Below are 144179 nucleotides of genomic sequence, written 5' to 3'. Positions count from 1 at the left end.
AGCCTTACTTTGGTAGGCTGGTTTCTCTCTGTTGTTGTGTCTGATTATATTTCAGAAGTGCAGGCTCTGTTAATGCCTTGCCTCACATTCCCACTGTGGGCCAGCTGGCATTTTCTTTCTCCTTCTCTCCCTCTTCCTCCATGCTGGGTTGAGCCAGTGTGTTTTTCCTTTCCCACCAGCCAGGGAGAGGTCTGCTAAGGAGGGTGATGCCTTAGTGTTAGCTGTGGACTCCAGGTTGCTGGGCATCACAGGAAGTGTGGGGGAGCATTCTGACATGACAGATGCTGGGAAAGAGGCCATGGGAGGGAGAGGAGGTGGCATGACAGACTTGAGGGGAGTGCTGAGACCCTATCAACTCCTGACTGGTCTAATGCTTCACTTTCCCTGGAGGACTAGTTAGGGGCAAGAGAAACTGCATTAGCCAACTGGGGAGTGGAAACATCACACTCCCTTTCTCTGCTCAGCAACCTGCCTCAGGTGTGATTTAAGGCTCCAGTTTTTCTTGTTTAGGTATGTGGCTTAGCCCACTGTAAGACTTGCTTGCTCAGGTTAAAGCACAGAAATCTGTTGAAATAGAGCAAGTCTGTAGCTGTTCAACTGTGCTTAAGCATTGGTTCAGTAACATGGTTCCTCTCTTGTAGGAGCATCTGTTTATAGCCACTTCTATGGTACAGACTTCAACGGCTGGGCCTCCTTTGGGACCTTGGGCTAGAAGTCATTGTTGAAGATTGAAAGGTTTTCCTCACGTAGTCAGAGCATGATTCCACATCACGGCTAGGCCTTACTGACTTGAATAGCAAGAGACTGGAGAGAGATGAGATTCTCCGTTAATAGTGTAGACACTATTGCTGTGGTGCTACTGATCTAAAACTTTGGAATCTTCCTTAAACTTTATAGGTTTATCTGTGCAGCATTGTGAACAATGCTACAAAGGCCAAGGATGTTTTTGCTAATGAAAAAGCAGACTTGCCAAAAACTGGTGTAAAAGCAATAATATAGTATTGTCATCAAGGTTCTTTTTTTTTTTTTCTTTCTTTTTTTTAAGGTGGCTGTGGACAGAGGCTGGAGCTCAGTCTGAGCTTGAAAACTCATTGGGAATTGGAGGATTTGGGTACCCAGCTATGGCAGCAGTTAATGCACGGAAGATGAAATTTGCCCTCCTGAAAGGATCTTTCAGTGAACAGGGGATTAATGAGTTTCTCAGGTACAAACTGTCTTTTTTGTCTTATTTATTTTTTTATTTTTAAGTAATTTAAACTGTTCATTTAACTAAGTCTCTGGATCTGTGGAGACACAGAACACAGTGTACAGTGTACATTGGCATCCAGTGTAAATTCAGTCAGGAGTGTGGAGCTCTGGAAATAAGATTACTAGTTGCTGTGGGATGGTTTGTTTGTTTTTGGTTGGCTTTTTTTTTTTTTTTTTAAACTAAAATGTAGGGCTAGGGAAGAGTATCAGAAAATATAAGAGCCTGATCCTGTAGAGGATTTGCAGGATCAGACTGAGCCCTTAAACTGTAAATTGCCAAATAATCGAAGTAGCTAGCATGGCAGACCGAGATTGTGCTAATAATTCAAGTCCAGTGCAGAATTTTCCTTTACCCAGTATCTGAAGGGAGGTCTGCACCATCACCATTCTTCCTACATATTACAAATGCACTGCGAAGCAAAAACATCAGTGTGGATTTCTGTGCTCCATGTCTCTCCCAGCCACCACTCTTCCTCCCTCCACCAGATTGGGCATGCACTAAGCGTGGACAGTTCTAACCACCACTTCAGAAGAAGTTGGTTTTGCACCTGTGACATCCTGGGACAGTGACTTCACCAATATTAGAAGTTCATTTTAATCCAGAGTACTTCACATCGTGATTATGCGCTCTGGGTAGCTTCAGTGAATCAGGAAGTACCGTGAAGTTTACTAGTATGAATCCAATGGTTGAGAGCAGCTGAGTTAAGGGATTTGTTGAAATAACTCCTTGGAAAATCCGATAACTGCCAACACCAGTGAGTTCATAAGAGTATTCTTTCAAGCCAATGGACACACTGTTAACCCTAGCACTCCTTTGTGACAGTGGCACAGAACAGAATCTGCTGCATAATGTACATACTTACAAGGATGTAAAAAATCATTGTGGAGGCATCAGTCTAAACCAAGTTTATTAGACTGATATAGTGGGTTTTCCATTTAGTTTTGGGTTGGGATCTACCAACATTTTTTTCCTTGAAGCAGAAATATTTAAGTTTATCCCATGAAATTTGAGGCTGACTAAATACAAAAGAAATATCCTCAAAAAGCATATCAGAAAATGTTCATACGCTGATGGTCAGCACTGCTGTGACAAATGTCTGTCATTTCTCAAGTTCTTGCATGTTTTAAAACAACGTTAGTGAGACCTCTGCAGGGGCTGTGAATAGTGATGCTACAGGGCAATCTTCCTAGGACAGATATCCCACAGCACCATATTGGTGGGCTGTATAATTAAAGATTGGTGTTACCTTACCAAAGAGAAGGACTTGCAAAGTAGAAGATGACATTAACATTTCAGCTCAGGTGTTCCGTGTCTAAGGGAAGTAGTACAGTCACAGTAGCTCTAGTTAGCTCTCTTAGTGCAAGCTGAGCATGGTGCTGTAACACTGATGACTATGTAATGTGATAGGAAGCCTGTCAACTGAAATCAGGAAAACGAAGCCTCCTCGGAGGCTTCAAGGAGCAGGAAAACATAGACTTTGACAAGATAATGAAGGGCAACCTCAGAATAAGTGTGAATTTACCACGGGGAAAAAAATACTGAAAGGAATAATGCTTGCTCTTGTTTGCAGACTGAATTAGCAGGGCAGGTTGAGATGAATGCAGAAGCTGTTCACACTCTGAGTCACTCTGTAACTGGTAAAGATTTAGGCTTCTGATTTGAAGGAGATGAACTTCTGCAGTTGGCAACTAAGTGCCTAATCCAGGATGGCAAAATAACATTACTCTCCATCTTAAAGTAAAAACAACATTGCCAGAAATTAGAACATGTAAACCAGCTAATGACTTTGGGCTTGTCTCATCTTTACTGTGTGTGGCACAAGTAGGTAATCCATTATAAAAAGGTGCTTAGAAGCTGACCAGTCGTGCTGCTGCATTTGTCAACTTGTGATGCTTGGGGACTTGGCAATAGATTTGTTTTTAAAAACAATCTCCCCTGTTTATGGGTTGAATAGTTTCAAGTTTGTTTCTTGGTGTTTATCTTTGAATCTCCCTAAAAATTATTCTTGTCCTCTTCAAAGTTTTTACCATTCTCTAATGATCTATGAACCTCAAATTAGGGTTATTTGATGTTTTGGAATGGGGATCCTCTCAAGCTAAACATCCAGTAGCACACCTAATTCCCTATTAAATGTATACAAAGTAATACAGTGTGTTTAAGGTGGATGAGATTGGAAACTTCTTAAATGTTTATCTTTTTTCTCTTCTCCCCCCCCCCCCCCCAATCCTCTCTCCCAGGGAGCTCTCCTTTGGTCGTGGATCTACTGCACCAGTAGGTGGTGGGGGTTTCCCTAAAATTAACACAGTCGAGCCGTGGGATGGCAAAGATGGTGAGGTAAGAGGCACCACTTTGCTGGGTGCATGAACACCTTGTTAGGTTAAAAAGGAAATACTGGACAGAGGAACTGAACCAGGGTGGACATGCTCTCAAAATGCCTATTCCCAGAGTAAGTGAAACACTTAGTAGTTTCCCTCACAAAGTATTCAGAGTGCTACTTTTTAAACTTACCTCCATAGCCACTTGGTAATAAAGAATAGCAAGGTAATACCGTAATGCTGATTCTCTAAACTAAACCTCTATTGATTCTCCTAGTTACAAAAACAACAGGATTTAAACCAGGGATTCTCAAGACTTTTATACTGATGACCCCTTTCACGCAGTAAGCCTCTGAGTGTGACCCCCCCCCATACATTAAAAACACTTTTTTAATATATTTAACAGCAAGGTTTAGGGTGGAGGCTGATAGCTCGTGACCCCCCCATGTAATAACCTCACATCCCCCTGAGGGGTCCTGACCCCCCTGTTTGAGAACCTCTGATTTAAACAATAGGAAACCTAACCAGGCCTACCAGATAGCTAGTTATCTGAAGTCATGGACAATTATACTCTGCCTTGTTAATGTCTTACGTCCTAGTCAATAGTATTCAATTTCAAACCATTGAGGCTGAAATGCAATTTATTGCCAACATGCGGTAATGAGGGAACTTTAGTGTGTGAACTAAAGGGGTGACTACATTATAGCACCTGAAACTTAGATGGGCCTTGACCCTGCAGCATAGTGACCGAAACTCAAAAGTTTCACTTGCATGGGACTTAACTACACAGTTCTCATTGATAATTGAGGCATGCAGTAAATCCTTGATTATATAGGGCTCAGTGGCAAAAGTCTGTTTTGTTTTTTAAAAAGGCAGGGAGGAGCCAAAGGATCAGTGGTGTGGCTTTGTTTTAATAAGAACTTGGCAATGCCGCAGAAGTTCCAACTAAATTCCTTGGTAGAAAGCACTCCAAGAAACATGTATTGTACTGGTCCCAAGCTCAGTTAAGTGGCCACTGGGCTTATGTTGAAATGCACTAAGGGTCTTTCAGTCATGTGAGCATCAGCTTTTTCCACTGAAGTGCTATTTAGCTCTCTGTGTACATCCAGACTTAATCTTATTTTGGAAGACACTTCTGTCATCCTCAGCAGGGCATTGATTTTTCAAGTCCCATATTAGAACAGCATTACAAGCACTGGCATTCAAAAAGTCTGCTTGTGGTTCCACAGCTTCCAGTTGAAGATGACATTGATCTCAGTGATGTGGATCTTGAAGACTGGGATAAAGATGAATTGTGAGATCTTCAGGAAGTTTCTTTTCTTGGGAGGGTTTGGAACATTGTTCACAATCAAATGGATATTCCAGTGGCCTTTTTACAGAGAAGTAGCACTGGGCCAGCTCTCTGCACCACTGCGACAGTGAACTGTATGCCTCTCAAGAAAACATTGCAAAAATTCTATGAATTGTTGTAACCAGTAAATTTGATTGTATTCTGTGTAACAAATATTTTGAGGACAACACTGATCTTTGATTACAACATCTTGGTTTTTATTTTGTCCATAGAGTGTGTGCTCTTTGAATGTTTCTGGGGGATGTTACTGTAACCAGTTTTAAATGTAAATTTTTTTTCATTCAGATGGAACTTGACCAGCTTCTGTTTCAATTAAAGAATAAAACAAGATATTTTTGACATAGAGTATTAGTCTTGTACTGAGCAACAAACTTGCACACAATTAAAGCTGTCCAGGTTCAGATGACTGTTGCAAACTGAACAGTGTATATCATAAGGAATGGTGCTGTAAGACTCTTAAACTACCCTGCCATTATAAAACTTATTGACAGTCATTGCCTGAAGATTAGACCAGACAATCATGGTTTAAAATGCTCTTTCTAGTCTTTCCTCTTATTTTCAGGGATTTTCAGTTTCTTGGAAACAACATATCACCTCAAATGGTGATCTTGTCATCTGATAGCTGGGTCGCTGCTTGAATGGGAGATATCTAGGGAAAATGCAGGCTGGTGAAAAGTGCTGCTGATTTCAGAAAGTGGCAGTTTTCCTCTGAGTTGGTGGTGAGCCAGTGACCCCCCCCCCCCCCCCCCCCCCCCCCCGAGTGTGAAGGGTCAATGTGCTGTTGTAGCAGCTTTCTCTCTCTGGGGAGAGGCCTAAAACTGATACTGACTGGTCTCTTGAACAGAATCCAAGTATTATCTCCAGCATCCTGGCCAAATTCCAACTTAGGTGATTGTGTTCTGCTTCTTAAATTTCCTCTGCATTTTCCACTGGATCTGGTGGTATTTGCTTCCCATCTTACACTGTTAAAATCCTTAGTGTTTCACCCCAGGGGTGGTTACACTTTGGTGTTTGGTATAATTATTGCTGTTTGTAAAATCAATATTATTAAAAACTTAAGGCCAAAGGTATTAAATTATTCTATGGCTGGCCCCCTATTGTATCAATGTCTAGCAAAGTTACTGTGCATGGGACTGACCTGTGTGAGATATGGAGATGGCATAGCTGAAAGCTCCTTTTCACAATAGTAATTTTACAAATCTACCCCAACCCAATATTGTCTTTATAGAGTCTTTCACACTGACAAGTTGATGGAATTTAACAGCTCTGAGTGATAATTTCATGCTGGCCTTCAATAATTAAATTCTAAGTAAAGGATCTGGGATAAAAATCCCAGGGAGGTGGAGTACTTATGTTGACGGGAGAAGCTCTCCTGTCAGCAGAGATTGCATCTCCACTAAGTGCTGCAGCTGTGCAGCTGCATCGGTATAGCTGTGCTGCTGCTGCATTTTAAATGTAGACAGGCCCTTAGGCTCTAAAGTTGTGTTTTCAAAAGTGACTTAGGCATTTGGAGCCTTTGAAAATTTTACCCCGTCTGGTTTTAAGGTTAAGGGCAGGATTTCCTCACTTTCTGTTGGATTAATAACATCTGAAACTAGAGCTGAAAAATAAATCTGTTGCCAAAACCTGATTGTACGCTGCTAGTTAATCCACTAACCATCAGACTCTTAACTTTTGATTTTATTTTAAATTCCAGTAAAGATGATGATCCCCTCTGTAACTTACAAAATAAATAAATAAAATCCACCTGCTTGTGAATTGTTTTCTAACCATACAAAGTGAAGAGACAGTATAAAATAGTAAAACACTTTACTTTCACAGTGGAGTAGATTGACAATTTTAAATTACTGTGCTACATATGCAAAAGAATTCTTATAAAATTATCCAGCTGAGCAGGTGCCTGCATTTTAATTTGATTGTTAATGGCTGAAGAGCATAACTCTACTGGGACACTGGGGACTTGCACATGAGTAAGTCAAGCTTGATTTTAATTCTTAACTGTAATCAAGAAGACTGAGGTCGATCTTGAAATAGACATAAGGATAGTATTCTTGATTGCTCAGTTGTAAACCAGGAATGTCCATACTCATCTGCAAAAGGAGACAAAGTAACTTAGGTGCTAGAAATAAACTGAGATATGATCACTTGTTTTTACATCCCTGTCAGTAAATAGAACATACTCCTATACCCGCTTTAATCAAAGCGTTCTGTCTGAGAAGTCATGCTCAGTTCCAGCTTGGTGGATTCTTTTTGAAGTATTTATAAATTAATTTTTTAATTGTTCAAAACTAACTTCACAGTCTCCATCTCCACCTTCTAGGGTGGACACCGATTAGCCACTTGTCTGTAACTTGCTCCCTACCAGGTGACTGTGCTCACCTCCATCAGACTAAAGTGAGGGTTTTGTAAATATTACTTAGGAGTAGCCAACATAGAGGCTGGGGAGAAACTAGGGGGCTTTTTGTTCACAGGACTTGCCACCTGGGATCTGAAGTGAGGACAGTCTAGTCCAGTATCCTCTGATGGTGGCCAGATGCTTCAGAGGGAGGTGTACGAAATGTCCCATTAGGCCTCCCACACTAGATCTCCTAACCTTGAGATAGGCCTAAACCCTGGAGCATGAAGTGTTACATGATCTGGTTCTTAAGCACTGGTTTTAATTAAATTGATACGAAGCCTTGCAAATATATAGTCTTGTTCAGAACTAATGGCCATAGTCTCCTGCAGTAGACTGAACACATACATCCATTATACTTGCTGCTGCTACTTCATCCAGATGTTTGAAGACGGCATTAAGAACATCTCTCAGACGTTTTACAGACTTCTTGCTGGGCTGCAGCAGCATTGCCTGGAAATTCACAGGTAGGCCATACCTTTAAATACACAGACGTACACTTAGTACATTTCAGTGCAGTCATTTCAAACCTCTCTGGGAACTCTCTCCTATCTCCAGTCTCGTATCAGCTTGTTTTCACCAGCTCACTCCTCTCCACCAGTGCAGACTGTCTCTTCATCTGATAATAATGCATGGGAGCGCCCTTGTGAAGCCTAAAGTGGACTAAACGTGTTCTCTTCCCCCATATAGTCTTCATTTTACTCCTCCCCTGTAAATACACTTGAATAGTTACTTTCACCCTTTTGCCTCCTTCAAGCTGCAGCGCTGTTCTCAGTCATCTAAATTTTCCATATGCTGGTAGGAATTGCTAGAGCTGACTCTGTAAACCGGTGAGTCTTTCCTGTTAAAGTTATGTCTGAACACTGCTATGTGAAAATAAACTGTTTGTTTTAACTTCTGCATATTGACTCGCTTACCTGAGGACAGATTCAACAAAAACTCTCAGGGCTTTCACGTGAATCCAAGCCACAAACGCTTCACTGAAGTTCACTTTCAGCCAGCGCAGTAGTGGCCCCTATGGCAATAAACAGATTAACATTGCTATTTCTCAAGTTGCTTTGGAAGTATTGATAGTGGTGCTAATTACAGACCATTCACATTTGTGAGTGGGGGCCTGTAGGGTAGGAAGGATGATTTAGTGGATGAGGCACTAGACAGGGTTCCAGGCTCATCCACAAGCTTGAGTGACCTTGGGCAAATCACTGACTCTAGCCTGTGCCTCAGTTTCCCCAGTGTAAAAGATTTTTCTACCCTACAGTGCTGCTGTGAGCTTAAAAATCAATTTATGATTATGAGCTACTGAGATACTACAGTGACAATGGCTGTATCAGTCGCTGGAAGATGAAATCAAAGTGTTACTTACATATTGTTGTTTCTTATCAGAAACTAATTTCATTATTTCTTCCTTTTCACATTTCAGTTCTTTCTCATCAAAATAAAATTCTCGGACCATGAACCTTAAAACAAATATATTGGCTTGTAATAGCTGCTGCTCATGTAACTTGCCTGGTCCTTTGTCATATGCTTTTGGAATAATATGCATTTCTAAATTGCCAGCTAATACCATACAGCATGCAGAATGGTGCTGTTACCCCAGAGCAATGTGGAGTCACTTTAGCATAGCAGGAGTTATTCTCCCAGACACACTGTGCCTTAGGCAAGCAGGTCGGACAGCGCCAGGAGTGGTGGCTGTGGATAGCTGCTGTGCCACTCTTGCAGAACACAGCGTACATTCACCCCCATAGAGGACAGACCCTGCTGGGCTTCCCTGCTGTCAATGAATCTAGGGCCAGCAGCAGCAGGAGCCGTGAGCAGTCCTTGCACTTAGAGGAGTGTAAAGGGTAGGGTTGTGCGTGGCTCCTGCTGCATGCAGGGCAGGGGCTCCCTGCATCCTCTCCCACCCTGAACAACCATGTGAGGCTGGCCCACGCTGCAGGAGCGGTTCCGTAACTACAATACCTGTTTTCTCTGGCTTTGGCTTTGAAATCATCCATTACTTTTCTAAACAGTGTCACAGTGAAGAGTCCTCCCTCTGGGTCCTCAGCAATCATTCTGCAGGAAGAAATACACTGCAGTGACCGAGCACGGAGAATGCCCTGTGCTTTGATTAGCTGCTTTCTGTTGCAATTCTCTTTTCCATTTACAGAACTGAACGATAGCATGAACTTTCTTAGATCTGCTGCTACTGAAAGCAAGGACAAAATGTTCATTGATTTCAGCTGGAGCAGGACTGGGCCTTCAGTTCTAGGCCCCCTATGATCAAGCTTCTGAACCCTGCCAGCTGGGTGGGTGTCTGTGTCTGCTTGCTTCTTTCCTGTTATTCCTTATCTCTGGCTCCTCTTCTTCCTTTCTGTCCACCTATTTTTTGAGACAGGAAGTAGCAGACAATCCTCCTTCCTGCCCACTCCCTAACTTGCCCTCCTCCACTTTCTCCTGCTTCCGTTGGTTCCTTCCCTCCTGATCTTCCCTCTCAAAGCCTTGCATCTCTGGACTGGATCTTCTCTCCTGCCACGATCTACGATTTCCTGCTGCTGGCTACCCACTCAAACTTTTACTTCCTGGTAAGTCTGATAGGGCAGGGCCGGCGCTTCCATTTAGGCGGCCTAGGCAATTGCCTAGGGCGCCAGGATTATTGGGGGCAGCATTTTGCCGGGGGAGGGGGGCGGCAGGCGGCTCCGGTGGACCTGCCTCAGTCGTGCCTGCAGAGGGTCCCCTGGTCCTGCGGCGCCACTGGAGCTGCCGCAGGCATTCCTGCGGACGGTCCACTGCTCCTGCGGCTCTGGTGGACCTCCTGTGGGCACAGCTGCGGCAGCTCCACCGGAGCCGCGGGACCAGCGCGCCGGGTGGCGAAATGGCCGTGCGCCTAGGGCGCTAAAAACACTAGCGCCGGTCCTGTGATAGGGTAAGCGCTAACTAGGCTTTTGCTGCTACAGGAGACATCTTGGAAGCTAAATTAACCCATCCCCAATTAGGAAACAGTTAAATGGCAGCACGTGGGTGAGTGTCTGTAACTCCACTAGCTTTAATGACGTGCCTATTTACATCAGGACAGAACTTGAACTATATTATTGTAACAACGTGTTCCTCTATTTTCATAACAATAGCAGGCAAAATAAGCGGTTTGTTGAGTAGTCAGGTGGCAAGGTAAAAGCAGAGAGACCTGAATCACTGGACATTTCAAAGGAAAAGCAAGGTTATTGGAAAATAGCTCACTTAAGCATTTTCATTCATCTGCAATTTCCCACAACCAAGCAGCTTCCATTTTAATCAGGGATTGAAGTAGCAAGAATGAGATTGAGATGACAGTGCTGCTCCATACATTCTCACAGAGCTCTTTTGTTACATGTACTATTCCCTCTGCCAGCTAGGGACTTCAAAGGATTAAGATGAAAACAGCACAGAGATCTCAGGAGCAAACAGGGGACCTAGGTCAGGAATTTCACTTACTTTGTGGATCGAGGCACTACCATATCAGAGAGGGATTCATATGTTTTTTGCCACTGTGCATAGTTCGACCTGTGGGCAACACAGAAGAAAGTGCATTAAGTAACTGAAAAGAGCAAGCATTTCTACTAAGTATATACATGTGTATGTGATAGCTCTATGCTAAGCTAAATGGGGCATATTATAAATTAACTTATCAAATGCCTATTACCACATCACCTGCCTTATGAAGCTCTTTCACTGGGATTTATTCTACCATTCCAAACTCTAGAGCTATTTCAAATTGCAGCCATTAAAAAAGAAAAAAATCAGCCTGCCAGCATATATTTCCTCATTCCCTTACATGTGGAATTCCTCCACTCCATTATTCTAGCTGGAGGCCCAGCATGACCAAGGTTTCCAGTGATGGCTCTTCCAGATCTCAAAGTAGCACAACTTTAAAATCTGGCATTGTACACCCTTGAAGGTCTAGAAACAGCAGCTTTATCCCACGGGAGAGAGGAGATTCCCAGCTTCCCAAAGGGACCCAACACTTCAGCCCACCCTGGAAGGGCCTGAGATAACAGACTATACACAGTGACATTTTGATGTTTAGACAAGGTCTTTTTTAGAACTGTTTTCCATCTGTTAGTTTGATTTTTTTTCTCCCTTTGAGCCTTAGCCAGTTGGCATCATGGTAAAAAGATGCACTTAATGTGCCACTACGAGCACCCTAAAGCCACAGGACAAGGGGCTCCCAGGTGAAGCACAGAGTCTCAGCTGGCCTGTACACACAGCTCGGTGTACACACACCCACCCGCTCTCATGTCTATTTAACAAAGCTAACTCACTGATCAATTAGTATGCTTGCATGGGGCATGTACGGTTAGTAGATAAAGAATTATAAATGTGAGCTGGAACTATGTTCTTCAACTAGGTTTGGCAGGTAGGGCTCAAGGAACCCAGTCCTAGACTAAGGAATGTGGTTCCTAGCCTGCTTGAATATATCATCAGTGTAAACTGAGCAAGGGGAGACTATAGAAATGTATTTACAGCAGAGGTCAACAAAGCCACCAAACTAGCAGTGGGTGAGATAACCACCTAATTATCATGACAGTGGGAGGAGACTGCAAATATTAACATGGTATCAGCTCCCTGCTGGACATAGCAAGCTGAGCCCCCAGGAAGGCTTCTTGACTGTGGGGGGAAAAAAAGATAAAATTTGAGGATATAAGCAGAGAGAAAAAGCCATTCTGACATCCTTCTGATGAGACAAAGGAACTGAGCGCTTTGAGCTCTCTGTTGGCTCCTGGTTAAGAACTGGCCAGCCATGCTGGAAGAATGACCATGTTGAGAAAATTAATTTGTTTAAGAAAACTAGTTCATTAAGTTAGGTTTTAGTCTTAGAAGCATACTTTCACTTTTGTTTGGTTGTAGCCATTTCTATCCCAATGCCTTCTCCTTGGGATCGCTTAAATGCCTGCTATTTATTAAAGAGCCAGGGTGGGTGAGGTAATAGTTTTATTGGACCAGCTTCTGTTGGTGAGAGACACAAGCTTTCGAGAGCTCTGTGGGGCTCAAAAGCATGTCTCTCTCTCACCACCAGAAGTTGGTCCAATAAAAGATATTACCTCACCCACCTTGGCTCTCTAATAACCTGGGACCGACACAGCTACAACTCTGCTGCATGTGCTTTGTTACTAAACCTGATCTTGTTTTATTACACACCCATCTCAGTGCATTATTTCCAAATGAGGGGTAAAAGCTGGTGCTGTGCACTGTCTCGTTAAAGGAACAGCAAACTGGATAAGCTTTGGGAAGTGCTACAGTGAGAGGGGCTGAGCATTGCAGGGGAGAGGGTTTTGAGGAGACTCAGGACTGGAAGGGCTGGTGGTGTCACCCTGCAAGGAGTAATCAGGCTGGTGGAGCCAGGGTGAGGCCATGGTGCTGTGAGCAAGCTGCTGGGATCAGGGCTCTGAGCCAAAGCTGCACAGCACAGAAGCACTCAGGTTTACAGGGCAGGTGGTGACACAACCCCTCACTGTCTGGGTGAACCCCCAAAGTATCACACACAGCTTTATAGGTACAAAGTTTTTTTTTTAAATAGTCCCAGTAAAAGCATTTTAAATTCTCAAAAAGTTTCTTAAAATAACTTTTCTGTACAATGTGTCATGAAAGAAATCACGATGATGGGGGCTGGTATAAAGGTTTAATCGGCTCTCAGTTGGCATGACTTGTGATGTGTGCATGCAGATACAAAAAACTGCCCATTTATATAATTCCTACATGTATCTTAGACCTGGTCTACACTCAAAAATTAGACTGACCTAGCTCCATGTGAAAAATTTCACATCCTGAACAATGTAGTTATATCCACCTAAGCCCCAGTGTAGATGTGGTTAGGTTGATGGAAGAATTCTTACATTGACCTAGTTACTACCTCTCAGAGAAGTGGATTAGCTACATGGATGGGAAAAAAACCCTTTTCTGTTAATGTAGGAAGTGTCTACACTATGTAGCTACAGTGCAATAACTGCAGCAGCACAGCTGCGCCGCTGTAGTGTAGACATACCCTTAGAGATGGGCCCAAACCAAAACGCTATATCCAAACTTTGTGACTCTGGCCCGATCTTTCATAACTACACTCCCTCCCTCCCTCTTAAAAGGAAACCACACACACTTGCACTTGCTCTGTCTCTCTCCCTCCCCGAAAGGGAAGACTTGAGATTATCTTACTTTGGAACTACAACGAGAAGAGTGATGAGATATTCTGAATTCAGCACAAAGTCTTCTTTGTTCACTATATCAGCTAAAGTACGAGTCAACAGATTTCCCCTAAAATAAAACAAACCAGAAAAAAAGAATCATGATTGGAACACATACAGGGGACTACAGCACTTTGGAAATGTCAAGTGCTATACAGCTAACTGCAAAGTAGTGTTATATACAGAGGAATGCACGTTCCAGATCTGACACGTCTAAAGGCCTTGCACAGGTTTTGTACTAGTATATCTATTTTGGTAAGGGGGTGAGATTTCTTATACGAGTTATACCAGTACAACCCGTAGTGTGGACTCAGTTATACCAATATAAAGTTGCCTTACATCAGTTTAGTTTATTCCCCTTCTCATATGGGAATATTTATTACACCAGTACCACTGTACACACTAGCAATGTTGTACCACGTTAACTAAAACTGGTTAAAGCAGTGTACATTTTGTGCAGAGAAGCCCTTCAGCCCTTCCCCATTGCTAGGAGATACTGTATAGAAAGACAACTCCCCTGCCCCTGAGTCTGTGTGATGGTGAGTAGAACTGAAGCTTTCACCATTACCTTCATTAAGGTTCTTCACATTTTTGCCTCATCTCTTATTACAGCTCAATATATAACTGGAAACAGGACCACCACAGCCATGTTACTTCTAGCCTTGTCTTACTGTCATACTGGGGGTCAATCCCTCTGAGGAATTGGAGAGGGGACAGCTAGTCTGGGAGCACCTGTCCCAGCTCCTCTTAACCACCAATGGGTATCTTCTGTCCCATGCAGCAAGTGCTCCTCTGCTGAGTTGGGGTTGGGAGGAAAGAACCAGGGAGCACAGCAAAACAAGTGAACAAACATGAATAAAAAACAGAAAGCAAAAGCAAAACCGTCAACAAAGAGGACGGTAAAAGGCATGAAGGGAGTAAAGAATGCAGCCCCAAAAGGAGAGACAGAGTAACCCTGCCAGTATATGGCACAAGCAATTAAGTGGGTGTTGGGGGAGGGAAGACGCTAATCCACCAGTTTGTTGCAAGAGGGGGACAGGGGGCTGTGTCCTAAATAGAGCTAGGCAGGAAACAGTTTTTGTCTTTCTGCAGAAAATGTTGAGATTTTGAATTTTCACATCCTAAATCTGGATAAAGTCAAAAATCTCAAATTTTTGTGAACTGAAGCTCCAAAATATTTTTACCGTGTTCTATTTTACTATAATTAGCGTACATTTTCAAACAAAGCCAGAATTTTTCAAAAATGCCAAAATGAAACAGTTCAACAATTTCCAAACTTTTTTTCAAAAATGTTTTGAGTCAAAAAAATTCATTGAAATGGACCTGTTCCCGCTAAAAATTTGGTTTTGACAGAAAACCGCCCCTGCTAAGATGAAAAATGCCTGGCCACTTCTCATCCTAACCACTCTCCAGAGTGCTAAGCTACATTGCATGTGGCACTCTTCTCCATTCCTGGAGCCCTACTTCCCCTACCACAGAGCATGGGTAACTTCCATTGGTACAGTTCAGCTCCCTGGGAACAGTCCTAGGAATGTGGAGTGGCGGCTGTGAGCCTGATACTCACTGTGCTGTTTATGCCACTCGAGAACCTGCACAGGAAAGGTTAGCTCACATTAGCATTGAGATGTCTGTTGGCACTGACAGTGGATTTGCCTGGCACTCTCTAAGATGCTCTAAAAGTTCTGTTTACAGATGTTTTCTTCTCAAATGGGTTGCTTAAAACTCACCTTACCTAGGATTTTCCAACTCCCATTGGAAGTGGGGAAATGATCAAAGCAAACTTGAATTTAGAAAGAATGGAGCTTGCCAGCCAAATCTCATTGCTTGTTTAAGGAAAATTACAGAAGTAGTGAATCAAGAGAACTCAACATACCCTATATTAAGAATAGTATCAACATGTTTAAAGAGTGAACTTATTTAACCCAGTGAAGAGAGGAGAGAAAACATTTACTAAGGCAAGAGAGGGGTGTAGCTATGAGTAACAGGATGAAATTAAGAAAGGGAAGGCTGATCAGTGAGTGTAACGGTCTCCCAGGGGAAATAATGGAAGCATGATTGCATGTGACTTCTATAACCGAGTATAGGATACAATCTGCATTGCATGGGATTGCACTGGTTGACTTAATAGAACTTCCCCATCTCTTATTTCTGATACTATGCAATATGCTCAGAACAAATGCAATGATATTAGGTTTTGACGCAAGTCAGTCACATTGCCTCTACAGTTGACAGTTATGAACTTTAGCCTAAGCAAAGAGAAGGAATCTATTGGTTCTATTTTAAGAGGTAATGGAAAACGGGGGTGTCCAGTAACTTCCGCTAGATCTGTGGATGCTTACCATTTCTGACAATTATTCCCAATACTCATTCCTGTCAGAACAGGTAGGCAGGAAAGTACATACATACAAACAACACACCAGTACAAACACTCAATATACACTGGCACACACTGTACATACACAGTTTTTCTTTCCAGGCTTTGCAAATTTCCTTTGATGTTGTTGTACGCTGCTGTTCGGGACTTCAGGTCTGTTTCTATTTGTGTGATTTGCTAAATACAAAAGCAAAAATGCAATTGACGTAAACTGACTGCATTTATGTTTACGAAGTCAACAGTGCTGTAAATAAGTAGCACAATGCAAGGAGCTGGACCAAATGATAATTTCATTACATAACTTTTCATTACATTTTCAGTGCATCTCCAGCATAAGTAAGAGAGTATCAGATGGCATGTTTGTTAATGAAGGATGTTATACTTCCAAAGAGTAGCTTCACCTGGATTTAAGAAAATAACTATAGATAAGGTGGTTGTAAACAGAATTCATTGTTTCCCTGCTCTCTCCATTTCACTTCCCCTCCCATTATATCCAATGCATTAGGCCTCAACCGGGATAAGGGCCCTATTGTACTAGGCAGTATAGTGACATAAAATAGCCGATGGCTCCTGCAAAGAAGTTTACAGTGTAAATAATTCATCCATCCTGTGATGCTTTGATTTAATGTAAAACCATGAATACTGTAGAAAAAAATACAGTATTTTCTATATGGAGAACAATATTACAACATATAATAATAACAAAAGTATTATAATAAAGGAGATTAAAGCCATGGGAAGCCTATATAAAAATATTCTAGGAAGATGGGGTTGCCAGCCATCTGTTTTTTGACCGGAACGCCCAGTCAAAAAGAGACCCTAGCGGCCGCTTCCTCGGAGCCATGGTAGGACCCCGCACCCCCCCTCGTACACCAACCCCCTGGCCCAGCCCGCACTCCAACCCCCTGGCCCAGCCTGGAGAGCCCCCTCCTACACCCCAAACCCATCTTCCCTGGCCCCAGCCAGAGCCCTCACCACTCCCATGTTCCAACCCCTTGGCCCAGCCTGGAGTCCCCTTCCACACCCCAAACCCCTCATCCCCAGCCCCAGCCAGAGCCCTCACCCATCCTGCATCCCAATCCCCTGGCCCAGCCTGGAACCCCCTCCTACACCCCAAACCCATCATCCCTGGCCCTAGACAGAGCCCTCACCCCCTGCACCCAACCCCTTGGCTCAGCCTGGAGCCTTCTCTTGCACCCCAAACCCCTCATCCCTGGCCCTACCCCCAGCCGGAGCCGTCACCCTGCTCTGCATCCCAACCCCCTGGCCCAGACCAGACTCCCCTCCCACATTCCACACCTCTCATCCCCGGCCCCAGCCAAAGCCCTCACCCCTCCCATGCACCCCAACTGCCTTCACTCCAAACCCATCATCCCTGGCCCAAGCCCAGAGCCCACACCCCCAGCTGGAGCCCTCACCTCCCCCACACCCCAACCCCCTGCCCCAGCCCAGAGCCCCTTCTGTACCCCAAATCCCTCATCCCCAGGTCCAACCCAGAGCCTGCACCCCAGCCTAGAGCTCATACTCCTTCCCACACCCCAACCCCCAGTCCCAGCTTGGTGAAAGTAAGTGAGGGTGAGGAAGAGTTGTGGGGGTGTTATGGAGCGAGTGGGAGCAGGACCTCGGAGAATTAGCAGGGCCTGGGCGGGGCCTCAGAGAAGGGACGGGGCAGGGATGTTTGGTTTTGTGTGACTAGAAAGTTGGCAACTCTACAGGAAGAGCTGTTAAGGCACATTTTCATCCTCCTGTGACATGAGTAGGTTTCACCATATATTATTCTGAGTAGATTTCACCAGCATTATTTCATAATGAAAAATATTACCCTGACTATTTCAGTTCAGAGGGTCTGCTTATGCTCCTACTCAAATCAATGGCAAAATGCCATTGACTCTGATAAGGGAAGGATCAGACACTGATACTAGCCCTGAGAACTGCAACAGCATGATACTCACATTCGGATGCCTTTTTAGAAGTCAGCAAGTATGATTTACCTTTGCTAATGCTTCTGAAATATTCTTCAGTGGCTGCTTTATGGGATATTTGGCCATGTCCCACTCAAACCGGGTCAGGTAACTAATCAGGTCAACTGAAAAGATACAAATAAATGTATGAAACAAGCAAGTTGAGAAATCCACTACACTATGTTGTAAAACTGAAAGTAAAATACAACTTTGGGAGCTATTCTCCACTTGGTCCACTAGCCACATCTTTCGTTAACATTAGAGATGGGCTCAACCCAGAATCCCAGTTCTGAATGGCCCCCGAGTTCCGCACCAGATCTGAACTTCACAAAACAGAACCACAACTCTAAAAACCCCTCAAGACCCTGCCCCCACTCCCACCCCCACACTCTACCCTCGCTTTTCCCAAACTTGGAAAAAGTTCAGATCCAGAATTTAACTTTGTAGCACAAGTTCAACTGTCATTAATAATCAAGTCACACATCTTGACTGAGGCAAATTGTTCCTAATCAATCCAGATCCTCAACAATATTCAAGCTCCTAATTTCCAGTGGAAAATATTTTTGAGGATCGGGGCATTAGTATCTATCACCAAACTAGAGTCACTATAAAATTAGCTGTGACTGTTCTGGACAAAAAGATATTCAACAGTATCAGATTTTCCAGTCATTCTCATTTAGGCAAACATGCTCATGAAACACACCTCAGTTTTGATTAGTAAAGTGTGGCTGAAGTTTATAATCCTATCAGTAGGAGTGATCATTGGGGCAAACACTGGAGTTAATGGAATTGCACTGAGAGATGTATTTGATCCACTTTGCTACCAATACAGCTGATACTGTTACTCAGTTTTGACTCTGTCAGACTCCTCCTGATGTCAAACCTGAATACGGAGTGAGTCAAAACTGAGCAAGAAACTCCTGATTTGGCTTTGACAGTGTACCGGGGAAAACATAAACTCAGAATTTCCAAGCTAATGGAAGCAAAACTATGCAACAGTGTTTCTACAAAAGAATAAATCAATCACAGCACCCAAAATGAGAAATTCACAGCAAGTTCTGTTACGCATACAGCCCTCATGAATGAGTCACTCTGAAACTGAGTAAAGGGAGCCTCTACTCCTTCCTGTGATGTGGCAGAAATTTACCAGTGACTCCTAGCTAGCAAAAAGGATTCTTGCCATGATGCACCACTTGGAAAACAGGGATCTTTAGTGTCTGGTACCGTCAAAGGTTGAGTAGACATTACAAAACCAAATGAATGTTTTCTCCCATCAATATGTCAAATCCTGTTATGAAACAGGCAATTTTTTGCATAAGTCAACCCAGAAAAGTTGTACACTGATGTTACCTCAGTGTAGGGTTGTCTTTATGCAAGTTTGTCTGATGGGATAAGCTCACATGTCCTCATGTTGTCATGATGTGACAAGACCATGATGTTACATTAAAATTCTATTGTGTCCCATCAAAAGTTCAGGCAACCCCTGGAAATTATTGTGGGACTGTCACAGGGTAAGCTGGGTCTTGGCTGCACCTTGTGCCAGGCTCAGGCTGCCTTCCCAACAGAAGGGAATAAGTCCTATGATCACATGGTAGATGATTGGGCCTCAGAGTTGGGCCTGGTGGAATATAATGGGCAGCCTGAGTTGAGGGAGGAGGCTGGAGACAAGAAGGAAGAGAAAGGCTCTCTTCCATATCCAGGCAGCAGGTCTGAGACACAGGACCGGCGCTTCCATTTAGGTGACCTAGGCAGTCGCCTAGGGCACCAGGATTTGTGAGGGCGGCAGACTGCTCCAGTGGACCTCCCGCAGGCATGCCTGCGGACGGTCCACTGGTCCCGCGGCTCCGGTGGAGCATCCGCAGGCACGCCTGCGGCAGGTCCACCGGAGCCGCAGGACCAGCAGACCGTCTGCAGGGACGCCTGAGGGAGGTCCACCGGAGCCGCAGGACTGGTAAGCTGGGCCTGCGCCTAGGGCACCAAAAACCCTCACGCTGCTCCTGCTGGGACTGTAACCCTGTAGACTAGGAAGCTCGAAGCCCGTATATTGGAGAAAGGCCACAGCAGGCCAGCAGAGGACATGGGGAGTGAGACCTATAGGGAACAGATAGACTCCTGCAGGATTCTGTGAGCCAGGGGAAAGGACCTGGAGCACATGTGGAACTTATATTCATCTGATTTATTTGGGAGAAATAAAGCTCAAGCTCTTAAAAAAAGGGAGTGAAATCCTGTGGCTGCTGAGTTCTTTGATGAGTTGGCTCACTGGATTACATGGATCCATTAACATCCTACAAACTGGGCTTCTGGGACATGGCATCATCCTGTCAATACCAAGATCCTCCTGACAACCCTCTGTGATGCTCTGTGAAATGCATTTAATGCACTACATTCTCTCAGATCTGTAGCGAAAAACTGTTCTAACTGCTATACTAACAAGTTGCAGCTAGTGCAGCCTCTTCTTGTGACAAAACATAGTCACTCTTCCACACACTGTTATCCTTTCCCTGGACTTCTCTCAGCCCACGAGTCAGTTTACTTTAGTAGACTTCCTAAGTGTGAAAAGTCAGGTATTTTACTTATCAACAGAAGCTGCAGCACAAGAGGCAGACAGCATTGGAGTGACTATGCTCCTACCACTTCTACACAAAATGCTCTTAGGACAGGCCACAAAAAAAAAGCCAACACAGTGGAGCTTTAGGACAAAATCCTGCACCTCCTCTATAAATATGAAGTGGGATCAGCACAATTCTGCAGCATTCTGTGTGATGGGCAGAGATTGCAGCAGCCACAGAGAGGACTCCACCCCTTGGCATGCACTGAGTTGCACTCTGAGGCGGCCTTTGCTCCAGCAACATGGGCTTGGGAGTGGGCCAGGGGAATAGATCTGCCAAAGTGGAGAACTATGTACACAAAGGCTCTGACAGCACTAAGAAAGGCTATAGTGGGTCAGACTATGCCCAGTATCCTGTCTTCCAATGCCAGGTGCCCCAGAGGGATGAACAGAAGAGGTAATCACCAAGTCATCCATCCCCGTCACCCATTCCCAGCTTCTGGCAAACAGCGTCTAGGGATACCATCCCTACCCATCCTGGCTAATAGCCATTGATGGATCTATCCTCCATGAATTTATCTAGTTTGTTTTTAAGCCTTGTTATAGTCTTGGCCTTCACAACATCCTCTGGCAAAGAGTTCCACAGGTCGACTGTGCATTGTGTGAAAAAATACTTCCTTTTGTTTGTTTTAAACGTGTTGCCTGTTAATTTCATTTGGTGCCCCCTAGTTCTTGTGTTATAAGGCTGCAGTAGCATCCATGGAACAGTTCCGTGGGTATTCCCTGATCCAGGGGAAGGGGCATAGGATTTCATCCCTCAAACAAAGCCTTTTTATTTAGACTTTGCAGGCAGGGCTGGATTAACCATTAGGCTAATAAGGCGATAGCCTTAGGCCTTCCTATTTTTAGGCACTACTGGTCAGTCAAGGGGCATGGCCGGGACCGGGTGAGGGGGAGTGAGCTTGCTCACGCAGCCCTTCTGGAGTGCTCCTGCCAGCAGGAAAGGCAAAGCAGCCCCCTGTGGCTTGGAAGGAGCTCAGCCGGCAGCCTGCTGCATCTCCCCCACACTACAGGAACACAGTGTCAGGTATCCGGTTAAAAACTGGTGACCGGATACTAAAAATCCAGTTACCACGGGAACCTGTGCCAGCTGTGGGTATAGTCTGAGCAGGCAATGTCCCCTCTGCGATTTCTCCGGAGCTCTGCTTAGCTGTCAGGGAGGGAAGATGCTCCCTCTGTCCCTCTCCTCAGACAAGGCTGGCAGGCCGCTCCATGATGCTACCTCCTGGGTCCCAGTTCCTGTCACGGTCATCTTGTGTGTGTGCTGGGTCCCCTTTCTGGACAACTGGTGAGTGCCTGGTGGGCGGGGGCAGGGCAAGGAGCTGGCAGGGGGAAGAGGCAGTACCAGAGCGATAGGGTGGGAAGTTTGCACAAAATCTGCGCACGTTATCCAGCTCCAACCAGAACTATTGCCCCTCCCAGGTATAAGGAACGAATTCCCACACATGTGTAGGAAAAACAAAACTAAACATCTCATTCTGGATACCAGTATTTTAACTTTTACAGTACCTTCCATTGAGGGCTTCAGATTTATGCTGCACTGTGTTCAATACTGTAGTGAACTTTACTAAAAATTGAAGAAATCAATTTTTTTCTTTGATGTATTTTTCTGTACTGGGATGCACAAGCAACCAAGTTCTGTCTTTATGTTCAGCCTAGTTCCACAGACCAACACATCTTTGTGCTTTTAAGGGGTTGCAAAAGCACCCGAGGAAGCTCAACACACAGTGTTGTAGGTTTCTCCCTCCCTTCTCCCTCGGAGATTTTAAATCCATTTCTTAGCAGGCTATGACAGAAAGACTGGCTGAATAGGCTAAAGGCAGGGTCTGTCCATTGGCTGGTTCTCTAGCAGTTCAATCCATCATAAAAGTACCTCACATTTGATTTCTTTTGAGTTTAATTCCAAAAACTTAAAGCTAAATAAACTTGAAGTTAGTCCTCATTTTTCTGCCCCAACTCAAACTAACTTCTTTCCCAACTGGAAAATGCTGGGTAAGCCTGGAATGTGTGTGATCTGAGAAGGGAATGAGAACACAGGCCAATTCCTGCTGATAGTTACACCTGTGTGGCCTTATTGACTTCGGGGAGAACAGATTTTTGCAAAGGAATAGAATTTGGTCTCTTCTGCTTTTTCACAACTGGTATAAGCAGAATCTCATTCACTTTCCTTCCCTAAACTATGAGCACTTTAAAGGGGAAAAAATAGCAAGGTCTGCTTGATTTATACATGCAAACGACACAGGATTCCCTTCGTTCTACATCAGCCTTAATCAAACACCAGACCTGATGTAACAAGGTTGTCACTACAGCAGCCTTGGTTGGACTGTTCTTTTGAAAGGTCTGTAATGGTTCTTTTAAGATGCTGATTTTCAATTAAGTCTTTTTGTTCAGGGAGGCAGAGAACACAACAGGGAATAGTTCGGTTTTTTCAACTCCTAGTCATACAAAAGCTGAAAGCCTTGATATTAAGTTTGTTTAATGTTTGTACAGTGATTTTGAAGAGCTAACATAGTAGAGAAGTGTTAAATATTATGACTGGGCGACCATCTAAAGAGCTGTGTCACTTCTAGCTGTTACCTTTTTCTTACAGAAAGCTTAAAACAAACAAATTCAAACCCTAGGGGCCTGGTACACACAGAACTCATGCTTAAAAAACCTCATGTCAGGGCTGCTGATCACACATTCTAGAACAGATAATACTTAGTCCTGCCATGAGTGCAGGGGACCGGACTAGATGACCTCTCAAGGTCCCTTCCAGTCCTATGATTCTATTCAATTATTCTAATTGTGGAAGAGCTTAGTGACAGAATGGTCTGATGTGGTGATTAACTATACAAACTGGGTATCATCCCACAAATAATATTTGGGTTCAATGTGAAATCAGTAATTGTCCTCAGCCAGTGCAACATTGAGAGGCAGCTTTCACAACAAGACAACCTAAAATACGCCACCCAATGTAATTTTCCCACTACTACTTCCTCTACTTCAGTGGATTTTACAGCTGAGTGGTTTTATTTTACATAATATAAGTTGGCTGCCTCCCAGACTGCAGTCAGAGTGAGATAGGATATGTGGTGTAGAGTCCATAGTTTGGGTGAAACACCTGCAGGCCTTGGCTTTGCACTGTGCCATGTGGAGAGCTGAGGGTAGAAGCACAATGTTAAAAAGGTGAGCAGGATGGGGAATGTTGCAGTGTTCATCCTCATACAGATGAGCACTCCACTACCTAGGAGGAGGGAGGCCTAAGAGAAGGACAGTGTAGCATCCCCTGTGCTACCTCTTACTCAGAAGTATCTGTTCGAAGAAATGAGTGTAGTGAGAGTAAAATAAACTTGTTAATTTTACATAAGTAAATAATATATGAGGGCAGGGGACTGGACTCGATGACCTCTCGAGGTCCCTTCCAGTCCTGGAGTCTGGAGTCTATGAGTCTATGTATGTAGATAAATGTTTGATGACTTCATAATTGTTTTGGCAATATGTAATTCACACTTAGACCCGTCCCTCCCATTAGCCCAGCCCTGACCTTAAAAACAACCCCCTACTCAAAATAGATCAGCATTTGGAGGGAAGTTGGCATTTGAGCAGCAGGAGAGAAAATCTGCAGTGTTAAATTCATACATATCCAGCTTGATACCACTTGTCAGAAGAAAGAGATGAGCACTGGTAGTCTGTGAATGATCTAACAGTGTCAATCAGCCTAGTTTGGATAGTAATGTAGCAAATTCTACACAAACTTAGATGTAGCAAATTCTACACAAACTTCCACAAGCATTTGTTCAAACTTCACAGTCACTCTGACCCTGTTTATGCCCTTTGTGTCTGCATTTCACTCAAACTAGTACTTCCAAAGTGACCTTAAAGTTGTTGTGCAATAGTATTTGGAACTGGGATAATTTGAGATGGGACGCCACTTGAGACAGCAGAGAGATGCTATTCTCTAAACCCCTCACCAGGCAACTAAATGAGCTACACAATCTACCACACGTTTGCAGCTGGGATGGCACACACAATCAATACTTTGTCCCTTAGTGTCCTAATTGTAGTAGGAATGGCACTTCAGACAAGCCTTTGTTTCCTCTTATAGGTCACACATTACCCCTTCTAAAACTGATTCATCTGCTATTCATCCCTGAGATTCAAAGCCCCAGTGCTTCAACAAGCCCCTCCTCCTGATCACAAATTACATTTATCCACCTAGGAAGTAAACAGAATACCAATACCATCACAAACTTTCAATACTGAATACCAAATATTTGCAGAAAACTGTAAAGAATCAATCCAAAGGTGAGAGAAAGCTCCTCAAAAAATTGTATTAATTCAAATACTGAATACACTTGAGAAAAATCACTGCTAGTAGTCAAAAATATTTATATTATGGTAGCACCCGAGGTCTGACCTAGGATTAGGGGCTCCATTGTGCTGGGTGTTGTATAAACAAAGAAAAGAGACTTTCCTACCCTGAAGTGTCTACAGTCCAGCTGCTGTTGGCACTCCAAGAGCCAAAAAAACAGGCCACAGGCTAAATCCTTCAAGGAAATTATTGGCTGTGAATTAGTCACTCAGCTGTAATAATTTTATTCCATACTGTTTAATTCTTCAAAATGTACATGTATTTCCACCCGTGTTTTATCCCCTCTTGCTGTTCCTATGACTTTTGAGCTCCTTCTACTATAGACCATAATTTGTGAAGCTGGCGTAACTCCACTGAATTTCGAGTCACCTCGAATCAACGCTGCTATAAATGACAGCAGATTTTGGCCTATTGCCTTTGGAAAAGCTTTATTTTCACTCTCTGGCTTTTGAAGCTTGTATAATTATGCCGCAAGAAGGCATTTCTTGCTGTTGTGATGGGCTAGTGTTCCTGGTAGCATATTTGTTTTGTTTTTTATAAAAGGTGTATCCCACCTGTCCAGCACTAACTGGCTCCTGCCCCAGTGAACTCTGTTGGCTAAAGGTGATGTGTTGCGCTGTTCCCAGCACTCCCTGCATGAATGTAGACAAGCCACTGTCATGCAGGCACACATGCCATTTTGATAGTTTAGTCTCCTGAGGGCTGAAATACTTTGGTTTAATTCTGGCTGTTGGGTTGGTTTGGGGCTGGCTGGCTGGTATTTTGTCACTTGTCGTTTACAGGAAATCAGACTAGATGATGTGGTGACCCCTTCTGGCCTTAAACTCTAAGAATTCAGAAAGTCTGGGCCATATTTCCATCAATCACACAATCTAGCTGAAATCAGTGGGATTGCATGGGTGTAACTGACGGGAGAATTTGAGCCAGTATGATTGAGGGGGCGGAAAATGAGAGTAGGAAGCAGAAGCTCAGGTGTTATAGTATTGATGCTGAGTTGCTCTGTGGCCTTGGGCAAATCCTTAATTTTGAGGTGTTCCTTTCTCCCACTGTGAAGTGGGGATAATATTTATCTCAGACAGTGTCAGGAGGATTAATTAGCTGGTGTCTATGCATGACATCCTAACATATAAGAACTCTTTAGTGTACAAAAATATGACTCCATTTTGCAAGATGCAATAGTCTTTGAAAGGCTGAAGTACTCCTAACCTGAGTTTAAGAAAGAAATGCATTATCCTGATCATCAGAACATAAATGTTTGTAACAAATATTGCACAGCCAACTCATTCTCACATCTGTCTGTTGTGCATGCAGAGCTGTTAGAAGAGGAGAGGAAAAGGGCAAAACAAGGAAATAAAAGAAGAAAATGGGTTAAACCTGTTGTTATCTAAGTCATAGGGATATCGTGACCGAGCTACGAGGTTGTTACTTGAGAAATCCCTCGTAACCTGATCACTGTATCCCTACAACCAGACTGAGAGACCCATCATTAGCATTAACACACTCAAGTGCATGCTTGTCAAAACACAGCAACAATCAATACTTAACATACTCTTTAGACACTTCATTTTATTCTTCAGTCCTGAAACATAATAAGTGGGATTATTAAACTCTCAGAGTTCGACTCATCAGATGCAAATCTTATTATATGCAAGAGGAGCTTTTCTAAAAGAGGAAGCCCTACACTATTCCTAAAGGGTTTGGAAAGAAAATAGTGCAAATAGTCAAAATTGTTTAAAATTGGAACACACAGACTATGACTGCTAATGTCACACTCTGCCATCTAAGGATTTTTCGCTCCAGGTCTGTGGTAGCATTCCGAACCCTAGGAAAACATGAGGAGAACAGACATTTCTAAACAGCTGAGACACTCATAGGCTAATGATATGAGCACAAGACTGGGAGCTAGAAGCTCTTAAATGTTAATTCCAGTTTTGGCATAGACTCTCCCTGGGGCCTTGGGGACGGCCTGTAACCTTAATTTCTCCTTCTGTAAAATGTGAATGATGTTTACCACAGGGGTACAATAAGGAGTGGTCACTGTAATATTTGTAAAGTGCTTTGAGAACGAAGAGCAGTCTATAGAGTTCAAATGCTGCTGGCAAGGGCAGAATTGCACAGGGAAAATTGAAGGGAACACACTCCAAACAGGACCAGCATGTGTGTGTATCCAGCTACTACACAGCCACTGACTGCCGCACTGGAGTTGGCAGGGGTGGCTCCAGGCACCAGCACTCCAAGCGCGTGCTTGGGGTGGCAAGCTGTGGGCGGCGCTCTGCCAGTCGCCGCTAGGGCGGCAGGCAGGGTGCCTTCCGCGGTATGCCTGCGGAAGGTCCACTGGTCCCGCAGCTTCGGTGGACCTCCCACTGGCATGCCTGCGGAGGGTCCGCTGGTCCCGCGGGACCAGCGGACCCTTCGTGCTTGGGGCGGCAAAATGTCTAGAGCCGCCCCTGGGAGTTGGTCCTGCCCTGTAATTGGCAGACTAGTGCCCTGGCCACACACTGTGTCCTCAAGAGAACATAGGCAGCCCATCTCAAAACACTTTCAGCACTGTAGTGAGATCATGCCCTGGAAAAAGCCCCTCATTTGCTCTTTCTTCCTATACAGAATAAAGCAGGATTTTTGCTCTATGCATCAAGCAGGAACACCATTATTCTAAGTGCTTGGTATAGAAAACTGCTTAAAGTTATGCTTACCACTGAAGTATTGTGACTACTGTATTATACAAATACAATGTCCGCTGTCCTGCTGCCCAGAATTGGCACTTAATGTCCATTAGATGAAGTGACTCTTAATGAGTGGCTCTGAGGCAGACTGACATGTCCACTTATGATGTCAGGTAGGTAAAGCTGTAGTTACCAGAGAGTTCCTCTTCTCTCAGTATTGTAGTGGAGAATGAGCCATACATGCCTTTGCTAACTGATGTCACAAACTAGCATTCCAGTCAGATAGTCAATCAGAGCAGATTACGCCTTAATGGTCCATATATTTTCAAAACCACGCAGCCCATGGAGGGTCGTGAGTCGGTCACGCAATGACAGACAATGACGCCTACCTTCTTTTCTAGTCCCCTCCCCAGGTTGATAAACATTTTTTCTTGAATGAAAAATGGACATTGGACAATGGAAAGGGGAAGTGAAACTGAAATAAACTGGAAAAAGCTTGTATTAACATCAGTGGAAGGAGGACTAGGCTTAAGATCTGTTTTTGAAAACAGTATGACAAAATTTCCTGTATCTTCCCCCCCTAAAAAAAGACAGATGTCTTAATCCTATTTGTTCAAATTCTAACTTAAATATAGAAAGCATCAATGAATTAAAAACATTCATATTCACAGCACCTACCTCCATTGGCCAGAAGATTCTCCTGGACTTTATCTTTTGAGTCCTCCATAACTTCTCCTATGTACTGTGCTATTTTCTTTATTACGCTTAGGTGTAACAAGAGAAGCTTTTGTTAATGACAGAATCTAATTGAAGATAAAACAGTTACAACAATTATCTTATTAACAAGGAGGTACTCGTTCAACCTATTTCTGAAGCAAGGCTTTTAATTTGTAATTCAAATGATGATGAACAAAAGGCTTATGGCATACTGCATAACTACACTGCTTATTTCTAAATACACTGTACTTCGTAAATATTCTCTAGTCTAGGCTGTAACCTGGTCCCATTCAAACCTATGGGAATCTTGCAATTAATTTCTTTGGGATTAGATTTGACCTCATGTGCATCTCCTACACTTCATAACATCTATGCACAAAGACTTAATCCTAGAAAAATGTATGTGTGCATAAAATTCCAAGGATGATCAAGGGATTGTCTTCTAAATATTGAGTATTCCGGAATACTCAAGTGGTTGAAATTAAAAAAAGTAATGCAAATGTGCAACTAGAACAAAAATATATCAGTTTCATAGGATGCTAAATCAATTTCTGTAGTTAATTAAGATTTAAAAAACTTCCTAAGGACAAAACCAAAATCCTACTGTACGGCAAACGTGCACCCTCTATGTATTGTTCCACAGAGGGAAGGGCCTAACTGCCCCTCTCCTGCAGAAATATCCATGGGAGGTAGCTGGGGGAGTGCAGGTTCCTCTGACAGAGTTTCCTCCAAATTCTACTTCTGTTGGGAATTCCTCCTTACCCCTTCAGAAAAAGCTGCAAGTCCAGACTCCTAAACTGGCAGGTTCCACAAGATATGAAGGGATCTGGAGATTGACTGGCTACTAATAGCCATCTGTGCTGAGCCCTTGTGCCTGTGATCCAGTTCCTTGAACCCCCTACTGTCTTCTCTAGTTCACTAGCAGCACAGCTATTTATTCCAGTCTAGGCTTTTTCCCTGTGGCTCCTTGAGATAGATGGCAGCACTTGGCTCCTCACCACTCCTTCACTGGGCTGTACTAACAAGCATCGGTGTCATACTCTCCTGCCAAGGAGAAAACTGAAGCAAAATATGCTTCAATTAAGCCTCTTATTTGAGTAACAAGAATCAGAACTGTGAACTGTGTTCTGTCCAAATAACCATCTTGTAGTCTATTATAATGGTCTAGAACAGTTGTTCTCAAACTGGGTCGGGACCCCAAAGTGGGTCGGGACCCCTTTTTAATGGGGTCACTAGGGCTGACGTTAGACTTGCTGGGGCCCAGGACTGAAGCTGAAGCTCGAGCCCCGCTGCCCGGGGCCAAAGCTGAAGCCTGAGGGTTTCAGCTCTAGGTGGTGGGGCTCAAGTTACAGGCCTCCTGCATGGGGCTGAAGGCCTTGGGCTTTGGCTTTGCCCCCTCCACCCCCCAGGCTGTCAGAGCTCAGGCTTCAGTTCATCCTCCTAGGGTCATGTAGTAATTTTTGTTGTCAGAAGGGGGTCGCGGTGCAATGAAGTTTGAGAACCCCTGGTCTAGAAGAATCAAATATATTGCATGTGAAAGCAGTTTGCAATGTCATCACCTAAAGAAAACTATCCAGCACTGGATGTGTAGGCAACAATGCATTGAACAGCAGTTAGTAGATAGACCCAGAGGATACTAATGGAAAGGTTAGAGCAGTGGTAATGGTATGTGATCTGCAGCTCCTTTTCAATTGACATGTGGATGAAATATTTTGAGAAAGGAACAGTGCAGAAGGGTGCGGGGAAGATAGGTGATGGGGACGGAACAGGACAGGGGTCAATGTCAGCATCTCTCTCAGGAACCAATTCTGCAAAGGTATTGAACACCCTCAACAGCCTTTGAAACCAGTGGATGTGAATGCGTTCAGCACCTTGTAGGATCAGGCCCTTACAGAGTGGTCCATGGAACAAAAGTGCTGGTGAATCTCTGAGTAAAGGCACGTATGAAGAGTGAGCAATCAGAAAGCATCAGAGCCTAACGCTGCCTTACAGTGACCTGGAAAAACACTCTGTCTTGCTGTGTAAATAAATAATAAAAGTATGCGGAAACAAGAGACCCTGAAAACTCTTGCCCCTTCTCTGCTGTCCTAGTGAGAAGTAGTGCTGACAGGTTTGAGCTGCCTAGCTTTAACCAGCATTTCTTGCATTTGTTTATCTAACAACAGTTCAGCAGGGAGCTCCTTTCAATGAGCAGGAAAGTAAATGTCCAGTTCATTTGCATCGCCTGTCACTAATAACCAACTGTATGTGGTTATTCTTGTTTACTTCTACTGAGGCATGTGTGTTTGGTACATTAACCCTTGGATTACACAATCTATTCTCAAAAACCTACCGGACTATTTATATAGTGTATAAAACATATGCTTTTTTTTTTTTTTTTTGGTATTTCACTGTGCTAAGGCCTTAACACAATTGTATCGACTGATATCTTTCTCTGCTCATCCTTTGCTTTGATATTGTATATATTTGTCTTATATTTAAACTAGTTTAATTCCTCAGTATTACTTAGCAGCACTGAGCAGAGCTTTACAAAGCAAATATGCTGAGGCCCTGCCTCAAAGACCTTATAATATAAGGGCCTGATCCTGATCCCTTTGCTGATGATGGATATCATGTTACTTCACACATGGGACTGGTGAAGTCAATGGGGCCATTTGTGGAGTCAGGTGCTACGTGATAAGGGATCAGAATCTGATACGAAGTTAAGACAAGGAAAACACAAGGAGATGACAAACGAAGGGAAGGTCTGAGGGAGGGATGAAGACACCTTGTATTTCTACACACACTGAAATAATTCAGTGCATAGTCCAAGCTTTAGGGGCCTGATTTTTAACGAGGACTGAGCACTCACTGTAGTTAATGGGAGCTATGCATACTCAGCACCTCTGAAAATCAGGACCTAAGTGCTTTTGACAAACATTCAGACTAAAATCATGCAGTAGCTTGACACTGGCTCACTTGGATAAGGGGTACCCTACTGTTACAGCTGGTGACTACAAAGTGAAAACCATCTTCCTCATTTCTTGCCACTCTTTACCCCACACCACTGTGGACACTGACTGCTGTGACTAGGTTTTCAAAGATTCTGGGAAGAAAATCTGACTCCCTCTGCCACCACAGGAACGGGGGAGGTGAGGACTGATCATTGAACTAAGCATTGAATAGCTCTGTTTTGCTAAGAGGCTGGAGAAGCAGCCATAAGAAGTGCAATTGAATGTGCACCATATAATGATTAAAAGCAATGGTCCATTCAGCTCTGCTATAACTCCATTGAAGTTGAGAATTACACCAGGAATCAGTTTGCTCTAACTGGTTTAATCCTGATTTAGCCATCTGATGTAGTTGTAAGAAGCCCTCATACCCCCTCACAGCTAGCCCTGCATACAGCTTCAGCTGCTGGACAAAATCCCTTCAGGTACCTGGGCTAGGAAAACAGCCTGAAGAGGGTTAGCATGACTAGCCCTTAAGCGAGCACGTGCGCATTCCGCTGCCACTGCCAGAACCATGACTATGAGCAATGTATGCTGCCAAAAAAAAAGGAGCAGAGAGCACCCAAAAGCAGGTTGTGTTGGCTCAGCATGTGAAGTCTTGCCCTGTGCTACAGAATGCCTTGTAACCAGGCAACGTCTTTGTTCCCTTCATGATGCATGCAGCAGGTGTGATTTGGCCCAAAGGTCAGACCGTAGAGCTGTCACTCATTCACTCAGGTGAGTCCCAATGAGCTCAGTGTGGCTCTTTGCTTGCGTACCTGTTGCTTCTCAGCAGGAATAAGGGCTCAACAATCTGGCCCGGTGTTGGCATGGCGGGAGTTGAGGAATGTGAATTGGGCTCCTGGAGAATTCAAACTTCTTGCTTAGACAAACATTCCCCTGAAAAATCCTGCCTCTTATTAAGGAGGGAATGGAGTCTTTTGAGAAATCCTTTATAGGACAGTGGGGGCTTTTTGCTCTGCAAATCCTGCTGTATTCATTGGAGTTCCTGCTTTTAAAAACCTCCTACATGTCTCATTGGAGCTTCCTTCCTAGTACTATCGCCTTAATCAGGATTACCTTTCAAACAAACTCTGCACAAGGACCCCCATCCTGCGGCTCTTACTTGGACAAAACTGCCACTGACTTCCGTGGGCCGGTTGGTTAAGGAATGTAGAATCTGGCCCCTTATTTGTGGTGACCCGCTATAGGCTAGCCAAGGGTTAAGCCAAACCTATCAACTTTAGTTGAGTTCTAGAACCAGGTTTAGACAAGTCAGGGGTAGATAAACACAAGGACACTGTGTCCTGTGAAAACAATGTCTGTTTCTCATTTGTATGCAGTAAATAACATCTATTTTACCTTTCAGCAAAGCTATCAAGTTTTCCCAACTCATCTGAGAGACCAACAAGAGCATCCAATGTCCCCACCTGTACAAAGGACCATAAATAAGTTAAATGTACACAAGCCTGTGCAAGGCATATGCTTTCAAAGCTTTATCAGCACTGATTTTTCTTTAGCAATTATAAAATCAGCAAACTTGGTAGAACTTTATTTGCTTAATGGAAAATGGCAGCAGGGGCTCTTTTTAGATTTTGGAACTAAAAAGCCCATTTAGATAAATGGAAAAAATGCACACATTAGTCTCATGATCATGCACTGATGTCCTCCTTCCTATTTTTGATTCCTGAATCATCACATAGAATAGACTGGATATTTCACTAACAAAATACTGTATTTTCATAAGCATTTAAGAGACTAACACATACACATAGGAACAAACTTAGTGTGGGAGGAGGAACAGTATTTATACTAAAGAAATGCTTTTGAGCAATGTTTGTCTGTTTTCTTTGCTATTACTGAAGATCGTATCTTTCTCCAAGCCCAGCTTCTCCTTTTTGTATGATTCTGCACGACAGTCATAATCGTATGTTTATGACATCAGAGCCTGTTGCTGAATCTATTATTGTAATGTTGCCAATTCATCATGATGGACTTTACTGTAGGGTCATACCAAGAGAGAAGAAGGGTTAAGCGGAAGCAAATTCTACACAGTGTAATTAGCAAAAATATGGTAATAAAAGGAATAGGGCTACATCTTCAGTTGATGTAAATCAGCATAGCTCCCCTGGCTTCAAAGGAGATCTATTAACTTACACCAACTAATCTCCTTTGAAACCAAGGGAGCTATGCTAATTTATGACAACTGAAGATGTGGCTCATAGTAGGTAACTATGTATTTGGAAAGCTGGCCTCAGTTTGAACATCCTGCGTTTTCCTTTTGGTGTTTTAACAGCCTGAAAGCCAGACTCCAATCTCCACTACATCAGTAGAAATCCGCAGTAACTCAATTTATAGATGGTTAGTGGTTCCTCTGGATTTAGGGCTGGATTCCCAGACGTTCTGAGATTCTCCTTTAAAATGCTGCACATCATCAACTTGGATTGCTCCCTCAAAAAATCTGTTCCTAAATCTAGTGTAACTCCATTGACTTTGATGGAACTGCTCTAATTGAGACCAAAATAAGACTCGGAGCTTTAAAAATAAAGATTAATAATGGGCTGAAATCTGAAGTGTAATCACCTATCTATCTAAGAGAGATTCAGTCCATTATCATATCTGAATGTGCACACTTTGCTGTACAACTCTTAGTTTCCTCAGAGCAACATTTATTATACAGACTGTCTATTTTCTTCATCAAGTTTCTCATTAGCACACTCCTGGGTATCCATATATCTAACTACTCCCATTGTGTTAGTGATCCTGTTGTGCGTAATGGTATACTACCTTGAAGACCATGGGTAAATGGTGAGCAGAGTGCAACAGAGATCAACCAGCGTGTGTAGAGTTTTAACTGGCTAGCCACCCCTGAGCATGCATCACTCCTTGCAGATATCCTCTCAGTAAAGTAAAATGTGTGCAGGCAACCTCAGAAGACCCATTCTTTTTTCTCTCCTGATCATCTCTGTCTCATATCCATTTTCATTGGACTCTCTGCCTAATTCTCTTCATTTCTCAACGCATGTACCCCCATAAAGAAAAAGAAAGATTTCTCTGTTTGTGTTCTTTATGCCACCCAAACCTTGTCCTCTCTTTCTGCTTTTACCTTGAGGTCTGGGATGAGGAATTTATTGTTGCTGGACAGGTTGGCTTTGGATGTCACTGTGTTCATCCTCTCCAGGGCTTGCAGATTTACTTTATCCCCCGGTGCAGAAATTAACCAGAACTCCGACATGCTTTTTATCTTTCTCTTCACTCCTGATCATTATAGCCACAAATAACAAGTCAAGCAAAGGTCATTGTTTTAAATGTATTTACCCTGTGAACTGAATCCAGGTAGAATGAAGCACTATATAGACAGATTATCCAAACTAACTTTATAAATAAGTTAAAGAGCATTGTAGCTCCCTCAGTTTGAAACCTAAATTGAATGTGACCTTCTTCTGAACATTATGAAAAGGCAGCAGAAGTTCCTCCTCTCCCAGAGTTGTTTCATCTGGTTTCTGGAGACAAATCTCCATGATAGCGCACCCTCCTCTATCAGATTTAAGGCTCTGACCCTGCTCCCACTGCAGTCAATGGGAAAACTCCCACTGGCTGCAGCATCTCTGAGGCAGGGAAGGAAGAGTGAGCCTTTCGTAGGTTGCAAAAAATCCAAATGTAATATGTGTTTCTGTTTGTTAAACACAGTCTCTTAAAAAACTTTAATACAATGGTGGTTGTGTACAAAAGGAAAAGTAGATTGTAAAATAAGCTTTGTGTGTTTTCCGGCAGTCAGAAAATGCTACTGCCACGGTGATCAATTTCCACAATTATATTATTTATGTACAGAGAAGAGAGATGGGGGAAACCATCCTAAATGGTCTCAAATCCACAGCGTAAAGAACACGTCAGTAAATACAATATATTTAGCAACTGATAATGCAAACTGCAGAAAAAATAGAGAGGAGAAGGAGAAAGTACATTATTAAACAGTTCAGAGTAAAGGAACAGCTGGGGCAGATGGGAAGAGAATTTCCCTCTCTGTCACACAGAGATTGCTGATTTTTGTCATCTTCATAAAAATACCTTAAAAGAACCTTCAAATAACATCTCCTGCAGTGGACTTAATGATTTAGGTTTCTTTGCCCATGTTCACAGGTTGTCCTAGGAGGGACATAACTAGTTTGATCATTTAGGGCTTAATCATGAATTATTTGTGCGCACACACACGGCTCCTTGGGAGTTTGGGGAGCACAAGCATTGCAGAGTCAGACGTTAGAGTATAAACTCCTTGAGGCACAGCCAACATTTACTTATATGTTCTGTACAGCACCTAGAACATTGTGGTAATTACTAATAAAATATAACTGTTGTAATTTGCCTCACATTTAGGATTCTGAGATAAGGCACTAGAGAGACTCTGTTACACAACACACTAAATCACTTTAAAATGACATAAAAAACCCAGGGCATAAATCGTTTCCCCAGCTCACTGTAGTTCAGTTGCTTTGTTTCTCTTACCTTGTGCTGGATGGAAGTTTTCATTCCATGAGAGAAGAGACGCTGATGCTCTGAGCCCCTGCTGGTGAGAACGATGGCTTGTTCTGAACTAGCTGTGCGGTGCAGCTTGCGAGGGAGTGAAGAGTTTCAGGCGTAGTGTCAGACACTGCTTCCTGCAACTGAGTATGCCCCAGCGATCTGAGCATGCTCTATAACATCCTCTGAAGGCACTGCGCTAGCTGTACTTTTCTTTGCTATCAGAACGGGAGGGGAAGGATGGGCAGAACTTATGCAGGAAGGATAAACTGGTGCAAGGAGGGGATGGAGGACAGACAGGCAGAACTGGGGACCTGGTGAAAGAGCTGAGTCCCTGGAAAAGTGGCAGAAGGGAAAACCACACGAAAGGAGACTTGATTCAGTGAAATATTTTACACATACAAAATTCCAGAATTTTTCATAATTCTCATATGGTTTTGGTATTTAAAAGAATTCCTTGTCAGCTTCTGTAGCTGCAATGTGTCTACATATAACCTCATGGCAAATCACAAATTCCTTATCCGCTGTTCTGATTGCCGGCATACTACTCCATTCCTTGGTCTCTCTCCACTCTTAATATAGTTTTCACTCCTGAAGTGCGTTTATTTAAAAAATGGTATTTTTATGACTTACTGTCCTGAACTAAGGTAAATAATGTGCTAACATTGTGCTACTTATTATTCAAAGAGCAAATAACCACAGATATTAAAAATATGCTAGTAGCTAAGCACTTGCATCTTTGTGGTTTTTTTATTTTAATACTTTCTATGTTCTGACTTTGTAATTTTATAACTTTTTTTGTACATTTATTTATTTCTGTTCTACAGCACAAGTTTATTTTTTGCTGGGTTTCCTGCATTTCTGTCATGATTTTTTTTCATTCCCTTTGGTCCACTTGTGAAGATTGCCTTTCTTAACTATTATTTTGCCTGTCTCTTAGCTGTTTTTTCACATTAGCACTTGTGTGTAGAATTTATTCTTCAAATATTCAGTAAGAGCACTACGCTATCATATCTGATGAACTGTCCCAGGCTTAAGTGTCAATAGAGGAGTTTCCAGAACAAATTGATAAATTAAACAGTAATAAAAGTCACCAGGACCAGATGGTATTCACTCAAGTTCTGAAGGAACTCAAATTCGAAATCGCAGCACTAGTAACTGTGATATGTAACCTGTTGCTTAAATCAGTCTCCAATACCAAATGACTTGTGGATACCTAATGTAATGTCATTTTTTAAAAAATGCTCCAGAGGTGATCCTGGCAATTACAGGACAGTAAACCTAACTTCAATATCAGGCAAATTGGTTGAAACTATAGTAAAGAATAGAATTATCAGACACATAGATGAACACGATATGTTGGGGAACAGTCACTGTGGCTTTTGAAAAGGGAAATCATGCCCCACCAATCTGTTAGAAGTCTTTGAGGGACTTAACAAACATGGACAAGAGTGATCCAATGGATATGGTGTACTTGGACTTTCAGAAAGCCTTTGACAAAGTCCTTTCACCAAGGGCTTTAAGCAAAGTAACCACTCATGGATAATAGGGAAAATCCTCTCATGGACCGGTAACTGGTTAAAAGATAAGAAACAAAGGGTAAGAATAAATTATCAGTTTTCACAATGGAGCGAGGTAAATAGCGGGGTTCCCTCAAGGATCCATACTGGGACTAGTGCTGTTCAACATATTCATAAATGATCTGGGAAAAGGGCTAAACAGTGAGGTGGCAAAGTTTACAGATGACACAAAATTACTCAAGATAGTTATGTCCAAAACTGACGGAGAAGAGTTACAGAGGGATCTCATAAAACTGGGTAACTGGACAACAGAATGGCAGATTAAATTCAATGTTGATAAATGCAAAGTAATGCACATTGGAAAATATAATCCCAACTATACATACAAAACTATTAGATCTAAATTAGCTCTTACCATTCAAGAAAGAGCTCTTGGAATAATTGTGGAAAGTTCTCTGAAAACGTCTGCTCAATATACAGCGGCAATCAAAAAAGGTAACAGGATGTTAAGAACCATTAGGAAAGGGATAGATAATTAGACAGAAAATATCATAATGCCTCTATATAAATCCATGGTACACCCACACCTTTAATACTGAGTGCAGTTCTGGTCGCCCCATCTCAAAAAAGGTATTTTAAAATTTGAAAAAGTACAGAGAAGGGCAACAACAATGATATGGAGTATGGAACAGCTTCCATTTGAGGAGAGATTAAGAAGACTGGGCCTGTTCATCTTAGAAGAGAGATGACTAAGAGGAGATATGATACAGGTCTATAAAATCATGAGTGATGTGGGGAGAAAGTGAATAAGGAAGTGTTACTTACTCCTTCACATAAGACAAGAACCAGGGGTCACCCAATGAAATTAATAGGCAATTTAGGCACCACAGGTGCCAACTTTTGTTGGCGCTGGTGGGTGCTCGTGCCCCCCCGTGACTCTGCTCCCTCCCTTCCCCATTGGATTCCTCCCCAAATCCCTGCCCTGGCTCTGCACCCCCCTGGCCCCACTCTGACTCCACTCCCTCCCTGCCCCATTTGATCCCACCCCAAATCCCCGCCCTGGCGCTGCCTCTTCCCCCAAGCGTGCCACATTCCTCCTCCCCCCTCCCAGGCTTCCGTGAAACAACTGTGCTGGGAGGGATAGGGGAGAAGCAGGACATGGCAGCCCATTCAGGAGAGGAGGCAGAGGCGGAGATGAGCTGGGTGGGGGGGGAGCTGGTGGTGGGTGCTCTGCACCCACCAATTTTTCCCCATGGGTGCTCCAGCCCCAGAGCACCCATGGAGTCGGCGCCTATGATAGGAAACAGATTTTAAACAAATACAAGAAAGTACTTCTTCACACAACGCACAGTAAACATGTAGAACTTGTTGGGAGGGGCTGTTGTGAAGGCCAAAAGTATAAACAGATTCAAAAAGAATTAGATGGTACGTCCACATCTTGAATACTGTGTGCAGATGTGGTTGCCCCATCTCAAAAAAGTTATATTGGAATTGGAAAAGGTTCAGAAAAGGGCAACAACAATTATTAGGCGTATGGAATGGCTTCTTTATGAGAAGAGATTAATAAGACTGGGACTTTTCAGCTTGGAAAAGAGACAGCTAAGGAGACGTGATTGAGGTCTATAAAATCATGACTGGTGTAGAGAAAGTAGATAGGGAAGTGTTGTTTACTACTTCTCATACCACAAGACTTAGGGGTCACCAAATGAAATTAATAGGCAGCAGGTTTAAAACAAACAGAAGGAAGTAAAACAGTCGACCTGTGGAACTCCTTGCCACAGGATGTTGTGAAGGCCAAGACCATAACAAGGTTCAAAAAGAACTAGATAAAGTCATGGAGGATAGGTCCATCAATGGCTATTAGCCAGGATGGGCAGGAAGGGTGTCCCTAGCCTCTGTTTGCCAGAAGCTGGGAATAGGGGACAGGGTCTGGATCACTTGATGATTACCTGGTCTGTTCATTCCCTCTAGGGAACCTGGCACTGGCCACTCTTGGAAAACATGATACTGGGCTAGATGGACCTTTGGTCTGACCCAGTAGGGCCATTCTTATGTTCTAGATACATTCATGGAGGATAGTCCATCAATGGCTATTGGTCAAGATGGTCAGGGATGGAACTCCACGCTCTGGGGTCCCTAAACCTCTGATTGCCAGAAGCTGGGCCTGGACAACAAGGGATGAATCAGTTGATGAATTGCCCCGTTCTGTTCACTCCTGATGAAGCATGTGTTACTGGCCACTGTCAGAAGACAGGATACTGGACTAGATGGACCTTTGATCTGAGCCAGTATGGTCATTCTTATGTGCTTAGTCCTGGTCTACATACACAGCTTTTGTACTGGTATACAGTTTTTGGTTAGGGGTGTGATTTTTATAACTGAAATAGTTATGCCAATACAATCCCAACTGTGGATATAGTTATACCAGTATAACACTGTTATCACTTACTTTCCATCCTGGATGGAAACACCTATACCAGCATAATGAGCCTTTATACAGGTATAACTGTATCTGCTCTATGGGCTGTCTACGCTGAAAAGTTATATTAAGAACATAAAAACAGCCATACTGGGTCAGACCAACGGTCCATCTAGCCCAGTATTCTATCTACCGAAGGTGGACAATGCCAGGTGCTTCAGAGGGAATGAACAGATAATCATCAAGTAATCCGTCCCCTGCAGGGCAGGCTTTAGGGCTATTCTCCAAATTCCCGGGAATCGGGCCCCGTGCTTAAGAGGGCCCCGCATCCTCCACCGAAGTGCTGTCAGAAACAGCGGCAACCGATTGAGCTGCCGCCAAATTGCCACCACTATTTTCAGTGGCAGCTCAATCGCTGCTGCTGTCTTCAGTGGCATTTCAGCGGCAGCTCTTTCGAATCAGGCCCCGCACGTCCTAAAGCCGGCCCTGATCCCGTCACCCAGTCCCACCTTCTGGCAAACATAGGCTAGGGACATCTTCCTTACCCCTCCTAGCCAATAGCCATTGATGGACCTATCCTCCATGGACTTATCTAGTTCTTTTCTGAACTCTGTTATAGTCTTGGTCTTCACAACATCCTCTGACAAGGAGTTCCACAGGCTGACTGTGCATTTTGTGAAGAAATACTTCCTTTTGTTTGTTTTAAATCTGCTGCCTATTAATTTCATTTGGTGACCCATAGTTCCTGTGCTCTGATGAGCAAATAACACATCCTTATTTCTTTCTCCACACCAGCCATCCCGATCATATCTCCCCTTAGTTGTCTCTTTTCCAAGATGAAAAGCCCAATCTTATTAATCTCTGCTCATATGGCAGCCATTCCATTGCCCTAATAATTTTTTTTGCCCTTTTCTGAACCTTTTCCAATTCCAATATGTCTTTTTTGAGATGGGGTGACCACATCTGCACGCATTATTCAAGATATGGGTGTGCTATGGATTTATATCGGGAAAGCTATGTCTCTCAGGATGCAGAAAAATCAACCCTCCTGAGATGTAATTAAACTGACCTAACTCTCAGCGTAGACAGTGCTAGGTCAATGGAAGAATTCTTCCATCGACCAAGCTACTGCCTTTCACGGATGTGGGTTACCTATGACAGGAATACTCCTCCTATCACTTTAGTGTCTACACTGAAACACTAAAGCGGCGCAGCTTCAGCTGTGCTGCTGTAGCCTTCTAAGTGTAGACATAGCAAAGTGTGCTCTACTGCTTTAACTATCCATCATAATTAAATCAGTACAACTTTTGTGTGTAGGTAGCCCTTAGTGATAGCATTACAATAGCATTTAAGACCCTAATTGTGATTGAGACCAAAATATGTTAAGTGCTTCATATACATTAGAGACAATTCCTGTCCCAGAGAAGTCATAGTCTAAATAGACATGACAGACAAAGAGCGGGAAGAAGGAATTATCTCCATTTTTCAGAAGAGCAACGGAGGCACAGAGAGACTAGTAAACTTGGCCAAGCTCACGCATTTCTATGGCAGAAATAAGAGAGGTTTCCTTACTCCTACTTGAACACTGTTAATAAAACTGTTTCTTTCCTCATCTTTTTTAGGATCATTTCCCTCAGGCAAAAAATGCTGGAATAAAAGACTTCAAAAGGGATCGATCACTCTTATTAGGTCATAACTTGGACATTAATTGGTGTTACAGCATCGATTTAAAGTGGCTTATGTTGTTACATTTTGGACTTGTCTGTGTACATGGGAGAAAACCTATGTTATAATTACGTTAGTCTTGACAAACTATTTTATAACCACACTGGGTACACGGCTTTGCTTGGAGGCATCATGATAGCTGTCCTATTTTGGCATATTTTAAGCCTTTTTTAAAGGTGGCGTGTACACCCTTTTGTTCTACTGAATGACACAAGTATGGGAATGATCAGGCCCTAAATGGCAAATAACCCTAGATAAGACTAATCTTCACATCAACTCCTGAACACTTTGAAGAGCTTCTTTTCAGTCAGGAATTTAGCAAGAATATACTTTATTTTTTATGTATTTCTACTTGGATGTGTCTGCACTCAAGTAGATCATAGAGACCTCTGTTTTCAAGATGAGCCTTGTATAGGAGCTTTGAAAGACTGAAATATAACTGCACATTTTAGTACCAGCAGCAGCCATTTTTCCAGTGTTATTAAACATGATTGCAAACCTGAATTCATGCACCTGAATGTTAGTAGTGACTGGGCATTCTGGGTATCAAACTCTTTCTGTGGAGAGGACTGAACTGCATTTTTAAATATGATCTATGTGCAGGGTCATATACTAACCTTAATAATATAAAATAGATCTTTCACAGGACAATGGTTCACTTGTGCATTCACATATCCTAATTACATACAGTCATGGTAAGCTATTTATTGAAAGAGAAATACCCTGAAGATTAGACTCCTCATTAGACTTTATCACTATTGAGATGAACATGGAAGAGACTGTCTACCCACATACATGCTTATGTTCACATGGAGAGTTATATCAATATACTTATATCCCTTATGGACAAGCTCTAAGGTCTGGTCTACACTACAGAGTTAGATCAACACAAGGCAGCTTACATTGACCTAACTATGTAAGGGTCAACACTTAAATTTCACTCCTGCTGATATAATTGCCCTGCTATACCAACTTAATAATCGACCTCCATGAGCAGCATAGAGTCAAAGCTGATGTGGTTAGGTTGATGCAGAATCAGTATAGATACTGCATTGCTTAGATCAACTGTTACTGGCCTTCAGGAGTCATCCCTTAATGCCCCACATCAACAGTACAATTGATACAAGTGCTCCTGGTGAGGATGCACGCCTGCCAACACAAGAAGCAAAGTGTAGCCATGCCCAAGCAATGTAATTACTACAGTACCTGTATGCTGACATAAATTAGATCAATTTAATTTTGTAGTGTAGACATGGCTTAAGTCTTACATCTTTACAATACTATGTCACTATTTCCGGCAGGATTGAATTGGAGCCAGATCAACAACCTCTGGTTTCCAACCTGTGCTCCTGGATTTAACTTTTTTTTTTTTAAATTAAACCTTATGGTTGCAAGATTACATCTGGTTACATTTTTGAAGGTTAACAGACAACCTGAAAAACAGCTCAGAAAAGTGTGAACTGCTCCATTTATCTCACTAGGTGCTAACTCTGAAGCACAATTATGGCATTAACCAGTTCACCGGTGATCAAAGCACACAAGAAAGAAACAGAAGTTGCACTATGAAGTTCTGCAGTATTTTGTTGTAGTATCAGGAGCGGGTGGAGCTCAAATTGTAGAAACTTGATTATTGGGAAAGTAACATTCCTCACACCCGATTTGACCTCTGGTTTCTAGCTATTTGAATGTCAGGTACGCTGATCTCTTTCCTCCCCGTACTTGGCTTGTTGTTTAAACTCTTGCAGACACTTTGTTCAGGTGTCAAAAATTTCTATTAGTATGTTCTCCTCTTATCTGTTTCTTCAGCAGGTTTTTTCAGCTCATGTCAGGCTCCCCCTAGCTCATTTCTTAAGTTTTTCAGACAAGTTACTGTGTGCTTTAGTCCACCCTGTCCCTCACACTTGGGAGGAGCTGCCTGTAAATATCCACAAGGCTAATTCATTATCCCCCTTAAAACTTTCCTGTTCTGTGATGCCTAAAAAAACCCATGACAACAGTATCAGAGGGGTAGCTGTGTTAGTGTGGATCTGTAAAAGCAGCAAAAAATCCTGTGGCATCTTATAGACTAACAGACGTTTTGGAGCATGAGCTTCCCTGGGTGAATACCCACTTTGTCAGATGCATCTGAGGAAGTGGGTATTCACCCAGGAAAGCTCATGCTCCAAAACTTCTGTTAGTCTATAAGGTGTCACAGGACTTTGCTGCCTGACAACAGTAAAGCTATTAGTGGCCTGAGGCCACTGAACGCTATTTCTTCTTAAATTGTAAATTTTGTATGGCAGGGACCATGCGCTTGGTCTGTGTGCATCTGTACAGCCCCTTGCACCAGGGGCTCCTTGGCCCTTCAGCAATACAAATAACGAGACAGACGAGCTCTTTACCCGGCTGCCATTTCCTGACTCGCCCCTCTGAGCCCAGTGACTTATCCCGTTTCGCGCTCTCAGTTACCGCCTCCCGACCCCCCATTAGCGGGCTTCCCCCGCTCCTACCCCGGCCCGGCTCTGACTCATAGCGCCCTCCCCGCCCTCCGGTCTCCCCTGCGGGCCCAGCCAGCCCCGACCCGGCAGAGCGGCTCTAGCCACTGCCAGCGGTTCAGGGCTCGGGCCCGAGGCCCCGGCCGGCGCTGCAGACGCCAGACGGCCCTTAGCGGGGAGGGTCCTGACACGCGCTCTGAGGCGCGAGCCACCACTACGCCTCCCGTGAGAACGGGGCTAGAATGACGAATTTGGAGGACCACGACCTAACGGCTACTTTCCGGCCCCCGGGATGGCGCTCGTCACTACCGGGTCAAAGGGCATCCGGAAGTCACGGCGCGTGGGATTCGTTCCAGGTCGGGGATTCCATCGCGTGCACTGACTTCCGCCTGGCCGGCCAGCCGGCAGCAAAGCGAGAGGCGCGAGCCGGGAGTCGGAGAAGGCCGCAGCCATGCAGGTCACCAGCCTCAATGAGGTGAAGATCTACAGCCTGAGCACGGGCCCGAGCCTCCCCGAGGTGAGAGAGGGCGGCCCGCACTCCCCGCCGGGATCCCGGCCCCAGCCATCCCCCCCCGGGTCTCCGCGAGAGGGGGCGCGGCTCGGCGCGGTCTCTATTCCCGGGTGGGAGCTGCACGGAGCACCCCCGTGCTTCCGCTCCAGGACCTGCAGAGGCGTGTCTGCTCCAGCGAACCGCGGCCTCTGCTCCGTCTCGTTTCCCCGCGCAGTCCCTGGGCGCTCCCCTCCTGGCCAGGCACACGTGCGCTGGGGAGCGGGCCCTCAGGTTGGGAAGACGGTTGCTGAAACCCCTTCAAACTGTGCGTGAAAATGACAGAGCGATGGTGTTTCTCCTAAAACTGCTGCAGCTGCCAATTTTGGGGCGTGTGTTTAGGCATATTTTTCTGTTTCTGTCAAGTCTGTTCCTGTCCGGTTGAAGAGCTGCTTGAATAACAGGCGAAACGGTGAAACTTTCTCGACAAAAATTGTTGCCAAATGCACAAACTTGCGGCGGGGGGGGGGGGGCTCCCTAGATCACTGGTTTTCACCCTTTTTTCATTAGTGGACTCCCTAAGAAATTTCCAAGGTGGGGATTGGGGCTGTGTACCCGCTACAGTTTAAGCCCATATAAGTTATGTTCCTCTGATGTGAATAAGCTCCCCCCCCCCCCCCGAGCGAGGTACATTACACCAACCTAAGCACTGGTGTGGACAGCGCTATGTCCCTACGACATAGCTGCTACTGCTCACGGGGGCTGGAGTAATTGGGTTGATGGGAGAGCTCTCTCCCATGCGTTCAGAGCATTTGCACTAGCAGTGCTACCGTGGCACAGCTGCAAGCTCTGTAGTGTAGCCATAGTCTGTGGACCCAAAGGTGTGTGTGGACCAGAGGTTGAAAGCCAGTGTCCTAGTACTTTCTTCTCTAGTCTCTGAGGAATCTGGGATCAAGGTTTCAGCAGCATTCAGGAAGAGATTAGATCTGTGTACAGACAATGCTGGTATCCAGAGTTATATTAGTAAAAACTCTAAAAAGTAAATGTTTATGGCGGGATATAATACCTCAGGCTTTAGAGATTAAGACAACCTCTAACTATTAGATGTTGGGGAAATGTGACCTGGGGTAGATTATCTCCTTTTCTGTGTCATCCTGCAGGGTGGCAATTTTGTGCCTCTTCTAAACCTTCTGGTATTGACTACTGTTGGTAATAGAATATTAGGTTAGATGGACCTGTGGTCTGATCCAGCTCTGCAGTTCCTCTGCTTTTACAGATGTTATAAATAGTGGTAATGTCTTAAAAATTGGGTTTTAAGTTGATGGTGTCACCTTAATATTTTTGTCCGTGTCTCACACTGATATCTGAGAAACATAGGAATAGGACAAAGTGAAAAAAACTGAAGAAAAAATATTTTGTCTCCTGACAAAATTCCAATAATTTTGAGTGAAGTCTTTGCTTTTTTCACCTAAATTCACTGCCCCAATAATGACCTTTTGCATATTTGTGGCTTATATCATTATCCTCCACCTCATTTCTAGTCGCTTTCTAGACTGCTGTCCTAAACCTTGGAATTGTAACCTGTAGGGCTTTTAGACTTTGATAAAAGTTGTGTTGCCAGTACATTAGGTAGCACGTGCAAACTAATGCATTTGAAAAGTTTAGTGTAGACTGTGAGGTTTATATACTTTAACGCATGCTAAACTGTTAGAGTTACAGCTAGGTGGGAGCCTTGCCTGCATTAGGCTGTTAAAATGTGTTAGTTAATTAACATGTACTAACAGCACACCTTTAAGCCTCATCTAGGATGGCAATGCTGTTTTTGGGAGGCTGAGAATCTTAAGATTATATTTGGAAAAAAATGAATAACTGCTCTGATTGCAAAGATAAATGTTCTGAATGTAAATAGCTATAATAATCAGGTGAGTGTTGAGAGACTCACTAACAGCACGCTAAAGTTTTCAATTACTTATTTTCTTAAGTATGAAATTATTAAATAGCTTCACGGAAATGCTTGCTTTGCTATACATAGCATAATAAACAGAACAAGAATTAATTTGATTGTTAGAGCCTAGTTTTGTTTCACTGACAAATTTGATAAGCCTAACTCTCTCACGCTTTTCCTAGCACTTGAAATTAACACTGACATCAATTATTTTCCTTTTCTTACAGTGGATTTCCAGTAAGAAGAAGAGAGCAGTACAAAAGAAAAATGTGGGTAAGTTGTCCTTAACATGTGCTGTTCAGTAAAAATGGGTTGCATTTATATAGCATTCTAGTCCAGAAGTAGATCAAAAAACTTTACAAACTGATTTAAGAGCTATAATTATATTTTGCTTATGTACATAGATAGTTGACAGCCACCTCTGGATTGAAGAGGCACAGCTGTAAATTGATCTAGATTATGCGGTCAAGAACTAAATTTTCTTATGTGCAGTATTGTACAGTTGACTGTATAAATTGTGGGTTGTTTTTGAATTCCTATAAAGCATCAGGTGTTGGCCACTGTAGGAAGTGGAACAGAATATATGCTGGAGTCCTTTTACATATATGATAAGATTGTCACATTTCTGATGTAGATACAATTATGATCCTCAGGGACAATGCAGCTGGTTATACTCACATTTCTCAGCAGCAAGTACAATATCAGAGCATTCTTTTCTGGCAAGAAGTCCTGTCACCAAGATCTGTTGTTCAATTCAAAATGTAAAATCTGCATTTAATTGAAGCCTCTTCTTCTTGTCCCAGACTCTGTGCTATTAAGAAATGCCCAGCAAACAAAAAAACCTGCAAACAAAAGTTCCTACCCATAGTCATGCTTTTCTGCCTAGAGATTGGGAGAGAAACAAAACACCTTTTTACTTTGGATTTTTATGCTCTTTTGGTTTAGGTATAAATACCATAGTGATAACTGCCATATGGAAAGCTAAAATAGATATATATTGGGTTTTATTGCATATGTCCATAACAGAGGGCGATGTGATCCACTATATCAGGGTTTCTCAGCCCATGGGTCAGGGACCCAAAATTGGGTCCCCGGAACGTTTCAGAGGGTCGTGTGGGAACTCCTGTGGCTACAGTCCTGTGGGGCTGGCTGGGCTGCCTCCCTGCTCCAGGAAACCTCTGGGGTCCCAATGCCACTCAGGTTAAGCCCAACTGTCCTGATGACGGGAGTCCAGGTAGGCCAAATTTGAGTGAGTGGCACGACAACCCCATGAGCCAGGTCAGAGCTCCATTCACACAAATTTGGTCTAGCCAGGGTGGTGAGCCCAGACCTGATAAGGCACTGCAACCCTGGAGGTTGCAATGCCTGGAGTGGAGAGCCACGCCCAACCAGCCCCACAGCACAGGAGCTGCCACTGTGGGGTTAGTGCTGGGCAGAATCTGACTGAAACCACCCTAGGGCCTCCATCCCCAGATTATTTACTGGGTCGTGACAGGCTGTAAACCAGGGGTAGGCAACCTCTGGCAGGCTTGCTGAAGGCTGCACGCAAGCTCATTTGCAGTGGCACTCACACTGATGGGGTCCTGGCCATTGGTTTGGGGGGCTCTGCATTTTAATTTAATTTTAAATGAAGCTCCTTAAACATTTTAAAAACCTTATTTATTTACATACAACAATAGTTTAGTTATATATTATAGACTTATAGAAAGAGACCTTCTAAAAACGTTAATGTATTACCGGCACCCAAAACCTTAAATTAGAGTGAATAAATGAAGACTTGGCACAGCACTTCTGAAAGGTTGCTGACTCCTGCTATAAACATTTACAAATGGGTCCTGAGCCCAAAAAGATTGGGAACCACTGCACTACACAGTGTCTCAGCTATGTATGGTAAAATGCTATTTAACACACACACTGTACTATAATTGTACTATGTACTACAACTGAAGTGTGATGTGATTTGTTCTACATTGATATAGTTTGCTTCTGAAAATTCACAGAATGTAATGATCTGTAAATTTATCACTTGGCATATTTTTGGAAGCAGTATTAATCACTCCTGGGGGGAATTCTGCGCATCTGTGGACTAGCAGAATTCATTTGTCTCGCATACTTTTGTATTATCCCACATAAAAAGCACTTTGCCTAAGAAGTGCTGCAGTTTTGCCTTTTGCCCACCAGAGCCCCCTGTGGCACCAGAACAGCCAGCTGCTTTCATGCTCGCTGTTCTAGCTCCACAGCAGCCTCATCTGGACAAAAGGTGAAACTGCAGCACTTCTTAGGCAAAATGGTTTTTATGTGCAAAAATGCAAAATTCTATGCCCAGTGCTACAGAATTCCCCCAAGAGTAGAGTTCATCACAGCACCTTGCCCGCAGAACCAGGTTAGGACAGAGTGGGGCATACAGGGCTGCTGGGGGAAGACAGACTGGAGCATGGGCTCAGGATCTAGTGGAGTGACAGCGTTGAGCCTGGGGAAGGGGGGCTGCAGAGACCCATAGGGATGAGGGGTGTGGGGTATGGAGCAGACATGCCTGACTGAATGAGAGAGGCTTAGAGTCAGCCAGGGTCTGCATGGGGGAGGCTTCCTAACAATCTCTCCCTTCGCCCCAAAGAAAAACCTCTCACCCATACCTAGCACCCTCCAGGTTCACTCCTAAGCTCAGTCCTTGGCTCCCTCAGCTCCTCCCTTACCCCTGACTCACCCAAACATTTGTGCTACATCTGACAGGTGCAGCAAATACAGTTCTATATTGTGAGTTAAATGAATTACACAAAGTTCGGTATTTATATGTCTCGTAAGGAATTTATTTGTCAAAATTTTTTTACCGGAGTCTTTTTTTTTTTTTTTTTTTTTTTTGCTCTATGTTGTTACAGACATACTTTCTGACAGATATCTTGAAACAAATTACCAAAATAATTGTAACTTGCTTAATTGTATTGTGTTATTTTGACAAAATATGCAGAATTTTGCATAATTTTCAAAGATCGAGTGCAGAATTTTTAATTTTTTGGTGCAGAATTCCCTCAGGAGTATTATATTAAATGTTCCTGATGCTTAAAATGAGGTTTTTTGTCCTTTGTTTTGTTACTGATGATACTGCTTTAGAAAACTTTGTCTGTCAAACAAAAGATGTTACCAGTTTTCTTTAATAGGAATGTTTTCTCTTCAGATGTTCGCAGAAGAATTGAACTTATTCAAGACTTTAACATGCCCACAGTTAGCACAACTATTAAGGTATCAAGGGATGGACAGTATATTATGGCAACTGGTGAGTTAACTAAATGTTTATGTATGCCAAAAGCTAAAATATTCAAAAACCTTTACCTGGAGGTAGCTTACTGAAGGAGAGAAGACTTTCTAGATAATTTTTAAGTGTCAATGTATAGATGCCTTTTTGGCTTACTGTTACCATGTGATGAACCTGATAGCATACGTCATGATACTCTGTGAGGCACTTCTTTGTAGCACATGGGTATTTATAGAATTTAATTGTTGTTATTTTGCAGATGGAGGCTGCCCTTGATACTTCTATTATGTGTATATGAATCTGACTTTCAAAATAAGTTTTTGTTTGTTTGTTTGTTTTTTTAAAGTTTAATTGATTGACAATCCCAGTGGCCGCCAAACTATTTAATGATCTAAATTTGCACAAATAATGAAACCTGGTTTTGATTGTTTTTTTCAAAAGTAAAAATCAGTGAAACTCTGTAAACATTTCATGGATTGGCCGACGTTGCTGTAACCATATATTATTTGAGATGAAATATACTATTTTAATACATGATAGCTGCATGTCTTAGTTGGTGAATGAAAAGTAAATGTTGTCTTTAGTTATGAATCTCACTTTAATGGTAAAGTGTAAAGAAAATGTTATCTTCCTATTTCTTTCTGTGGGTATTTCAGCCATTTTGGTTAGAATGCTCCTGTTGTTGTTGTTGTTGTTGTTGTTTGTTTTTATTATTCTTGTACAGTAATCATCTTTTAAATTAATCTAGTATTCTTTAAAAGGATGGAGGCATAGTACTACAACTAAACTTCACAGATATAACAACTGAGAATTAGTGATTTAGGTAGACCTGGGCAATCTAAGACTGTACACAGGCTTAGCCTTTTGGACCGATTAGAAGGTACTAATCCAGTCAGAGACACTGTTATCTTCAGCTTAGATGTGTATGTGGTTTTCAGAATACATTTCCTGCACCAAGGTCAAGGTTTTCAAAAACGGGTCTCTAAAGTTGTGTCCCTACATGGCTTGATTTTTAAAAGTTGCAAGCACTCAGCAGCTACCATTGATTTCTGGGACTGAAGGTTCAAGCAGTTGAAATAACAGCAAAAGTAAACACTGTGCATACTTAAGACCTGACTATGTTTAACTGATTATTTTGAAAACATATTCTCTGGTTTGCTTATGTCAGGGATAAAACTGTTTTGCAGGAACATATAAGCCAAGGATCCGGTGTTTTGATACCTACCAATTATCCTTGAAATTTGAAAGATGCTTAGATTCTGAAGGTCAGTAAATTATATGGCTTTAAAGTGTATATGGGAGGCAGGGTGGACCTGTAAGTAGGGCACTGAAGTGGAGTAAAGAGACCTGTGTCCGGTCATTAACTTGCTGTGATTTTATGCAAGTCACTTTTTTGTACCCTCATTTTCCCATCTGTAAAAGGGGGATAATGTTACTTAACATGTTTTGTAAAGCATTTTGAAATCTGTGGGAACGTAAATAACGTATCTAAAGCAAAGCACAGGCTATCTGATTTACCCTGTAACTTAAGTTTGTAAGATCATAAGATTCTACATTGCACTTTTCTTGGTAATTGTTAGATCCAAATGTCCATGTGTATCTTCGATCAACCCAAATGGGATTTCTGTAAATCAATAAGATTGCTAGGAAGTGAGCCATCAATCCTAGATAAACATGCTTGTATATCTGGCTGGCCTTTTACACATTTTTTTTTTAAATTACAAAAAAATCTAATTAAATAACCTTTATCTAATCAGCTGTCAAGAAAAGCAATAAGTACAGAGTAAATTTATTAATTTGCATACTCTTGTCCTGAGTAGTAGTTACTGTTGTATCAGTATTGCACTTTCTTCTTTCTAAGTGAATCAGTTTCTAGTTAGTGTTCTAGAAAACTCTGAAAAGCTTTAATTTTTTTCATTCGGTATCAAATTTAAATCTGTAAGGTAGTTACGGTTATTAATTATACATTAATTGCTTACATTCTTAATAGAATTTGAACTTATTTGCCTTCTTTGCTATCTGAAAAGCATTTTACGTGTTGTGAGTGCTACAAGAAATGAATAAATAATTTCATCTAAAAAACTAAATTAAGGTGATATTAAAGTTGTGTGGTTAAGTGCTCCAGATATGATAAAGGCAAGGTTGTACTTGCAACTTTGTGCATATTCGTTAAGATAACCTTTAATTTCATGATTACCTTTCCATTTGTTTTAAACTTCAAACGTGTATAGTCTTCTAGTATGCGAGAAAAACAACAATCTGTGAAAGTCATTAATTTTCAAAGAACACAGTAAACATTCTCCGCAACTTCCTTCACATTAAGTACAACAGTTAAATGGTGGACTCCTGCTGGCATATAAAAGCTGCCTAAATTCACCAAAAAATTTTGTCTTTCTCTGACTTAGCTAGCATCTGACTAGACTGAGTCCAAAAAGATATACTTGAGTATTATTTTAAGGAAAATACATTGTTTATGAGAATGATAAAACATTGAGTTGCTACATGTGTATCTCTAAGGCTTTAGAAAAGTATATGAAGATTATATTTTATCATGTAATTAAAGATTGCATACATAATGCATTGATGTCAATGTGAACTATTTACATGATGGCAGTTAAGCATTAAAGATCTAGGTCAGTGTTTGTAAATCATGTTTATGTAATTGATTCTTAAACTTTCTTTATTCCTCCTCCTTCTCCCCCCCAGTGGTTACATTTGATATTTTATCAGATGATTACTCAAAGGTATGTTTAATATTTTATTTTTAATGTCTGTTGAGAAAAGTGAATTATTTTAGACATCTGTGTATTAAAGGGATACTGCCAATACAAACTTTTGACGTTGATGAGGTTAAAAAAAAAAAATTAAAGTCCAGTTTCTTTAAATAGAATGTCCTGACTCTTTAAAATGATTTTTAAAATATTTCATTTTTCTCTGCCTCTGTTTGAATGTCTTCTCCTGACTAGTCAGGCTACAAGACAAAGAACAAAACTGGCATTTAATGCAAAGTTTGGTCTAAAATACAAAGAAAATGAAATGTGAAAAAGAAGGAAATGTCTTTACTAATTTCTTTCAGTTATAGACATCTTAGGCCTTGTCTATATTTGCAGCAGTGTATAGGGTATGTGTACTATATGCCTCAGTGACAATCGGGCTGAGTCTACACTGCAGTGTACAGCTACCCATGGCAGTGGATGGTCCTCTCCCCACTGCTTCTCCCCTTTCCCTGTAGTCGGAGCCTGCCACTTTGGCAGGGAAACACTCCAGCAGCAGAAAGGGGCAAGGCAGTACACTGCTAAAAATAGCAGGGTAGATGTGGGAGGCATTTCTCAGGGGTGTAAAGAGCTGTGTAGGATATGTACTCCCAAGGTTCTGGTGTGTCTTTACTCTCCTAAGCAGTTTCTCACCATCTACAGTAGTGTTTATACCTATGCTAGAGAGCTGTTCTCAACATGCCACTGTAAGTATAGACATAGCCTTAGTTACAATTATTAATAACTACAAGGTAGGTACAAATTTTTCAGACAGAAATGTGATTTTTTCAAATTAACTGTTCCTTTAAATGTTAATGTATTTAAGGTACTGATTAGTCACATGTTAATAACCTGATTAATGTTAAGCATGTGAGCAATTTCTTTGACTTCAGTATGACTACTCAGGTGTTTAAATTTAGACGCACTTAAGTACTTCTCTGAATTAGGACCTCATTTTCCCTGGACAGACTTTGCCATTTTATTAGATACGTAAACTATGGCTTTTGTAGATACAGAATGTCTAAAATTCTGCCACCTGCTAGAAAACTAAGAATAACTGTGTCTGCATTGAATGGGGAAAGGAGGGAACTAATTTTATGAGTTACAGCAGCCTTCCACCTGCTTTCTCTCTAAAGGTACATCTACACTCTGGAGACTATAGTGGCATAGCCCAGTAGGGTAGGCACAGCATATGTTAACGGAAAGGGGTTTTCTATTGGTGTAGGAACACTGCCTCCTGAGCGATGTTAGCTACATTGATGGAAGCACTCTTCCATTGACATAGCTGCATCTACACTGGGGTTTATGTTGTCATAGCTATGTTGGTCAGAAATGATTTATTTATTTATTTATTTTTATTTCCATATCTGTGACCAATGTAGCTTTCTAGACAAAGCCTAAGAGAAAATGCTGGCCATCTTAAGGACTGAAAAAAGAATTTGTGAGGTTATCAGAAGACTTTTTTATTTACAAATTAGTTTCCTGTCTGGTTATAAAAAAAAGTGTTGCTTTTTTGTGTTTCATGCTGAAATTGGCAATATATTCAGATGCAGAAAAACTATCTAGAGAACTTGTCTAATTCCATATTTTCCTTTTTGTATGTCTTTTTTTTTTAACGTTATTATCCAAAAACATACTGTAAAGTCAGTAAGGAGAAAAACTGAAATCCAGTCCAAATAATCCTACCTACTTTAAATTAGCCATGCATTCAAGATATTTTTGATCAAAGAGCATTTCTCTGGAAGTATTTACTAATTGATGATTATATGACTCACTGTGTAGGTTTAGAAAGGAATGGTGTTTTTGCCTTTTCAAAAAAGGTTGTCTTTCCCTTTGTCTCTTACCCATACCAGTAGCCAGATACATTGGAGAAGCTGGTCTTGTCATCCAGTGGTTTTATTTTCTAGGAATAACTCAGTGGTGGCAGAAACTGACATGATGCTAAGGAAAAGCTAATATAAAAAAGTTCCACTGAGCTGAATCTGTTTATTAATAAAGGAAAACCTGAGTGTTTTTTGTTCCAGTATTGTAGAGACTTTTCCCAAAAATATATAAAACAACAATTATTGGAGATTGAGGGAAACGTCAACATTTGTATGTCCTTCGGTTACTCTGAGTTTACTTTATGAAGGCATGAAATTTGATTGTGTTTTATTTTTAAGGCACATTTTGAAAAGTCTTTAAAAATTCTTTTTGTGGGAGAAGTGAAAGAGGATGAATATTCAGATTTGTCCTTGAAAATAATGTGCTCCCCCTGAGAATGACCCTTTGATGTCTTTCCCCCTTTCCTTCTGTCCGTGGACTTACAACATGCTATTGAAGCTTAAATTGAATATTATCTCATTTTGCGTTGATCTCTTTAACTTATTTTCTGTAATGCTCCATGCTTCAGAAACTTCCTTTAGTTTTACTAGACTGTCAAGTTAGAACAGAAGAGATTCTAGTTAGACTAGAGAAGAGAACTGACCTGGGCATCATTGTAAAAAGCTTAATGACAAGCTGCTCTTAATGTGCAGCTGTGGTGAAAAGCCAAGCAAAATGTTAGGATGCATGAGGAATTGGATGGAGAATAATTTGAGAAATGTTGTTATGCCATCATATAAATCAGTGGGGTGGCCTCATTTGCAATATTAATCACCCACATTGTAAAATAAAATAAATAAATTGCAGAATGGTCAAGGATGTGGGAAAACTGTTGAAGAGAGATTGAAAAGATCTGGATTGTTTATGTTAGAAAGGAGATGAATAAGAGGGGAAATGATAAGAGTATATAAAATAATTAATGGTCTTGAGGATGTAGATCAGGAATTTCTGTTCTCCCTGTCTCATAACTCAAGAACAACAGCTATTTAATTAAATTAAAAGGTTAGACATCTGTCCTTCCCTTCCCTTCAGGGAGTGGTGATGGTAGGAGAGCTGTTCATATAGGCATACAAATGAACAGAAAATGCCACCATCATAATGCAACTTTTTAAATGCATGTTGAAATTTCACTAAAAACATTGATCCAAAGGCTGCAGAAATCATTTAGAAAGATTCTCTTAAAATTAATTTATCCAACTCTCCATATCCAATTAAATAGTGAAGCAGGATCCATTTTAGTAAATTTTACCATTGTTATTTAAATACAATGTTAATTAAAAATAATAGCCAAATCAGTTGGTTTTGATAAAAACCTGTGAATTTGAAAAATCACTGGAGTTTTCTTTAAAGAAAAGAGTGATGAGGGTGGGGAAGTGAGGAGGAAACCATCAGAAAAAAAAAACTAACCCCCAAATCCTTTCTGTTTTGTGTTTTCAGATTGTCTTCTTGCACTGTGACAGATACATTGAGTTTCATTCACAGCATGGCTATTATTACAAGACAAGAATACCAAAGTTTGGTAGAGATTTCTCCTATCACTACCCATCATGTGACCTGTATTTTGTAGGCGCAAGGTATTGATCCTGATGGGCTGGTCTCGGTTTTCATTTTTCTTAGGACTGTTTTTTTCAAGTATAAAATGAAGCTAAAAATATGTTGTAAAAATTGACAATTCCATCTGAATGCATAGTGGAAAATGCTATTCTTTAGTGAAGAGAGAAAATGTTGGTGATGGAAAAAATAAGTTGGTTCATTAAACAGAAGACTTTACAAAATTAAATTCAATAACTCTCAGGAAGGAAAAATCATACACAAATACTAATTTAAGAATAACTCTTTAGGCAGTAGTACTGCAGAAAAAGATCTGGGGGTATCTTGGATCACAAATTGAATATGGGCGAACAATGCAATGCAGTTGTAATATATGGGAGGTAATTGGCTCTCCTTAGCACTGCTGAGACCTCAGCTGAAATACTGTGTCCAGTTCCATGCATCATAGTTTAAAAGGATGTGGTCAAATTGGAGAGAGTCCAGAAAGAGCAACAAAAACAATAAAAGATTTAGAAAAGCCTAAAATAAATAAATAGAAAATGCTGAGAATTGTGAAGATAACATGTTAGAAAATTAATACATTCCTTATCTGGTAAGGTGTAGTTATTGGTATAGTAGAGAGGGAAGGAAGATTCGTCGGGGGACAGGAGTTTCCCTGCTCTATTAAGATTAAGTTCTGAAAATTTATACTTGCTATAAAAATGAGATCTAAACAAGAATTCATAGATTCTAGGACTGGAAGGGACCTCGAGAGGCCATCGAGTCCAGTCCCCTGCCCTCATGGCAAGACCAAATACTGTCTACACCACCCCGGATAGACATTTATCTAACTTGTCTTATGGTTTTCACTCATTTAAAATATTCGGCATTTAGAGAGAGAATAATTAATGTTAGCTTCTTTGTAGTTCTGAAGTATACAGATTAAATCTGGAACAAGGAAGGTACCTGAATTCGCTACAAACAGATGCTTCGTAAGTACCTACAGTTTATCATGTTCATTACAATTTTTCCAGCAGGGGGAGCCAAATATTTAACTTGCTCCTTATCAACAGCACATTCCATGCAAAATCCAAATGCTCCATAATGTAAATTAAGGTATAGTTTGAAAGAAGCATGGTCAATTCTGAGCTTCGTACTTTAAAAAAAATCTTCACTCTGACAATTAGACGTGTTCATCTTATTTCTATGTATATTTTTTAATTGTCTAATCTGCTCTTTAAAATAGATATTTTGAAACTTTCTTTTGATTAATGTGCCTTCATTTAACCATCCCCAGTGCTCTTCAGTCTAGCCATCATATGTTGGCTGATTTCTTGCAGTCTTCATGGCATAAGTGGGTCTTGAGAAGGGACTTGGAGGAGGTGATAGACTTGTAAATCATTTCAGGGAAGATTCCAAATACAGGAGGGGATGAGGAAGGAAACAATAAGATATCTGTGGAAGGATAAGCAGGCAGTTGAGGGTGGGATTGTTGGTAGGATAGTGGTGTTGGGACAAGCATGATAATTAAAATTGTTTTAGTTCTTGTAAGTAATTTTGTGGGTTATCAAACTCTGCCCCTCTTTCTATTCTAGGGAGAATAATGTCTGTGACATAAATCCCATGCACTGCTTATTTGCTACTGGGACAGCTGAGGTAAATGTTTAAATTAACCTTTCTAAGAACTGTGGCAATATTTCTTTCTCATTTCTTGGTGATCATATGCAGATCATAGAAGTAAATCATAATATATAGCTGAAGAATTAATTTGATCCTGTTTATTACATTAAATGTGAATTGATTAATATGTTGGACAGCCTGGCTGTTTTCAGAGCACAATGCAAACATAATTTCTTGCACTATATTGGATGTGGAGATACTTATGATTCCACAAATAAGCAAAGAAAATAATCATCACGTTTAACTTTAAAATATAGACGTATGTATAATTTAACTAGCCTATGCACATCCTGTTACTCTTTTAGGATTTAACATTTTAAAGACATTCAGATCTGATCGTATTTTTTAAAAATAGAAGAACACTAAAATGTGGCAATTAGCATGTCATCACTGAAATCCAATCCTTCCCTGAGCTGTTTACCTTCACAATTAAAGTGGATAGTTAATAGATCCAGCATCCTTTATAGTTTGATTTCTGAATTCTGACAGGGCTAAATAATTGCACTGTTTAATCTTGAATTATATTTTTTTTCATTAATTGTTTATACTGTGTTTAGGGGAAAGTGGAATGCTGGGACCCTAGAACTAGAAATCGAGTGGGTGTGTTGGACTGCGCTTTAAGCAGTCTGACAGCAGATACAGAGTAAGTAATGATTGGCTGTTAGTGCATAATATTAGGTCCTGATCCTGCTCTCCAGTGCAACTACACATCAGTAATCCCATCAACGGTAGTGTGTAAATGCTGTAGAATTGGTCCTTTTATCTGGAAAGTTAGGTCTCTTATTTCGTTGGTCTGGCAGGCAAAGGCTAAATGCACATCATCCCAGAGCTTGTGAAGATGAACAATAATATTTCTAAAAAATGCATGTCATTGGTGTCCCCATTAGTTTTTGTATCTAATTTCTGAGTATATAGACAAACATTCAGTATTTTTAGCCATTAACTTGAGGCATTTTAGCAAATATTCAAAGTCTTTACTAAAAGAAAAATATAATTGTGAACATTGTTCTTTTCAGAATAGATGGCTTGCCATCTATTTCAGCACTGAAGTTTAATGGAGCTTTGAATATGGCTGTAGGCACATCCACTGGACAGGTAGGCATGCTGTTGAATTAACCTTTCTTGCCATAGATCTTGAGAGATACAGTTCATGTATCAAAGGCCTGGATCTTTTCAGACATTCAGTATAGTTGTTTTGAAGCCAGTTTGTACTAGTGGAAGAGTAAAATATACACACACAAACTTGGCATTTGTGTTTGTATACAAGGTGGTAATACTCAACCTTAAGGTGCAGAGTAACTTCATCAAGAGGAATTAAAGAGCTACAAAATAACAATGTAGTGATGTCCTGATGTGATGCTGCAAAATCCGCCCCCACATGTATAACATCTCAGTGTAACTTTCTGTTGACTCAATAGTGTGAGAAAGTTGCTGTTTTTTGTGGTTCTGCTGCTTTTCAATTAATGTATCATATCCACTCTCCTCCTACCCCACCTCCGGGCTATTCTAGTGAAAGGGGTTGTTTTTCATCTTTCTTCCAACTGCTCCTGGGTGAAGTTAGGGATTGCCCAACTCCAGTTAAATGGCTCTTACTTGGGCTGTCCATGTTCAGTGCAGTGTTAGGATTTCTTCTGTATTCAGTACTCTATTTGACTGTGGAGCCCCAGGTTGAGTATTGCTCATGTATGTCTGCTTTCTGAGTACCTGTTCTGGATGTTTTGAGAGAGCCATTCTCCTCAGTACTTGGGGTGCAAAGTCAAATGTTGCTGATTCAGAAGAATATTTATCACTAGCATAGCTCTGCTCATTTGTAGAACTGGGTGCTTTACAAAGGTAAGTTAGCATTAGTATCCCCACTTTACATTTAAGAAATTGAGACACTGCCCAAGGCCCAGTGACAGCTCACTGGGAGAGCCAGGACTAGAGTTTCTCCTGAATCCCAGGCCAGGGCTGTTACCTACTGGACCACGTTACTTCCCATGAAGGGAATGTGAACACTAATGTTTTCAATGAAAGCGTGAAAATGCTGTCCCCAGGTAGTAAGTTGATAAAAAAAAAACTGCTAAATCCCAGGGGCTTCTAAGGGCTTGTCTACATCAGAAAGTTGCAGCGCTGGTGAGGGAGTTACAGCGCTGCAACTTTGAAGGTGTACACATCTGCAGGGCACCACCAGCGCTGCAACTCCCTGTTTGCAGCGCTGGCCGTACTCCCGTTTTGTCTCGGGTGTAGAGGATCCAGCGCTGGTGATCCAGCGCTGGTAATCCAATGTAGACACTTACCAGCGCTTTTCTTGACCTCCGTGGAAGGAGGAAGCCTCTGGTAATCAAGCTGGTCTCCTTTCCCGGTTTGCTCTCTCGTTCCCGGAGCCCCGAGCAAGCAGGTCTCCTTCCCTGCGGTTTGCTGGGTGGCTCCGGGAACGAGAGAGCAAACCGCGGCGAAGCGGGTCTCCTTTCCCGGTTTGCTCTCTCGTTCCCGGAGCCCAGAGCAAGCAGATCTCCTTCCCTGTGGTTTGCTGGGTGGCTCCGGGAACGAGAGAGCAAACCGCGGCGAAGCGGGTCTCCTTTCCCGGTTTGCTCTCTCGTTCCCGGAGCCCAGAGCAAGCAGATCTCCTTCCCTGCGGTTTGCTGGGTGGCTCCGGGAACGAGAGAGCAAACCGCGGCGAAGCGGGTCTCCTTTCCCGGTTTGCTCTCTCGTTCCCGGAGCCCAGAGCAAGCAGATCTCCTTCCCTGCGGTTTGCTGGGTGGCTCCGGGAACGAGAGAGCAAACCGCGGCGAAGCGGGTCTCCTTTCCCGGTTTGCTCTCTCGTTCCCGGAGCCCAGAGCAAGCAGATCTCCTTCCCTGCGGTTTGCTGGGTGGCTCCGGGAACGAGAGAGCAAACCGCGGCGAAGCGGGTCTCCTTTCCCGGTTTGCTCTCTCGTTCCCGGAGCCCAGAGCAAGCAGATCTCCTTCCCTGCGGTTTGCTGGGTGGCTCCGGGAACGAGAGAGCAAACCGCGGCGAAGCGGGTCTCCTTTCCCGGTTTGCTCTCTCGTTCCCGGAACCCCCCTTGAAGCCGCCCAACAGCGCTGCAGTGTGGCCACATCTAACACCACTTGCAGCGCTGGTTGCTGTAAGTGTGGCCACTCTGCAGCGCTGGCCCTATACAGCTGTACTAATACAGCTGTAACAACCAGCGCTGCAAAACTTTAGATGTAGACATGGCCTAAGAATCTGAGTTACATATTTCACTTGAAGTTGCCTTGCTTTATCACCATCTTGTGCCATAAAGGAAAAATAGCACTCGAATACACTAGACAGATGACAGCACATGTAACTCTTGATTTTTGGTAATTACTGGGAAGTATGGTAAATGCTTACATTCATATATAATTATCATAGTACTGAAGCATCTGTGTGGTATTGGTATAAGAGATTAATTCAGAGTAAACTGGGCTTGTTTCATAAACAGTAGCCAGTTCAGAACTTCAACTGCTTCTTAGTTATATTTTTACAGACTTGTCTAAACACAAAAGTTGTACCAGTTTAACCTAAAGGTGATGTTGCGCAAATGTAGTTTAACTGGTACAACACAGAGTGTAGGCCAGGTCTAGGTTGAACACTCTTGATTAGATAGTACAGGGAATTTCTAATGTCTTTATTTTTCCAGATTTTGTTGTATGATCTCAGATCCAATAATCCATTAGTAGTCAAAGATCACCTGTATGGCCTGCCTATTAAATCAATCCTGTTCCAGGATCCATTAGATTTAATAATATCTGCAGATTCACGAATCATAAAAATGTGGAACAAGGACACAGTAAGTCTATTAAATTATTTTTTATAATTTTGTTTGTATGTGATTTAAACTTATGTCTGCATTTCAATATAGTGAGTTTTTTGTGTATCCTAATTTGCTTAATATTGTTATATTCTGTTTGACTTTACAAATAGATCATTGGGAAAATCTTCAGGAAGCTGTTGAGTATACAGATGCACAGACAGTTTTCAACAGTTATATAGCTGCTCATAAGCCTTTTTTAAAAAATAAAGGTCTAAAACATTTGTAAAATTGGTGAGATGTAAAAAAGCAAAAATACAAAATGTTTTCCTTCTTCTGTCCTTTTGCACAAAGTCTGTTTTTCCCAAAATGCACTTAATTCATTTCTAACCGCTGTGATCAACGGTCTGTAATTCAAGGAGTCAGATGCTTATAGGTCCATAACTACCAGTACAAAGAAGCAGAAATTAAGCCTACACTCAAATTGCAATTTGCAATATGTTATATATTGCATTAACTGACTACTTTACAGTAAAAAGCAACACATAATCCTGTGGCACCTTATAGACCAACAGATCTATTGGAGCATGAGCTTTCGTAGGTGAACACCCACTTCATCGTCCATGAAAGCTTATGCTCCAATACGTCTGTTAGTCTATAAGGTGCCACAGGACTCTTTGTTGTTTTTTACAGATCCAGACTGACACAGCTACCCCTCTGATACTTAATTTACAGTAGATATTTTTAACCTTATAAGCTTAAAAGGCAGGCATAAAGTTGAGCTTTCAGCATGAATATCCATATGATACAGGAGATGTCATGTTTGTTGGGTGTTTGACAATCTTTGTCTTAATCTGTGCATTCATACTAATGTTTTGTATGGAATTTACTATGCGCGAATTGGCAGATCCATAATAGCGCTGTTGTAACTTAGTTTCATTTCAGGGTCTTTCATTATTTGCTGTTTTTCCTCTTAGCAGTGCTTGCATTACACTCCTCAAAGGCTCACTAGCTGTTCTGCTCCTGCACTCTTCTTCTCTTCTGACTTGATGATGGACCTTATCAAGAGAAGTCATGGCCCATTCAGTAGCTTCCAAATGCTTTATAGCCTATTTCAGACAGTCATCTAGGGTTGCACTATTATTTCTCCCCCATAGGAAATCTACTTACCTTCACAAACACCCAGAGGCCTTTTAGGTTCATCAGCTTTCTTACAGTTTTCTCTGATCACACATGGGTTGGTTGGTAACAAGCCCCTTTTCAGTAACTGTATAGTTAGTTACAAGACTAGATAAATCCTTGACTGGTGTTTAAACACCAGTGCTAGCCTCTCTCCATTTTTTTTATTGCATACATTTCTCCCAAGGACAGTTAAGCACCATAAAGGTTAGTAGGTGGCTCCTAAGGTAGGAAGAGGGAGAGTTTCTTACCGCAGGAGGCAGCGCTGGGTTTGGACTCTTTCCTAGAGTGTGTGCCAACTGGCCCCACCTCCACCAGCTGTTGGTTCCTGAATATCTCTGGTTGAGTGCCAACGGCGCAGAGGCAGATTGGGGTGGAGAGTCTCTGGCTTTGATACCAGAATAGCCCCATGCTGAGACGTGCCTTCGGGTTGGGAGTGTGAGACTTTTATCTGCTGAGATGAGGGTGGGAGAATGCTCTTCTGTTAATCATCAGGGAAGAGACCAGAGGTGGGTGGGGTAACAGCATTCACTTGGGAGGTAGAGAAAGCGCCTGGAAGGTAGGTGCGACTGCTGCAGGGAAGGCAGAAGAGACAAGAAATGGGATCCAAGTTTGCTCTGCCTTTGTCCCTCATTTTAGAACACTGAGGACATGTATACTCAGGCTTTTTAGTGCTATGGCCCAATTCTTAGAGGTTTCTTTCTTAATGGCTGTTTTACATGTTTGCTTATAAAGGTACCTAACTGTGCTGTCTGGGTTTTCCCACTTTTAAAATAGTCTTGCTTCTGAGTCCCTCTAAATTTGCACAGTAATTCTGGATACAGTGCAATACAGGTTCTGACCATTGTGATCATTAAAGCTCACTTGGCACATTACAGATGAGTAAGAGTAGATGTGCCATTTCTTCAGTGATAACAGAAAGGGAAAGAATAATAGGAATAACTACCAGTTAGCAAGGAAGGGTATGAACTAAGTGGGTGCCAGATTGCTATTTTAGGGCTGCAGCTGCTTTTCTCTGCCCAACTCAAAGGGCCAGTTATCAGAAAATTATGCTGGGAAAGTTTTCTATGAGCGAGTGACCCTGCACTCTGCATTCGGAGAGAGGTGCTTGCAGAGAAGGGACCGAATTCCTACATTTTCAAGCAAATCCTTTGCCTTTAGACATCTGCATCTTTGGTGGTAGCCTAATGCTTGAAATAATTTTATATATTATAATTTCACGCGCTATGTTTCAGTGTATTTTTTTGCTGATGTTTCTATAATGAAATAAGACACAGACATCCACTGCTTCCCTCATTCAGTGCCCTGCCACATGCCGTAGTTTCATTGTCCAGGCTCCATTCTAGTTGGTAATCACATTCTTCTTAGCTAAATTCCCCCTGTAGATTCTACATATGATTTTCTTCACTTCGTCTAAATTGATGTGTAGTGTTGCTGTGCATTGTTAAACAAATCACATTCCATCCAAGAACAGGCTGTCTTTCAGTTATGGATGAAGTGATCAGCATATATCACTCATGTATCTCACTTCGTGGCTGAGGACTTGAGATCCACAATTGAATGGCATTGTATACATGCCAAGTGGTATTAAATGGCTATTTCTGATATAGGATTATACCCAGAATATACTATATACCCAGTTTTCACCTCAGTCTAATTAATTAAGAAGCAGGTTTGATACCCTTCTCAGTCAATTGGTTAGAATAAACAGACTCCCATTCCTTGTATGCTGCCAGTAAAAGGATCCATTTTAAATATTTAAAGGCAAAACTTTTTTTATTTAAAAAAAAAAAATTGGGTCACAAACTTCTTTGTGCCTGTCTTGCCCATCAGTGGGATAATGTGTAGCAACATGAACTGAAAATGACAAGCTTGTTCAGCAACAGATCGTACCCTTTTCTTAATGTTGTGCAGCATTGACTCCTGTTTATCTTTGTTTCTCCTGTTCTTTTACTTTGGAGATGTATAAAATAATTTCCTTTTCTCTTACTTCACTATAGTGGTTTGGCTGTAAACTGAGAGCTGTCTGTCCCCCCCGTCCCCCCCCCCCGATCTATCGAGTCAAATTCATGAAGTGACACACAATCCTTAAACTGCGTACTTTTAATATCATTATTAAATCACTATTAACCTCTCTCCTGGTCTTTCTAAATTATTTAAAACTGGATCCTTTTATTCAGACTTCCTTAATACGATGTTAATAAATTACAGGTAGTGTAAAGTGCTGTGCCATGCCTTGTGTTCCCCACAAGAGTGGGGTGGGAGAACCAAAGCCCAGACCCAACCTATCATTTCAGCTCTCTAGTATAGATCGGTTACTTATTAAAATGAGACTACATAGAACTGGCACATTCAAACTTTGCCGAAATGAGGGCTACATTGGCAACTTGCCATGAAAATGAGGGCCCCATCCCACTTATATAAAATGGAGTAGATTGCTGACATCTCCATCTTCAATGTAGCAGTTCCAAAAGGGAGATTACAAGTCCCAGCATGCAGTGTTGTATTTTGGGTTGCGCAGCTGGTAGGCCACATATTCTTATTGAAGATCTAGTGAGCCAGGGGCTACAATGTAGAATTCCTTGAGCTGCCTTTGCCATCATAGTGCAAAACCTTATTTGTATCATGCCTTGCTTGCTGTACTCTTCCACTATATTTTTAATTTCCATAAGGGCTACTTTTTAATTGGTTTGTTTTATTGAACTTCGTAAATGCATCATTTGAAGTCTCTAATGTTCTCTTCCACTATTTCAGGGGAAAATATTTACTTCCATGGAGCCAGAACACGCTATCAATGATGTCTGCCTTTATCCTAATTCAGGTATGTAAAATACCCTAAATGCCTATTACATTCAGCAGGTAAAGCACCTGCTGCCTGAGGCTGTGATCTCCTTAGCTGTCATAGTGAAGGAGAGTCAGGCTTGGCTGACTTTGGTTGGTAGACTTTTGATGGAGCTTCATGTGGTCATATTTGTATCCTTCTTTTCTCTGAGTCGGTAATGAATCAATGTGACACTATGGTAGTAGGCCACTGTACTGTCATTCAGAGGATCAGAGCTGCTTTTGGCCAATGAAAAGCCAATGCCATTTTTCATAAGAGTAGTGGTTTTAGATGTGCGTCCAAGTCAGAACTTAATTTGAGTAAGAAAAGTTTTCTTTCTAAAACTGGTCAAAGTTTTTTAATCAGTATTTTGACAAAAAATAACTTGTCAACAATACTTAAAATGTTTGGTTTTTGTCATAATTTCTCATTTCAAAATCGCCAATTTTGATTGTTTTGAAAAATAATAATTTATTTTCCCATTCTGTCAATTCTCCCTTCCTACAGATGTTTTTTCAGTGTGGGTGGGAAGTTAGGTGGGTGGGGAAATCTCAAAAAATTAAATGTTTGAATCTGAAATGAAAGATTTTTTTATTAGTTTTGACTTTTTTTGTTGAAAAATTTTTGAAAATTTTGGTCAGATTGGTTCTTTGGCAGTAGGCATATCTTTTGATTCACATTTGTTTTGGAGAAGGGTAAGAGGGCTGACTGTTTTCACAGTAAAATCTACCATGTCATTGGCATGTTACGTCATGGCTATGACACTACTGTCTTACAATTCAATTTGGTCTTGCCTGTTATACTGCAAGCCAGCTCTGCTATAGTTAAGATTCAGGTGCACTTTATAATCTGCATGCCTTCTTGGATTGTCTTGAAATTTGCTATGCTTCATAGAGGTCTGGGTGGTGGTAGTTGTCCTTGTTTGGGCTCAGAAGAGTAAGGGGCTCCTGAGATAAAAACAGCATTTTACAAAATCTGGTTCTTAAAATATTTTTTGCGTGCACAACTGACTCTAACTATGTCTCTAATCATCCTCCAACTGATCTTAGTTGCTCTGTATTTATCTCATCTGGTGCACGGCACCCATTGCTTCTTTGGGAAAGCAATATTGACGAAGTTATTAAGGAAGAGTTTAGATCTCTAGAATGCCACATACCAAAACTATCAAGCCAGCAAGATTGAAATACAGATGTGCAGCAAAAGTAGGACAAGAGAGTTTCCAGATAGCCTGTTGTGACAGTATCTGGGTAGCTCAAGAGAACACGCTGTGGTCATTGAACAGAGCTACACCCGTGCACTCAGAGTTCAAACCCTGGCCTTAACAGGAATCTGAGAATATCCGGAGGCATACTGCTACTGTCTGTCTCTATTAAGGGTTTTTTGACTTTTGAGAAATGTACCTAGTTAATTTACAAGGAGCTCTGTTTTCTTAATGATGATCAATTGCATGTGCTCTGCATAAATATGTGAGAGTGATTGCTGGGTACTGGCTACTTTTCCACCTGTGGATTATTATAGCAGAGTGCCAGCATTGGTTAATTGGAAGGAAGATGAAAGGATAATGTAATCGTGTTTCCTGAACAATGAAACTGTGTGTCATTAAAGGAAACCAAGTCACAGGATCATTTGGTCAAGGGGTTCCTGATAACAGTCGTCTCATACAAGGTGCTCATAACATTGTTAGATTCTTATAACTGTGTTGGTGCAGAGCTAGAGAATACAAGGGGTCAGAACAGTGAGGAGTAATACAGGAGGGTGTTGGAGTGTTGCTGGAGGTGTGGGGGGGAATAGGAGGAGAGGGGTCTGGGACTGCGATGATGGGGGTGTAAATGGAAGGATGGTAGGGACAAGAGATTGTGGGTGTCAGGCCAAGAAAAGGGAGTGGGGATTAGGGATGGTAGACGGGATGAGTGGCAGGAAGTGGGTGGGGGATTAGAGGTTGGGGGCTTGTCAGCTTCATTCTCCCCTTCTGTGTTCTGAGTCCCTCTCCTTGTTCCCCTGTGTGTGCCATCTGGGGAAATTTGCGGCTGCCTCCCCCCCCCCCCCCGCCATGTGTGTGCTGGAATCTGGGGGGGGGGGGTCTACCCCTCTCAGTATCCCCCCATGTGACTTGGTATCTGAGGGGACCATGGTTCCCCTGGAGGATCTGAATTCCTCTGTCTGCCCTCATGTGTGTGCCAGGATGCGGGGAGCGGGAGGACCCTGCTCCTTTGCGTGGTGAGCTGAGAACAAGCATGCATGGAAAATGCACCAAGTATACAGTGCTGAGTCCAGGATGGGGAGTGGCAAGAGGTGTCTGTCCATCCCCTCAGAAAATGTCCCCACTGACTCTATGCTAGTACTATACAGGTCCTGCAGCCTCTCCCTAGTTCCTCAGTCTGCAGCTCCCAGCCTGACACCTGCCTCTCTATGGGGAGAACTCTTGTGAAGGGAGAACCAGGCTGTCTTGAACAGCAGAGACAGACGATGAGAAGATAGCAGGGAGAGAAGGGATTAACATGTGGGGAGTGCATTCTGTGGCCAAGGTAATTATTGCTAGGGAGCCAGAGGCAGTGGAAAGGGAGAGCTGGACTGTGGTACATGGAGATGCTAAGAAATTTTTTTTTATAAAAACAAGGAAATTAAATGTTCCCAACATCCATTATCTAAGAATTAAGATTGCCTAGTGGTGCCTTGTACCTTTCTGGAATGTAGAGAGTGGCTAAACTTCTGAAAACCAGGAAATAGAGTTACAGTAATGCAAACTTCTGAAAACTAGTAAGCAGAGTTAAGGTGCAATCCTGAACTCTGCCCTTGGAGTGATGCTCCAGCGTGCCCATAACTTGCCTTCTAGCAATCTGCCTTTGCAGTTAGTGCAGAACACTCAGGGAACAGGGCACATGATTACAGCAGTACGGAGTTTAATACTTTATGTTTGCTAAGGCAAAACTTGTATTCGGGAGAAGGGTACTAGCCAGGAGCTACCTCTACCTGCCCTGCACTCAGACACAGCTTTCTCCACAGACACAACGAGAAACTTGCTAAATTGTACAACCCCTTTGCCCTTATGCACAGGATTCCATCAAACACTGTACTTTCACTTACATTCACGGGGTGCCTTGGAGAGAGGCTCAGATCACTCCTTCTGTATATCTCTTTATATCACAACCACAGTTTTGCCAAGCTGCTCAGCTTATCCCTCCACCACTCGATACAACTACACAGACCACAGTGAAGGCAGCTGGAATGCATGCAGATAATTCCCAGTCATCTCGAGGGTGGGGGTGCAGTGTTAAGGTTGTGTTTTCATGTACCTTATCTGTACTTCCTGGTTTTCAGAGGTTTAAATCCAGCCATTCTCTGTTTTTGGAGGGCATGAGGCACCACTGGCCACCCTTAACTCTGCATTATCTAAGTTATGTTAACTAAGTTTTTGGTTGTAAAATATTGATTGAGACATAATCATATTTCCATTGAGTAGAAGTCTCTCTGCCCCATTTGCTTCTGTTCATTGTAAGTTTCTAAAGAACTTGCTTTTTTCAAACAGGCTCCAAATTAATACTTCCCATTGAAAAGAGAGTTATTTCTTACTCCAGTCTGTGAAATCTCTTGCATATAAAATTAGTCTGGTCTGTGGTTTGATAGGTGTGTCTCTGTTCTCATGAAGGATGGTCAAGTCTAACAAGCTGAGACAGCAGAAACATGAATGGAAGACTTCTTTGATCAAGACTCTCCTTTTCTATTTCTCAAATTTCCCCTCTAGTACACACTTAGGTACTGTCCCTGAGACTGTTTCCTCCTCTAATTGTTGGTGGAAGCTTCCCAAAGATGCTTACCTTTACTGTCTTCTTTGAAGCATTAGGCATAATTGGTAAACTGCTTCTACCGTTCTGTCTTTGGGGTTTTCCCTGTTCATTGAATGAACTGTTTTTCCTTTTCTAGTGGCAGTGAAATGCTAATGCTCCAAGGCACTGTTAATCCATGAAATATACCATAAATCTTTCTGATTTTGTTTAGGTTGCCTGTAAACTTTTCTGGGCTTGGTTTTTAACCTTGCTGCTGTGACTCTCTTGGTGTGCCAGAAATATCCAGCCCTTTTTTGGTCTTCTAGAGTCCAACTGCATTGTGTATTTTTAATAAAGGGATTGGCTGGAAGGGATTATCCCACCCATATTAATTGTGTGCCTCTATCTGGGTCTAAATTGTATTTCTCTCCTCTGGCTACATGATTGACCCCGTTACTCATAGTCTCAGTGGAATCTTTTAGAACATTTTTAGGTCAGAAAGTTATCTAAATTGATTTTTTTCCCCCACACTCCTCCCATCATGCTTTTCCTTATTTGTATTATTTAAAGGTCATTTTTAGGAAAGTAAAATGACATAAATGCAGAAATGTATGCTGAATGCCCTTCCTGACCAGTTCTCCTTCGAGTGGTTGTTCATGTCCATTCAAAGTAGGTGTACGCACGCCGTGTGCATGCCAGCTGGAAGATTTTCCCCTAGCAGCGTCCGTAGGGTCTGCCCTGGCGCCCCCTGGAGTGGCACCACTACGGCTCCCTATAAAGGGGCCCGCCGACCTTCTACCCCCTCAGTTCCTTCTTACCGCCGGTAACGGCTAGCGGGAACTTCTTTTGCGCATAACAAGTTAGCAGCATCCTATCCTTGTGTATAGTCCATGTATATAGTTACGTTATAGTTAGTTTACTTAGGTCATTGTATATAGTTCTTGGTAGTTGGGGGTCCCCCCCAGTTTCGTCGCCCGCTGGGGCATGCCCGGGTCCCCCAGGTTTAAACTCTGCAAGGACTGCAGGAAATTCATGCCCAAGAGTGACCCACACTCTGCTTGTTTGAGGTGCCTCGGAGAGAGCCACCAAAAGGACCGGTGATCTATCTGCAGAGGCTTCTGCCCGAGAACTCTTGAAGACAGAGCTCAAAGACTTAGAGTCCTCCTGATGGAGGCTGCCCTGCGGCCACCCTCGGACCCGGAACCGGCCTAGGCGGTGCCCAGCACGTCTTCCTCGGTGCGGAGCGCCCCGGCACCGGCATCAGGACTTAGGGCCCAGCCCAAGTCATCTAAAACCCGGCACCAGATGGAGTTGGGTCATAGGAAGTCGGCCTCGGTGCAGCACCGCTCACCGTCGCTGGTGCCCGCTAAGAAGAGAGAGCCGGTGAGGGAACGGTCACCCCACCAGGACTCGAGGCTGACGCCGTCCGTGGGTGCAAGCGGAGAGGCCTAGACTACAGACCTCGGCTGCTCCGTCGACTCCCGCACTGCAGAGAGGGCGATCGAGTTCAGACTGGCCTAGATCCCCGGACCTCAGCGGAGACTTGCACCTCCCTTCGACACCGGAGGCGTTTGAGGCGGCCTCAGACTTGATGGGACTCCCGGTGCTGGCCTCCCCGCACCGTAGGGAGTTGCCTACTGTGGCCCATCCCCCAGTACAATCGAGGGGCAAACCAGCCATGCTGTCGCCTCCCTCCCCGCACCGCGCCGCTAAGGCGGCACTGGACCAGATAAGAGGCTCCCCGCCACCTCAGCATCGCTCTCCAGCGGCACCGGGTGCTGCTCTCCCCAGGTCCTTGTACTCAGAGACTTGAGACTCAGAGGCAGACTCCTACCGCTCCAGCCGGTCGCGGAGCAGGAGATCTGTTTCGGGGATGAGCCACCAGCGTTACCCACAGTGGCAGCAGCTATGGCATCCACCCTTGCAGTGGCTGTTTTGGACCCCCTGGGCCTATCACCAGTCGGTAGGCCATGCGTTTGGTCCTCGATCAAGGTTGGCCTCTGTCTCCTTGGCGTCGATGGCCCCAGTGCAGCTGCCTCCTCCACCAGCACCGTCTCTGGGCAGGGATGTGCCATATCCAAGTTCAGTACTCCCTAGCTAGGCAGCGGCACTGGCAGTGGCTACAGTTCGGACTCAGCAGGCACAGCCCGATACGCCAAGCCGCTCACTGGCGACCCCGGTACCAGTCACGATGCCGCATTTAGAATCGGAACCGGCCCCGCAACCACAGTACTGTGTGCAGCAGGACCCCGAGGGACTGCACGCACCGCAGGAAGGGCCGATCCATGTAATTTCCTCATCTTCCTCCCCGGACAAAGCGGTCTTGGGCACGGCTGCGGCACCGGCCCTGGAGGACACCCGAATCCTCCAACAACTGCAACGGCAAGCAGCTCAGAGCCTCGCAATCCAAGCCGAGGAAATTGAGGTGGATGCGGACCCTGTAGTAGACATCCTGGCTCCCTCAGGGCCATCCAGGGTGGCTCTCCCGCTGATAAAGACCATAGCAGATACATCCCACACCTTATGGCAAACGCCAGTCTCGCTGGCCCCTACTGCCAAGAGAACGTAGTGGCGTTATTTCGTCCCCTCTAAAGGGCATGAACACTTGTACACCCCCCACCCGCCCGGACTCCCTGGTGGTGGATGTGGCCCACCAACGGGAGCGTCAGGGTTTCAGGGGTCAACACCAAAGAGCAGGGACGCTAAAAGACTAGACCTCTTTGGCAGAAAAGTATACTTCGCGGCAGGCCTAAAACTCCGCATTGCCAACCAACAGGCAGTTGTAAGCCGATATGGTCATAACACATTTTCAGCCATGTCAAAGTTTACGGAGCTCCTTCCCCAGGACTCAAAAGTCAGAGTTTTCGGCCCTGGTGGAGGAGGGGAAGCTGATCTCCCGAGCCTCTCTCCAGGCTGCTGTAGATGCGGCGGACTCAGCCTCGCATACCCTGGCCACAGGCCTGGTCATGCGGCAGGGAGCTTGGCTCCAGATCTCGGGCCTCCCCTATGAGGTCCAGCAGGCCATTCAAGACTTTCCCTTCGAGGGGAAGATGCTGTTTTCAGAAAAGACGGACAAGCGTCTGCATAGCCTAAAGGACTCGCGAGCCATGCTTCGCTCGCTGGGCTTGCATACCCTTGCGACCCAGCGCAGGCAGTTTAGACCGCAGACGGCCCCACGCCCCTACCAGCTTCAGACTCGCCAGGAGCTGGGGCACAGGCTGGGCAGAAATGGCAGGAGGCATCACCAATGCCACCCCTCCGGTCAGGCATCTGGTCAATCGAGACCACCATCGGGGTCTAGACCCCCTATTTGATGGTATGGTTGAGGGCGACCTACCTATCGAGACTCTGGATCCTTCTACCCCTACCTTTGGGTCACATCTGTCCCCCTTCTACCGTGACTGGTCCTGAATCACATCGGACAGCTGGGTGCTCCGCACGGTAGAGAGGGGATATTCTATCCAGTTCTCCTCGCTCCTGCCCCACCAGCCCCCCTCTCCATCCCTCTTCAGGGACCCATCTCACGAGCAACTTCTAAGTCAAGAAGTGAATCCCTCATGGAGGCAGGGGCGGTGGAGGAAGTCCCTCAGGAGCTCAGGGGCAAAGGCTTCTACTCCTGGTATCTCCTAATACCAAAGGCGAAAGGGGGCCTGAGACCCATCCTAGACTTGCGGCGGCTGAACAGGTTTGTACGAAAGCTCAAGTTCCGCATGGTCTCCCTGTCCTCGATTATTCCTTCCCTGGATCCAGGAGATTGGTATGCCGCCCTCGACTTAAAGGACGCTTATTTCCACATTGCCATAATTCCCCGACACCGTCGGTACTTCAGGTTTGTCGTGGCCGACGCCCATCTACAGTTCACGGTGCTCCCGTTCGGCCTGTCAGCTGCTCCAAGGATCTTCACGAAATGCATGGCAGTCGTGGCGGCCTTCCTGCGCAGGCGGGGCATCCAGGTATTCCCCTACCTGGACGACTGGCTCATAAAGGGCCGCTCCAAGGAGCAGGTAGAGACCCAGGTGTTGTTCATCAGGCGGACCTTTCTCAGTCTCGGCCTCCTCTTGAACAAAGCCAAGTCCACCCTGTCTCCGACGCAACAAATAGAGTTCACAAGAGCAGTTCTGGACTCCACCCATTCCAGAGCGTTCCTGCCGGAATCTAGGTTCCGTGCGATTTCCGAGCTCATCCTCGGACTGCACCGCGCCCCGATTACCACGGCGCGAGTCTGCCTCCGGCTGTTGGGTCACATGACGGCGTGCACCTATGTGGTAAACCATGCCAGACTCCGGCTTCGCCCGCTACAATCCTGGTCAGTGACAGTATATCGCCCGGCCAGGGATCCCTTGGACTCAGTGGTGTCCATTCCCCACTTGGTGCTAAGCTCGCTCCGGTGGTGGCTCGACCCGCAGAAAGTGTGCATGGGTGTCCTCTTCGCTGCCCCTCAACCCTCCCTCCCTCTCTCTGGTAACGAATGCCTCGGATTGGGGTTGGGGAGCGCACCTGGGACACCTCAGGACACAGGGCTTATGGTCTCTGGAGGAACTCAAGTTGCATATCAATGTCAGGGAGCTGAGAGCGGTTCACCTGGCTTGTTTGACCTTCCGGTCCCACCTGGCCGGCAGATGTGTTTCAGTCCTCTCAGACAACACATCAGTAGTCTTTTATATCAACAAACGGGGATACACGCTCCGCTCCCGTGTGCAGGGAAGCCCTCACGGTGTGGGATTTTTGCGTCCACAGTGCAACCCACGGGACGGCATTCTACATTCCGGGGGAGCAGAATGGTTTAGCGGACACCCTCAGCCACTCGTTCTGGGGTCACGAGTGGTCCCTCTGATGGGATGTGGTACGCTCAATTTTCCAGCTCTGGGGCTTTCCCCGGTTAGACCTGTTCGCCTCGACGGAAAACAGAAGGTGCTGACAGTTCTCCTGAGCTGCAGTCAGGGGTCTCTGTCGGACGCATCCCTACAGTCTTGAGGGGTCGGTCTGCTCTACGCCTTTCCTCCGATCCTACTGATACACAGGGTGATTTTGAAGATTCGCAGGGACCACACACGAGTAATCCTGATAGCTCCGGCGTGGCCGCGCCAATATTGGTACACGTCACTCCTGCACATGTCTGTTCAGGCACCCCTGACGCTGCTCCTGCTCCCGGACCTGATCACGCAGGACCGGGGCTCCCTCCGTCACCCGAACCTGGAGTCCCTTCACCTTACAGCATGGATGCTCCATGGCTGAACCCGGTGGAGATATAGTGCTCCCAGCAGGTCAGACAAGTACTGCTCGGTAGTAGGAAACCATCAACTAGGGCCACCTACCTGGCCAAATGAAAGCGCTTCTGCATATGGTCAGGTCAGCGAGGTCACAATCCGCAGGGGGTCCCAATCTCCATTGTCCTAGACTATTTGCTCCACCTCAGACAACTGGGCCTCTCCCTCTCCTCGATTCGTGTTCACTTGGCGGCCATCTCGGCTTTCCATCCGGGAGAAGGGAGTACCTCGGTGTTTGCGAACCCACTGTTCGGGCGTTTCCTCAAAGGTATGGACAGGGTATTTCCGCATGTTCGTCAGCCGGCCCCTGCTTGGGACCTGAATCTGGACCTCTCCGCCCTCTCAGGACCTTCCTTTGAGTCTCTGGCTTTGTGCTCTCTGTTGTACTTGTATTTTAAGACCACCTTCCTGGTGGCGATCACCTCAGCCAGAAGGGTGTCGGAGCTCAGGGCGTTAACATCTGAGCCCATGTATGCTGTCTTCTGTAAGGACAAGGTCCAACTTAGACCTCACCCGGCTTTCCTACCCAAGGTCGTCTCACAGTTCCACATGAGTCAAGATATTTTTCTCCTGGTGTTTTATCCCAAACCACACTCTTCCAGTGAGGAGCAGAGGTTACATTCCCTGGATGTCCACAGGGCCTTGGCTTTTTACATTGAGCATACCAAGCCGTTCAGACGCTTAACTCAGCTCTTCATCGCAGTGGCGGATAGGCTGAAGGGGCTCCTGGTCTTCTCTCAGTGAATCTCTTCGTGGATCGCGACCTGCATCCGAGAATGCTACCGCATAGCTAAGACCCCTGTCCCTCCGGTCACAGCTCTCTCCACTAGGGCGCAGGCCTCCTCTGCGGCGTTCCTGGCTCAGATCTCGACTCGGGAGATTTGTAGAGTGGCCACGTGGTCCTTCATCCACATGTTCTCGTCACACTACGCCATCACGTACCAGGCTAGGGATGATGCAGCCTTCGGCGGTGCAGTACTCCAGTCAGCAGTGATCTCCGACCCCGCCACCTAAGGTTAGGCTTGTGAGTCACCTACTTTGAATGGACATGAACAACCACTTGAAGAAGAAAAAACGGTTACCCACCTTTTAGTAACTGTTGTTCTTTGAGATGTGTTGTTCATGTCCATTCCATGTTGTTCATGTCCACCCTCTTGCCCCTCTGTCGGAGTGCCGGCAAGAAGGAACTGAGGGGGTGGAGGGTTGGCGGGCCCCTTTATAGGGCGCCGTAGTGGCGCCACTCCAGGGGGCGCCAGGGCCAACCCTACGGATGCTGCTAGGGGAAAATCTTCCGGCTGGTGTGCATGCGGTGTGTGCACACCTACTTTGAATGGACATGAACAACACATCTCGAAGAACAACAGTTACTAAAAGGTGGGTAATCATTTTTTTTGTGGGGGGAAGTATAGCATGTCATTTGTCACATTAAACTTGCACAAAGCCTGTTGCCAGTTCTGGGTTTGCTTAGATTTAATAATACTTGACAGTTGTACCTCACTTCTCATCTTCCAAAGCATTTCAGTCTGCACAATACCTCTGTACGGGTAGGTATTTTCCATTTTAAAGTAGCACAAATTGAGGTACAGCAGTAAACTGGCTTTTTTCAACAACAACATAAATGCAGTTGCCATCTGAGTCACAAGATCCTGGCTCCCACTTCTGTACTGAGACCATACCTCTGATTCCCAGAATGATGTATCCTGGATCATCACCAATACTGTAAATGGCGGTTGCTTCACTGAGATGGTCTATAGATCCCCAAGTAACAGGAAATTAAAAATTGCTACAGATAAGGACCCTATCAACGTGAGGGAAATTTTTCAAAAATTTCACCCCAGAATTAACGTGGTTTCATCTCCACCGGGGTTGGCCACCATGTTACGCACAGTATTAATTAGACGCCCTCTGAGCAGAGTGAGAGGACAGTAGCAGCACCTGACAGCCCACATACAATAGGGCTCATAACAGTGCTCACGTTGGTGGAGATGAACCAGTATTGGCAATAGTGGGATTTTTTTAAATAGTGCAGTGAGGCAGGGATAATCAACTTGCTTGGAGCGCAGTTGGCAGGCTCTATTCAAGTCCTAATCAGTTCTGTTTAGATATGCTGTAGTTAACACTATTTTTTTTTCTCAAAGATCTTTCATGTTTACTCAGATTGCTATTCTAATAACTTCCTTTTTGGTCTTGTTTTATTTTAATAAAATATGCAGTTAGTCTTTTTTCCTAAAGCCCTGTAAAGGCAATGGAATTGATGTACAAATCTGCTTTGTACTGAATAGGACCTATTTTCTTCAAACATTTCTTATTAAAATAGATAAGCTAGTCTCTTATGGCCATTGTTTACACCATGTAATTGTGTTGCTCTTTAGGAATGCTGCTGATGGCCAATGAAGACCCTAAAATGAACATCTACTACATTCCAGTAAGTAATGCAAATAAGTTTGGCCCTGCTAGAAATATTTTATGAAATATTGTTTTTAAAACTGTCAGCACTTTAATGTAGCACATTTTCTTGTCAGATTGTTCTGTAGTAAATTTTGTGTGCAGACTGAATTCATTCTGGAAATCTATAAATAAGGCTTCTAGGCATGTGTAATAATTTGTAAGTAAAATCTATTGCTTAATCTCATGCTTAACTAGGTATGGGAAACAAAGTATGGTGTTTTTATAGTACATCATTATTTTATTGAAAATCAACCCTGAAGCTTGCCACACTCTTAACAATTCCTAAATTGACTAGTGGCAGTGGGAAATCCAGTCTGAGCCCAAGAGAGAAAATCTGCATATTTTGTATCAACTTGTTAAGATAGATCATTAAATATAAAATGTGGAGCTTACCGTCAAGATATAAACTGTCTTCTGAAATAATTATCCTAGCATCATAGTACTGCTATAGGCACTGTATCTCTGGCTGCTGCTTTCTCAGCCATTTCTATGTTGGTGGCAGTTTTTAGCACCTGGTTACCCAATGTCCTGTTTGAATTGGAGCTTTTGATTTCAGAAATTTAAATATATCATCAATCTTGAGGTATATTTTAGCCAGGCTTGTACCCAATCTCTAGTTGCTCACATACAGTTATGCCTGCATTTTAGTCTCATGTTTGGACTTTTTAAAGTGTGTGCACGTCTCTATCTCTGCAGGGTTCAGGTGCAAATATACATGTGAGCAATTTTACACGCAGAAAGGGAGGCCACCTCCGAAAATAGGCCTTTCACCAATCATTATATTCATGTTGGCTCTTGATCATGCATTTAAACCAAAAATGTTGATATAGCTGAGCACAGATAGGGCCACTAAGCCTTTTCAACAATCTGGCAGTGCTTCCCTTCCACAAATCTGACTTGCTCTACAGATTGGCTCCTTAATTATCATTGTTCATTCAATAATTTGTTCCTTCCGAGTCCAGCATGTTGTTTGAAAGCTTTCTGTGGTAGCATTTGAGTTATTGTAAAGTTCTATCTTTAGGAAGGTTGAAGTTGTGTTAAAAATGTTTCAATCTAGTGTCCCGTCGGTGTTTCCAGTTCAATTGACTAATTTAGTGACTGTACTGCTTGTCTCTAAAACAGCTTGAAAACGTCCTGAATATGTTGCAGAATATTTTTTGTGCATGTTATGAAAGTTGTATGTGCTTTACAGATGTAGTAACTTACCTATGTGTTATTGTGACGGTGCTGGGTTTTGCAGTGACAAACCCAATGTTGTTTCATAATGAACACACTGCGTGTATGCCTTCTTTTTCATGGACAGGCATGCTGTGTTACAAAATGCTATATTAAGACTTATTTTGGCTAATTTCCTTTCCAATGACTACACTTGTATAAATTGTAAAACAGCTAAAAAGAGAATCCATTTTGTCCATCTCAAAAGTCTGCCGTTTTTAAAATCCTCCTAGGACTGTTGAATTTACACAGTGTTTCTGAATGCAACATTTTGCATTATATTTTAGAGTATATCTGAGAAATGTAAATCATGCATAGCCAGATATTCCCTAGTGACGTAGCATATGTACTTGTGTAGAGCACATGTTATTCTAGTTACAGTCAGCATTAGCCTAGGCTCAAAATTTTCTCCTTTCCCCCATTTTCTTCATTTTTCTTCATACTCTCTGGCGTCCTGAGTGATGTGATGGTTCCCTTGCAGAGAGACAAAAATTGCTTTACCCTGTGGCTACTCTGAGCAGATCTTAACCTCCAAGACTCAGCAACTTGCTGTTCTAACTAGTCCAATTTTCCCCAGGCAAGTTTTCTGACTTTTCTGGGATTGGTTTGAGCCAGGATTCAATTTTACCAATAAATAAGGGCTTAATTTATTTATTTGCTGCAATTTAGGCATGAATAGTGCTTCAGATGTCCTGTCTTTTTGAGATGCTGATTTATTATCCTTTAGTTTCACAACCAAATAAATGCCAGCGGAAAGGACTTACTAATGTACAAGGCAATGTTCCTTCAGAACCTTTGGGGATAGTTTAATGTGCCACACTAAAATAGAAGCAGTTCAACTGATCCTGTCTCTTAATTATTTAGCGCGTGCCTAGTCGTCTAGACAAGTGATGGCATCTTCAGTGGCGTGATACAGTCCTCCTAGGCCACTGCTGAACCTAGTCAGCAGGCATTCATCGACAATGTCCATCATCGTCTGTGTTGCACCACAGCTGCACAAAGGGCTGTCATGAAGGCCCCAGCAATACTGGTTAGCTGCACAGAGACTTTGCCCGGTCCGGAACCTGTTCAACAGGGACAGTTGGCAACAGGGCAGGTCAGAACCAGGCAGGCAGATTGTGGGGTCGGCGATGAGGGACTGGTTGGGGATTATAAAAGATACCCATTTCTATCGCCAGAGTGTTTCCACCCAAACATCCTGGCGTGGCGGATGAGGCCATAAGGGGCGACATGACAGCAAACATGCAGCTGCTGATTTTAAAAGGTTATTGTGCAGTTGGAGGCTTAGTTTGGTGTGTGCTCTCTCCAGTAACTTGCCAGTGGCAATCTCTCATCTGATATGAGGAGGAACAATATTGCTCAGAACTGGAAGCCATAGAAGTGGAGTCAGATGCAGGGTGCCAGAGATGATGCGCACGGCTGCATGTAATTGCATATCCATGAGTTTGATCTGTAACGATGAACTCCAAACTGGTGCGCAGTACTCCGCCGCCAAATAAGAGGTGGCAAGAGCTGACATCCGCAAAGTTGGAGCACAAGCACCCCCTGACTAACCTACCAGTTTGCCCAGAAGGTTGTTGCCTGTCTTAACTTTAGCTGCTGTTGTCTTCAGGTGTCTCTTAATGCCCTATTGTACTAGTAACAATTTAAGCTTTTTGAAGTCTGCATAGTGGAACAGCTACAGGCAACTGTTTTGGTGATGATCAGGGAGCATTTGAAGGGACTCTGTCTGAGAGGTTCATCTGTATAATGCTTTGGTGCTATGCCTGCAACTATTAAAAGCAAGTTTGATGTTCGGGGAACAGACAGAATAGACAAACAACATTATGGAGACACTCTGGCATCTCCATTCTGAAGGCCAAAACTAGCTTTCTGACTGTGATGCTGATTTGAAGATTTAGGAGTTGCAGAGTATGCCTCAACCTTTAGTGCAAAGTTCATTACTAATTGGACAAGGGATCTGAGATAGAAGAATTTATTGCACTGTACTACTTAAAAATTAAGGCTAACTTGTACCATATAGGCACATACCTGTTTTGTGGGGAAAAGGCCACATTAGGGCCAACTTTCCACTCATACAAAACTGAACACCCTTGCCCACACCCAGTGACGCCCTCAGTCCTTCTCTGAGGCCCTGCCCACTCCATCTCCTCTCCTTCCATCGCTTGCTGTCTCCCACTCTCATTCACTTTCACTGGGCTGGGCAGCGGGTTGGGATGTGGGAGAGAGTGAAGGTTCCAGCTTGGGGTGTGGGCTCCGGGGTGAGGCCAGGGATGAGGGGGTTGGGGTGCAAGAGGGGGCAGGGGCAGGGGCCTGGGGTGCAGGCTCCAGGAGGGAGCTCAGGGCTGGGGGAGGGGGTTGGGATGCACGAGAGGGTACGGGCTTCAGGAGGCGCTTAACTCAGGTGACTCCCAGAAGTGGCCGGCATGTCTGGCTGCTAGGTGGAGGCGTCAGGGGGATCTGCATGCTGCCTGTGCCTTTAGGCACCACCGCTACAGTTCTCTTTGATTCCTGGCCAATGGGAGTTGCAGAGCCGGTGCTCGGGGTGGGGGCAGTGCACGAAGCCCCCTTGGTATCCCTGCAGCAAGGAGACGGACATGTCACTGCTTCTGGGAGTTGCACAGAGTCAGGGCAGGCAGGAAGCCTGCCATAGCCCTGCTGTACTGCTGACCGGTCTTTTAGTGGTCCAGTCAGCAGTGCTGACTGGAGCCACTAGGGTCCCTTTTTTACCGGGCTTTACGATTGAAAACCAGACACGTGGCAACCCTAGATAACATTTACTCATGTCCCAAAGGGAACACAGAGGCAGAATGCCTTCAGGAGCTCCCTGGTACACAAGAACACAGATGTGGCTACACTCATATATGTAGCCAGGATAGTCATGGATTTGCCTGCTCTATACCCCATCACTACCCCTCTTGGGGTGCAGCATCTACCCTCAGAATAGTTGTAAGAGAGCAATGCCTATATGCCCTGGGCCCAGAGACTGCAGTTCCGTCAAGACCTTGTGCAAACCTTTTAATGGTTCCTTACTCCCTCCCTGCACTGCATAAGGGCCAAGTGGAATTTGGCCCTTGATAAGATGTTTTAGTTTTATTTAGCTTATATGTCAAAGGGCCTGGCCTAGAAATTCCATTCTTGTTTTATTCTGTTGGCCTTAATGAAGGCAAGTGCCTCTGAACTGTATTAGGCAGTTTGGCAGCAGCTTAATAGTTACCTACAGCTTATGCAAACATTTAGAACCTGCATCCCATCAGCCTGCTTCCTGATACATAGTTTGATGTGTGCCTCAGGAAGCTTGAAATCAAAGATATGTGTGCTTTGGGATATTTGAAGGCTATTGATGTTAAAAGTGTGCACTGAGCCTGTAGTGTACCCAGAGACTGCTACCAGGGAAATGAGGAGCAAAAACTCCGCTGGGGCAGGGAGGTCCAATGAACTGAAATCGGAACCAGAAACTTTCGCTCTAATTGCAGCTGTCAGATAAATTGATTCATAGGTTTTAAAGCCCAAAAGAACCACTGTGATCCTCTAGTCTGTCATCTATTTACATAATGCCATCTGTTCAAGGATTTCAGAACCCCTGATAGAAGGGTTTGAGAGTCTTTAAATTATCGTTATGAGGTAGAAAAACTTTCATATCGACATTTTAAAATGAGATGTTGAAATTGAGTCTCTGAAAGGTCAGATGATGAATATATAGGGACAACCAGGGTTAGAATCCAGGGTTGTGTGTTTCTACCTACAAATTATGGATATAAGATTGCTGACATGTAAATCTTCAGGACATCTCTGTTAGGTAGATGTTTTACAACTAAAAATGGGAAACTCCGTATTATGGAGGGATAACAATCACTCCACATTTAAGTTTTTGACCAGTTTTCTGTTTAACACAGTCTTTACTCCTTGATGTTGTTAAAATTACATTCATCCACCTGCAGCTTCTTGTGTGGTGTAATAAAATGACTGTGACACTAGATCATTCTCCAGCTGCTAGCTCAGAGCAGTTATAATACTGTTACAACTCCTAGAGATTTGTCATTTCAGTTCTGGAGCCAAAGGTCCTGGATTCCCATCCCGGCTGATGACTGTTATATGGGTGAAATATGAGGGATGTTCTCAGTTTTCTCACATTTCATAAGTGTTGTTTTGTAAAGTTTGGAGCAATTGTATAAGGCTTGTCTTAACTGACAATTTGAAAAATCAGTGTGTTGTACATTTAAAAAAAGTTCTTAACGTTTTTGTAATTTGAAACTGAAGCAACTGTGCAGATGCCAGTCTGACAGATGCCTGCCTACATCATAAGTTAGAGCTGAATGCTTAATTGAGATCAGAAATCCAGTTACAAATATCCTGGAGTGCCTGTAAGGAGGAACAGTTCATTCATAAATTCTAAGGCCAGAAGGGACCATTCTGATAATCTAGTCTAACTTCCATATAATACGGGCCATAGAATTTGCCCAAAAGAATTCCTAGAGCAAATCTTCTATAAAAACATCTAGTCTTGATTTAAAAATTGTCAGGGATGGCGACTCCACCACAACCCTTGGTAAACTGTCCCAATTAATTACAGTTACTATCACTGTTAAAAATGTATGCCTTATTTCCAATCTGAAGTTTTCAACTTCTGGCGATTGAATGGACTGGCTTCTCTAACTGGAAGCAGTTTAGCTTCTGGTGGGAGGAAGAGATGTTAGTCTCTAAACCTTCCTAGAACATCTTTGCCTTTCAGGTGGCTTTGGAAAATAACTTGATTCCTTAGCCCTTTCCTGGTTCAGGGCTGTTGTCCTGCGTGAAACTTGAAAATGCTTCAAGATTATCTTGTGGGATTTTGCCCCTCAATGATTCATTTTTTCCAAGCAGTATCTTTAAAAGGTTCTGGTTGAAAGCTTTGGCCTTAAGCTGTGCTAGGAACCAAGAAACCATCTTGGTTTGCTTTCACTCTGTCCCTTCGTCAGTCTTGATCAGAGCTGCTGTCTCTCTCCAAAGGCCAGCTTTTACCACAGCCACCTGACGCCTTTCCATTTTGTTCTCTGGCTCAAGGCCTTTCTCTGCTTCCCTACAGGTGGGGTGGCCATGGGGGCAATCTCCTGCCTCTTGCTGTTGGTTGCTAGATGTGAGTGTCCTGGCGATTGAGGTTACCATTGTCTTTAGGGATGCTCTGCTGATATGGTTTAGTTTCAGCCAGTCCTTAAGAACCCATCATATCACCTCAAGCAGTTGTCTGACCTAAACACGTCATGTCACAGTGCATTTTGATCTTCTGCTGATATGGGTTGGTTTCAGGCAGTCCTTAAGGACCCATTCATATCACCCTAGGCAGTTGAATGACCTAAACACCTCATGCCTCCCACCGTGCTCCAGGTGCATTTTAGCTGTTGTTGTGCACCCACTGAATAGTCACGTAAGTCACTGTGGTGCATATCATTCATAAAAATGTTATGGAAAATTCCTGCCTTATCACAGTTTAGTGCTGACAAAGATGTTTTGGGAGCCTTGGGCTAAAAGGTGGTGTATTAGAAGCACAATTTTTTTTAGTATTAAGAAAATCATTTCTTGTTAAAAACCAAAGATAAACTTGTTTTAAGACTTGGTACATCATCCTCTTTAAAGTATTTGGTTGTTGTGTAAACTTGAAAATAAGTTCTATCCATATCATCCTGATATCTTAAACATGAGTTTGAGCAAATACACTATGAAATGAGTTTTAGTTGAACAATATGTAGCCTGTCTTACAGTATGTTAACAAGTTTAACGCAAAAAAAAAATTGTTTGTCTGTGCAGACGGAAGTGTGAACTTCCTATCTTTAACCTGAAGGTTTCAGGCTGAAAAGTAGCACATTGGGCATATTCCCAACAAAGGAAATCCTCTATTTTCCATCACCATTAATTGGTTCAGAAGAATCACACCCTTGTAAGCATAAATACCAAAAGCATCAATGTGTGAGATTCAGAAAGCAATTTCCTGGTCATCCTGTGGAATCTTTTTGGAGTTGTTCAGCTAAAATCACATGGATGCATTGTGAAAGTATATGAAGCCTTTGTATTCCCATTATATCTAATACACGATAATCCAATAAATTGTCCATTTTAAATTGACCCTACTACACTGACTCTAAATGCAGACTACACCAAACGGCTCAGGTTGCTTAGTTAAACAGGACAACATTCCTTACAAAATACATTACTCTTGGCTACTATTTTTTATGCTCCAATTTTTACATTCATAACAATTATTGAATATTATTATAATATCAAAAGTCCTTCAGACTGAATTCTAGACAATTAGCAAATTTTACTGTAACTGTGGTAAGGAAAAAGCAAGTGTCTTCAGTCATCCTGTGAGTTAGAAGGGACCAGTAATTTTGAGTCCTTAATTGCAGTGTTCTCTATCATTTCTCTGGCAGATTTGATATTCCAAGTTGTGCACAAATTTTCATTGCAGAGCACTCTTACTTTTTGAAGGTTAAATAATGTGCATGAGAATTTTTGAATTGAACTGCAGACTCCACCTTTAGCTTGATAGCAGGGAGGAGGCTTGAGACAGAAGTAAATTCTTTGCCACTTACATGTTATGTTTCCTTCACCACCATACATGCAGATGCTGATTTTCTGAGAGATTTTGTAGTGTGCTTCTAGAGGAGTGAAGCATAAAACAGAGGGGTATGGCCCCCGGAATAACTTTAGTAGTCCAGGAGGGCAGCCTGTCCCTGGCTGCCTAGAGGCAGCAGTACTGCCCAGAATCCTGGCAGTGCTACATGCTGTGGCCCCCTCCCAGTCTTATCTAGGACACCCACCCCACTTCACCCCCATGTGTTACAGCTTGCATGTGGAGCACTGTAATTGGGATATTGCAGAGAAGAGAATTCCTTGGACAGTCTTTGTTGTAAAGTTTGGGTAGATGGGGGGGGGGGCGGTCATTGACCTACAGATAGCGGCTGTACCCTGCCAATTGATTCTGTGGGTCTTAGCTGAATATCTTTTACATAGATGTGCAGAGAGTTGGTTTGCAAAGGAATCAGTAGTATAGGGACCTCTATTCTTGGGTTCTCATTTTAAAAATAAAAATAGTTCTTGGATTTTTTTTCTCTTTTCCTTCTCTAAGGAGGCAGAAGATTTGAACCTCAATCATCTCTTTAAAAGTTGCACTTGGTAGTTCAGCATATCTGACCTTGTACTCTGTGTGTGTTTTTCTTTGTCATATTTGTGCAAATATAGAGGCAGTGCAGTAATTTACTTAGCCCTGGCCAATGAAAGGGTGAAGGAAACCATCTGCAAGTATTTGAAGGATGTAATAATGGTGGAGGGAGAGTTTAGAAACTGGTATTGTCTAGCAGTACATAAAAAAAGAGTAACTGGATATTTGTCATGGTAGACTCCTTCTAATAAAACAAGCATTTGTGATTTTTCTCTGAAGGGTAACTTTAAATGTTTGTGCTGCTATCCACCCTCTACGTAGTTTCAACTCATATAGGTATCAGGTAGATTACTCTTTCCTGTGAGTAATTTATACAGATTATACTATATTATAGTGTGACTTACTATTAAGCTAAATCCTTCCTCGATTATGACTCCTCATAATTATAAACCAACAGTCACAGGATTATGAGGCTATAAAGATGTGTTCCCGTTTCCAACGCCAAAAGCTGTGCGCTAAATACAATCAGCAGATGGATGAAAGCCAAGATTAGGAATTACATATTTTATTTTTATATTGAAAACTGTTTTTATATTCAGAAAAGCTTTTAAAAGAACTTATTTCAAATCACTAACTGGTCCCTAACTGAAACTCAGCTATGTACAGTTGCAGGAATAAACTTTTACATTTTGTCAGTTTATGCTGGACATCTCTACGTTATCTGAACAGATAATTGGAGACAGTTACTCCTCCTTCCCTGTGTATTATCAGGCTGGAGTTGTGAGAACTGATATGCCAGTCTTCCTTCCTTCAAGGCTTATAAAATAGGACATTGTGAGGGAAGAAATTAGATTGCCATGCCAGTGGCTTAGCACACGCTTGCTCATCACCAGATTTCCAACTAACCTTTCAGTTACACAAGCTAGAAGACATGCCACTAGACCTGGTATTCCTGATCCTTTGTCATCTTTCTCTCACACACCTCCCATTACTCCTCCCCCCACCCCACCGGATTCCCTTGAACACGGCCGACACTTTAGACTCCACAGCTATACTTAGACTAAATGTTTTTGATACATTTAATTCCAGTGGAAAGTCTAATATACTTTAGAGTAGTCGCCTAAGGAAGGTGTCAAACCCTCTGTTGCTCTAAATGACTTAAAACAGGGCTACGGACAAGATGACCTGATAGAGCTTTCCATTTCTGGCTTCTAGAAATAACTCTTCTTAGCAGCTTTTATCAGTTGTCCTCTATAATACAATATAAACTAATACAAGCTTATTGAACTCCGTCTCTTGTGTTCCTTTCCTGTATTCTTTAGATTTTACTGCTTTAAGTTGGGTTCTGAGCTACCTTTAGTCTTAATGTTGCTCTAAAAATACTCTTGTAATGGAATTCTTTTGTATTTTGAGATGACAAATTCTAAAATTTAGAACAGCTTTAAAGAGTGGAATCTTGAAAGAAGCTTTTTTTAAAATAAATAGTGGAGGGTCTTCATTAAATGTGTTCTGCCACAGTCCGTGCCATGTTCTATCCCCTGGGATTTTAAAATGCTGTTAGTGGAGAAACGTCTTTCAGAAAATTACATATGAGCTTGGTTGCTGCACTTCATTAGGAAGAATAGGATAAAATAGTCACAGAGGCTATGCTGACCAAGAAACAATAACACACAAGTTTCATGGATAATATTCTAAAACCATCTGTGTGTTTGCCGGTATTAAAAATGCAAACTGTGTCTTGATATAGACATTACCATGCAGCTGGTGGTCAAGATAAATGAGACACGCATTTGGGCCGGGAGGTGCTATCCTTGTGCCTCTAACATACTGTATGAGCATAGTATCCTGTGCACCCAAGGTTTTCTTCGGTACACTTGGAAAACAAGGAAAAAATGCTCTGCCACTGTTCAAAGTTACTGGGTCAAATTCTCCAGTCTGCAAAGGCTTCTTTGCCTTAATTCAAGTGGAGGTAGCCAGTGGAAACTTCCCACTGTAGGGGAACCCTCTGCAAGTATAAAGCTCCACTATGTCCTGCACCAACAATAGCCCTTAGAGTAAGAAGGAGAGGGCATTGTGGGATTTGTGTTCTCACAGAATATTATTGTGTATTTGTGTCTAAATAATATCAAACAGACGGAAATTATTTTCTTAGTTAACCAGATTGCCCATGAAAAGAGGAAAACACACACACCAATTATTAGTCCTTAACATGAATATTCTGTTCAGCACAGCAATCGGAAAATACACAGGATGCAAATACCCTAGAGGCTGTAAAGCTTATGAAAAGTATTATTTATTTTTATGACTGTAGTGCCTAGGAGCTCTCATCAGGGACCAGGACCCCATTGTGTTACATACTGTACAGTCTAAGACAATATGGACCCAGAAAGGAGAAGACAAGGAAACAGTGAGACGGTATTGAGCAGCATGATGGGCCCCATGCATGGCCTCTACAAATTGTACAAGCATCCTTTTAAAAACATACTAATCTTGTGCTTAAAAATGATACTTAGGAAACTTGTGTGCTTTTTTTAGACTAAAGTGCTTCTATTGATGCAAAACCAGTGTGTCTCCTACTTTTGTTTAGCATTTTCATCTGCTAGGCTTTCCTGCTGTTGGTGAGTCACTATCAATTTTTAGATCAGTGGCTGTCAGGAAGAAGAAATTCAGAAGTAAATAAATATAAATAGTTTTGTAGGTTCCAAATCTAATTGGAAATGGAATTTCTGCAAATTTCAAATGTGGTAACAAAAAAAGCTCCCTTAGGGCAACTTATCTATCAGAAGGTTTTATATTGGAATCCATGATCATAGTGTTAGTGCTTCCCAAGTTCATTGGATTGGATTAATGAAGTCTTTAGTGAACCTTTGATTCTCCTTCCACTTTGGATTGTGAGACTCTGCTTGAAGCTTGTGGTCAGGGTTTGTTTTTGTTTTGTATTTTAAGTCCACTGGCAGCCTGTACTCCAATCAGTTTGCTTGAGTACTCTCACATACTTGTTCATGTAGCTGCACTTGCTGCACCACAAGTGTGTGAAAGCACACACAGTCATAGGTGTGGCTGCAGGGCATAGTGGTCTAGTAGGAGGATCTTCATTAGGCCCAGCTCAGATGCTGCACCTTAGCAAGCTGGGGGTTGTGCAGAAGTAATAGTCTGGCATGCGGTAAAAGGAATGTTGAGTGTCAGTAGCCCTGTCTGCTCCCACAGCCCTTCTTAGCTTCAACTGATCAGTTTATCTAATGTAGAGCCATTGGGATTTTAGTCCCGTTCCCCTGCTCCAACCCCCCTCCCATCCTCTTATCTTATCAAGGCCTCTTCAAGAGTTAAAACAGTAGGGAGCTACTCCTTCTTGGATGTGTGGCAAGCCCAGTATGAATGGGAATGAATTTTTTTTACTCTCAGGGTACGTCTACACTACAGGATAAATTCGAATTAGCTTAAACCGATTTTATAAAACAGATATAAAGTCGATTGTGCACGTCCACACTAGGCACATTAATTCGGTGGTGTGTGTCCGTGGTCCGAGGCTAGCGTCGATTTCTGGAGCAGTGCACTGTGGGTAGCTACTGTAAAAGAATGAGGCCATTAACGTCGATTTGCGTCCACATTAACCCTAAATCGATATAGTAATATCGATTTTAGCGTTACTCCTCTCGTTTTGTAGGAGTACAGAAATCGATTTAAAAAGCCCTTTAAATCGATATAAAGAGCAGTGTAGTGTGGACGGGTGCAGCATTAAATCGATTTAACGCTGTTAAAATCGGTTTAACAGCGTAGCGTGGACCAGGCCTCAAGTATATCAGGTATATATCTACGTAGATTTTCCTTTTCCTGTGTCTTCATATCAAAATCTGAAAGGGATTATGGTGAGAACTTAAAATCCTGTTGATGGTCCCTTAAAACCACTGCTGGTTATACTGAAAAGCAAGACATAAAAGATGAAAACTGAATCTGGTACTATAGAAGGACAAAAGAGTTTTCAGTGACTTGCCACGTCTGACAGCAATGGTGAATTTGGCCCCAATATGTTCCTCACAAGTAGGAGTTTTTAAAAACTTCTTTAGGGAAAAGAAAGATCTGCAGATCCAAACGTAATGTAGGAAACAATGGAAGTGGTAGCAAGATGTTGGATGATAAAATACTAGAGACCAGGAACCAGAACCTAAAACTAAAAAGGTAAGACCGTAAACAAAAAATATCACCAACCAGGGCAGACGGGGTGACAACAAAAAGAAGAGAGCGGAGATGGAGATGATAGAGCAGAGGTGGGCAAACTACGGCCCTCTGGCCCACAGGTCCGTCCTGCCCAAACCCTGAGCTCCCGGTCCCTCCCTTGCTGTCCTCCCGCAGCATGCTGCACCGCCAGCTCTGGCCCACCGCTCCTACTGGGCAGTGCAGTAGTGTAGAGGGTCTTGGGGGGAGGGTCCTGGGGGTGGCTGGGTGGGGCAGAGGTTGGGGGAGCGGTCAGGGGATGGGAAACGGGGGGGGTTGGATAGGTGTGGGAATCCCATGGTGTGCTGCCAAGGGGTGAGGGTGTGGATAGGGGTCAGGGCAGTCAGGACAGGGAGCAGGGGTGATCGGATAGGCATGGGAGTCCTGGGGGAGGGGGCTATCTGAGGCGGGGGTGTGGATAGGGGTTGGAGCAGTCAGGGGGCAGGGGTAGTTGGGTAGGGGGTGGAGATGTGGGGGGGGCAGTTAGGGGCAGGGGGGCCCTGGAGGGGGTGGTCAAGGGACAAGGAGTGGGGAGGGGGTGGATGGGTCGAGGGTTCCGAGGCGGGCAATCGGGGTGGAAAGTGGGAGGGGGCGGATAGGGGACGGGGGGTCAGGCTGTTTGGGGAGGCACAGCCTTCCCTACCTGGCCCTCCATACAGTTTTGCAATGCTGAGGTGGCCCTTGGGCCAAAAAGATGCCCACCCCTGTGGCAGAGGAACAAGACGACTTTCTTTTTTTTAATTAATTATTTGTTACTATGGGGACACTTGAAGATCTGAAAAGACAGCTGTTGGAACAACTAATAAGAGCAGAATAAATGATGTATTAAAAGGAAGAAACAAAGGGAAATTGCCTCAAAAAGAGTCTTCTGTTAATTTTATTTATCTTTTTTAAGAAGTGACTATCCTGTCTACTCTGAAAAACTATTACTTAAACTCTTAGTGATTCCTGTTCCTCCAGGCTGCTCCCACAGACGATGAGCAACGCATCCATTATTTTAATCAGAATCCCAGAAGTCACCCACAATATGTGAAGTTGGTCCTGTCAATGAATAATTGACTGCAAAACCCTGGCAGAGGGCAGGATATGATGCATAAAACTGTAAAGTCAAACTGTCCAGGATTAACAAAAGTAATGGTTATTATCAGATAATACCAGAATGGGAAGATATTAAATATTACACACTGTGCTAAATCTGTACAAGTTCTTGCAGCAGTCTCTGTGTATCAGCATAGAAAAACTTTTTAATAAGAGTGTGGCATTCTTTGACATGCTGAATAAGCAAAAACAAAAAGTGGTGTTTTGGCAAAACTCTTGTATCACATTGTCCAGGTTTTCAGTATATGAATGTTTATGCATGGGGAAGATTTTCTGTGGGATTGGGGAGAACATAGCAATGCCCACTTTCCTATCTTGTTATGACTTTTGAGCTAGTGACACACTAGCTTAAACTACAGGGAATGAACTTTTGGTAGGGGAGAAAATTAAACTGGACCTACTTTATATACAAGTGACCTGTTACACTCTTGTAAATCCTCAGAAGTCTGTCTCATATGCTGGACGGCGCATATCAAAGAATTATGGAAGTCAGGTTTCACTGGTTGATGTCAAAATATCTGCAGCAATGTCTCTGAGAATACTTTGTAAACTGATTAAGAGGTAGAAGGCTTAAGAATCACTTGGGAGAAAATAGTCTTCTAATGCAATTCCCTCCTGAGATAGAAAACTGAATGGGCTGAATGGTGTCTAAATCAGAAGGTGGAAAGGATAAAGAGATAATTGGAGAGAGAAGGTATGAAAGGCCCAGCAAAAATGCTGCTATATGCTTGTAGCCAATTTTAAATTTCTCATTTGACTGGGGGAGGGAGGGGAGCAATGGATATGGATCCAAAGAAAAATGTGGCTTTCTGGGGGAAGGTGAAGTCTGGTTTTCCCAATTGTAGAAAAATTGTAATTGGGTCCTAATGTCTGATCTGTGCTACCTATTCTAAGAAAATAGAGTATGCAGGCACAGCGGAGTTAGTTTGTTTCTCATTCCTCAATATGATTTACAAATGATCTACCAAAAAGGGCTGCTGAGACACACTGGACATACTTGGGTCGAGAGCCAAATTGATCCAATTTGGAATTGTCCCCTCGTTTATAATAGCAGGAAAGTTATGGGACCATCAGACCTAAACTCAAACGGGCTGAAAACCATATGTGATATTGCTGCCACAAAAAGTGAAATGTGGGGTTCTCACATCTGATTTCTTGTTTAAAACTGCATTCCAATATGCTCCTGGCTGACTAAAGAGAAGATGTGATTATGGTTATAGTGTTAAATCTCCCACGTATTGAGTCTAATGAGAATGTGAAATGTTAAATAGAAATTTATGGGAGAGAGTCGTGGGGTCAATCCCACAGACCCTTATTCAGCCAGGTTGCTTCATTAAACTAACTGGGAGTACTTGCCAAAGTAACAGTTTGCAGAATGTAAGCTGGTTTTAGACATTAAGTTGGAAAGAGCAGATTTGAGACAAATCTGGGACAAGCCTGTGGAACTCAAAGGTAGCAAATTACAGTTGATATCTGATTTTTATTACTCCACGTGATTTTGCAAAATTCTGAGCATCAATATACAAAGTATTGGATCTGGGCTATATCTGGGATGCAGTCAGACATATACTAACAAAGGCTCAAGATTCTTAGATTTTAGGCTCTTTTGCACAGGGACTGTTTCTTATGTGTCTATATTGGAGATATCTCATACTGGGACCCCTTGCGGCCTCTGGTTCCTTCTACGCTGCAAATATAAATGAAGTCTGGAAACATACATTTCATGCTTTATTGGATTTTTATAAAAATTACTGAGCAGCCTGACTAAGCAGTGTCAGAAAGATAGGGTAGCAGAACAGAGAATTTAGAACCAGAGAGGTGTCAGGGTCTTGAGGTCGATCATGATATGATTGCAGAGGTACTCTCGACTGGAAAGGCTGATTTTGATCATTTATACCATCGATACGAAGAGATGGATTTATACAGATTATTATGAGATGGTTGAAAAATAATATTTGACGGGAAATGGATAGAAGACTAGTCCTTCTGATCATTGACTGTATCTGAAAACAGGAATGCCTTGACCTACTGTTTAAGCTTATTGCACTAAATGAGTAGTAGATTGTTTTGTCCTTCATTGAAGATTCCAACTAAACAAGGTAGCTAGCGAATAAAGGCTGTTTTTGTGCTTGAAGTCAGACCCATGCCATGAATTACAGCCTAAAAAGTTAAAAAGAAATAAAAAGCAATGCTGTCAGAGCTATAACTTGGAAACATTAAAGACTTGTTTGCGTATTGGTTTTATTTCAGACTTACTCCCGTTTTATAAATTAAAGTGGACTGCATCCACACAGTGCAATTCGTCTTCTGAATTAACTGGCTGGTTAGTGCAAATTGGATAATTCATGTTGAAAGTTGGTTAAGTTCATTTCAAAATTAAATTAATGTGGGAAAACTTTTGTGCAGTCTGTATTTTGGGTTAACGTTTCAGTCCTCCCTCTGATATTCCACAGTGCATTGTTTCACACCAAGATCAACCTGTCTTTTTACGTGTGCCCTCTACTGCCCCAGAGTCATGATGGTGGGATGTTGTCTCCCTGTTTTAAATGCTGGTGCACAATATTCTGTTCTTGGCTAGTAACTGTGTTAAAGTAAAAATGCCTTCTTCCTTCTCTTGCCTTTTCAATACAGCTGACAGAAAGTTGTTGCACATTCAGATCAATACCTCTAATTTTAAGAAATAGAGAAGAAAGCATTAAAAATAGTACTCTTTACATGAGTCATGATTAATTACTCATGCAAGTGCGTTGACTAAACTTGGTTGTGCAATTAGAGAACTAATTATGATGAAAATGCAATTGCACATTTAAATTGCCACCCAGGCCCTGAGGATCACCCGTTTGTTTCTCCTTCCTCATTTAGGCTTGCTGTAGTCTCTCTGCAATTAAGCAGCACTATTGAAACCTTAAAGCATGTGCAAGTGTGATTGTGCCCATTCAGACATACTTAACATTTTAACAAGTGCATGCTATTGAAAATTTAACAAGTAATTTTGTAATGTTAATTAAAAATATAGATACATTAAGACCAGTTTTGCATGAAAGCCCTAATCCAGTAAACTCATATACATGGATGGACTCTGTTGAAGTAACTGGGGCTCTGCATGGGCATATGAACTTGCATCATCAGAGTCTAAAGAATATACCGTGTATACTGGATCATAAGCCGGTTTGTTTATAAGCCAACCCCCCTAAGATGGATAAGTAAAAATGGAAATTTTTTATAACCTGTTCATAAGCCGACCCTATAATTCAGAGGTCAGCAAACTTTGGCTTGCGGGCCATCAGAATAAGTGACTGGTGGTCCGAGATGGTTTGTTTTACCTAAAGTGTCTGCAGGCACGGAGGTAAACCTAAGTAAACAAAGTATCCATGTGTGCCAGTTGCTTACCCTGACGGGCCAGCTGCTCACCCTGATGGGCCGGGACAGCAACTGGTGGGGTAACTTTTGGGGGCAGAAGCTGGGAGTCAGGGGAGTAACCCCTGTGACCACCCCACACATGACCCCAACCCTAGCCCGGGATCCCCCCACACTTTCTCCATCTCATCCTTTCCCACCTTATCTGGGGAGGGCCAGGGAAGGATGTCTGTGACCTGGCTGGAGCTGCGCTGGCAGGCTGGGCGGCACCGCTGCAGCATGTTACAATGGGCTGGGTCGGGCACTGTGGCCACAACATGCTCCAGTGCCAGGGTGGCACAGCCACAGCCTGCTCTGGGGAGTGGGACTGAGTGGCACGGCTGCAGCCTGCCAGCCCCAGAGGGCAGCATGGCCAGAAGTGGAGAGACTCTGGCCCTGCCTCTTCCCTTCTGTCTCTGCTGGCTGTGCTACCTCTCCTTGCTCTCTCTGTTGGAGGGAGGGGTTGTGTCCCACCTCTCTCTCTCTATACCTGTTCATAAGCCAACCCCCATCTCTGGTGCTTCCCTTTTTTACTAAAAAATTTTGGCTTATGAATGAGTATATACGGTATACCTTTCATAACTATTCTAGTTTTGTCAGGCTAAATACACAGGAAAAACTACAAGAATTCACCTTTAGTAGAGAACCTTCTGTTTTAGGAAGTTTTCCTCAATGTATTCCCCAAACATAAGGGGGAAGGATTTCATTTACACTAAGGCTCCTTTTTACCACATTTTGGCAGCGTAAAGGGGCCTTGCCATGAGAATATCTTACATTTTACATCCATTTTAAGACCTATGTGTATTACAAGAGCAATGTAAGGTGGCCTTAGGGTATGTCTGAACTGCAGTGTAAGTCCAGGGTTGTTAGAATTTGAGCTAGCAGACCCTGGGCCTAACTTAGGGCTTGAGTGTCTGTCTATGCACTTGTAACCCCAGGTTAGGAATTGTTGAAACCTGGGGCTCCAGCATCTATGCTGCATTATGTGGGCATGAGTGTCTCCCCCCTCCCCTCATCCCAGACTTCCTAGTGCCCTCCCAAAGTGTGGCTGCTGTAGCCATTTGTTCGTGGGACGGTGCGGGAAAACTTGACAGTCCACCAAACTTGACTGAGGATAAAGAAAGTGAGCCTGTGGAGTTGTGCAATACTTTTGGTAGACTCCCAGAGCACGAAACAAGTGGGGCTGTGCCTACACTGCAAAGCAGTAGGGATTGAACGCTGGGTCCTAGCTTGACTCCAGGGGTACTGGGAGCCTGGGTCCGATTCCTGGGTTAGCACAATTTATGATGAAAGGGGGTTAGGCTTGAGCCTGAGTTCGAACCCTGGGCATACATTGCAGTGTAGACAAACCTTACTGTAAATGAGACTCTGACCAACCAAGAAAAATTCTGTTCCACCTTAATTTAAAGACCACCATTAGATAATTTTGTGTTGCCTGTTGAAGACAAATCTGACTGCACAGTCAAGCTGTAGTAAAAGGCTGTCTTTGTTGTTTGAACTAGTTATTCAAATCTGATGCACATTTTTTTGTTGTTTTTATTTTTTAAATACATTAATACAGTTTTGCCACATGGCTAAGATCTTGCATTCCAAGGTAAACAACCAGTTTGGAAACCCCTAAAAGAGCGGCTTATTTAATATGAAGACTGGAAACACAAGTTATATGGTGTTAACTATGCAGCTGAGGTGGGAATTACAGGGGAGATGTGCCTAGCATTGCAGCACCTGTCATCTAGGCGCCCTGCTGCCAAGTGGAATTCACAACTCTGTGTTAGGCACCCAGGCTCCCTATGCATTGCAGGGGGAGTTAGTTGTGCGTCTATAGTGGCAGTTAGGAACTGAAGTCTCCCTTTTGAATCCCACCTGTAAAGCCGCCGCTGTATATGCTGTGGAACCCATAACAAAGTGGTAAATGGATGTTTTACAAGATTACACATTAATCAATACTGACCTAAAATAAGAATCCTAAGATCGACTGACTGATAACTTGATAACCCATATATCCTTGTGTGTTTTGTAAAATGTGAAGCGTTAATTTGAAGCATTACAAATTAGTTTTGTGTTCTGCCTTCAGGGCAGTTTAGTGCAGTTTAATCTATATAACTGCATTTGGAAATCCGATTTCTGCTGTTTTGTAAATATATATTTTAATATTTTTATTGCAGTAGATAAATAGTACAAAATATTTTTTTGTGCAGTAGGAAGACTTACTGCAATTTCTAGCATCCCATTTACAATTTGGTAATTCTACTATAAACTCTTTTTTAGGGTCCTATAATGTGGCATTTTGTAAACTAGAACTTTGGACTGGCTTCTGCTTCCTTTGAAGTCAATAGCAAAACTCTTGTTAATTTCAGTTGTATGGGATTGGGCTCATAAACTGCATCAAACTGGTACTTAACGTAGTATTCTCCCCTCCTTAAAGTCAACTTCGTTCTGTTTATCTCATAGAACTTGATCATGTGTGGTGCTGAGCACCCTCCATTTCCTTGTGAAATCAGTAAGAGTTTAGAGTGTTCAGCACCTTTTGGGATTGGGTCTGTTGTTTCTATGGCTCAAATGAAGTTGTGGAGCTGACTATGAAACTGACGAGTTAAACAGCATTTAACTGCTCAATTGCTGTCAAAAGTACCAAATACAGATTAGCAAGCACATGCTGTGCTTTTGAAATAGTATCTGATGTATCTTAACATTTCATTAACTTCAGTGGAATGTTAATGGGAGGACAACAGTGTGGTATTATCAGGAGAGGGCCGCAGGGATTTCATACATTTTCTTTAAATTATTTTCATTAAATTCATCTGCAACAACATAGATTAACAGTTGCATTGTATCAGAGCTGTACCACAATGAGGCTCTTGGATTACAGTATCATCCTCTTAATGTTAGTTTAATTGCCCTTCAAAATACAAAGAATATTAAATCTAAAAAAAAAAAATCTAATTTACAGTAACATAATCTTTTTGGGGAGGTTAATCCCACTAGAAATTGTCTCCCTTTTATAATTAATATTTGAACAAATTTTAGAGACATTTAAAACTCAGTTGAAATCTCAGAACACTTCAATAATAGAGGACCCATTACATTTTGTCTTGTGTTAACAGTGAAAAAGCTGATAGAATTCTTGCCCAAACGCTATAATGTGGACTAGGGAATCTAGGCACTGTGTCTGTTGATTTTTGCATCTTTGCCTGGTGAATCGGAGCTGTCATGGCTGATATTTTTGTCCATATTAGACTGTAGCGCGGAGACTTAGGTGTCCAGCTGTCATTGATTTTTCACTGAGAGTTTGGTGCCTAACTTCCCTTTGTGCCTTTGAAAATCATCTACTTCTTGCTGAATATTGCTAGTGATTTTGAAATTTCTATGTTTATAGAAATATAGAACGTGAATAAAAAACGAATTTAAGTGTGATTTACAATTTGCTAACTTTATTAAAATTGACATCTAAACGGATTAGAAATGTCATTTGTTAATATTGTACAACTGGGAACTTTCTACTTTGAGTCTAGTTTTCATCACATTGTTTTCATTTCCTTGTGTATCTGCAGTTGCATCAGCTATCCTGTTCCTGACCTTACTGCAAATTTCAATGCATTTTTCTCCATTTGGATTTAGTAGAATTATCTCAATGTCGGTTCACAGGCATATTAGCCACTTAGGCAGTCCTCCCACTTAACTAGCACCTCTCTCAGAGCAGAGCCTGATCCCCAGGTGGGGAAGGAGTCTCTGTTCCCCTGGCTGTGGCATTGGTAACAGGGAACTGGACAATCAGACCCTCTCAGCTCCCAGAACACTTGCTAACCCATCAACAGAGTGTGTGTTTGTGCCCGGGGACGATTTGTCTCTGAGTAGGGGGAAGCATAGAAGCTATCTGATGGTGCCTAGGGCCCTGTGGCGATGGAAAGGCTAAGGTTGTTTGAGTGGTTGCTGGAAGAGAGGAGAAGAGAATGTAATGTGTTTTAACTAAGGAAGGAAGTAAATGGAGGAAAGGGATTAACAGTTAAAGATGAAAATAAAACTCCTGTAAATTTATTAAAATGGAACATGCTATAAAGCAAAGGGTGGGCAGGAATTCAGTTTCAGAGGGCTTAAGAGGAGAAACAAAAGTGGTAAAACTAAAAAAAAAAAAAAATCTGTATTTAGAGAGACAGTACTGTTTTAAATGTAAATTACTAAAAAAAAAAGCTTTAAAAAAGATTTGACATGGTAAAGAAACTGTTTCTGTGCTTGTTTCATTTAAATTAATATGGTTAAAAGCAGCATTTTTCTTCTGCATAAAATTTCAAAGCTGTTTTAAGTCAATGCTCAGTTGTAAACTTTGGAAAGAACCACCATAATGTTTTTTGTTCAGTTACCAACATTTCAGAGTTATCAACAACCTCTATTCCTGTGGTGTTTGTAACTTTGAGATTCTACTGTATTCAAGATGTCCTTTGGAGCTCACTGTGCGTCTGAAGTAACCTGTGCTTTAATGGATAAACCTGTAGTTTTTAAATCTTGTTGGACACAACCTGAGGCTGTGGTGTCGTAGCAGTGAATGAGATCTATTTTTAAAAAAGTTGTCCAAGTGACAAGCAGGAACCTTGTATTTGTTAAAGCAATGTGACAGCAGGATATTATGAAGGACTAGTTTTTTTTTGTGGGATTAAAATATACATGAGTTAAGAACTCCACTTATTTCAAAGACTCTTCAGGAGACCGACTTTATTATGCTAAGATCACACTGACAGAAAATGTTTTTCAGTAGTAACATAGAAAAAAAAATTAATAGAATTGTGTCCAAAACTACAATATTGGTAACCACAAAACATATGACTAGGAAAAGTCCTTTCTTTTAGCTGTGGTAATGAAGCAAGATTTAGCAGTAACCGTTTGACTTAGCATGAAAGGCTGGAACACTTGTACTCAGTTGACTGAAATCTAATTTTATTAAAAGCTTTTCATTTAGCTTTGAAGCAGGGAAAAACAGGAGATATAATTGGAGACACTTAAGATCTAAAAGGAGGAAAAAAATATCTGGCAGGAAGATTCTGCTGAATGTTACCCATATTAGTCAAGTGGTTACTGCTGTTCAGACAGCCATAGAGATTTGGTTCATCCGACCTTACTGATTAAGTAGGCAGCTGTTTCTGTTGTCAGAGACAAGTTAATTGTGATCTTCCGAGGAAAGATCTAATCTGGGTAAATTTTATGGTTAACAATGCCAGTGTACATCTCCAGTTGCCATGTTTGTTGTGGTTGCCAACTTTGATCACAGTTTGACCTTATTCTTATTTCTCGTGACTTTAAAAGATAATTCTGCAAATTTCTAAACAGCAAAAGATATTTATAGAGCTAGTTAATAGAGCAGATTAAACAAAATGAAGAACCCTGCTAAATTTGCCAGACATTTTTCTTGGTGAAGGAAATATTGCTTCAGGGGCTTTTAAATTTTACTAAAAACATTTGAATGTTATGGTCTGGAATACACTACAGCTATTTTAAGGCAACTATAGTTATTTGAAGAAAAATGCATTTTACAAAGAGGAATGACACTTTTTTCTAATTGGAGCAAAATGATTTGTCACCATAGACTTTGAGAGATTCTTATTGGTGTAACACAGTCTTCACATTAAGAACGAATTACATGTATTGCATTATCAAAGTTGCCTAAAAAATTCTTTTGAACAGCATCCACTGCCGTATCTATTGTGACTTTTTTTTTTCCATTTCACGTTTTAGTAATGATGGAACAAAAAAGAAAATGGATTATTAAAAGTTCCACTCTGCTGGAGTTGGTGACCTCCCTAACATCCCAAGCTTCCCACTGAGTCTCCACTTTGCCCCCTGGAGAGAGAACCTTCATGTTGGCCTTTTTCCCACAGAGCTAGCACACCTACTAAAATAATAGGCTCAGCACAGTGGGTGAGACTGTATGCATCAAGATTGAGAAGGATTCGTATCAGCAGTGGAAAAAGTTAGGGGTGTTAAAAAAATAATAATAATTACTTGCTTTTGGGGATGAGGAAGCATGAATTGAAAGTACTTTGATAGTCTAGCAAAACTGAGTTCAAATCTCACATATTACGTATTTAAATTTTTTAAATATTTCCAGTTATCAGCTCACAACAGTGTGTTTTTCCTTGAATGAAAGTATGTGAAGTGCACACAGGCATCTTAACTAAATGAGCAGGACAAAATGGGATTTAACATAATTGCCCAGTGAGCTAATAAAGTCAAGATCCAACTGAGTGTGAAAGATTTGTTTGTTTTCTAGTATTATTATGTAAGTTCAAAACTGTATCCGTCATGTTTGGCTTTTAATATATAATCAGCCCAATTTGTCACATTTTAAAGCTGTTAAACTAGAAGCCTCTAAATTGTTGACCTACATTAAATTACCTAGATTGTAACAATAGTGCTGTCAAAGAGTATACAGGGTTATTTCTGTTTGTATTGCAAGCAGTAGGTTTGACTGTGCTCTCAAGATGTTGTTTAAGCATATTTGGCTTCAGTGTTGTGTATTTCCTTTCACACTGCAGTAGAGCAGCAGGTGTGAGGAGCTGGGTGTGCTTTTATTTTTGAGTGTATGTATAAATTCAGAACTCTTCTTAACATGCCCACAGGTTTTAGGTCCTGCCCCAAGATGGTGCTCATTCTTGGACAGCTTGACAGAAGAACTGGAGGAGAATCCAGAGAGCACAGTTTATGATGATTACAAATTTGTTACCAGAAAAGATCTTGAAAATTTAGGTAAAATTTTAGAGACCTTTTTATTTTATTTTTGTGTCTGTTTTTGTCCTCTTTTCCTTCAGTTTTAGAGCACTCACATTGCAGTTGGGGTGTGCTGTATAATAAAAGGGCTGTTAAAAAGTTACTCCAAGTAGTTCTTCCCAACTCTTGCCACTGTTTCTAACATGCCAGTCCTGATTGCCCTACTTGGTGGTAATCTTTGTCAATTCAATGAGAACCTTTGCTCACAGCTTGTCTCCTGAGGATAGGGTGACCAGATGTCCTGATTTTATAGGGACAGTCCCGATATTCAGGGCTTTTTCTTATATAGGCACCTATTATCCTCACCCCCGTCCCGATTTTTCACATTTGCTATCTGGTCACCCTACCTGAGGAGAAGGTTGATATACAGTGATTCAGTGTGTCTGAAGAAGTGCTTTGAGGTTCTTTTAGCCCAATGTTTCTCAAATGGCTGCATGCAGCCACCAGGGGGTTTCCTTGCAGCCTGGAAGAGCGGCGATGGGGGGAGGGAAGGGGATGGCAAAGCATTGGCCCTCCTTCCCTGTTCCTCCTGGATGCACAGCCATGCCCAGCCCCTGGAGACAGGTGGGGCACAATGCTGCAGGAGCATGGTGAACTCTCTACTGGAAGGGGGGTTGGGGGGCAGTGAGACTCAGGCTTCAGCCCTGGGGTGGCTGGGAGGCAGGTTCCAGCAGCGGGACTTAAGGGATCCTAGCTGCACACACCAGGACTCCAGCCATGGTGCTTAGGTGCCAATACCCATTTCCAGCTGCAGAGTTTCAGGCACTGACCCCCAACTCTGGCCACACAGCCCCAGCCTTCAGCCATGGGGTTTCATTTCAGGCTCCAACCCCTGGCCATGCAGCAGCAGGCTCCAATCCCCATCTCAAGCCATGCGGCACCAGCCCAAGGCCCAATCCCGGCAGCAACTTCTGGCCCTGGGCACCAATCCCCAGCTACATGCTCCAACCCCCAGTCGTGGCCGCTGACCTTGGATGCCGACCTGTAGCACCAGCTGCTTTTCAGAGGGTGCTGGTCTGGGAGCCAATCGCTGGCCCTGGGTGTACGACAATCCCTGTCCCAGGTGCGTGGCAGTGGGTGCTGGCTTCAGCCTTGTGGTGGTGGGCATCGACCCCCAGATCCAACCACGCGGCCTCAGACTCTGGCACTAGGCTCCAACCCCCTGCCTCTGCCATGCAGCTCCTGCTCTGGCCTCAGTCATTGACCTCCAGCTACACAAGAGCAGGTGCCAATCCCTGGCTCCAGCTGTGGGGCTCACCAGCCACCCTCCTCTCTCTTCCATGCCCCCTCCCCATCGCCCCCGGACCCTACTGCCTTCCTGACCCTGCATAAACCCCTCCATCACCCCAAGCCTCCGCTGCCTTCCCTGGCCCACATCCATCCCACTGTGTCCCCCACTGCCTCCGTCTCCCACCCCACCCCTCAATCCAGGGCTTAATTTGCCCTAGGACTTGCTGAGAAAAGTGATATTAACAAACATGCAAGTATCACTTTTCACAGCCTTCCAGATAGCTAATAGGTGTCCTGTGAAAAGTGATTGATATTAACAAACATACCAATATCACTTTTCACTGTAATATTTTTATTATTGAGTGTGCAAAAATACCCTGCATAAATAAATTAAAATGACATGTATATGCTATTTATTTGTTTTTCCTAAAGTTAATCAAGTATTTTCGGCCACTTTGAGGCCACCAAAAAATTTATTGCGAGAACCTCTTAGCCACACAATGAGAAACAAATGGAAAGGAAGAGAAATTGTTTCTACTTTTTAAATATTTAAATATTTATGAGATGCTCAGATACTGTTGTGCTGAAGCCATAGTAAGTACCTTGATAAAGGAATCCACTTGCAAATGGTATCATCAGTAAAGAGAATATTTTGGACTTTTATACAATGAAATTCATACAGATGTCAATGGAAACTTATTTTTATGGGCTTTTTTATGGTATACAAGACCCATAAAGATTTATCTTCATAACATCACTGAGAGATAGGGAGATATTATCCCTCCTTTTTGTTTTAAACAGATGGGGAACTGAGGCACAAACTATTGTCTGGTCTACACTTGAAACTTAGGTCAACATAGCTACAATGCTCAGAGTTGTGAAAAATCGCCAGGCCTGAGTCCTGCAGCTATGCCAGCCTAATCCCTGGAGTACACACAGCTAGGGTGACAGAAGAATGCTTCCATTGACGTAACCTGCTGTTGCTAGAGGAGCCCTTCCATTGCTGTAGTCTCTGTCTACGCTGCAGAGTTAGTGTCATAGTCACGGTGCCATAGCTATGCTGCTGTAGCACTTGTAGTATAGACATGGTCTTAGCAACGTGACCAGCATAATACAAGAAGTTTGTGAAAGGCCCAGAAACAGAATCTGATCTCTAAGGCTGTGTCTACACTAGAGAGCCTACAGTGGCACAGCTGTACCCATGCAGCTGCACCACTGTCAGATCTCCCACGAAGCCGCTCTGTGCTGATGGAGAGAGCTCTCCTTTCGACAACATTAAACCACCCCCAATGAGCAGCGATAGCTATGTCGGTGGGAGAGAGCTCTCCTGTCAATGTTGCACTGTGCACGCTTCCACTTATGCTGGCAAAATGTATGTCACTGAGGATGGTGGGTTTTTTTTCACACCCCTGAGCACCATAAGTTTTGTCAACATAAGTGGTAGTATAGACATGGCCTAAGACCGAGTCCAGTGTCTTAACCAAAAAGACCATTATTCTGTGAACTTGGAGAGGGTTCAGAATGTCCCTTTTGAGCAACTAAGCTGCAGTTTTGGGATTTTCATTAACCTGCAGAAGCTAAATCAGATTAATCTAGGATTGACAAACCAGGTTTATTGGGGCATCTTACACCTAAAACTTACAGGTATTACTGTTTTGTGCTATTAGATGTCAATTGATGTAGCATATTTTGGGGCTATAAATCTATATAAGCTCAAGTCCTTTCTATGAAAGGTTGTCTACTAGTAGCAATCAAGTTTATAAAATTTAGTCCCATGTTTTACAACGATAGCATTGTTTTTTGAACTCAGTAACTTTTTCTCCCCGACGATGATGCCTGTGTCTTGTTTTTAAAAACATTAAATTAGTTTGGGAGATAAGAGAGAAGCTCAGTGTAAATCTCTTATTTCTGGAATTGTCTTTTAGCCAAGATTTATTAATTTCTGGAACTATTGGATCTGTAGGTAATGTTTGCTTTAAAGAAAAGTTCTCCTTTTTCTCAACTATACAGAGTTGCCTGAAGATATACACAATCTTCTCCCATTTGGAGATTTTCATTCTTTATTTAGGTTAGGGCCTAGGGTGACGGTTTTATGAACTGCTGCGGTGCTGTATTTATATCTTTCAACATACTTGTTCTTCAAAGGTAGTGACCCAAGGCAAAAACTCTTAATTAAAACATCAGTATGCCACACCAAAACCTGTAATTCAAATGTGCATATCAAACACATACATATCTTCAGAAAGCTCTCTCCTCACAAATAATACTTCTTGGTAAACTATCCATAGATTGTGAGCTAATGGGCATTTTTAAAAAGTATGCAGTAAACATTTACTACAGCAAAAAGAAAAGACTGTTTTTGTTGTGGGGCTGCTCAAAATCTTTGTGAGCTTAACAATGGTTTGTGGTGCTACAGTCTCGATAAAATGCACATACATATGGATGGGTTTGATACTTTCAAATCAGTACTATTGTTTTCCTTTAATCAAGTATTCAGTCAGCTTAACTGGGAGAATTTCCTATATCTTACTCTTCTTTGAGGTCCTCTGATAACATTATGCTATTTTTTTTCGTTTTATTCCTCCTCATCTCCCTCCCCCCTATGCCCCTCTCCCCCTCCAGGCCTTGCCCATCTCATTGGATCACCACTGCTCAGAGCATATATGCATGGCTTTTTCATGGACATAAAACTGTATCATAAGGTAAATAATGTTAATTCATTAAGGCTGATCCTTATTTTGGTACATTTTTGCCAGTACGTATATTGTATATTTACTAATTTATATATTTACTCCTGCATTATTTGTTTCCTTTCTTTAATGCCTTCTGTTTTGTTTAAAAGGTGAAAATGATGGTCAATCCATTTGCCTATGAGGAATATAGAAAAGAGAAAATTAGACAGAAGATAGAAGAAACACGTGCACAAAGAGTTCAGCTAAAGGTAGAATCCTATGTATGATGATTACTTTTAGAGAAAACTGTTCATATGGAATAATGTAAAATAACTACACCACAGAGCTGTAATTGAATTGGGGGTTTATGGTGTTTTGCCTCATAAGTGAGTTTGTTGATGTTGCAAGAGCCCTGAAATCAAATTGCAGCCTCAACCTATATACCTCTTTTATATGGAACTGTGGCATTCACATGTATATGGAACCCAGTTTGATGAAAAGAAACTGAGATGAAGCAGTAGAAGAAAAAGGACACTTCAGTCTCGTTATGCTTCAGAACTTCCACAGACCACTGAAGGCATAAAGCTTGCACTTTTTTTTTTTCCTACTTCTACATGTAAAACTGGAGGTTTACCAAATGACTTGGATCCTTAAAATGCAGTTATGATCTGAAAAGTGACTGTTCAAAATGGTATCATGGGCTTCCGTGTTTGTTTATCAAGGCTTTCCAGATCAAATCTGCTCAGTGTATCTGTCCTGATATCTTATCCCTGCCAAAGCCAAAGATGCTTCAGCAGCTCAGTACAACCCTACCAATTCCTTTGGACTAGTGATCAGAAAGAATATACAGCTTCTGCATCTTTCTAGGTATTATGTTAACACTGGTTTTGCCTTGTGGTTATGGCAGATGAATGACCTCTTCTGAAACCATGATATGGCTTTGCAGTCAACAACTAGAATGTTGAAGCATGGTATGCCATTTGCTAGAAGACTCAGTACTGCTTTGGGGACCTTAACTTTTCTTATCAACTTGACAGGGAATAGTCCCATGACTGTTTCTATGCTTAGGTATTAGGAAGCTTTTAGTTAGGTGAACAATTTTTATAATAATGCCTGTAACTGTACTGGATGGGTAAACCCAGTTTTTCATTAATTTGGCTTGAATTGTGTGATCACAGTGAGGAAAAAAAAGTAGAGATGGTAGAGATTATTTTTGTCCATGGGACTAAATTCATGACTGTAAAATGTGTAGCGTAGCCAAAAAAATTTTGGCATGAAAAAAATATATTGATGAGTTTTACATTTCCTTTTCTTCATTAGAAACTTCCAAAGGTTAATAAAGAGTTGGCACTCAAGCTGATTGAAGAGGAAGAGGAACAGCAGCCTGCTAGAAAAAAGAAACGAAAGGTAAGACTTGACTTAGGAGGTGTCCAAAACTCTACAGAAGCTCCAGGATAACAAATTGTTCTGTGTGTTCATTACTATAAATGGTTAGGCAGGTTAGTGTTCCTTTGCTTTTTGGATGATAAGGCTTTTGCGTGTGATCATACACTGCATCTTCTAATTAGGTGGCTTTACAGTGGAATTCATCAGTGGTAGGGAATCAAGAATACAGTGCAATAACATCTGGCCAATTGTATATCAAACTTGTAATGGCAAAGCACTTGCTGTGGAGATGAAGTGGGAGGAAGAGTCCAAAAACTCGCTAACTGTTTGATCAGTAAAGTATCCAAAAACTAAACCTTTTTATTTATTTATTTATATCATGGTAGTGCCTACAATGTGCCTAGGCATTGTCCATATTGTAGGAAGTGACAGTTCTTGCCCCAAAGATCCAACAGTATACATTTTTTACTTTACTTTATGAAGTGGAAGAAAGAGCAGTCAGAACTGTTCACTCTGATGCAACAGTAACTCTTGTACAATTGATACTGAAAATGCCATATCTGTTTTAGATAAGTCAGGTCTAAACAAATGTTTAGTATCTGGCGGGAGAGAAAAATAGCATATTGCAAATCAATGGCGGTGTAACACCTTTTGAAGGCTCTTTCCAACATGGTATGCAGTAGAGACTCCCTTTACTTTATGTAGATGAGAAGGGTGACTGAGCTATACCCTCCTACAACAGAAGAGCGTTGGAATTCATATAGTTAGCAGAGCAGACGTAAGGTTTATATGGTGTCTGGTCTGGTGAGAATTTCGAGCTCGCAAGTGGGATGGTAGGAAAAGATAAAGGGGTGAAGAGGTAAGTGATTGTGGTGGAGTCTTCACTGCAAACTTTCTGAGCCTCTATTAAAAGTCTCAGCTTTCACTTTCTTAGTATGTTTGTTTGGAGATATATATTATACACTGTGCATTAAAGTAATAATAAAATTCCATATAAAAATACAGGTTCTGAATATTTCCCTGAAACAGTATTAAGGATTTTACCAAGGACAGGTGGTTTATTTTTTTGTTTGTTCTGCTGTTTATTTTTAGATTAGACCATTAGCCAGACATTTGTAGATACTAAGCTTCTCTAACTTAAACCTATCCCCTTTTATGTTTTTTCCTTTCTGAGCAGCTGTGAAAACAAATAGTTGGACCAGAGAGAGCCCTCCTGGTAGTAATTTTGCAGCTGCATCAGACAAAAGGATTTTAATTAAAAGAGAAACCTCTTGAGGAGATCTTTAATATGAAGCATAGTAATACTAGTTTAAATTATAAATTTCTTATGCCTGATCCTGTGTCCATTAAAGTCAGTGGCAAAACTACCATTTGCTCCAGTGTTGCATGATTAGACTCTTTAATGAGACCGATAAAATTGCCTCTTTCCTTGCTATATTTGGGATTGGGAGGGTGGGGTGGTAAAAGAGAGTATGCAGGATGCATACCTTTTGGGGGGGGCGGGGAGTCGTAAAATATTTGATACTAAAGCAGTTTTATAAAATATGAATGGAAATGCATCTCTGTGGAATATTGTTTTCATATGTGACGGAACCATCCTGGTGAAGCAGTTTTCTCCACCTGTAAACACAGCTGACTAGCTAAGAGATGCTGAGGAGTGTCCAGGTTAACGCATATTCAACACATTGTCGGTACTAGAGTTGGTTTCATCAAAACATTTTTTGTGTCAAATTGTTTCATTAGGACTAAGCACCTGTCCTTAATGATTTCAAAAATAAAAATAGACTATTTCAACTATTTTGTAATCTCAGCGGTAGTACACATAATGCCATGTCATAACATAATGTACAAATAATAAAATAAAAAAAAATAAATTCTAAAATAAATATTTGAAATTCCCAAGTGAAATTATTGGAGCAAAAAGAAATTTCAAAATCTAAAAGTCAGAATTTCCCATGAACTGGAAATTTGGAGTTTTTACCAGCTCTAATAGACACTTACCTTTAAAATATAAAACATTGGACCTGAGGTTCCTATAGTTTGAGTGGCAGAATATATTATGTTAACAGATGTGTCAGAATAGTTTGTATGTGATTTATATGAAAATAGTAAAACCATACTATAGATAATTTGAATAGATCTTGATATAAATGGTCTGGGAGAACCAAGCAATCAATATTTTATATCCAGTTGTTTTTTTCTTGCTTAATTCAACCTGAGTAGTGCTTGAATGAGCTTTACATTTTAAATCATTGTAGCAGCATTTGTTTCAAAGTTTTGTAACCAACTCTTGTTTTGTTTTTCTTCTGTTTTGTAGAATCTGCCTAACATTCTCACTGATGACCGGTTCAAAGTCATGTTTGAGAATCCAGATTTCCAGGTGGACGAGAAGAGTGAAGAATTTAGGCTGCTTAATCCACTTGTTTCTAAAATAAGTGAGAAAAGAAAGAAGAAACTAAAGATTTTAGAACAACAAGCAGCACAAGAGCAGGTACAACCTTTTCCTTCTATGTTAGGATTACCTATAGTTCTTTGTTTTTTATTACAAGCATTCAGAGTTTTCTTTTATATGACCTTAGAAGGGAGAAGAAAATAATGGAACATTATCAATCTGTCTATAAATGAGTGTGACTAAGATTGATATAAATAAGTTATTAATATTAAATATTAATATCTAAATATATTCATTTATTGTTATATCTATCACATAGTGTGTCTCTGGATGTAATTGGAATCTAACCAAATACAGCATGCAGAGTAATGTGTTAGAATTCTAGTTCTCTTCAAATAGGACATACGTAGAGATTGTCACGTACTCTAATTGGGCAAAGAGTTTTTTAAAAAAATCAGTTAATGGTTCCTTAGAGTCACTATTTTTGTCTGCAGGAAAAGGAGGAAGAACCAGAAGGAAAACCAAGTGATGCAGAAAGTTCTGAGACTTCAGATGATGAAAAAGGCTGGGTTGAAGAGGTCAGGAAACAGCGCAAACTTATACGCCAAGAGGAAAAAGTAAAACGGCAGGAAAGGTTCAAGGAGGATCAGCAAACAACACTGAAACCTCAATTCTTTGAGATTAAAACAGGGGAGGAATTTAGAAGCTTCAAGGACTCTGTCAAAAAGCAAAAGTTAACGAAGTAAGTCTAACAGTTCAGTTTAATGAAGTTTGGTTGGGTTGTTTGAAACTGTCTTTTTGTTATGCGGACCCAGCTTATTTTATTTACCAGGCACAATGATCCTGGAAGCAGTTTCTACAGCCAGACATGGTAATTAGGGGGCATAATTTGAGGTGACACTCATTTAACCTCTAATTCCCCTGTTATGTGAATGTGGTATATGTAGTCCCTGTGCCTTACTTTAAAGGAAAAGAGTTAGGGTTTGATACCCTGAACTAGATTGGGAGGCCCTTATCTCACACCGGTGAGAAGTTTCTCATATAGATAGTCCCATTGATGTTAGTGGTACTACTCCATGTGAGTATCGGTTCACCAGTGGGAATAAAGAGTCTTACAATTTCACCCTATGTGATCTCTCCCCATTAGAAAACATAGAATACCCCATGATTTCTCCATGCTTACCAAGTAAACCTCTCTTTGCTGGGCATGGACAGTAAAAATATCTTTTGACCTAGATGGGTCCACAATGTCTGGATTCTATAAAAACTAATTTGCTATCTTAGTTGTCAGAGTTCTAGAATCCAGGCTTTCTCCTTGCAGTGCTAAAAGCCAGAGTTAAATATTTTGTCTGCGTTTCATATTTTGTTTGTATACATTGTTGTTGTAGACTGGTTGGTTCCAGGATATTAGATAGACCAGGTGGGAGAAGCAGTATCTCTTATTGGAACAACCTCGGTTGGTGAGACATGTTTTTGAGCTTACACAGAGCTCTTCTTCAAGTCTTGGAAAAGTAGTGAGTGTTTCACAGCTAAACACAAGTTGGAACAGGTTGTTTAGCACAATAGTCACCAAATTGTGGGTTGCACTCTCCTAAGGGACATGGAGGAATGTTTGGAGTGGGACAGGGAAACACACATTTTAAGGGATCATTCAAGGCAAAGTAGCCAGTTGACACTTTTCCAGTCATAGGGGTGAAAGGAGACACTAAAAATCACTGACTAAATAGAATAGCCACCATGGATGTAGAGGCTCTCTACACAAACATCCCACACACAGATGGAATACAAGCTGTCAGGAACACTATCCCTGATGATGCCACAGCACAACTGGCTGCTGAGCTCTGTGCCTTTATACTTACACACAACTATTTCAAATTTGATGACAATATATATCTCCAGATCAGTGGCACTGCTATGGGCACCCACATGGCCCCACAATATGCCAATATCTTCATGGCCGACCTGGAACAACGCTTCCTCAGCTCTCGTCCACTCACACCCCTTCTCTATCTACGCTACATTGATGACATCTTCATCATCTGGACCCATGGGAAAGAGACTCTGGAAAAATTCCACCATGATTTCAACAGCTTCCACCCCACCATCAACCTCAGCCTGGACCAATCTACACGGGAGGTCCACTTTCTTGACACCACGGTGCAAATAAGTGATGGTCACATTACCACCACCCTATATCGAAAACCCACCGACCGCTATGCCTACCTTCATGCCTCCAGCTTCCATCCCGGGCACATCACACGATCCATTGTCTACAGCCAAGCACTGAGGTACAACCGCATCTGCTCTAACCCCTCAGACAGAGACCAACACCTACAAAAGCTCCACCAAGCATTCTCAAAACTACAATACCCGCACGAGGAAATAAGGAAACAGATCAACAGAGCCAGACGTGTACCCAGAAGCCTCCTACTGCAAGACAAACCCAAGAGAGAAACCAACAGGACTCCACTGGCCATCACATACAGCCCCCAGCTAAAACCCCTCCAACGCATCATCAAGGATCTACAACCCATCCTGGACAATGATCCCACACTTTCACAGGCCTTGGGTGGCAGGCCAATCCTTGCCCACAGACAACCTGCCAACCTGAAACATATTCTCACCAGCAACTGCACACCACACCATAATAACTCTTGCTCAGGAACCAATCCATGCAACAAACCTCGATGCCAACTCTGCCCACATATCTACACCAGCGACACCATCACAGGACCTAACCAGATCAGCCACACCATCACTGGTTCATTCACCTGCACATCCACCAATGTAATATACGCCATCATATGCCAGCAATGCCCCTCTGCTATGTACATCGGCCAAACTGGACAGTCTCTACGGAAAAGGATAAATGGACACAAATCAGACATTAGGAATGGCAATATACAAAAACCTGTAGGAGAGCACTTCAACCTCCCTGGCCACACTATAGCAGACCTTAAGGTGGCCATCCTGCAGCAAAAAAACTTCAGGACCAGACTTCAAAGAGAAACTGCTGAGCTTCAGTTCATCTGCAAATTTGACACCATCAGCTCAGGATTGAACAAAGACTGTGAATGGCTTGCCAATTACAGAACCAGTTTCTCCTCTCTTGGTTTTCACACCTCAACTGCTAGAACAGGGCCTCATCCTCCCTGATTGAACTGACCTCGTTATCTCTAGCTTGCTTGCTAGCACACATATATATATACCTGCCCCTGGATATTTCCATTACTTGCATCTGAGGAAGTGGGTATTCACCCACGAAAGCTCATGCTCCAAAACCTCTGTTAGTCTATAAGGTGCCACAGGATTCTTTGCTGCTTTGACTAAATAGAGACACTGGATTTATGGCTTATTTCAACAATCTATAGCCCACTAAGCTGCCTCCTCATTTTTTTTTTCCTCCTTCCTTGCCCCATGACAGGAGAGGTGTTAAATACAATTTTGTTTGTATCTTTTAACTCAGCTGTTAGCTAAAGCAGTAGGGTTCTGTATCTAGAGTATTTCTGCCCTTTAGAGATGCCAGAAAGTGTCCTGACTTTCCAGGTGCTTAGTGCCAGACATTTTCATCGACCTCACTTAAATATCCGCAGCATTTTAAAAAATCAGACTTTTCTTACAATTTTATTAACTGGAGATCTGTGCTGAAACTAATAAAAAGCCTTGAAAGACAGCAGCTGCTGAGATAGATATGTCATAGCATGCCAAGTGCTCAGCATAGCTAAGTAGAATGAATGATATAACAAGAGGGAGATTATACATGCCAAAACATTTCCCACACACATAGTGAACAATTGTATCCATCCTAATATCTGATGATCATTTTGCTGCCGTTCAGATACGGCAGATTTGTCAAGGTACCATTTTGTCATTCAGCTGCATGGTGATGGGCATTTTAGAAATAGGTAACACAGTGATGTGTATTGAAGGGAAACATTGAACCCAATGCGTTTAGGACCGTTTTTTTTTAAACTATAAAATCGATTCTGTAATATCAGCCTTTTGGGTTCTACTATAAACACTATAGCAATCCCTAAGATAGAAAACGACACAAGAAACAATTTTCTTACGGAGTGCTATCTAAAACAAACACAAAGCATCATAAAAACTCTGCAGTTCATATGCATATGAGGGGTTCTTTGCTCATAAATGTTATGATCAACACGTGTAAAGAGGCTAGTGCTCAAAAATCTCTGCACTCGGAGGCCAAGTTAAAGAATCTTGGGAAGAGACCAACACTCTACATGTTCTGTCTGTAAAGTGACATACACATCTTGGGCACCATATTATAAATCCTAATTGAGGTTAGTACTTCAACCTTTGCGTCTTCTGCAGGTGTTGCTTGCATTTTCCCTGCTCACTTTTTGTTAGCAAATTTTACACATAGCAGGTTTGTGTTCATTCCTTTATTCAGCGTACACATTCTGGATGCTTCAACTCCTTATCTAGAATCTTCTTCAGCTTATGTATTAAGTTTTCAGTTTACTTGCTCCTGGCAGTTTTCCTTCTTTTCGTTCCAGGGGATGGGGCTGCTTTTGTGCCCTTTTGAGTTTTTCAGAGGTATACAGATTGTAGTGCAAGGTCACTGGGTGCTCTGTCAGAGGGGGGTGGATCGTGTGCATCTTTGTTTTGCCACTTCAACCAATGATCTGAAAAGGAGAACAAATTGTGATCAGGTGGCACATGCTCTGATTTCCATTGCAACAGGGGCAGAAATGGAAGGACGTTTCACTATTGCCAATCTACTGTTTTTGTAAATTCACGCAATGACCTCTGATTAAGGTGCTCTATCCCACTGAAGGAAACTCTCAAATGCTTCCTTCATCTTAAATGAAATGACTGAGGAGCAATCACACACAGATGGGAACCTTAACTGGAAGCGAGCAGACTGAAAGATTCAGTTAACAAGCCAAAGTCAGCTCTAGGTAAGACTGAAAAGTTCAGAAGAAATAAGTACTGCGCAACACAGCAGGAAAGAAGCCCTCACATTGAGAAAATTACATAGTGCAAAGAATCTGTGTGGAAGGGTGTTGGATGTGTGTGTGTCTGTGCAAATACTGTAGATCTCTTCATGGGATAAAGGAGTACCAGTGATGACAAACTGAATAGACCGTGTATGGAAAAAGTGCCTGTTGTACTACCGGTGGGCATGAGGTTTTACAAACTTAAAACAAGACATGATCCTACCATGAGGGGCTTAGGCAAAACATAGTGACGTGATAGCAGATGAAATGAAGAAGAAATAGAATAATTAAACAAGTGAAGTGGACTAGAGTGCACATCGCATCCTTTTCCAGTAAGCTGCTGTTGTGCCCTATGAAATTCTTTCTCCATGGGGAAAAAAATGTTTAAATTACAAATTCTGTGAAGAGTGATCCTATTTACACTCAGTCAAGAAACATTCAGACTGCACATGGGGTACTCCTCAAACTCTTCCAAAACCTTTAATTATCAGCTGCTTTCAGTTTATAATCTCATATAGCTGATCTGATGCAGAGCATGATTTGCCCTGATCTGTGCTTATCATAAAGGCAGTCATCATAATGTCAGCTAGCTTTATTATTTAGAACCATGTTTGAACATGGTAGAATTTTGTAAAGAAGACTAGCCCTAAAGAGACGTCTTCTGGCCCTATACCGTGATAAATGCTCAGCATTTTTATGCTGACTCCTTGAGCAATGTATGGAAAATTGGAAAGATTGTAGTGGCATGTACCATCTGGTGATTCTGGCATGTTTGTGTTTCATTTGATTTAACCAATTTAAAGAATGATGGTCTGTGACCAACATAATTAAGTACCTTAATGCCTCCACTACCCACTTAATGGCGAAGTGTTCTTTTTTTTCTATAGTTGTATAATGTTCCTGGGGAAACAGTTTATGACTTATATAAAACTGGGTGTTTCTTTGCTAAGATCCTGACTCAGCGCTGCTCCAAGCCCAACTTCTGAAGAATTGGTGTATACTTAAATTTCTTCATAAATTCAAGGATTCTCAGCACAGAAGCATTTTGAAGCATATGCTTAAATGCAGCAAAGTCCTTAAGAGTAGTCTCTAATGACATTTACGTAGTGAGCAGACTGAGCTCAGAACCAGTACTCCATCCTCGTTCTACTTTGACCTGTCAGCCATATTAGACACTGTTGACCATGTTCTTCTTGAAATTCTTCCTTGCTTCCATGACACACACACACCTGCTTCTCATCCTACTGCTCATCACTTCTTCAGAGGATTCTTCTCATTCCTGCTCCAACTTTTTGTGGGGATTTCACAGGACTCTGTGGTTCCCTTCTCTTCTCCCTCTACAGCTTATCTCTGAGTACTTTTTCACAAATTCAAATACCATCTCTGTGCTGACAGCTTCACAGATCTACCTATCTACTCCAGGCATGTCTCTTGTCCAAATTAAAATCTTGGCCAGGCTTTCTGACATCTTCTCATAAGTATGCAGCCATCAGCTCAATTTCAAGATGGCTAAAACAGCTCTTAATTTCTCTTTCCTTTCCCTCCAAAACCAGTCAAAACAAAACAACCAAAACCCACCCTGCTGCTGCCTTTATTTGTCACGCTTAACAACACCAACATCCTGCCTGTTGCCCAGGCCCACAACCGGGGTGTCATCTTCAACTCAGCCTGCACATGAGGGCATAGACCTCTCGCTATGTCCAAATCTTGCAGACACCTCCTGTGTAATCTCTCTTAAGATACAACCTTTCATATCCATCTGCTATAGCTAAAACTCTTGTCCAGGCTATCATCATTTAATGTCTTGATTACTGCAACATCCTTTTCTCTGGGCTTGACAAATGCAGTCTTACCCTGCTCATATCCATTGAGAATGCTGCTGCAAAGATCATTTTCCTACCACAGTGCTTTGACCATGTTTTCCTATCTCTTTGCATCAAATATAAGCTGCTTGTCTTCACTCTCAAGCCCTTCCCAATTTATCCCCACCCTTATCCCCACCCTATCTTTCATTCAGTGTCAAGATGTCAACGTCATGACAGCCTCCATCATCCAGTTATTAAAGTTTCAGATAAACACCTTTGGGTTTTCTCACATGCTGCACCTCCTTAAAATTACTGTGCTCTGATGCCTACAAACACTTGACAATAATTAAGCCACTGGTGTGCTGAGATCAGCTTATTATGCTGACCATTGTCTCCTTGTGCTCCTGTCTGTCTGTATCCAGACTCCTGTCTTACACTTTGTTTCTGCCCCACAGAGCTTACAGTCTGTCATCTTTTTCTGTCTTTGTACAAAGCCTAGCACGATGAGATCCTGGTCCTTGGCTGGGACTCCTACGTGCTATGATAATACCAATAATGAATAATAATTGAACAGCACTCTTAGTGTACCCATTGGGCCATCTTTTTGGAGGCAATAAAACGTGTTTCCTTCCCCTTTGCTGTGGCTGGAGTAGTTGTATGTCACAACATAGATATTTAAGCAATATTTTTGTGAGTGCATACTACACAGATACATATATGCCCCTCCCCCCCTTACTTATAGAATAAAGCTATTATCCCATAGCCTTTCCTACTATCTCCTCACATTAATTTTTCTCTGACTGGAGCACCATCCAAGCAGTCATGCTAAAGAATTGCTGTGTAGTAGCCACATTTCTCTCATTCACTTTCAAAGGGGAGAAAAGTGAACTTCAGTTTAAAGTAGAAATCCCACTACAGTGTCAGTGACTGATCTGCTGCCATAGTTAGCTCTGAGGCTTAGCTTGTCTTCTCAAATAGCACAGATGGAACAAGTTTTTACAAGTTCTCACTGAAAAATCTATTGGAGGAAAACCAGAATCAAAATACCTAGTCATGGTGGGAAAAGCAATTATTGACAGTAATTTTGCATAGTTCATGTGAAAAAGCCTTTCATATACATAAATTACTTTTTAACCAAGATCCTGCAAACTCCCCTGGCTCCATGCTGAGGGCCCAGTCTTTCAGCCACGTCATCCACAGAACTTCTATGGACTTCTGTGACTGCCTTTCACATGTATGTTTATGATTGTCTGTTTTTTCCCTTCATAAAAGTAATCTGTGAAATATATACACGAGTACCTTGCTGATAATTTGCACAAAAAAGGCAGTCTCTCTCCCCATCTCAACAAAGATCTACGACTTCATTACAGTTATGAGAGCATTTATAACTAATACTATTTAAAAGTAAACAACAATTGTCAGACTAAATGATGCATATTACATAATAAAGTTCAGTCTTCTTTACTGATTGGTCATTTAGGCTGCGTCCTATTTGCAGTTAGTATTACAGTACTGTACTATATAGGGCCCCAATCATGGATCAAGGCCACATTGCGCTAGGGACTGTGCGCAAACATAACAGACACAGTCCCTGCCCCAAAGAGCTTAGACTCCGTGTCAATGGGAGAAGGGGTCTGTCCACATCAAGCTCCTTATGGAATCAGGGTCTGTCTTGCTAATTCAGGAAAATTCTGTCATTCACAAAGGTCTGCCATTCATTAATGCGGAATCATGAGATTTGGCTCTATTTTTAAATTTAAACCTATGATAGATATAGAATATTTTCTCCTGATATTGAAGTAGGATGAAACTTTCAGAATCACTTACATTGAGCGGCCATACTGCCAGTGTTATTTTAATCAGCTCAGGTAGCTGCTGCAAATAGAGGAGTCAGAAATACCAATTATAATGGGGGAGGTGGAAGAGCGGGAATCAAAATAAATGTTAGTCTTTCATGGTAGAAAGTATTTTTGGCTTTAGAAACTAAGGATTTTGCTTTAAAATGCCTGTTTTAAAATTTTATTTAAGATCAGTACACTAGAATATCTACTGCAATTGAATTATCTGGCACTTCCAGATATTCCATAGAAAAATGCTGTCATAGCACATGTTGGTTTGGTGGGAATGGCATGGACTAATTGGATCCGGTTTGTCTTAACTAGGGCCTGAATTTAAAAATTAAAAAAAAAAGTGTCAGAAGTTGAAAAATGGCTGTACAATGAGCAATACCTGAAGGGAATAACTGAAACTTGCTTTCCATGTGTGTTGACTGCATATGTGTTGCTTAATAATTGAGTGCAGAATGACAGAAGTGCAACCCAATTGCAATTTTTTTGCGAGTTGTAGGATTTACAAAGCAGTCAGAGTTGGTGATTTCTTCTGTTTGCTATTGTAAAAACTGATAATACAATGTGATGGTGACAAGAACAGAAACAGGCTTTTCTTTAATTGTTCTCTGCAGAAAAACTCTTGGTGATCGCTTGAAGCTTCAAGAAAAGCTTGGCACCCTCAGTGTTTCTGATACCACAGTAGGCAGCAAACAGATGACATTCAAATTAAAACAGGTGAGTTAAAAATAATCTTCTGTAAAGAAGATAATGCGCAGGATGATACATTTATTTGTCATCTAAAAAAAACAGGGAGCCCCAAAGCCATCCAAAACAAATGTCCCTCTTGATTTCTTCATAAATTGACTGCACCTTTACTTTTTTGCACACTCTCATGTGTGGGCAGCCCTACCAGACGCATGTCCTGGTGGGAAACACTAGTACACTTAGTAGATCATCTAGCTCTATCATCCAGTGCTAGTACCTTGTCAATTCTCACAGTCTTGGGTTTGATCATACTTGATTCATAGGCAAAAAATACCCAGGATGCTGAAAGAAATGATGATGATGTCCTGTAGGTGAGAGTCTTCCCTCTGAGTCATTAGTGATGGGAGTGCCTCATATTGATAAAACAACTCCTGACCACTTTGGTCATTGAAGTTTCATGGCACTGTTGACAAGAATAAGAAATGTAATTCCAATGTACTTGCCAAATTACAATTTGAGTGAGTAACTGCATTCTGCCCACTTAACTTTCCCAAGCAATTTCAACTGGATGGTGTTTTCATAATTCCTTTCTGGAAACAGTTGTGTAGTGTCTAAAAAGGTGTTTCACCCTCCAGGTGATTGCATTTTGGGGGTTGGGGAGGAGGCAAGGAGGAAGGAAATGGATTTTGTGTATGTGTTTACATATTTTGTAAATCACTTTGGGATCTCTGGGTGGAAAAGTGATACACACGTTAAACATGGTTGGAGATGATGAAAGATAAAGAGCCATATTAGTTGATTCTTCAGCTGGTGAAATCTGTTTCAGTTAAAACTGGTCTTCCTCTGGGCAAGTTGTTCATCATGATCCATTTCTGTTCAGCACCTGCAATTAACTCTCATCATGGAAGTGGAACTACAATAGTGTGATCAGAATGTCTGAAGTAGTTATTAGAATGTGCCACTTTGGATTATTGGGTCACAAAAAGCTAAGTAAACCAAAGTCACTGGAATTTCTTATTGTACTTCCTGTCACCAGTTTTTCACAAGCCTTTTTCATCTACGTTGTGCTTTGATCTCTGTATCCACTTTGGAATTTAAAATGTGCAGACTTTAGAATAAGTCACAGGTTCCAGTGAAGCTCTGCAAAGGATCACCATTTCAGGTGTAACCAGCAGGTATAACTGATTCAGTAGCTCCTTACAGCTAATTACATGAACTTTGCAGTGCTTCCTATGCATACTCTTTTTATAGGAGCTTTAAATTAGAAAATGCTGAGACAGAATGCATCCTACAGTTGATGATGAGGGACAAAAGAAAGATCAGCTTCCCTAAAGATTTTTGGGGGAGGGGAAGTTTTGGGAATAGTTTGAAATGCCATTCTGGATTTGATCCGGGCAGAATCAGTATATTACTTTGTTACAGTTCTGTTGCACGTGACTCATTTAAGAGTTCATCTCAGTGTGATTGCCTTATTGAATATACAAGTGTACAAAATTTATAGTTAAAAGTAAATATGACAAATTGTTGGGTTAATGTAAGCCCCCAGTCTCCTCTCTGTGAAGTGGGGAGAAGAGATGAAGAAAAGTAAAATGGGATGGAACCTCCCCCTCTCCTTCCCTGAGTCAATCCCACTATATTCCATGGGAGCAGAAAAAAAGTAGGGCTGGAAAGGAGCCATGTCATATGATAGGATCTTTTGAAAAGATGAAGAGAATGCAGTTGGTAAGCCTACAGGGAGTATAAAACGCTGCTGGGACTATTAACTCCTGCCTTTCATTGCCCCATCTCCAAGGTTTAGGTGCAGGTATGTCATCTTTTTGGAAGAAGACAGAAAAGTAATGCGTAGCCTTCATAAGAACGGCTATACTGGGTCAGACCAATGGTCCATCTGGCCCAGTATCCTGTCTTCCAACAGTGGCCAATGCCACATGTTTCTGAGGGAATGACGAGAACAGGGAACTATTGAGTGATCATCCCCTGTTGTCCACTTTCAGGTTCTGGCAATTAAAGGCTTCGGACACCCAGAGCATGGGATTACATCCCTGACTATTTTGACTAGTAGCCATTGATGTACCAATCCTCCATGAATTTAGCAAATTCTTTTTTGAACCCAGTTATACTTTTGGCCTGCACAACACTCCTTGGCAGTGAGTTTTACAGGCTGACTGTGCATTGTGTTGAAGTAGTGCTTCCTGGGTTTTTTTGTTTTTTTTCTTCAGTCTGCTGCCAATTTTATTGGTTGACCCTTGGTTCTTGTGTTATGTGAAGGGGTAAATAACATTTTCCTTATTCACTTTCTCCACACCATTCATGATTTTATAACCTCTATCATATCTCCACTTATTCGTCTCTTTTCCAAGCTGAACACTCCCAGTGCTTTTAATCTCTCCTCATATGGAAGCTGTTCCATCCCTCTAATCATTTGTGTTGCCCTTCGCAGTGCCTTTTCCAATTCTAATATATCATTTTTGAGATGTGACAACCAGAATTGCATGCAGTATTCAAGGTGTGGGCATATCATGGATTTATTGAGTGTTATGATATTTTCTATCTTCTTCTCTTTCCTCCAGAGGTTTAGTATTTTTAGTTCTTGGGGATCAACGTAGTTGGAGGCTGAACAGGTTTTGGTTCCTGAGGTATCTGTGGTATCTGCTTCCCTCCAAATCCCAACTTCCCCCCACAGGAATCGATCATTGTTAACACTGCAAAGTTTATCTGCTGGCGTTTCCTAGATGGTCTGTCTTTTTCCATGTTTTTTACTGTGGGGTCCACGATATTGTCCGGTGGCTTTCAGTTCCAGTTGTTTGCAGTGTTGTTGTAGCTGTTTTGCCCCAGAGAGAGGGGAGACAAAAAGTAGTTGAGATAATATCTTTTACTGAATCTGACTTACACAAGGTTTTCTTCAGGGCTGGCCTTCTGATGTCCTTCATAACAAGTGACATTTGATTTAATCAGTAAAATAACAATTCCGATATACTGGATAAAGATGTGAAAGGGACTTTGTGGAAGGAAAGTCTTTGGTCATCAAAAGAGAAAAACATTATTCAAGTCAGTTCCATACTAACAAGCTAATGCTTAAATCAGTGCAACTTTATTTTCTAACGAGTACTTTAGAATGCATTCTGGACAGTGGTAGGAAACCCCTTTTTATGCTATCACATAGCAAGTTTGTTGACATTCACTTATAGGGTAAGAACAGCAAGTCCAAAAAGCAATAACTTTTGGCAGTATAGTAAGTGTTAAAAAATACTGTGGGGAGATTTAAGATACTTAAGAGAGTTTCTTGAACCAAGAAATGGATTAACGAAGGTTTTGTGGGGTATTCCGATGCTCTCAAGGAAAGAATACTTAAAATGCAAGAATAGTAGTTGCAAGTTATTTAAAAACAATTACAATTTGTTTTAGGAGAACTAGCTACATGCTATAAAGACTTCTATTAAACTAGTCAAAATGGAGACAGCTGAACAGTCAAAGCAAGGGGAATCTTAGGGTATGTCTACACTGCAGTTAAAAAGCTGCCACTGGCCCACACCAGTTGATGGGCTCAAAGGGCTCAGACTAAGGGGCTGTTTAATTGCAGTGTAGATGTTTGGGCTACAGTCTGAGCCCGAACGCTCTGGAACTCTCCCACCTCGCAGGGTCCTAGAGGCCCAGCTCCAGCCCCAATGTCTACACGCAACTAAACACCCCCTTAGCCTGAGCCCCGTAGCCACAGCCAGCCGCAGGTTTTTAGTTGCAGTGTAGACATATGCTTAGTAACTTTTTTTAAAAGGAAAATCTTTAAAAAATCCAAAATAAATTTTGGATTAAATTGATCAGTTAATAATACTTATCCCATGCTCTGTGTGCCTTTCAGCAATCAAATTGTATAATTTTTTTTGCATAATACTGTAAAATGTTGCTAATGTACCAAAATGCTGAGTGGTGTAGTAAGTAATTTTATACACTGTTAAAAATATCTATGAAACTAAAGATACATAACTGGAAAGAATAAACTTCTGAATTAACTGATTCATATACATTTTCTAAAAAGCAAAATGATATGTATTGATTTAATTAATATAGAAACTAGTTCTTTCTGCATCTCCAGTAATTGGCTCTTCACTGTAACAGACAAAGGTCTACTGGCTAGAAGCCAAATCTAGACAAATTCGGACTAGAAATAGACCGCGCATTTTTAACAGTGATGGTAGTTAACTATTGGAGCCACTTACCAAGGGTCGTGGTGGATCCTCTGTCACTGGCAATTTTAAAATCAAGATTAGATCTTTTTCTAAAAGATATGCTCCAGTTCAAAACAGGAATTATTTCAGGTAAATCCCCCGGCCTCCTATACAGGAGATCAGACTAAATGATCACAGTGTGGTCCCTGCTGACGTTATCATCCTATGAATCTGAGCATGACACAGGTTTTGATGATTAATACAATGGTTAGTACAGTGTCTCTCCTGTGTTGCATTGCATTCCTGACAGGATCTGAATAAAAACAATCCAAGCTTCTTGATTTATTTTCCACTTTATTTATGGTTTGACAGATATAAATTATCTTATAGCATCTAAAGTATACTAGCCACTTTACAGCACACAGAAAAGATACGTCTGTGCTTTGAACACCTTCAAGTCAAAGGCCCTGATTTTGAAGTCTGAGCCCAATGTGCAGATTCCTGCTCTCAGGTGGATCATGAGGGTCCACTCATATTAATCAGATTGCAGAGGCAAGGCATAAATATTCTGTCTGCATAACTATTAGGTTTGCTTTGGTTTTATTTCCCTATTAATGTGATTTTTTCCCCCTCCTCTTTTGTATATTTCCATGACTCATTGGTGGTGATACGTATTTTGTGCTCTAAAGGGAAAACATTTCATTTAACACTGTGAATTCACACTCTAGTGAATTTCCAGGATTACAGTTTATTGCTAAAATCAAAACAGGTGAAGTTGTGCTGGTGCCTCTGCCTCCTTCCAATGTGAGTGGAAGAGAAATTGTCACCACGGTATAACTCATCCCTGTTCTGGCTTGAGTGAGTCTTTGGGGCATGGGGTTATGCAGTTCTCCCCCACTGGCCCATGGAGAATGTGCATGCTGGCCTCTCTGCCCGTTACTCCCTAGGCCATGTTTTGCCAGTCAGTTCTTGGGCTAGCCCCACAAAAGTTCTGACTAGTGAAGCTCTACTGTAGTTTCTTGTCTTCTAAAGTAATAAGTATTTTGCTTTTCCTGAAATTACAGATAGGATTTGTAGAGAGGCGTTTAATTTGCACTGGGTAACTACATACCTGCCTTGTTCCTGTTTGTCCTGAAACGTACAGTGTGCTTTTTAAGGTTTTGTTGAGCTAGTATTTTGTAGTCAATGGTAGTTGAGAAGGAGGAGTAACATTATCAACAAAGCACAGAAACATGCCATGTTAGTACAGAAATCTAATCAGTTTTTATGTAGAAAATATGCCTAGTAATGTAATCAGTAGCAGAGCTATTGTGTAACACGATACAGGTTTAAAAATACAAAACAAAAACCTTTGGTTCCTGGAGTTTCTCATATTTGTCTTTTGAAATACTTTTGTGTAAAGCCTAAATGTGGTAGCCATCTTTGGCCAACATAGGAACACACTCTTCTGGGCTTGAACATGAGTAGGTGGAATAGAACACATGGAAGCCTTCCATGAACTGTAAACAGTGTGTGCCCATTCTGGAGTAGAGGTGACGTCAAGAAAGCACAGAGTAAAAATCTTATGTATGTTTGAAATGTAAATAATTTTGAGTTCAAACTAGAGAGGCAGAAGACTTGTAGAACAAAAAGATTGAAGGTTTTTTTAATGATTACATTAAACAGTGTGCCTCTAAAGTACACATTTTAAAGCAGCAATGCTAGAACCTAAAGATATCGTGCTGAACAAACTGCTATAACTAAACCTTACTAGTAACATTTTTACATTACGTTTCACATGCATCTGACGTGATGCAAGCTTATGCTCCAATAAGTCTGTTAGTCTATAAGGTGCCACAGGACCTTTTTACATTAGAATTCTCTGCTGAAAACAGCTTTTTATGCTCAAATAACATGATGAATGCATGTATAAGAACCTTAGTTTTACACAAATTCATGCAATGTAGATAAAATAAAAAACTTAATGTCTGTGGTGCCTGAGTGCTTGACAGTTTAACGGGGAAGGTTTTTGTAAACTGTAAATATTGCGTGCAAGTTATCTTGTTCCTTTTCATGTTTATGTCTAGAACTGTACAGTTTTTACTACATGTAGCTCAGGAACTTTCCTGACTTTGTTAATGTTGAACCATTTTTGCGTGCCAATTGGAATTCTAACTCAAGTCTGTTTTGTAAATATTCCAGTCAGAGCAGCAGAAGAAACAGCAGGAAGCTGAGAAGCAACATCATCAGGAGAGGAAAAATATCAGGCGTTCAGCTAGCCATCTCAAGAGTAAACGTGGTAGAAGAAGACCCTTTTAATTACTTCTTAAAGAAGCTGCTTTACTTTCACTTGTCACCTGGAAAGTGGGACTTTGCAGCACAGGCGTACTTCTTTTTGTATCTAAAAGGTGGACTCAAGAAAACTAGAACCTGTTAAACTGGTTGTGAGCTAATGAGAAGTTCACAAAATGCTTGGAGTATTTGGAGAAGACACCATGAGAACAGTGTTACAAACTCAGTCTTGGTTTTGACTTGTGCGTGAAGCAGCAGTGATTGGTTATTGTGTAACCCTGGATGTGATTTATATGAAAGTCCTATCTGTGTAAACAGGACCTTATCTGTGTATTTAATTGGACAAACGGTGATTATTTTTTTAGCATCATGAAATGTTCACTGTTTAAATGTGGATTGAAAAGTTTTAGGCTGCTGAGAGATCAAGGGTTAAGTCATTTTTCCCTATAATAGCTGACATCATAAATGCACAAAATAGGAATCACCATAGCTTTGGGTATTGCTGTTGTCCTGATAGCAGATGAAATCACACACAACCCTGAGTAGGGCCGGCTCCAGGGGTTTTGCCGCCCCAAGCATCTCCTCTCCTCCCCCCCCCCAAAAAAAAAGTCGCAATCTGCGGCATTTCAGCAGGAGGTCCTTCGTACCGACTGGGAGTGAGGGACCCTCCGCCGAATTGCCGCCAAATAGCTGGACCTGCTGCCCCTCTCTGGAGTGGCCGCCTCAAGCACCTGCTTGCTAAGCTGGTGCCTGGAGCCGGCCCTGACCCTGAGCATTGGCTTTGGTATGTACTGGTACATAAGGCCATGATTCAGCAAAGTAGTTAAGTGCTTACGTGTCTGCAAATTGAAGTCAGTGAGACTAGTTGCATGTGTGAAGTTAGGCACGTGATTAGTACCTTGATAAATCGAGGCTTAAATTAGGAAGCGACCAGTATGTTCAGTGTACAAACATGGGGCCTGATCATGTAAACCCTTTTTTATGCAAGTAGTCTTTACCCACATGAGTTAGTACTATATTACCAATATGGTAATAGCAGCAAAGAATCCTGTGGCACCTTATAGACTAACAGACGTTTTGGAGCATGAGCTTTCGTGGGTGAATACCCACTTCCTCAGATGCATGTCATGCATCTGAGGAAGTGGGTATTCACCCACGAAAGCTCATGCTCCAAAACGTCTGTTAGTCTATAAGGTGCCACAGGATTCTTTGCTGCTTTTACAGATCCAGACTAACACGGCTACCCTCTGATACTTGACAATATGGTAATAAGTACCAATTACCATAGTACCAATCCAAATATTGCAGGATTGGAATCATGTCAAGGAACATACCGTAAATTGGATGTCTATTATATGCTTTAAAGATAACTTAGTTGTAACTTTAAATCATACACTTTTCAACTGGCGTGAAATTAATTCCAGTGCAGAGAGGGCAAATACGAGGTCCTGGGCAATGTTTTGGATCTTAAAAGAATTTATTCATCATTTAAAAAAAAAATCTACTTACTGTTTGGCTGGTCCCAATAAACTGTGAACTTTCTGGATAGAGCCAGTTTTCAGAATATCCTTAATTCAAAGCACTGAGCAATATATCTTCAAACTTGGGACAATGAGATCATCTAGCCCGATTTTTATGTAACAGACCATATAACTTCAACTAGTGATCGCTGTATTGTTCCCAGTAATGTGTGTATGACTAAAGCATATATTCAAGAAAAACATCCAGTTTGATTTGAAGACATCAAGAGAAACCTCTGTCCCATGATATTTTTTCCAATAGTTAATCACCCTCCATTAAAACTTTATGCTTTGTTTCTAATTTAATTTTATCTTTTTAACTTCCAACACTTGGTTCTTTGTGTCTTTTTTGCGGGGGCGGGGGCGGGGCAAGATTAAAGCGCCCTCTAATACCAGGACTTTTATGTCGTCGCCTTTGTCGTTTTTTTTTTTATTGCACTCCTTCAGTGTCTCTGTGAAGGGTGTATTAGGCCCACAGGCCCTCGGCTGGAGGTCTCTGGGCCCTACCACACCATGTCCCAGAAAGGAGCAGTAGAGAAGTCTTCCAGCCTGCCTAGAGGGGCTTTGGGGGTCGCAGCCAATTGGAGAGAGACTGCAGGGAAGCAGCCAATCAGGGCCCATCAAGGCCATATATAAAAGGAGCTGGAGTACAAGAGGCAGTCAGTTGCTGCCTGGAGCTGGAGGAATGAGGACTGTGTTCCTGACTGATTGCAGGAGCAGCAGGACCACGAACAGATCAGTTGCTGGCAGGATCCGGGGGAGCAAGAGGGAGCTCCTGGCTGGCTGCTGGGACTTAGTAAAAGACTTCAGCCCTATGGTAAGGGTGAAGCATTTGTGCAGGTGCTGGGACTGCGGGGAAGTGGCTGCGGGGAAGAGAACTGTAGCTGCATAGTGAATAGTTAAAGGGGATGCAGTTGCATGTGGCTGCTATTCATAGGGTCTCAGGACTGAGACCGGAGTAGTGGTTGGGCCTGGGTCCCCCAGCCAGTCACTATGGGAGTGAGGAAGAGAACTGAGAAGGGGCTGAATATTCTACTGTGAAACACCCCCCAGAAGGTGATTGGGTGGTCTAGTGGCCCAGCTGGAGAGGTGGGACCAAAATGGCCTAGAACGGGCGAACACAGTGTCTCCAAGGAGGAAGCTCTGGGGGTATAGCTCCCTACCAAGACCAGGATTATTTAGAGATACCAACAGAGGGGTACTGGGATAGGCCTCTGTTGGGCTGTATATCCTGGAAGGGGTCTGGTTTGTTTCACATACACACTGTGTGAGAGACTTGGCTGGAAGGCTGAGTAGTTGAAAACCTGCCTGAGAAACCACCGGCAGAGATCACCGCAGACTAAGAGTACAGACGCACTTGGCCAGGGGGCACTCATGAGAGGTGGGTGACACCCGTTACACTCTTCCTGCAGGACATTTACTCTAGCTCTCAAAAATCATTTTTGTTACTACCATTTGCATCCTCTCTGAATTTTCAACATTAAAATATGGAAACCAGAACTGTGCACAGTAATCTAGTATTGGTCTTACTAAGGCTGTATAGAGAGAGGTAAAATCATCTCTCTATTCTTCCTCATTATGCCTGTTTATACATCCAGGGATCTTGCAAGCTTTTCTTGCCAGACCCTCATATCAGGATCTCATGTTGAGTTTTGTCCACTATGACCCTCTAAATCCTTCTCAGTCACTGCTTTTCAGGACGCAGCCCCCCAATTCTGTAGCTATAGCCAGAATTCTTTGTTCCTAGACGTTGTATTTGGCTTATTAAAACATGTTTTGTTTGAATGGGCTCAGCTAACCAAGCAATCCAGAATGTATGGCAGCCCTGTCCTCATTATTTACCACTCCACCAATCTTAGTTGCTCTTGTGGACCATCTCTCCTCCCAGTCTTGATTCCACTGCTTCCGTATAGCAACATGTGTTATATAGTGGTGTTCCATGAAAAGTAACATTAGGAGGATACAATATGAAAATAAACTCTACTCAGTGTAATGGCTGCAGCTACTTGGGCCTGGTCTACACGGGGGAGGGGGAGAATTGAACTAAGATACGTCGACTTCAGCTACGCTATTCTCGTAGCTGAAGTTGCGTATCTTAGATCGACTTACTTCGCGTCCTCGTGGCACAGGATTGACGGCCGCTGCTTCCCCATCGATTCCGCTTCCAACTCTCGCCCTGGTGGAGTTCTGAAGTCGATGGGGAGCACATTCAGGGATTGATTTATCACGTCCAGATGAGACGCAATACATTGATTCCCCGATAGCCTTGATTACATCTTCCTATTTTTCACTCTGGCTTGTGCTTGCTTTCTTTTGGCAAAGGGACTCTGTACATATTAGTACCAAATCTCCCTTTACTGCCTACTGCCCCCTGTACTCTCTTGTCTCCAGGTCACCTTGAAAGTGGGTTCTGTCTTTGTGTTTGCTTTCTCTGATTTTAGTATTGTCAGAAATATGACCATTTGTGCCGCAAATATATATTTGTGCGGCAAATATATAGGAGATAAAGAGAGAAGTATTTGATTTATTTCTATGAAGTTGGTGACATAAATATTTTTGAAAATGCATGATGAGAGCAGTGTATTTTAAAGTCTCACCTGCTTGAAGATAATGGGCATGTTGCGGTTGTGATAGAAGCAGCTCTGTGGAGTTCTCCTGTGGTGGCACAGTTTGAAAACTGCTGCCAGACTGATTTTGAAACATGATGGGACTCCAGAACTCACTGAGCCCATTTTTTGCTGGCATGTTAATATAAATGTATAAACTTAAGTGCCTATTTGTAACACCGATCTCATTTAAGCCTTTTGATCTGATTCCAGAGCTCAGCGTATAAACATCAGAGATGTTCATAGCAGCCCTTTTCTGCAAACTCTTGAGTATTGTACAGCTAGAGCTCTTTTTCTACAGGCCTATGCAAGCAAGAACGTTTATAAAATGCTGCTGTAATACTTTTTGTGATTTATTTTTTTCCAAGTGGGTCTCTTGATTGTGTTTAAACAGCTACAAATTTCTCAGGCCACTGCATCATAATAGTAGAAAGGCTGCCAGGATTTCAGACTATCTCAGGATTGTATACTTTTTCAGAAGTGCTACCTTTAGTCTCACATCACCCTTGGTTGGCTATTCCATTATAGGCCTTTTGAGCTTTTCCAGTGAAACATGGGACAAGCCTGAAGGGCCACTGCCCTTATGACCAACCTCATAACTATAAGATACCCTTTCAAAAGTGGTCAGATAGGCCTCTACATCTTTTTAAGTTTTGCCATATTAGGTCTTTCCATATCAGAACATGGCAGACTTCTGTCCCTTTAAGAGCCTTGAGAATTGCAGCCTATTTTGGGGGTGGTTAGTTGTTCTGTTTTTGCTGTTCTGCCTAGATCGCGTGTCTCCTGCCTTTGATTTTCTTTCCTTTTTGCTACTCTTCCAGCTGGAATCTTTGGAGTTCCTCTGTTATTACATAGCTGTCCCCTCCTCTGTCTCCACATAAGCCACACAATAATGCCCTCACTTGTTCAGGTAAGGAGTCACCTATTAGCCCAAACCATGTGATGCTGGTGGGCAGAGGAAACACTTGGAAATTTGTAGGAATGGTGAAGTCTCTTCTGGCTGAAGGAAATTACACACCCACAATTGGTCACTCTGGTTTAGGAGTGCTTGTGGATTCCTCCCTGATGCTAAGCTCTCACATCACAGCATCCACCAGTAATGTTTCTATCATTTCTGGTTGAGTAGGAGATTGTCCCTGTCATAAAATTTAAGCAGCTTGGGCGTGAGGAGACACCTGGTAGGGTGGGGTTCTAATGGGGTGAGCATTACCTGTGTCAATGGAGTGGTATGCCCGTTCAGTCCGTCCTGGGGTGGCTGAGAACAATGGGGCGAAGCTAGTGCACAGCTCCTTGATTTGTCGCCACTGCAGACGGTCCAGGGTGGTTGAGAGGTACACCTCTTCCATGCCACCATCTTTTTTCCTGTCGTAGTAGACACCTTCAGGCCACTCAGCATCATCTCCCTGGACTGTAAACTGACAAACCTGTAAGCCTCTGGAATAGAAAGGCTTGAGAGAATTAACATAGTACACTCTGGGCTTTAGTGAGGAATTGGGAAATGCTATGAGGTAGTTCACAGTTCCCAGGCGCTCTTGGACTGTGAACAGCCCTTCCCATGATGCTTCCATCTTATGGGCCTGTTGCGCCTTCAAGACCATAACCTGGTTTCCTACCTTGAAGGAATGCTCTCTGGTATGTTTGTCATACCAGGCCTTTTGCTCTTTCTGAGCATCCTTTAGGTTTTCTTTAGCAAGGGCTAAAGAGTGTCGGAGGGTGCTTTGTAGGTTGCTTACAAAGTCCAGAATGTTATTTTCTGGAGAAGGCGTAAACCCCTCCTATTGCTGCTTCACCAACTGTAATGGCCCCTTAACCTCGTGGCCATACACAAGTTCAAATGGTGAAAACCCTAAACTGGGATGTGGTACAGCCCTGTACGCAAACAGCAACTGCTGCAACACTAGGTCCCAATTATTGGAGTGTTCGTTGATGAATTTACGTATCATGGCCCCCAAAGTTCCATTAAACCTTTCCACCAGGCCATTGGTTTGATGGTGGTACGGGGTGGCAACCAAGTGGTTCACCCCATGAGTTTCCCACAGTTTTTGCATGGTCCCTGCCAGGAAATTAGATCCTGAATCTGTAAGGATGTCGGAGGGCCAACCTACCCTGGCAAAAATGTCTGTTAGGGCCTGACACACAGCGTTAGCCCTGATGTTGCCTAGAGCTACTGCTTCCGGCCATCAGGTAGCAAAGTCCACGAAAGTCAGTACGTACTGCTTTCTTCTGGGCGTCTTTTTTGGGAAAGGACCCAGAATATCTACAGCTACTCGCTGAAATAGGACCTCAATTATGGGGAGTGGCTGGAGAGGGGCCTTGACCTGGTCTTGGGGCTTTCCCACTTTTTGGCATACCTCACAAGACCGGACATACTTGGCAACGTCCTTGCCCATCCCCTCCCCGTGGAAGGACTTCCCCAATCTGTCTTTGGTTCTGTTCACCCCAGCATGGCCACTGGGATGATCATGGGCTAAGCTTAAGAGCTTCCCCTGGTACCTAGTTGGAACCACCAACTGTTTTTTCAGCTGCCATTCTTCCTGGTATCCACCAGAAAGAATCTCCTTGTATAAAAGTCCTTGGTCTATAACAAACCGGGATCGATTAGAAGAGCTGAGAGGCGGTGGGGTGCTCCATGCTGCCGCCCAAGCTTTTCGAAGGCTGTCATCTGCTTTCTGCTCAGTTTGGAACTGTTCCCTTGAGGCTGGGGTCACCAGTTCTTCCTCAGACTGTGGACTTGGGCTTGGTCCCTCTGGAAGCGATGTAGGTGATGGGGTTGTTTCCGTTGCTGGTGAACCGCTCTCCGCTGGTGCACCTGAGGGTATTTCAGGCTCTGGCTGAGGCTTTTGGGTATGGCTGTCTGTTGCTTCTGCCAGTTCTGGCTCGCTGGCGCCCTCTGGCGTTGAGTTTGAAGATGTGGTCGCAATTGCTGGTGCTGGTTGCTGTTCCAGATCCGGGCCTGGGACTGGAGGTGCTGTGGCTGTTTCAGTGGTTGGCATGGAATCTGGGTCCACTACCTCTGTCTGGGTCTCTGATAACACAGACGGGGCCCCTGTGGACGGCTCAGGAACAGGAATGGGTCTGGAAGCTTGCCTGGTTTGGCTACATGTAACGATTCCCACTCTCTTGGCCCGCTTCACCTGGTTGGCCAAGTCTTCCCCCAGTAGCATGGGGATGGAATAATTGTCATAGACTGCAAAAGTCCACATTCCTGACCAGCCTTTGTACTGGACAGGCAGTTGAGCTGTAGGCAAGTCTACAGCTTGTGACATGAAAGGGTAAATTGTACCTTGGGCCTTTGGGTTGATGAATTTGAGGTCGACGAAGGATTGGTGGATAGCTGACGCTTGTGCCCCCGTGTCTCTCCACGCAGTAACCTTCTTTCCGCCTACTCTCAAAGTTTCCCTTCGCGCCAAGGGTATTTGAGAGGCATCTGGGCCTGGGGATCTTTGATGTGATGATGGTGTAATGAACTGCACTCGGTGGGGTTCTTTGGGCAGTTGGCCTTGATATGTACCAGTTCATTACACTTAAAGCATCTTCCATCTGACTGGTCACTGGGTCGAGGTGGGTTACTGGAGACTGGTGAGGTGGAAGAATAGGGCGTCTGTGGCTTTACTTGGGTTGTAGGTGGGGTCTTTGGCTGCCCTCGGTTGTAGGGTTTATTATCGATGTGCCCTCTGGGGTGTTCGTTCCCCTTGACAGTAGCTTTCTTGCTTTCTGCCACTTCCATCCATCTGGCTCCAATTTCCCCCGCCTTGGTGAGATTTTTGGGTTTTCCATCTTGTATGTACCGTGTTATGTCCTCAGGAACACCATCCAAGAACTGTTTCATTTGTATGAGGAGGTGCAGTTCGTCTAAGGATTTAACGTTGGTTCCTGATACCCAAGCCTCATAATTCTTTCCAACGTAGTAGGCGTGTTTGGGAAATGACACATCTGGTTTCCACTTTTGGGTTCTGAAACGCCGATGGGCATGATCTGGGGTTATCCCCATTCTGTATCTGGCCCTGGTTTGAAAAAGTTTATAGTCGTTCATTTTCTCCTTAGGCATTTCAGCTGCCACCTCTGCTAAAGGTCCACTGAGCTGTGGCCTCAATTCTACCATGTACTGGTCTTCAGAGATGCTGTATCCAAGACAGGCTCTTTCAAAATTTTCTAAGAAGGCCTTGGTGTCATCACCTGCCTTGTAGGTGGGAAATTTCCTGTGCTGTGGAACAATCATTAGCGCAGGGTTATTAGGATTGGCTGTGTTTTGTTGCTTAGCCTTTTCTAATTCCATGGCCTGTCGGTGGATCTCCCTCTGGAGTTCTATCTGTCTTTTGTAGGCTGCCTCTTCTTCTTCTTGTTTCCTTCTGTGGGCCATCTCTTCTTCTTCTAGTTTTCTTTTGTGGGCTGCCTCTTTGGCTGCTTGTTCTCTTTTGTAGGCTGCCAGTTTGATGTTTTCTTCCTTTTCTTTCAGCTCCACCTCTTTTTCTCTTTTTTCCAGTTGTCGCCTGTGTTCTGCTTCTTTGATTTGTTCTTCTGCCTCCCTTTTTTCCTTGGAAGTCATTGTTCCTGTTTTCTTGTGTTGGGGTGCCCTCTGGTGTTTATTGTCTGAACTGCAGGTTCTGTTGCCTCCTGGGGTCTGCCTAGCAACAGTGCCTTTTTTTCCTCTAGCTAATCTTTTAAATGTAAAGTAAACCAGAAAACCCACTTTATTTGCATGTGTATTGTGCTGGGTACTTGACTCTCAATGGGAGTGCTATGTTTAACAAAAGACCCTTAAATGTTCCTTGCTTAATATGCAAGCCACTGCAAGGAGAGAACAGGAAAAAAATTTCTCTCTGGTTCCTTTTAAAACCAAAACCTCTCTGCTTAAAAGCCCCTAGCAGAGAAAAGAAAGATATAATATTCCTATTGGCTTCTGGATTCTATCTATCCACACCACTGCACACCATGTCATAATATTTCTTCCCAGATCTGGACGTTAGCGTCCAAAATATGGGTGTTAGCATGAAAACCTCCAAGCTTAGTTACCAGCTTGGACCTGGTACTTGCTGCCACCAGCCAGGAATTATACAGTGCCTAGCTCACTGTGGTCTCCCCAAAACCTTCCCTGGCGGACCCCCAGACTCTGATGCCTTGAGTCTTACAACAAAGGGAAATAGCTCCCTCCCCTTGTTTCCTTGTTACTTCCTCCCAGGCTCCCCTCCCTGGACGACCCTAGGAGATTCCCTGCTTCCAGTCCTGGAAACACAAATACCGAGAGAGATCTAATCTCTCTCCCCCTCACCCAGAGGGTATGCAAAGTCAGGCTTAGTAAATCTAACACACAGAGATTTTCCCCCAGACTTCTTCCTCCCACCAGTTCCCTGGTGAGCTGCAGACTCCATTCCCTGGAGTCCCCACTAAAGAAAAACTCCAACAGGTCTTAAAAAGAAAGCTTTATATTAAAAGAAAGAAAAAGGACATTAAAAATAGGCTCTGTATCAAGTTGACAATATACAGGGTCAATTGCTTAAAAGAAAAAAATGAATAAACAGCCTTATTCAAAAAGAATATAATTTAAAACATTCCAGCAACCACACACATGTAAATACAAAAAAACAGTATAAACCTATTGTCTTACTATCCTTGTACTTACAACTTGGAAACAGAAGATTAGAAAGCCTGGAGATAGAAAAAATCACTCTCATAGCCGAGAGGGTACAGACACAAGACAAAGAACAAAGAACTCACACCCAAAACTTCCCTCCACCCAGATTTGAATAAGTCTTGTTTCCTGATTGGTCCTCTGGTCAGGTGTTTGGTTCCCTGTGTTAACCCTTTACAGGTAAAAGAACATTAACCCTTAGCTATCTGTTTATGACAATCACATCCTGGCAGATGATGACCTCACCCTCCTCTATACTACAGCAATGTAATATATTGGCTATGAGGCAATCAGCCCTTAGAAAACTCCAACTAGCACAGCACACTGCAGCACATTTCAACACAATGGTGTATCATGGACACATCAGCCCTGTCCTTCACTCTCCACACTGGCTTCAAGTTCTTGCTCCTTATCTTCAAGTTTCTCTTAGGAAGAAAAAATCACCTAATGCTTTGGGATGGAGACTGTGGCTTACAGTTAAGATCCTTTGGTACAATGGAACTTTTTGTCAAATGGGTAAAATGCATCTGAATGGGAAATAACACTTTTCTTGGGGGCCACTCCAAGATTGGAACTAACTGTTCCCACAGAAACTGAGACCCATCACAAACCTCACCACCTCCTGCTCCAGGTGCCAGGCACACTCCTTCAGTCTTACTTTTGCCAACAAACACATAGCAATGTGTACAGTTTAAAAATAAAAACAAAACACACAAGATTACCAAAACAAAACACAAGAAAAATTCTTTTATCTGTAAATCTAAATCAATGTTTTGCCTAGATTTGTGTTTGCAGATATTGGGAAATTCTGTTTAAATCAGTTATTGGAAACTTTAAAAAGTGTTTAAATACTGATCCATTAGTCCTTTTTAAAATCCCCAATCTAGCCAAGATAAGTGTCTTTTTCAGACAGATTGTTTTATAGACTGGAGTCTGCAGAAAAATACTGTATCATTCCACTCAATCTCTCATAAAAACTGCCCCTGTTCCAGAGGATTGTAGATTAGCAAATGTTTTACTTATAAAAAGGCTCCAAGGGGGATCCAGGTAACTAGACCAGGAAGCCTTATATCTGTATCTTGGAAATTGGATGAAATAATTTTAAAAAAATTTGGTAGATCATGATATAATAGGGTCTAACCAGCATGATTGCTGCAAAGAGAAATATCTCACTAATTTCTTAGAATCCTTGGAATGTGTCAATAAATAGAACCAATAGACATGATTTAGACTTTCCACAGAGTCTTACACAAGGTCCTGGACAAAAGGCTAATAATGAAGCTGGTAGTCATTAGGTGAGAGGCAAAGTATTGTCATAGATCAAAACCTGTCTAGGAGACAGAAAGCAAGAGTGGGATTAAATTTTTTTTTCTTCATTGCAAAAGTTACTAGCAGCTGCCTCAAGGTTCCTAACTAGGTCCCCATGTTTAATGTATTAATGATCTCGAAAGAGGGATAACTAATGAGGTAGCAAAATTTTCAGATGCCATAAAATTACTTACATTAGGTCTCTCTTCTGTTCCTTAAAGTTCTCTCTTATCCTGACTAAACAAACCAGGCAAATGGGCAGATAATGGCAACTTGAAATTCACTGTCAGCAAATGCAAAATAATGCACATAGTAGGGAAAATGTAAGTTGGTGGGGTTCTAAATTAACTATCAACCCTAGAAAGGGACCTGGGGTCCATATAGTTAGTTCAATGAAAACCTTCATGTACAGCTGCGGTCAAAAAGCTAACAAGTTGCTAGGATACATAAGGGACGGAATGGTGAATAATACAGAGAATATTATAATGCTGTTATATAAATCAATCATGCAGCCTCATTTGTAATCCTGTCTACAGGAGTAGTCACTCCATCTCGAACATTATAATGCAGAACTAGAGGAGGCTCAGAGAAGAGTAACAAGAACCATCAAGGGCATAGAAAGAGTGATAAAATATGGGACTGTTTACCTTAGAAAGGAGACAAATAAGCAGCAACCTGATAAAGGCTTATAAAATAATGAATGGTGGAGAGAAAGTAGATCAGGAAATTGTTCTCCTTGTTTCATAATTCAAGAACAAAGGAAAATTCAATTAATCTAAAGTGAGAAATTCAAAAACAGTAAGAGGAAATACTGTTTCACAAAATGTGTCTTTTTTCAAGTGCTGCTCCCTATGTGTATTCCACACATGGATACACGTGTGCAGCATGCGCCTGAGATCAGATAGTTCTAGTAGGTTAGTGTCTGTTGAGTCACACCTGCACAGTTGCTTGTGCTCCAAACCAAGAGTATAAGGGCTAGTGCAGACCAGTGCCTCTTCAGTTCCTTCTTACCATTGCATGGCCTGACTCAGACTCCTCTGTGTTCAAAGCTACTTCTGTTTAACAGTGGTTTGAGCATTAGCCTGCTAAACCTCAGCTTGTGAGTTCAATCCTTGAGGGGGCCATTTAGGGAACTAGGGTAAAAATCTGTCTGGGGATTGGCCCTGCTTTGAGCAGGGGGTTAGACTAGATGACCTCCTGAGGTCCCTTCCACCCTAATATTCTAACTTGTAAATAGTTTATTATTCTTCGTAGTGTTACTGTTTTAGTCTAGTTAGTGTAGCTTGGTTCTCCTCTCCTCGGGGAGCCTTTCCCCATGGACAAAGACTATGCCCTGGATCCCAGGACTGCTGGCAGTTTAAGACCTGCATCTCCTGCCCCTTTGTGAGTGATGAGCTCCAGCGTTGCTTTTACTGCCTTGGGATGATGCACATTTTTGCTAGTACATTCTGGTTGTTTTAAATAAGAACCTTATTACCTTCCCTGTACTTATTCCGCTCGGTGTGAACCCAGTGGTGTAATGAGCTGCTTGAAAAGACTGAACTGTGCTGAAGAGAGGGGGGAGGGGGTTCAAATGTCCATATCTGTAAGATGAAGTCCATGCATTCCAGAGCTGATGAAATCATTTTCCCATATAGGACGAGGGGAGGTTGAATTCAATCCAGAAATTTGCCAGGAGTGAAGGAGGATAGCAGTGGAGTTGCATGCAATCCTAACAGGCTGTACTGGAAGCTATGGATAGGCACTGAGCCACACAGACACTATCACAGCATCCTGTTGATTCCTTCATGAATTCTGACCCAATCCTAGGTGCTGATTGCTGCAGACTTTTCCTGTAGCAGAAACTCCAGGGAAGAATGTATTTTTCAGGGCCATCTTGGTAGCTCACCAGCCCATTCCCCTCAAAGATGCATTGTTCAGTCACTTTGGTGGCATACACACCTGTCTGCTTGGAATAATATCACTTCTCATTGCCAGTCTGGCATCACAAGAACTGTAATGTCCTCCAAAATGTGCAATTCCTGAAATGATAGAGAAAACTTATGTAGTATGATGAGGCTACCAACCTCCCCACAACTCTAGTTGCAGGGCCTGGGGGTGGAGAGAGAGTTGTGATTTTTAACTTATCATTCTCTCAGCTTTCTTTCACTGTGATTAAACCAGCTGTGGTCTGAAGCAGCCTTCTGCCAATATATTGAAGTTCAGTTTTCAAAAAGTAATATTTTCTGCCCTTGAAATTCCAAAACGTTTTTTTTCTGTGCTCGGGCACTGGGCTATTTAGACAATAACCCTCCATGTCTTGTCCTAATCCAGTACTCTCACCCTCTACAAGCTATAATACCATCAACGTTCCCCTACACTGCAGAAGCCTGTTTAAGAATCAGAGAGATGCATGATTGAAATACTAGCTATTCAAAGAAAAGCCTAAGGTCAGATACTGATACCTTTATTCATACTCGGTAGCACCTTGCTCCACTTCAGGGGTGCTATTTGTGGTGTTAAATTACTATCCCACTTAGGTAAAGATCAGAATCTGGCTTTTAATGATTAAAGTTTAATACCCTTCCCAAAATAATTATGAAGATATTTTAATAAACCAAGATATGTGTTGTGCTCCTATGATGCAAAATTCACTCTGAAATCTAAAAACACCCATAGACTTACCCTAAATAATGAAATAACATTGCCCTCCATTAAGACAATGTCCTTTGCCAATATGCCCCATTGCTTGAATAGGCTTAGTGAAATAAGATCCAGAATATTTCACTCTGTATAAATGTTTGTTTGTAGATGTATTTTATAATAAGATTTTACAAGATGAGTAATCCATCAGCATACAATTCTTTAATGTACTGGTTATAGAACACGAGAGCTATAATAATTGAAATATGGGTCTCCATAATATATTCTTCCTCCCCCTCCTCCCCCACAGAGTCCTTCTGAATTGCAAAGCAAACCACTTTCTATTTTTGCCTCTCTCCTCTTTTTCCATAAAAATGTAATAGCACTTCTCTTAGTTTTGTTATATAGACACGTTGCTTTGTGTCTGAGCTCAGCAAACCTAGCTTTTATATGCTGAATAGAAGCACCGCAAGCTTCTATTATTAGCTTGTAGTCCTTGATCACATTGTTTTCCCTCTAAGCTTTTGTGTTAAATAACTGACTCTGTGATGAGCCTTAAGCAGTCCTGTTGTATCAACAGAGGAGACCATCTGCATTACAGTCTCCAAAATATATACTGGTATATTAGAATTTAAGGCTTTTGCAGTAAATATATATTTAAAGACCATTTAGTGGAGCCAACAGAATCCCAGTTGTTTAAGCATTAATGCAACTGGTTGGATAAACATAAAGCTCTTAATACAAAGTGCTGCTTTAGTTATTTTGGCTCTGAGACTGCACAGCAGAATCTCTGTTTAGCTGATTTTTCTCCCCCAACCTCCCTAAAATCCACATCTAACACTTGTTATTGTTTTCTTTTAATGTTTACTTCCTTCTTCTGTCTCCTTTTTAATAACTTTTCATCTAATTTTAAGTATAGCTTCCTCTCTGCCCCCTTTTGTAATTTTGTTTGGGACATATCCTGGTTCCAATTCTGTCCCAGTGGCAAAATTCCCATGGACCTTAATATGACAGAGTTTGGCCTCATATGTGTATGTACAGGCTTGGAACCCTTTTATTTTCACTTTCCTGTTCATTCTTCATTTTGTATGTTGTTTCTTCTCTGCTTCCATAGTGCTCTTTGGTTGTGACACAGAGCCTACGCTTATGGAATACTTGTGCACAACCTCAGGCACCTCTAGCTAGTTTATTAATACAGCCCTGACTCAGGGAAATAGGTGAATTGTATACACCAGAGTAAAAACTACATTGGTTGAGAATACCCATATTTTAATTTCTCTCCTTCAACATCCAAGAAGGAGAAATATTTATCTAATTGTCACTGAATGTTAATTTAGCAATCAGGTGTGCACGTGCAGCAGATTATTACAATTCTGTATAAATGAAAGAGAGAATCCTAGCAAGAAAAACCTAGTGAAATCTAGCATGAAGGCTTCCATGCCTGGACCAGTGTCTACCGCTATAGAAGGTTTAAATGTTCCCAACTGTTATAGTATAGGAGGCTGTAGTACTGTAGTACTGACCTATGGTACAGATGTGTGGCATAAATTTGAGATTAACACATTTTTAATACTTTAAAAAGAGCCTCCAATTTGAAACAGAACAGCTTTTTATTTCTAGAACACCGTATTTGGTGGTGGTTATCATTATATTGCAATAATCTGTCCAGTATGTGCCAGGCACTTTCCAAACAGAGGAGGGCACAACATCTGCCCTGCAAAGTGTACACTAGAATGTGTGCTTTACACACACTTAAATAGTTTGCAGTCTAAAATAGTATACAAGCAAAGGAGGAGAAAAGGAGCTATCACAAGGGTATTCATCCCAGAATGCCCCCAGTGTGTGAGTGTGAGAGAGAAACTAATCCACTAAACTACTTTGAATTTAAGGGAGGAAATGAAAATTATTAATAAGCTAGAACTGATTTCTGGGAGAGTGGGTTGTAAGGAGTTAGAAGTTGCTTGGTTGGATAGGTCGACAGAGAGTGACCAGGTGAATGTGATAAGAGGTTCAAATCAAAATTGGGAGGAAACACCAAGGGCAGGGTGAAATGAGAGCTGAGGAAGAAGGAGGTGGCAAGATTATCCAGGACTTTGTAGATGGGGAAGACAAGCTCAAATGTGGTGCAGTAGGAGACAGCAAGTTAATTCAGAGACTGAAGGAGCAGTTGACCTGGCAAGCTTGGTAGGAATGAAAGCTGACTTCAGCCATAGTATTTTGGATAGACATAAGGGGGAAAGAGTCAGGAAGACTACACTGGAAATTCAGATTAATCAAGACAAAGGAATGAGCACTGCAGGGGTAAGTGTTTGACCAGTGGGAACAATGAGAAGAGGACAGATTTTGGTGACGCTAAAGAGGAAGGAATCAGACTTCAGGAGAGGCTAGACATGCAACTCTGTCACCACTGAGTGATTGGAGGTGCAATCTTCCTTAACAATCTATCTTGTCTCCCTTGTTTGAACATGTGTGAGGCCTCTTGAAATAATTTCTAAACATTATGAACACAGTATAATCAACATGCTGATGATATACAATTGTGGGTATCCTGTCACTTGTGGGTCCTTCACGTTCCCTTTCTATCCTGGTAAAGTGGTTAAACTGTATTGTCCTCTAGATGTATGAAGGAGAAGGGGAAGGAGGAATACCTTACCCTAATTTCCGGGAAAACAGAACTTTCGCTACTCTGCAGAGATTGTCCATCTTGCTCACTCCTTTGTGGGACTCCAAGTAGAGGGAATTAGTTTGATGCTGTGAGTCACTTTCAACTATGATAGTGAAAGAGCTGAATGGGAAAAAAAAAGTCATTTGTAGAGTTGGTCGAAATGTTTCCATCAAAACATTTTTTAGTTGGAAAATGGCTTTTTGATGAAAATGGAAATCTTTGCAAAAAATCAAGTTTAATTAAACTGAAAAAATTTTTTCCCAGTTCAGAGAAAATAATTTTCTGATTTGATCTGGTCATTGTACAAACTGCACTCAGTCTCCAAGATAGAATATTGGATTTTTCCACCCAGCATGCAATGTAATTAGAGCTGATAAGAAAACCCAGAAATAGTCACACAAACACACTCAAACTTTTTGTTTCAATTTTCATTGAGATTTGGACTCATTAGGAATTTTCCATCCAGCTCTATGGAATCACAAGATTTATCAGTCAAGGTTCATATATTCCAGTTGGCCACTAAGCTTCCTTAACCTCCCAGAACTGTCTTCACATGCACTTCCTGCTGGATTTATGTATCCACCTTCTTGTACTGTCTGCAGTAGAAAAATGACCCGTTGTTGTTAGTGGTTGTTATCAATAGGTCTTCCGGTCTGCCCTCAGCTGGTTGAAAACAGTTTGTGTTATTAGCATAGTAGTCCAAAGCAGTTATAGGAAGTTTGATAGAAAACCTCTTCTCTTCTGTATTTCATGCTATCTGTACCTGTTTTGTCCTAGCAACTAAATGGGATGTAGAGGGGATGAGTTGATTACAACCACTATCAACAATGAGGTTTTTTGCTAGTATAGGCAGGAATTGGTGACAACTAGCCCTGATAAGCTAGAAGAGGGGATGATTTCATTTTTAATCACAGGAAGTTGTGGCAACTCTGATAACTACTTGTGGCAGTATTTTTAACTCCAGCTTGCTAAGCATTATCCAAGGTCCAGACGCATTGTGACATTGACAAATCTGGATTTATTAAATTCAGTAATTTCAAGGCAGCTTGACTTATGCACAAAATAGAAAAACCCACTTAAAAAGAGAGGTTTAGAGAATCCATTGTTGTGCAACATGCTTATACAATCAACAAGCTTCCATTACACTTAAGTTACCTGGTCTCTACAGATCTAAATGCTTATCTGTTAATTAGAAGTGGGTCCAAGCATAGCCACAAAAATACAGACCAGGATCCCAAACTTCCTCAAAATTCAAAGGTGGTTTGAATCCAGAGCACGAATCAATCTCTACAATTAATAATAGAAATAAAAGGACATTGTCCAGTACTCTTACAAATCTTTAGTGTAGCACCTTCCTAAAAGCTTGAAAATAACATTTATCCATTTGCTTTATCCTGTTCCATTTGACCAGTCATCATTTCTGAATGGATCAGAAGCCAATATTATGTTGTACCTTCTCAGACCACTCCCAACAAATTCCTTTGTCTGTTCCAGTCTCTCTTTAGGCCTTGTCTACATACGCATGGTGTACCACTTTAACTATAGTGGTATAGTTGAAGTGCTACACCCCACCACCCAGCCCAGTGTGGATGCAATTATAGTAATCTAAATATGCTAGACTAGTATGACTATTCTGATACAGTAAGGGGCATAACTGTATCCAGGCAAGAGGTGGTACCAGTAGGACTGGTGCCTATATTCACACCAGGATGATTTTATCACTCCAGAGAGAATTGGCTACAGCTTCCATAACTTTCTAACAGAAGAAAGCTATTGTGAGAACTGTATTATAACCATGTTACAAATCCATGCAATACTGGGTGATCTGTATCATGGATTGACAAGCTTGTTTTAGCTGTGCTACCTAAACGTGCTTTTCTTTAAATTAAAAATAGACATTTGTTGAGTGCATAAGAAAGCCTGCCCAAAGGCAGAGAAGTAATTTAAGCGACCAGTACTTCAAATTATATTGGTTCTTACGGACGTTGGTTGCATTAATTACAGGGTTCCTCCCTGCAAAGTATGAACTATTACTGAATCACTTCTCAGATTTATTGCACACAAGAAGGCTTTCATCCTACATGCGCAGGGCTTTGAACTGTTACTGAATAATTTTTCAATTTTTTTCAGGCTTTCATTCCTACCTTTTCTCCCTCCCATCTCCCGCAGATCTTTTCCTTTCCACCTGCATTTTCTCCAAAAACAGGCTCGATCCTGCAGTCCTGATGCAGGCAAAACTCTCACTGATGTCAAAGGGTGGATTGCCTGTGTTAGGATTGGGCCCAGCATGTAGGTATGTTGTGAGGCAAATCACACTTTCTGATTTTCCTTTCTTTCTTGCAGGGTAGAGATGGAAGTAGGAGATATTGTTCCATTGAGGCACTGTGCCTATTGGCTAGAGGTGAGGACTGGGAGTTAGGAGTCCTGGGTGTTAATCCTAGCTGATTTGCCTTGTTGGTACCTCTGTTTCCAAACATGAACTGAACTGTACTTTTAGATCTTTAGCAGAAAAGTGCTTCTGTATCAGAGTGCAAAGGATTATAAACGTGCTCTGACATCTCTGCAATGATCTCCAGGGTAGCCTTCTAAGAGTGTTACGCAGATGTGGGTTATTGCTGATGCAGCAGGGCAGGTTTTTTCCCATTCTGTTGCTCACACTGCTTAGCTGACATCTTTGAGAATTATTTATTAGACCTTTAATGCCAATGTGGTGTCCCTTGTACAGAACAGAGAAAAAAGACAGTCCTCCCCCCAGGAGTTAGCAATCCAAATAGAGCCAGTACTTCCCAAAACATGTGGGTTCCTCCATGATGGTTTCTGAGTATTAATACCGTGTATGCCTTCCTCCTTGGAGAAGTGCAGCTGTTTGGAGCAGCTTGCTTTTTTCATAAAAGAAAAAAATCTGTTAAAACTGGCAACTAGTGTTACTTGCAACATTAGAGATGATTAGAGCTGATATAGATGGGAGACGTCTGTGTTTTTCAGCTGGTTTGCTCTGTGCACTTAACAGCACTGTGTATAGTCAGTGTCACTGTTTCCCTTGGAGAGTAGGTTCCATTTCCCTGGTTGGTTGTGGAGGTCTTTCATACAGCAACAGAGGAGAGAAAAGCAGGCTGGGTGGGTTTTTTTGGTTTGTTTTGTTTTTAAAAAGTCTAGTGGGCTTGCAATACGGAAAAATAGCAGAGGGCTCCAGGGCAGGATTAGCCCTGTAATGGTTTTCAGTTCCCTCTTGGAAATTCACTAAATGTTGAGTTTATGGTGACCCTTTATAGTATTCTAGGAACACTTATTTTGGATGGATGTGTGACAGCCTGTGTGGCCTGCCGGAGAAATGCTGTTGCCCAGAGGGCTGTTCCTTTGGGGCTGTACCATATTTTGCAGAAATGCTTCAGTCTGTTTCATGGACAAAGCAGCAGTGTGCCAGGGAGCTCAAAAGAGGCTAGCACCTTTTGTTCAGTCATTTAGAAGAGCCCTTCCAGTGATACTGGGCTTTAGGACTTGTATATAGCAGGAGCTTTGATCCGCCCAATCTAAGCTCAGAACAGGCAGAGAAAGCAAGAAGATCAGGCCTACAGTGCTAGATGTGATTCAGCCACTGTTGGGCAGAAACTCTCTCATTGTCTTTGCCCTCTGGCCACAGATGAGAGGGCGAAGAACCACTTTCCAAGAACCTAGAGCTCTCCTTCCTACAGCCTCCAGCATTGGGAAGGGGAAAGAAACACTCAAGTCTGAAGATATCTGCTTTTCTCACATTCCACACCCCTATTCTGTAGTCAGTAAACAGGAGCAGCGCTGCTAAGAGGGGTCTGGGAGTTGTGGTGGATCACAACCTCAACATGAGTCAACCATGCTATGCTGTTGCAAAAAAAAATAATTAAAAAAATGCAAATACAAGCATAGGTTGCATTAATACAGCATAGCATACAAGTCATGGGAGGTGATAGTACTGCTCTATTCGGCACTGGTTAGGCCTCACTGGAGTAGTGTGTCCTATTTTGGTCAACAATGTATAGAAAGGATGTAGAGAAACTAGAAAGGATCCAGAGGCAACTGAC

At 42.3% G+C, this 144179-nt stretch overlaps 3 protein-coding genes across 5 annotated transcripts in view; 2 read left to right on the top strand and 1 right to left on the bottom strand.

The window, feature by feature from the left end:
* The window catches only part of PDIA6 (protein disulfide isomerase family A member 6), a 22944-nt gene extending 17684 nt beyond the window's left edge, over positions 1 to 5260 (top strand). The window contains exons 11-13 of the mRNA XM_050950851.1: positions 1046 to 1204; positions 3487 to 3583; positions 4794 to 5260. Of these exons, the coding sequence (XP_050806808.1) occupies positions 1046 to 1204; positions 3487 to 3583; positions 4794 to 4862 (325 nt within the window). The 3' untranslated portion in view covers positions 4863 to 5260. The remainder of the gene's footprint in view (positions 1 to 1045; positions 1205 to 3486; positions 3584 to 4793) is intronic.
* A 1447-nt stretch (positions 5261 to 6707) lies between these two features.
* ATP6V1C2 (ATPase H+ transporting V1 subunit C2) lies at positions 6708 to 35797 on the bottom strand. Of its 2 annotated transcripts, XM_050950902.1 has the most exons (14): positions 35648 to 35797; positions 34251 to 34402; positions 32507 to 32574; positions 28137 to 28222; positions 26345 to 26374; positions 17864 to 17958; positions 15958 to 16049; positions 13470 to 13568; positions 10758 to 10826; positions 9270 to 9362; positions 8674 to 8767; positions 8228 to 8325; positions 7659 to 7788; positions 6708 to 7005 (listed from the first exon to the last, which is right to left on the bottom strand). In XM_050950902.1, the coding sequence occupies exons 2-14, from the start codon at positions 34377 to 34379 to the stop codon at positions 6910 to 6912; spliced, it is 1179 nt and encodes a 392-aa protein (XP_050806859.1). In that variant the 5' UTR covers positions 34380 to 34402; positions 35648 to 35797; the 3' UTR covers positions 6708 to 6909. The 2 variants fall into 2 exon arrangements, with proteins under 2 accessions (XP_050806859.1, XP_050806860.1); XM_050950903.1 differs by lacking the exon at positions 26345 to 26374.
* Positions 35798 to 44155: 8358 nt separating this feature from the next.
* Positions 44156 to 124803, top strand: NOL10 (nucleolar protein 10). 2 transcript variants are annotated; one of them, XM_050950755.1, is made up of 21 exons: positions 44156 to 44317; positions 46460 to 46505; positions 49405 to 49503; positions 50670 to 50747; positions 52189 to 52226; positions 55536 to 55672; positions 56555 to 56620; positions 57224 to 57284; positions 57866 to 57951; positions 58325 to 58403; positions 60953 to 61102; positions 64997 to 65063; positions 76467 to 76519; positions 100210 to 100336; positions 104210 to 104289; positions 104430 to 104528; positions 105580 to 105666; positions 107963 to 108136; positions 108532 to 108779; positions 117268 to 117370; positions 123685 to 124803. In XM_050950755.1, the coding sequence occupies exons 1-21, from the start codon at positions 44252 to 44254 to the stop codon at positions 123799 to 123801; spliced, it is 2061 nt and encodes a 686-aa protein (XP_050806712.1). In that variant the 5' UTR covers positions 44156 to 44251; the 3' UTR covers positions 123802 to 124803. The 2 variants fall into 2 exon arrangements, with proteins under 2 accessions (XP_050806712.1, XP_050806713.1); XM_050950756.1 differs by lacking the exon at positions 44156 to 44317 and adding an exon at positions 44487 to 44615.
* Positions 124804 to 144179: the final 19376 nt, after the last annotated feature.

This window comes from Gopherus flavomarginatus, chromosome 4 (genome assembly GCF_025201925.1).
Source record: "Gopherus flavomarginatus isolate rGopFla2 chromosome 4, rGopFla2.mat.asm, whole genome shotgun sequence".
Taxonomy (NCBI): Eukaryota; Metazoa; Chordata; order Testudines; family Testudinidae; genus Gopherus; species Gopherus flavomarginatus.
Note: the sequence above shows the minus strand (reverse complement) of the source record. Positions and strands in the feature narration are given on the sequence as shown.

What these genes read in the sequence shown, in the direction of transcription:
- ATP6V1C2 (XM_050950902.1), bottom strand. Translation starts at nt 34,379, where the DNA reads ATGTCGGAGTTCTGGTTAATTTCTGCACCGGGGGATAAAGTAAATCTG. An exon ending in CTTCTCGTTGTAGTTCCAAA is followed by an intron (nt 10,827 to 13,469) that starts GTAAGATAATCT and finishes TGTTGCCCACAG; the next exon opens with GTCGAACTATGCACAGTGGC. An exon ending in GCCAAAGCCAGAGAAAACAG is followed by an intron (nt 8,768 to 9,269) that starts GTATTGTAGTTA and finishes ATTTGTTTTAAG; the next exon opens with GTTCATGGTCCGAGAATTTT.
- NOL10 (XM_050950755.1), top strand. Translation starts at nt 44,252, where the DNA reads ATGCAGGTCACCAGCCTCAATGAGGTGAAGATCTACAGCCTGAGCACG. An exon ending in TTGCTACTGGGACAGCTGAG is followed by an intron (nt 57,285 to 57,865) that starts GTAAATGTTTAA and finishes TACTGTGTTTAG; the next exon opens with GGGAAAGTGGAATGCTGGGA. An exon ending in AGTCTGACAGCAGATACAGA is followed by an intron (nt 57,952 to 58,324) that starts GTAAGTAATGAT and finishes TGTTCTTTTCAG; the next exon opens with AATAGATGGCTTGCCATCTA.